This window comes from Pantherophis guttatus, chromosome 4, assembly GCF_059756535.1.
Source record: "Pantherophis guttatus breed Tessera chromosome 4, ASM5975653v1, whole genome shotgun sequence".
NCBI lineage: Eukaryota > Metazoa > Chordata > Lepidosauria > Squamata > Colubridae > Pantherophis > Pantherophis guttatus.
This window is the reverse complement of record NC_142066.1, coordinates 32,561,118-32,668,999: the sequence shown is the minus strand read 5'-3', so window position 1 is coordinate 32,668,999 and position 107,882 is coordinate 32,561,118. Positions and strand designations below refer to the sequence as shown.

The 107,882-nt window shown below is 41.4% G+C and overlaps 7 protein-coding genes and 2 pseudogenes across 19 annotated transcripts in view; 2 read left to right on the top strand and 7 right to left on the bottom strand.

Annotated features, from left to right (window-relative positions):
- The window catches only part of SGF29 (SAGA complex associated factor 29), a 16,340-nt gene extending 6,681 nt beyond the window's left edge, over positions 1-9,659 (bottom strand). Inside the window, exons 1-5 of the mRNA XM_034423409.2 lie at positions 9,463-9,659; positions 7,651-7,729; positions 7,265-7,340; positions 2,385-2,457; positions 2,241-2,305 (exon numbers count right to left, since the gene is read on the bottom strand). Of these exons, the coding sequence (XP_034279300.1) occupies positions 2,241-2,305; positions 2,385-2,457; positions 7,265-7,340; positions 7,651-7,725 (289 nt within the window). The 5' untranslated portion in view covers positions 7,726-7,729; positions 9,463-9,659. The remainder of the gene's footprint in view (positions 1-2,240; positions 2,306-2,384; positions 2,458-7,264; positions 7,341-7,650; positions 7,730-9,462) is intronic.
- Positions 9,660-23,304: 13,645 nt separating this feature from the next.
- Positions 23,305-26,651, top strand: LOC148113954 (nuclear protein 1-like). The gene is made up of 3 exons (XM_087891902.1): positions 23,305-23,545; positions 25,429-25,581; positions 25,992-26,651. The coding sequence occupies exons 1-2, from the start codon at positions 23,443-23,445 to the stop codon at positions 25,569-25,571; spliced, it is 246 nt and encodes an 81-aa protein (XP_087748028.1). The 5' UTR covers positions 23,305-23,442; the 3' UTR covers positions 25,572-25,581; positions 25,992-26,651.
- Positions 26,652-26,708: 57 nt separating this feature from the next.
- Positions 26,709-41,552, bottom strand: LOC117669162 (uncharacterized). Of its 2 annotated transcripts, none has more exons than XM_034423393.3 (12): positions 41,268-41,552; positions 41,071-41,182; positions 39,560-39,653; positions 37,130-37,184; positions 36,733-36,873; positions 36,179-36,339; positions 35,959-36,057; positions 35,598-35,743; positions 30,677-30,851; positions 28,910-29,019; positions 28,745-28,829; positions 26,709-28,571 (listed from the first exon to the last, which is right to left on the bottom strand). In XM_034423393.3, the coding sequence occupies exons 1-12, from the start codon at positions 41,458-41,460 to the stop codon at positions 28,515-28,517; spliced, it is 1,428 nt and encodes a 475-aa protein (XP_034279284.2). In that variant the 5' UTR covers positions 41,461-41,552; the 3' UTR covers positions 26,709-28,514. The 2 variants fall into 2 exon arrangements, with proteins under 2 accessions (XP_034279284.2, XP_034279283.2); XM_034423392.3 differs by having other exon boundaries at positions 28,910-29,022; positions 41,268-41,550.
- LOC117669164 (sulfotransferase 1C1-like) lies at positions 38,794-80,138 on the top strand. 10 transcript variants are annotated; one of them, XM_034423400.3, is made up of 10 exons: positions 38,873-38,966; positions 51,760-51,816; positions 73,379-73,471; positions 73,578-73,752; positions 74,503-74,631; positions 74,714-74,811; positions 75,452-75,578; positions 77,721-77,815; positions 78,292-78,472; positions 79,827-80,138. In XM_034423400.3, exons 4-10 carry the CDS (start codon positions 73,581-73,583, stop codon positions 79,937-79,939), a joined length of 915 nt encoding a protein of 304 aa, XP_034279291.2. In that variant the 5' UTR covers positions 38,873-38,966; positions 51,760-51,816; positions 73,379-73,471; positions 73,578-73,580; the 3' UTR covers positions 79,940-80,138. The 10 variants fall into 10 exon arrangements, with proteins under 10 accessions (XP_034279285.2, XP_034279289.2, XP_034279291.2 ...); XM_034423398.3 differs by lacking the exon at positions 51,760-51,816 and having other exon boundaries at positions 38,858-38,966; XM_087891899.1 differs by lacking the exon at positions 73,379-73,471 and having other exon boundaries at positions 38,921-38,966.
- LOC117669165 (sulfotransferase 1C2-like) lies at positions 43,825-52,871 on the bottom strand. Its single transcript, XM_034423403.3, has 8 exons — positions 52,515-52,871; positions 52,223-52,397; positions 51,967-52,095; positions 51,788-51,885; positions 50,299-50,425; positions 49,069-49,163; positions 44,767-44,947; positions 43,825-44,018 (listed from the first exon to the last, which is right to left on the bottom strand). The coding sequence occupies exons 2-8, from the start codon at positions 52,392-52,394 to the stop codon at positions 43,906-43,908; spliced, it is 915 nt and encodes a 304-aa protein (XP_034279294.1). The 5' UTR covers positions 52,395-52,397; positions 52,515-52,871; the 3' UTR covers positions 43,825-43,905.
- Positions 53,331-57,446, bottom strand: LOC148113953 (uncharacterized; annotated as a pseudogene).
- Positions 58,498-62,513, bottom strand: LOC117669167 (sulfotransferase 1C2-like; annotated as a pseudogene). Its single transcript, XR_015733702.1, has 7 exons — positions 62,303-62,513; positions 62,052-62,177; positions 61,872-61,968; positions 60,512-60,638; positions 60,116-60,210; positions 59,061-59,241; positions 58,498-58,679 (listed from the first exon to the last, which is right to left on the bottom strand). The product of XR_015733702.1 is annotated as a sulfotransferase 1C2-like (transcript).
- On the bottom strand, positions 64,402-68,451 carry LOC117669166 (sulfotransferase 1C1-like). Of its 2 annotated transcripts, none has more exons than XM_087891900.1 (5): positions 68,435-68,451; positions 67,668-68,351; positions 67,289-67,383; positions 66,262-66,442; positions 64,402-65,646 (listed from the first exon to the last, which is right to left on the bottom strand). In XM_087891900.1, exons 2-5 carry the CDS (start codon positions 67,732-67,734, stop codon positions 65,534-65,536), a joined length of 456 nt encoding a protein of 151 aa, XP_087748026.1. In that variant the 5' UTR covers positions 67,735-68,351; positions 68,435-68,451; the 3' UTR covers positions 64,402-65,533. The 2 variants fall into 2 exon arrangements, with proteins under 2 accessions (XP_087748026.1, XP_087748027.1); XM_087891901.1 differs by lacking the exon at positions 68,435-68,451 and having other exon boundaries at positions 67,668-67,808; positions 68,254-68,351.
- Positions 80,139-90,818: 10,680 nt separating the features above from the next.
- Positions 90,819-100,910, bottom strand: LOC117669168 (sulfotransferase 1C2-like). Its single transcript, XM_034423405.2, has 7 exons — positions 100,642-100,910; positions 100,377-100,505; positions 100,176-100,273; positions 97,452-97,578; positions 95,830-95,924; positions 94,703-94,883; positions 90,819-91,015 (listed from the first exon to the last, which is right to left on the bottom strand). Exons 1-7 carry the CDS (start codon positions 100,814-100,816, stop codon positions 90,903-90,905), a joined length of 918 nt encoding a protein of 305 aa, XP_034279296.2. The 5' UTR covers positions 100,817-100,910; the 3' UTR covers positions 90,819-90,902.
- Positions 100,911-107,882: the final 6,972 nt, after the last annotated feature.

The window sequence follows — 107,882 nt, the reverse complement described above, 5'->3', positions numbered from 1 at the left end:
TAGGCAAACTTGAGGTCTTGAATGTAAGGAGAGATATAATCTAAATAAAAAGAAGAGCTGATGTTGCAAAGACTTTTCATTGCCTTGTCATAGGGAATTGCATGAATCAATACATCAAATTTCTCACTTTGTTTACATATTGAACACTCCAGGCAAATATCAGCTTACGGCAGTGAATTTCTTGTAAATTTACTTCAGAAAAGTGTTTGGTCCTATCCCTACCCTTCCGAGGTAGGTAAAATGAAAGCCCTACTAAGCAGGTATATACAAAAGTATGAAGGCTATTGCTTAACACATTGTAAGCCGCCCTGAGTCTCCGGAGAAGGGCGGCATATAAATCAAACCAATAAATAAATAAATAAACAAATTGAGCATCATTCCCCAACTTATTCAGGATCTGTTTGGGTTTACGTGCTATGCTGCACATAGTTTGTTAAATATGGCCCAATAGTTTGGTTTGCCATGAATCAGCTTGTTCCTCAAATATACTTAAAGACTAGATTTAGATTCTAAATAGATTTAGAATGATTTTTTTTTTAACCCAGCAACAGAAGCCAATTAGCCTCATCAAAGTAACACTTCATCTTTTCCCAATTTTTCTACCTATTTCTTGGAAGCAGCAAAGAATTCTTATTCAATTTCTTTCTGGAACAAGCAGATTAGGATTACCAGAACTGGACTGCAAAAATATAGATAACCACTAAATGGCAGCAAGGCATTGAAGTATTACACTGTATATTTATTTGCTACCTTCTGATGACTAAATGTTTGCAATCCAGATCTGAAATAGAAATAGAATAGAAATAGAATAAGAGTTGGAAGGGACCTTGGAGGTCTTCTAGTCCAACCCCCTGCACAGGCAGGAAACCCTACACCACTTCAGACAAATGGTTATCCAACATCTTTTTAAAAATTTCCAGTGTTGGACCATTCACAATTTCTGCAGGCAATCTGAAACATTAGACTTGAGTACAGGTTGTCCTTGACTTATGACCATTTGTTGAGTGACTAAAATTTCGATGGTGCTTAATAAATGGTGGTTATGACTGGTTCTCAAAGTTCCATCCATCCCAGCACCCTTGCAATCATATGATTTTAATCTGGGCATTTAGCAACCAGCTCATTCTTGAAATTGGTTGTTGTGCTCTGCAAGCCCTGATTGCAATTTGTTGGCTTCCCCATCAATGGGGAAGCCAGCAAGGAAGGTTGCAAGTCCCTGGGATAATTCTCTCCCACCCACACCATTTCTCCTAGCCCATCTGCTCTTGTTCCACACTGGCCACTCCACATACTGGCATCCCTGCACATCCCCCTAAGCTTCACCTCCCTCACACACTCTCCCTCTTATCTACTTGCCTGTTTGCAAACCGCCTAGGCCTTGCAACTCCCAACTGGCTTCCCCAACGACTTCAATTGTGGGAAGCCAACTGGAAGTTGCGAGGATGTGATGGTAATGGTGATGAATAGCGTATGGCTAATACAATAGCCAGGAGACCACAATTGTATTACAGAATACTAGTTTGGCTTGCCAAGGTACCAGTCCGCTTATAGGAAATGCTTGGGCACTTCCCAAGGTCCACCAGAGGAGGGCAAGCTGGCTTCACACTAGAAAGACGAATGGCTTTTCCTGCAGCTTCACCCAAGGCCTTCTTCTCTTCCCAGAGCTGCTTCATATGCAGCCACTGCAACAGGGAAGGTTCACACCATAAGAACTGCCTGCCTGCACAGAGCACCAGTTTGTGTCTCCCCCCCCTCCGAAGTGGTACCTATCTAACTACTTGCATAGAACATGCTTTCAAACTATTAGATGGACAGAAGCTGAGGCGAGTGACAGGAACTCACCCTGCCACGCAATGCTAGGGTTCAAACCACCAGAACTGAGAACCGTCTCCAGCATCATTAAGCCACTGCGCCTCCTTGTTGCTAGGATGTCCTTGCATAACAACTGCTGCAATTCAGTTAATGGACATTGGAATTGTAAGGATTGTTGTCACTAAGCAATGCAGTCACGATTTATGACTGCATCGCTTAGCAACAGAAATTTTGATCCCAGTTGCTATCGTACTTGAAGACTATCTTTATTAATGGAAGACAAGTCCACACAAAAAATGCAAAAAAAACCTTTTTTTAGGCTGCTTGAATAATTAAAACTTTTTAAATCTTGGGATAGCACCCAATATTTTTGCAACAGCTCAAGCATCCCATTTGCTCTTCCTTATTCAGAGCTTTTCATCACTCACCAATTCGCCGTTCTTCCAGAAGAGATTTTATCTCAGCAATCTTGTCCAAGTCCTTGCGCAGGATGCTGGGTAAAGAGGGCAAAGAAGCAACATGAAAAGGAGTCTCTTTCTCTCCTCAGAAGCATTCAATTGAGATATACTCACTTGCATTCAGCTTCTGCATCAGCCTTAGCTGTTGTATAAAGGCCACGTAATTTCGTCCGATAATATGGAGAGACTAGACAGAAGAAACACAGGCAGGTAATATTGAGGTCCCATAAAAATCTAATTATCTATTGTTCTAAGCCAAGTCCCAAAGGTGCGTTTTCAGGAGGCAACTGGACTTTCTTGTTTTTCTTTGAAAACATTTCACTTCTCATCCAAGAAGCTTCTTCTACTCTAACTGGATGGTGGGAATGGAAGGATTTATTTTCAAGGACTCTCTAGAAGAATGCAAATGACCAGCTGTCAGCAAGGAATATAAATCCTTCCATTTCCTACCATCCATTCAGTGTTGAAGAAGCTTCTTGGATGAGAAGCAAAACGTCTTCAAAAAAAACAAACAAGGAAGTCCAATTGCCTCCTGAAAAAGCACCTTTGGGGCAACCATGACCTGGATGACTGAGAATCTCCACAGATGTTCTAAGCCAAAGTTTGTTTTGTCAAGTTTGTCTGAATATATTAAAACTGAATTAACACAACACTGTGAGCCATAATCTAAAGTTTAGAAGTGACAAGTCAGGCTCACCTAACACATTAAGCTAAAATCAAATATACCATATATTCTACATATATCAGGCAAAATTCTATTTTGACTAAGAGTATCTTGTACAGACTCTTTCATAGATTACTGCCTTGTCATGGCGAAGGGGTTTGTGTAGCTCAATGAAGCTATGAGCTATGCCGTGCAGGGCCACCAAGACAGACAGGTGATAGCAGAGAGCTCTGACAAAACATGACCCACTTGAGAAGGAAATGGCAACTCACTCCAGTTTCTTTGCTATGAAAACCCCATGGACAGTACTAAAAGGAAAAAAGGTATGACACTGGAAGATGAGCCCCTCAGGGCGGAAGGTGTCCAATATGCTATTGGGAAAGAGCAGAGGGCTAATACTAGTAGCGCCAGAAAGAGTGATGCGACTGGGCCAAAGCCAAAAGGACACTCAGCTGTGGATGCATCTGGTGGTGAAAGGAAAGTCCGATGCTGTAAAGATTTATTCCCCATAGGAATCTGAAATGTAAGATCCATGAATCAAGGCAAGCTGGACATGGTCAAACAAGAGATGAAAAGACTGAACATCGACATCTTAGGAATCAGCAAACTAAAATGGACAGGAATGGGTGAATTTAATTCAGATGACCATCAGGTATACTACTGCGGACAAGAATCCCTCAGAAGAAATGGAGTAGCCTTCATAGTCAATAAAAGAGTAGGAAAAGCAATACTGGGATATGATCCCCAAAATGACAGAATGATCTCAGTTCGAATCCAAGGCAAACCATTCAATATCACAGTAGTCCAAGTCTATGCTGCAACCACTGGTGCTGAAGAGGATGAAATTGACCGGTTCTATAAAGCCCTAGAGCACCTTATAGAATTAACGCCAAAAAATGATGTCCTTATCATCATGGGGAATTGGAATGCTAAAGTAGGAAGCCAAAAGATAACCGGAATAACAGGCAAGTTTGGCTTAGGAGTACAAAATGAAGCAGGGCAGAGGCTGGCAAAATTTTGTCAAGAGAATACGATGGTCATAGCAAACACTCTTTTCCAAGAACCCAAGAGACGACTCTACACATGGACATCACCAGACAGTCAACACAGAAATCAGATTGACTATGTGCTCTGCAGCCAAAGATGGAGAAGCTTTATACAGTCAGTAAAAACAAGACCGGGAGCTGACTGTGGCTCAGATCATGAGCTTCTCGTTGCAAAATATAGGCTTAAATTAAAGAAAGTAGGGAAAAGCACTAGGCCACTCAGGTATGAACTAAATCATATCCATGATTAATATACAGTAGAGGTGACAAATAGATTTAAGGAATTAGATCTGATAGACAGAGTACCTGAAGAACTAGGGATGGAGGTTCGCAACATTGTACAAGAGGTAGCAATTAAAACCATTCCAAAGAAAAAGAAATGCAAGAAAGAAAAATGGCTGTCTGAGGAAGCTTTGCAAATAGCTGAGGAAAGAAGGGAAGCAAAAGGCAAGGGAGAAAATTGAATGCAGAATTCCAGAGAATACTTAGAAGAGATAAGGATGCCTTCTTAAATGAACAGTGCAAAGAAATAGAAGAAAACAATAGAATAGGGAGGACCAGAGATCTCTTCAAGAAAATTGGAGATATGAAGGGAACATTTTATGCAAAGATGGGCATGACAAAGGACCAAAATGGCAGGGACCTAACAGAGGCAAAAGAGATCAAGAAGAGGTGGCAAAATTACACAGAACCATACAAGAACGAACTTAACATCCCTGATAACCATGATGAGGTGGCCACTGACCTCGAGCCAGACATTCTAGAATGTGAAGTTCAAATGGTCCTTAGGAAGTCTGAGCAACAACAAAGCTAGTGGAGGTGACAGTATTCCAGCTGAGCTATTCAAAATCTTAAAAGATGATGCAGTAAAAGTGCTAAACTCAATTTGTCAGCAAATTTGGAAAACTCAACAGTGGCCACAGGATTGGAAAAGGTCTGTTTACATTCCAATTCCAAAGAAAGGCAATGCCAAAGAATGTTCAAACTATCGCACCATTGCACTCATTTCACATGTTAGTAAGGTTATGCTTAAAATCCTACAAGCTAGGCTCCAGCAGTATGTGGATTGAAAACTACCAGAAGTACAGGCAGGATTTCGAAGAGGCAGAGAAACTAGAGATCAAATTGCCAACATAGGCTGGATCATGGAGAAAGCTAGGGAATTCCAGAAAAACATCTACTTTTGCTTCATTGACTATGCTAAAGCCTTTGACTGTGTGGATCACAACAAATTGTGGCAAGTTCTTAAAGAGATGGGAGTACCAGACCATCTTATTTGTCTCTTAAGAAACCTATATGCGGGTCAAGAAGCAACAGTGAGAACTGTGACACGGAACCACTGATTGGTTCCAAATTGGGAAAGGAGTCCAGCAAGGCTGTATACTGTTGCCCTGCCTATTTAACTTATATGCAGAGCACATCATGAGAAAGGCGGGGCTAGATGAATCAAAAGTTGGAATTAAGATTGCTGGGAGAAATATCAACAACCTCAGATATAATAAATAAAATAAAATAAATAACTTTATTGTCACTGTACATGTATACACAGTATACCCATACAACGAAATTCACTTAACAGCCATTTTATTTTATTTATTAGATATGCAAATGATGCCACTTTAATGGCAGAAAGTGAAGAAGAACTAAAGAGCCTCTTGATGCGGGTGAAGAAGGAGAATGCAAAAGTTGGCTTGAAAGTCAACATTAAGAAAACTAAGATCATGACATCTGGCCCTCTCAATTCCTGGCAAATAGATGGGGAAGAAATGGAGGTAGTGACAGATTTTATTTTCCTAGGCTCCAAGATCACTGCAGATGGGACTACAGCCAAAAAATTAAAAGGCACTTGCTCCTGGGGAGGAAAGCTATGGTAAATCGAGACAGCATACTAAAAAGCAGAGACATCACCCTGCCAACAAAAGTGTCTTTAGTCAAGGCTATGGTTTTCCCAGTTGCAATGTATGGCTGTGAAAGTTGGACCATAAGAAAAGCTGAGCGCCAAAGAATTGAGGCCTTTGAACTATGGTGCTGGAGAAGACTCCTGTGAGTCCCTTGGACTGCAAGGCGATCAAACCAGTCAATCCTAGAGGAGATCCACCCTGAGTGCTCTTTAGAAGGCCAGGTCCTGAAGATGAAACTCAAAAACTTTGGCCACCTAATGAGAAGGAAGGACTCCCTGGAGAAGTGCCTAATGCTGGGAAAAATTGAGGGCAAAAGAAGAACGGGACGACAAAGAACAAGGTGGCTGGATGGAGTCACTGAAACAGTAGGCGTGAGATTAAATGGACTTCAGAGGATGGTAGAGGACAGGAAGGCCTGGAGGAACGTTGTCCATGGGATCGCGATGGGTTGGACACGACTTCGCAACTAACAACATCATCATCTCATATAGAAGACATGGGAAAGATCTAAAGCCTAAAGAATATAATAGAAAATAAGATCATTTGTTCTGATATGTAACAACAGCCCAACAAGTTTAATTTTCTACAATGCTCAGCAAGTCATGGGAAGCCCATTCATTAGCTAGATGACGTACTCTATATTATACATAATTCTGTATATATTCAATTTGCTGTCTGTTTATCCTTTTTTAATAATTTAAAAAGCACCATTTTATTACTCAGTGCAGGGTCGAGAGGGCCCTAAGTGTGGTGTGGGTAGGGAAAAACAACAATACATTTTAAAACTAGGTTTAAAATGTATTTATTTGTTTCCATTTCTATATATATATATATATTTCAATGACATAATCATTCATTATTCATTACTGAAAGCATATTATTGTTTCAATCTGCAAAATGGACCGTATTATTTCATTCTCAAAATACACTTTGCAAATTGGTCTCTTGTGAGATAGAATTCAGGAAGAATGAGCAGCCCTAAGGACCATCTACTGCAAATTAATTTAATATGCACAAGCAATTGGCCAGAACATTTTCCAATTCAAGATTTTCTAGAAAACGCTCACCCATTTTCCTCTAAGAGGAAAACTTTAGCTCCAAACCTTTTCCAACTCCAGAGTATTCTTTCTGCAGTCACTAAATTGTTTAATTTCTCTGTTGCCTGTTGCCTTTTAGATGCAGCAAAGAATGACTCCCACTGCCTACAAGCTTCAGAACCTCCATGGCCATTGCTACTCTTAGCAGTTGTTAAAGAGTAATGGTAGTTGAATAAACTGGCTCAACTGACTCTCTCTAGCACCTGGGGAATACAACAGACTCAAAATGTTGCATCACAAAGGATTTCTAGGGAAAGTGTTATAAGGGTTGGCATTTTCCACTCACTCTTGTTCTCTGTCTGCATCCGTTCATGTGTTTTCTGGATATTCACAAGATTATGTTCACTTCTTGATCGTTCCTCCTAGCAACAAAAAGAGTTTCTGGTTAATTATTTGGACAAAGTGATTTTTATTTTAGCACACAGGGTGTATTCCTTGGCTTGAAGTTATCCCACCACACCAGTTTCATGCTTTCCCCTCCTCATTATTATATAGACACTTTGGTGCGTTACTAAAACAAGATGTGGGCCCAAATGAAAAGATACCCTCCCTTTCTAAAAATGCAAAAGGGAAGACTTCTCCTTTCCACATCATTGGCTATGATAAGCTAAGTAAGCTCGTGTTACATACAGCCTTAATATTGGGGCGTGTGTGTGTGTGAGATCACATTACCTGGGTCTGTTTGATAAGCTGGTGCAGTTCTCCTAGGAGCTCAGCAATTCTGGAATCAGCTGATACCAAAGCCATGTTGCTGAAGGAAATGTAAAATGGGAGAAAGGAACTTCTCTCAAATCAATTGTCATTATAACATTTTGGAAAGACTACATTGCTAAATCTTAAAACATTAATAAAGGAATACAGCACTTTCAGTCTCAAAGGTGCTTTTTCAAAAGGTCATTGGAAAAAAACAGTCCAATTACCTTTTGAAAAGGCAACTTTGAGACAAAATGACCTGGATGACTGAGAATCTCTCCACAGACAAGTACTTTTAGCATATCCTACATTTGGTGCAAATAAGTTTTCATAATGTAGAACAGAATAGAAGAATAGAATAGAATAGAATAGAATAGAATAGAATAGAATAGAATAGAATAGAATAGAATAGAATAGAATAGAATAGAATTCTTTATTGGCCAAGTGAGATTGGACACACAAGGAATTTGTCTTGGTGATAGTGTTTTCCTGTATCATGGGAAGAACTAACTTTAATCTGGAAATTAGCGAAGATTTTGCTTATAAAACAACTCTGTGTTTATTAAAGTCCATCTAGTAAGTATGGACTTTAAGAAACATGAAATACAAAGAAACAAATGAATAAAGTATGTCTAGAAACCTTGGGAAAGTTTTCATCTATTTTTATTAGATAAAGTAGCCTGGGGACCAGCTTCATCTTGTATTCCTGTGTTTATATTTGCAGAATAAACTGTATTAAATGTACTTATTTTCTGAATATTCAGCAGATATGAGGTGCATATTTTATTTTAAAAGCAGAATTCGCTAGTTTAAATTGACCGTTTTAATTTCTGTATGTTTTTAGTTGCATTCAACTTCACCCTGAGAGATGTTGTCTCCTTGGCATGAACAAAGTTGAACTTTAACATCCTTATTAAACAAGCATCCCATCATGGCTGACCTAAGAGCTCTGGAAGCAGATTTACACCCCAACAGACAGAAAAGGCATAAATACACATATGACTTCCAACTATCATTTGCAAATCCAGCATGCACGTTTACAGAGTAAGATGCATTCAGACAACTGCAATTTATACACTTGCTGTCAAAAACATTGTACACTTTCACTGAACAATATGACCTTACATTTCTTACATCCGAAGAAAACAGGAGAATCTGCCATCTCTTTCAAGATACAGTACGGATTCTCATGATGTGTTGGTTGAAAGAAGGGACATCACTATATACAGGTAGTCCTCAAGTTACGACCACCACAATCGAGTCCAAAATTTATGTTGCTAGGTGAAACATTTGTTAAGTGAGTTTGCCCCATTTTACGACCCTTTTTTTTTGGCCACAGTTATTAAGCGAATCATTGCTTATGTTAAGTTAGTAACATGGTTGTTAAGTGAATCTGGATTCCCCGTTGACTTTGACTTGTCAGAAGCTTGCAAAAGTGGATCCGATGACCTGGGACACTGCAACTGTCCTAAATATGAGTCAGTTGCCAAGCATGACTTTTGATCACGTGACCATGGGGGGGGTCCTGCATGGTGTGAAAAGTGGTCATAAGTCACTTTTTTCAGTTGGCTGTCACTTTGAGCGGTTACTAAATGAACTGTTGCAAGTCGAGGACTCCCTGTATTGCAATGATCGACCACATAACGCCGCAGCATAGAATAAATCCTCAACATGCAAAGGAAACCAGTAGGGGGCGACACGGTACAATTATAATCAGTGCAATTAATAAACTTCTTCACCCCTTTATTCCAGTAAATTCCCATTACCGCGACAAACACTTGACCCCCCTACCGTTTAAAAGTCCGTGCAGAATAACTCTCGACGCAGGCTCGCTAAACGATAAATAGATAGATAGATAGATAGATAGATAAATAAATAAATAAAGGCGGCATGCGCGCCTAAAAATGACGCAGAAACCGCGCACGGTGAACTTCCTACAGCTAGGCGACTAGCGCGTGCGCACTGAGCGGTGGGAAGTTAACGCACGCGCAATCCGCGGAATCAATTTCCCGTTTCACGGGCTCTATTTTTGCGCATGCGTCTATAGACTTCGCCGCCCCCCCCCCAAAAACAAACGAAACCACCACACACAAAAAAAAATGGTTCTAAAAAAAAACAAAACCGTTCTATCCATTTCTGTGTTGTTTTTCCCAATCTTTTTTTTTTTTTTAACAGAATGCGGAACATGGTCATGAGGAACAAGATATAGCCAAGTGGACCTCCACAGCGGGACAATGAATTAAAAATCCACCAAAAAGCGGGAATTTGATTGTGAAATAATTTATTATTTCCGAAAGTTAACTACCATTGCAAGAAGCCTCCTGGGAATTGTAGTTTTTGTTGATCGACGCATGCTCTTTGGTTTACCTTCAAGCGCGGATTGGTTGTGGAGAGCATGATGGCTTAACTTTTCTAACCTAAACCTTGAAGTTTTTGAAACGTGATCGCGGGAAAAAGTTGTTATTTCGTGTGCAAATCGGGAGGAGAAAGTAGAAAGGGGAAGAATATACCTTTTCATATGGGATTTACTTAGAGATGTCATACTCATTTAAATTTACTTCCAAGTAAGCGTTACAGAATTGCAAATATAAAAACTAGCACGGAATTGATACGAAAACAGAATTATAGTCAACAGGCATTCTCAAAATCAAAACATACTTTTTATGCCTCCTAAAAAAGCTGGAAATTAATTGCAAAAAATGAGGGATTCCTGCAGACAACATGCTTCTCTTTTGTAGCAAGCATATTGCATATGCAATCACAAAACAAAAACATACCAAGAGAGATTAAAACAACCGGTCAAACCACAATGTGGAATAGCTGGAACACGAACAAATCAACATTGTTAACATATGATGTTCAGGATTATATTCCATGCATTGGATAAAATGAACTGGTCCGCAAGAGTTTATGCCGAATAAAGCTGCAGACTACCTATTTATTTATTTGTGTATCCCACCTTCATTATTTTTACAAATAACTCAAGGTGGCAAACATACTTATTTTCTCCTATTTTCCACACAACAATCTTGTGAGTGGATTAGGCTGAGAGAGAGAGAGATTGGCTCAAATATCATGTTTACCATTTGTTGAAATTTAATTGAACATCTGAAAAAAAAATTGTCAAAAAAAAATAGGCAAGCAAATGCAAAAATGCGTCTCAAATTACAGTGACAATTTTATTAGTTGCACTTTTTGTGTGCTCTTATTACATGGCAGGCAATTTCTCTCATTGGCCACTATGATGCTTCCCTCCCCACATTCAGGACACTTTGCATCATGTTGACTTCAGCCATTACTTGGTTCAATATGTTCAGGAACAAACTGTACCAGCCCAGCATTATTGACCCTAGATAATGTATTGTGCTACAGCACTGGCAGAACTGAAACTGCTAGTCATCAGAATCACAGGACAACAGAGTTTACAAGAGAAGTACTGTAGTTTGCTACTGCTTTTATAGATAGTCCCATTTACAACCATTTTTAGTGACCATTTCAAGTATTTTATTTATTTATTTATTATTAAATTTATAGACCACCCTTCTCCCGAAGGACTCAGGGCGGTGTACAGCCAAAGTAAAAAACATAAATACAAACATTAAAAGCAATTTAAAAAGATATATATAAATTTGGCCCCAAAGTTAAAAAACAATAACAAGACATATTAAAAACATTTTAAAAGTATTAAGCCAGCCCGGCTTGCTGAAAAAGGAAGGTCTTCAGGGCACAGTGGAAGGCACCGAGGTCTTGAATTCTTCGTATCTCTGGGGGCAGTTGATTCCAGAGAGCAGGTGCCCCCACAGAGAAGGCCCTCCCCCTGGGGGCCACCAGTCTACATTGCTTGGCCAATGACACCCTAAGGAGGCCCTCTCTGTGGGAGCGCATCGGTCGGTGGGAGGTCGGTGGTGGCAGCAGACGGTCTCGAAGGTATCCAGGTCCTAAGCCATGGAGCGCTTTAAAGGTGATGACCAACACCTTGAAGCGCACCTGAAAGACCACTGGGAGCCAGTGCAGCTCACGCAGGAGGGGTGTTATGTGGGAGCGCCATGCAGCTCCCGTCACTACCCGTGTGGCCACATTCTGGACCAGCTGAAGTCTCTGGGTGCTCTTCAAGGGGAGCCCCATGTAGAGAGCTGTCAGATAATTATCTGAAACAGTGCCACTGAACCACACTGTCTATACTGGAAGGATGGTTTTGTGTTTATACTTTCCCTCCATTTTGTCTAAGGGACTGAAGGGGGAGTGGCTTAGCCACTCTATAAATATGACTCCCTTTACCCACACACATTTGGGAGACAAAGAGGAGACACACAGGAGAAAAGAGAGAAGAAAGGATTATGCTCTAGGCACATTTACCTCAGAAATAAATAAAGACCAAGATACAATGTTCTGTGATTTAAAATGTAAATAGTTTATTGATTTTAAATAAACAACGTTTTTCTTGATAAAAGAAATCTGGCTTAATTGTAGCTGCTGGGACATTCCAAGATCTTATTGACCTCTACAATCTAAACTAAAACTTTTCTAACAAGAGCGTTGCCATAGTCCAGGCGAGAGGTGACGAGGGCATGAGTGACTGTGCACAAGGAATCCCGATCTAGGAAGTGCCGCAACTGGCGGATCAGGCGAACCTGATAAAAGGTCCCCCTGGCCACAGCCATCAGATGTTCCTCCAAGGACAGCTGCGTATCCAGGAGGATGCCCAAGTTGCGCGCCCTCTCCATGGGGGCCAACGACTCGCCTCCAATAGTCAGTGATGGAGTCAACTGACTATATCGGGATGCCGGGAACCACAGCCACTCAGTCTTGGATGGGTTGAGCCTGAGCCTCTTCCTCCCCATCCAGATCCGCACGGCCTCCGGACACCGGGACATCACTTCAAGGGCATCATTGGGGTGGCCCGGGGTGGAGATGTACGGGTGGAGAAGTAACAATGGTTGTCACACTTAACAACTGTCAAGTATCCCCACAGTCACGTGATCAAAATTCAAGCACTTGGCAACTACCACTAACATGTATTTGCAGTGGTTGCAGCACCCCAGTATCATTGGCCCCCACGGAGAGGGCGCGCAACTTGGGCGTCCTCCTGGATTCACGGCTGTCTTTAGAAGAGCACTTGACGGCCGTGACCAGGAGGATTTTTCATCAGGTTCGTCTGATCCGCCAGTTGCGTCCCTTTCTGGATCGGGACTCCTTACGCACAGTCACTCATGCCCTCGTCACCTCCCGTCTGGACTATTGTAATACTCTCTACATGGGGTTCCCCTTGAGGAGCACCTGGAGGCTCCAACTGGCGCAAAGTGCGGCCGCGCGGGTGGTAATGGGAGCGACATGGCGTTCCCATGTAACACCCCTCCTGCGCGAGCTGCACTGGCTCTCGGTGGTCTTCCGGGTGCGCTTCAAGGTTTTGGTTACCACCTTTAAAGCGCTCCATGGCTCAGGACCTGGGTACTTGCAGGACCGCCTACTACTACCAATAGCCTCCCACCAGCCGGTATGCTCCCATAGAGAGGGGCTCCTCCGGGTGCTGTGGGCCAAACAATGCCGACTGGCGGCCCCCAGGGGGAGAGCTTTCTCTGTGGGGGCACCTACTATCTGGAACGAGCTCTCGGAGATACGGAGGATCCCGGATCTGCGCACCTTCCGCCACGCTTTAAAGACCTTTTCATTTCACCAGGCGGGTCTGGCCTAATTTTCTCCCTCTTTTATAAAAGATTTTTAATTTTCAATATTTTTTAGTATTTTATATATTCAAATTTTAAAATTGGTTTTAAATTGATTGGGGTTTTAATTTGTCTGGGTCAAAACTATTTAATTTGATTTTAATTCCACTTTTAAATTTTGTATGTATGTATTTTATTGTTTGGCTGTCCTGCCCTGAGTCCTTCGGGAGTAGGGCGGTATAGAAATCAAATCAAATAAATAAATAAATAAATAAATACATGTGATCGCCATTTACAACCTTCTCAGCCAGTTTCTGGCAAGCAAAGTCACAAGAAAAAGCTGGATTCTCTTAATTAACATGTAGTTTACTTAACAATGGCCAAAAAAGATCATAAAATCAGATGTGACTCATTTCTGTTGCCTTGCTTAGCAACAGAAATTCTATTCCCAATTGTAACTTGAGGATTGCTTGTATAATAGGTTGCAGCAAATCCCTCTTTCTTGTTGAATGTTGTCCAAATCAGATTCTCAAATGAGGGCCATATGGTTCCCTGGGGATCCTTAATATTTCAAGGGCCCCATAGCATATGCCAAGCAAAGTCAATCGGAAGCCAGATTCATTTAACAACTGTGTGACTAATTTAACAGCAGTGGTTCACTTAACTGTGGCAAAAAAAGTTGCAAAACTCACTCAACAAATTTCTCACTTAGCAACATAAATGTTGGGCTCAATTGTGGTTGTAAGTCAAGAACTACCCGTAAGGTGAATGAAAGAAAATAGTAAGAAAATTAGTATAAAACTATGACATGGAAACTCTTGACTCTGTAAACATAGCTATGCTACAACTTTCTTTGAAGACACCCCCACCCCAATAGGAGTTGTAAATCAGCCACATCTTGGATCTTGGTATCTCTATTAAGGGGAAGGAAAAGAAATACAAAACAATTGTTACATTCTGTAAACAATTGAACTTTAACAATTCTATCTGAAATGTATGTGTGTAAAAATCTCTTTTAGTTACCATTCATAACAGCAAAAAATGCATGATATCCAGAAGAAGAGAAATATAATTCTGTGGCAGCAAGCCAATCATATGTTATTACAAGAGCTTTTGTATGTTTTTGATCACACATGTATTTAAATATGAATCTATACCAGATTTGAAGACAAACTGTAGAAGCCAGTTAGGAGCCTGAGTGGCGTAGGAGGCTAAGGCCTCCTACTAAGGCAGCATTTAACATCCAGCTGCCTGCAATTACTGCGAGTTCAATTCTCACCAGGCTCAAGGTCGACTCAGCCTTCCATCCTTTCTAAGGTGAGTAAATTGAGGACCCAGTTTGTGGGGGCAATAAGCTGACTTTGTATAAATATACAAAAGTATGAAGGCTATTGCTTAACGCATTGTAAGCCGCCCTGAGTCTCCGGAGAAGGGCGGCATATAAATCAAATTAAAAAAAAAAAGTTGTACATTGTAGGTTATAGGTTGCAAATTAATTTATACTCATTTAATTGTACTGAGACTTGGAAACAGTAAAAGAGGGAAATCCTTGAGACTTTTTTTTAATCACTTCACCATTATTTCTGTTTATTATGTACTTTTTAAATATCGTGGAGGAGTGAAAGAAAAAATGGAGTGAGGTATTTGAAAAACAAATCTACATCTTTCACTTTCTCCCTATGTGTTTCCTTTTTCAACTTACTTTTTCAGCTATAAAGTTGGGGTTGTTTTTTTAAGTTTACTTTTTCTGGAGGATGCAAGCCAGAAAAAAATTGTATATTTAGCTACGACTACCTCACACCTTTGCTACATGCTTACAATATTCAATATATTTATTTATTTAAATTTGTTTGCCGCCCATCTTACAACAAGGTAACTCCGGGCGGTGGCTTACAATGTAGGTACTGTAGTTATACCTTTCTTCTGCCTATTGAGGCCATAACTGCATCCATCAAAAGCTAAAGTGAATTTAAATGTTACCTTAGCTTAATTTCTACTATATACCGGTATATCTTCCTGAGATTCTTTGCTTTGATGAATTATTTTTGACTACTTAAGCATCATAAACCCATGCTTCCAAAACTTCAGTGTGGAGATGCCTTAACTGTGGTAATTATCACGGATTTCATGTAATCTTTCTAGAAATAGAATGATACTTGTTTCCCTTAAATTTATTTCAGCAGACATTTTTATGAAGTAAAACAGGAATAGGCAGAACTACAGTATGTAAATTTATGTGTAATACAGTAGATTAGCTATTATTTCTGATTTCCAATTGTGTAACAACATTTGTATTTCAATTCATCTCAGATTCAGAAAATTAGCTCCTAAATTCAGAATATGCTCAGATCTTTAATTCAAGATTCACATTAGTACAAAGTGTGTATTGTTTGTTTGCTTATTACAGGGTAATATGTAAATCCAGTCCTTGTGGTTTATAAATGATTTGTAAAACAGAACCGTTGCCTCAACTAAAACCAAACAAATTGCGTTATAACTTAATATAATATGTGAACTCAGCCATTAGTGGCTTTGACAACAAAATTGGCTGAACATTGGATCAATGTGCATGCCTTTTGTACCCAATTCTGATTAATGGATCTTGAACTTGTAGTAAAATGAAGTGAAATGGAACAAATCTGAAATCTTTATTCATCTCGTGAATTTTATAACATAATAAATAAATAAATAAATTAGTCTTTATATTGATCTTAACCTGTGATAGCCTTGTTAAGATAATTACATAAGATGATTAGCACTAATTATGGCTTTATTAGAGGAAACTTCAGTTTGTACTTTGCTTCATTAAAATAAAATGTAGAGTTAATCAATGTTTTAAGTTTGCTATTCAAGACATAAATTATCCTGTTTCAGACACATTATGCAAAGACTCAGCTCTCTGGAGAATGTTCTATTGTTGGGAAAGTTGGAAGGAAAGAAAAATAAGATGACCAGTAACAAGACAGAATGGGTTACAATGGTGACGGAACACCCTTCAAAGACCTGAAAAACCTGGTTACACTTGATTGTTTATTTATTTGTTTGTTAGGTATAGGTATAGGTATAAGCATAAAGAAACAAAGGAAATGAGTACAAATAAATGGGGATAATAGGACAGGGACGGTAAGCACACTGGTGTGCTTATGCACGCCCCCTTTACGGACCTCTTAGAAATGGAGTGAGGTCCACGGTAGACAGTTTAAGGTTGAAGCTGTGAGGGTTTGAGGCTGTAACAACAGAGTCTGGTAGAGCATTCCAGGCGTTGACCACTCTTGCTGAAGTCGTATTTTCTGCAATCGAGTTTGGAGCGGTTTACCTTGAGTTTGTATTGATTGCTTGCCCATGTATTATTGTGGTTGAAGCTGAAGAAATCGTTGACAGGCAAGACATTGTAGCAGACAATTTTGTGTACTATGCTTAGATCGGGCTGCAGGCGGTGCAATTCTAGATTGTCCAAGCCCAGAATTTCAAGTCTGGTGGCATAAGGGATTCTATTGTGAGTAGAGGAGTGGAGTACTCTTCTCACCTCTGGATCTGCTCAATTGTGTTAATGTCCGATATACAGTGTGGATTCCAGGCAGATGAACTGTATTCAAGAATTGGTCTGGCAAAGGTTTTGTATGCCCTAGTTAGCAATACAATGTTACCAGAGAAGAAGCTTAATGCCTTTTTGGCAATGCTGTTACAGTGAGCTCTTGGTCTTAGATCGTTTGAGATGAGTACTCCTAGGTTCTTGACAAAGTGAAGGTCATCTACAAGATCGTTTCTGCCCAATTTGTATTTGGTGTTCTGATTTTTTTTTGCCAATGTGCAGGACAGAGCATTTATTAGTTGAGATTTGGAGTTGCCAAATGTGTGACCATTCTGACACATAGTCAATGTTGCTTTATAGGGCAGCAGCATTGTTAGTGATGTTAAATAATTTTACATCATCAGTGAAGAGGACACAGCTCCTTTTAATATGATCACATAGATCATTGATGTAAAGCAGAGTGTGGGTCCTAAAACACTGCCTTGGGGGACACCACTGTTAACATGTGCCAAATTTGATTGGCCTCTCCTTATTTTGACTATTTGTTGCCTGTTGGACAGAAACGCGGCTATCCACTTGGGCAGGGATCCGGAGATGCCGTAAGAACTTAGTTTTAACAGTAGCTTGTCGTGCACCACTGAGTCAAAGACTTTACAAAAGTTATGTAAATTGCATCTATTGCTTTACCCTGGTCAAGATGTGTGGTCTACAGCGTAGGAGTTGCAGATTACAGGACAATTTTTTTTCTAAAACCAAACTGCTTGTTAGAAAGCAGGTTGTTTGTCTTAAGTGGAGGGTGATGGATTGGTTTATAATTGATTCCATAACTTTACAGATGACGCAACAAAGTGAGATTGGTCTGTAATTTTCTACTAGACTAAGGTCTCACTTTTTAAAGATAGATATACCAGGTCTAATGATCATAGGGTGGGCAAAGAGCTGGTTCTGAAGGATACCTCATAGATTGTGCATAGAGGTTCAGCTAGGGCAGTGACAAGCTTTTTCAAAAAGTAGGCACATAATCCATCAGTGCTAATAGATAGAGATGGCTTTAGGTTATTGTACTGGAGAACATCTTATCTACGTTGTCATTAACAGTTGATGTCAACTTGATAGCACATAAATTAATCATTAATTGCAATCTTTTGTGACTGGGCATGCATGCTTGTGAAAGCATTTATTGCACATGCTCCATGCAAAACCAGATATGTGGAGTCTTTCCCAGACTCCTTTTTCAACCTATCTTAAGCAAAACAATTGCTGCAAGAAAGAAGAATGTGGAAATGAAACTTTAAAAATGCAATTTCACTTTCTTTAGAGAAGAGAAAATGTAGATTGCCAACTGTAAGTATGCTATTAATATACCAAGAAGACTTTCTTGTGAAATAAAAGCAGAACTCAAGAGCCAGAACAGGGGAAAGAAAGAAGGAACAATGAAAAAAGGTGATTAATGATTTATGATAAAAACTTCAGCTGCCCAATAAAAAATGAAACATTACTGCTTCCAATATTAATTCCTGCAGGCACTGATTATAAAATGGAACTTGGATTTATTTCTCTGTAGTGTTAACATTGTTAGGTCAGGTGATACAAAATGAAGTAATATTTTCTCTGGGCTAGCTTTGCCAAAGTCTCCAGAAAGGACACATCTGGTGAGAGCAATCAACCAATGGAATAGCTTGAACATAGAACATAGAATAATAGCATTGGAAAGGATCTTGAAGGTCTTCTAGTCCAACCCTCTGCTCAAGCAGGAGACCCTGTACCATTTCAAACAAATGGTTATCCAGTCTCTTTTTGAAAGCCTCTAATGATGGAGCACCCACAATTCCTGAAGGCAAACTGTTCCTTTGGTTGATTTCTCTCACCAGATAATGTCCTTCTGGAGACATTGGCAAAACTAACACAGAGAAAACATGGCTTGCCTTCAGAAGAGCTCCAAGGTCCCTTCCAACTCTGTTCTACAGTATGTTCTAGGACAGCTTTCATTTAACTTCTGTAGAATCAATTGCTTAAAAGCAAGCTTTCCCCTTTCCTTTCTATACCATCCATTCAGAAGCCCCTCATCATCATACAATGTACTATTAACATAAAAGAAGCAGCTCATAAAAATATTCCTCCCCCATTGTTTTTAAATTTTATATGCAATGTTTTATCTTGGCTGTACACGGCCCTGAGTCCCGCAGGAGAAGGGCAGTATAGAAATAAAATAATAATAATAATAATAATAATAATAATAATAATAATAATAAGTAATTGAGCAGCGAGCTGAAAATTGGAAACACAAAGCTCTGCATGGCCAATACTTGAAAAGTATTGAAGGCAAAGCTGACCAGAAACTAACTTGGAACTGGTTAAGATCAGGAGTACTGAAAAAAGAAACAGCTCAAGAACAAGCCCTAGCCACAAACTGTATGAAGGCAAAAATTCAACATGTTACCACCAACAGCAAATGCCGCCTCTGCAATGAAAAAGAAGAGACAGTCAACCACCTGATCAGTGGGTGCAGCAAAATTTCACAAACTGACTACCTACAACGCCATGACCGTGTTGCTAAAATCATTCACTGGAAATTGTGCCAGAAGTTTGGATTTGAGTACAGCAAAAACCACTGGGAACATCAGGTTGAGAAAGTTTTAGAGAATGAGAAACTCAAGATCTTGTGGGACTTTAGGATTCAGACTGACAGGCACTTGATCCACAACACACCTGACATAACAATAGTTGAAAAGAAAAAAGTATGGTTCATTGACATTGCAATACCTGGTGATGCACGAATTGAAGATAAGCAGCAAGAAAAAATCACAAAGTACCGGGACTTACAAATTGAAGTTGAGCGACTGTGGAAAAAGAAATCGTGTGTTGTCCCGATTGTAATTGGAGCCCTCGGAGCAATACCCAAAGGGCTACCCCGCTATTTAGAAATTCTAAACTTGCCGGACTTGAACATTTTGACTCTACAAAAAACCACCTTACTTGGAACAGCTTACATCCTCCGATGATACCTTAACAGTTCCTAGGTCCTTGATTAGGACTCGAGCTGCTGAGCTATTAACCAGCCTCAAAGGCTGTGAATCTCACTAAAGATTAACCAATAAATAATAATAATAATAATTTTATTTATTTTTAAGGCTACCCAACTGAACAATTGCAACTCTGCGTGCAATCAATAAGGGGGAAAGAAAGAACCCACAGATTCTGAAATATTAACTGAAATATCTTCCAGAAAGAAACTTCAATCAATTCGGCCCCACTTTCTGAGGAAGACTGGCAATAAAACCAAAATTAATGTCTTGGTTGCCCAATAATCATAAACCTGGTGTCAGATACCTGTTTTTAAAGGTTTGCAATGCCTTCTGGAACATCTTGAATGAAGGAGGAGTAGCATCTTCTATCATGTGAGGGACAACCATAGAGAAGGCTCCTTTTTGGACCTCTCATGGAGTTAGAACCTTAAACAGGGCTTCTCAAGAAGCCTCCGTAGGACAAATAGTGATTTTGTATAGTTATTCCTAATGTATATTAATTATTCGAGCTTTAATGGTAGAAAATCTTGCTTAAAGAAGATATTATGTTCCATGGACTTTGGACTTGCACCTACTGTTCCTGTAGAATATTTGAGGGAAACTGTTTTGAATGCACCATAATTGAAAGATTTGAGGTTTGAAGCTCATTAGCAAGAAGGACCTTCAGAGATCTGTTTTTGGAGGCTTGTTATTGCCTTAAAAAGTATCTGGAGATTCACCCATATTCTGCTTTGTCAGTAGAGATATTTATACCAAGAAAAGCTTCTATAAAAGGCTCTCTAATGCACTTTCATAGGTTCTGAGAAGAATAGAAAAATTATAAACTACTCTACTATAATGCCTTGCCAAATATCCTGTTGTTTGGTTGATTGGCTCTGTGTTTTAGATTACTGTTGCCAATCTAAAATTCTTATCTTGTGTACTGTCTCTTGACTATGAAACAGTAAATATCTGGTATTTACCATATACATTTATATGGTATCTCTTCCACAAACAGTGGAATTCAGGGTGCTGGCTGATGAATTATGGGAGTTGAAGTCCACACTTCTTAAAGTTGCTGAGTTTGGAAAACACTGCTTTAGATGAACTGTATCTACATGGAGATGCAACACTAAAGTGTTAGTCTGCACACATAAGTGTAGTGTAGATCTAAATGAGGGTGAGTAGTAGCTAGATCAGCATTTAGCAACATATCTCTGCATGATCAGCATCTATTTCAGACAACTAGTTGTCTACCAATAGTAATAACCTCTTAAAATTGCATTACTGAAAATTTTTGGATACGCCCACAGTCTTTTACGTATAAAGTCATATTCCATACAAAGTTGCATATGTGGTTATATAGTGGGCATCCATAGGATGTCAAAAATTCAAAACAATAGCTGCAACTGCAATTGAACCCAATCGCTTTTTACATAAATATGTGACACATTTATAAAGAAACTTCAACTCAATGTTTTGACTTGCCCAGATGCCCAACTGAGAAGTTTGCAGAAAGGCAGATCCTCTTCTTCTTTTGATAGAATTATATGAACTAGAGAGAAATAATATTTATGTTGTTTTATGCTTTCTTTCTTTTCCATATCTAAACCTCCTCCCTTCCCCTCTTCTCCTTTTGCCTTTCATATTTTCCTTTCTTTTCTTTCCTTGATATCTCATTTTTCACTGAAGGTGGCCATATGTTGGCTGGGTCGACTCCACTCCCATATGAAATTAGCCATATGGGACAGCTCTTCTGCAGTTACATATCTCTAATTTGACTCCCTCTCAACTGGAAAACAAGGGGTACGCCATCCATCACCTTTCCATCCCCCCCCCATTATGTGAGCAACAGCAGCTTCAAGGTGAGATTTTAGACAAGCTGGAGAATGTATCAGAAATTACCTTTCATTCTCTTGCATAGAGTCTGCCCAGAATGCTTCTGTTTATTTGTTCAGTTGGGTAATAAAGGAATCAATAAAATACCTGTGCCTCTGGACTCTAGGTTTCTATTGAATTCAGAAGCTAACACCTCACAAATTATCTTTTCATAGGACTACCCAATGATTTGGTGTGTCCAAATTAATACCAAGGCAAGAGAAAGCAGTAATGAACTTTTTAAAATTGCTGAACAGTTCCTGATGAAAGTGGGTGAGAAAAGACAGTGTTTGTAGAGAGAGAAAAACTCAGAGTAAGTCACCTTGGAGCTCAGCAATAACATTGACTCAGCCTGTCCTTGTGATTCCATCTGTTTGTCTTGGATATATTCCAGACCTGGGCAAATATCTTAATAGCCAATAGAAAATGTAAAAAGAAAAAGAAAGCAGTAGGCAAGGGGGCCCTGTCTAGGGGGACTGCGAAGTCCAAATGGGGCAGACAATCCTAGTGACAGAATAAATAAAAGGAAGTGACACAATAAAAGGAAGATAAATCAAGGATGCCAAGAAATTTGATTTTGCTTCTATGATGATGGGTGTGTGTGTATGTCTCTGTTGAAAGTTTTTACATTTCAGAAGGTTTTTTAAAAATCAACTTTTTTGACAGATTTTTTTCCAGCTGTTCCAGCTGACATGCTAGTTGCATCCATAGTCTGTAAACATCTAAAGTATTTTATGTTATTAACATCATTCTGCATAAAATGCAAAATGCACACATGGTTTATATTTACTAACATCATTTAGCAGCAATATAGAAATGAATAAGACTATGGTAGGCTCAAAAAAAACCCCACTCTGAGCCCAGAAGGATAATCCATTGTATGCTTTTCACTCTTTATAAGGCAACTTAAAAACTTTAATTAGCAAATAACGTTTAAGCAAAATACTTTTACAGTTCACAACCTATTTTTCATATGTACTTTTGAAAACAAAACAGGAAATAGAATAATTTTGCTCAAGATGACACAAATTTTAAAAACAAAGCAACCCTTCTGGAAGACCACCTCATATATCCCTAGCCCCTTCCCCTTAACAAGTGAGTAGCCCACACTAAGGAATGGTGAATACATATTGAAATACGTGAGGAGTGATTTCAATTTTCACCAAAGCACTAACACCCAAAGGATGTAGACAGATTACATATATGCCTACGCACCTTCGGCACCACATGGAGGATTGTTTTTATTTATTTGCAGGACAAATCCACATAGCTCACAGCAACACAGAAGCAGAAACTCTTTAAAATAGTGTCAGCTCTACTTGTATGGGTCTTACAGAGGAATCTTTTGCCTTTTTTGGTTGTTCTCAAACAAGGTTTTAATAAAACCTTATGTGTTAAGAATGCGTTTTTTTCTTCGTCCTTGGCTGAGGACAGTTATCTGAAGCTAAACTCAAATACAGTATTGGCTTGACATCTGTTTATCTGCCATTGCATCAGCTGGGCTGTTTTCTTGCCTGCAGCTTTAAGGGGTGGGGAAAGCTGATGCAATTGTGGGCGTTCTCGGAAAAAGATATATGTATACCTAGACATCCAGTTCCCCCCCAAACAAACAAGTTTGGAAGATCGGTTGTCGCTGCCTCATCGCCCCTGGCTGTTTTCTTCTCCGCCATCTGGAAGCAAGAGACGTCTCATCATGTCCACTTCCTTCGTCCAAGCCGAGAAGCTGCGCCCGACCGCTTTCGAGGTGGAATACTTTGATCAGTACGATTTCTACAGCTTGACCGACAGATACAGCGGTAAGTGCGCTGCCAGAGCTGCCAGATGTGGGATCCAGAGATGAGAGGGGAAAAAAATTAAAGTAAGTTAGAATTTAAAAAAATCGGAGCTTTGAAGGGACCGATCAACAAATCTCCCCAAAAAAAGGGCACAGAAAAAAAAAACCCCGAACAGCTTGGGCGTTAGCAAGTGGGAGGTGGCGTCGTTTAATGTTGGATAGGACACCCGTGGAGAGCGTGGGAAGGAGGAGGAGAAGAGGTAGGTGAGTCAGGTGTACATTACATCATCGCAGCTTGCGTCGCATGCCTGTGTTTACATTGTAATCGCTCCCACATTCGAGATTGCCTGTTTTGTAAACTGCATTAACGTGAAATTAATCAAATTCACAATCAGTGGAACAACTTGCTCCGGAAGTTGTGAATGCGCCAAAACTGGAAGTTTTTAAGAAGAGATAGAACAACTATTTGTCTGAAATACTATAGGGTTTCCTGCCTGAGCAGGGGGTAGGACTAGAGGACCTCCAAGATCCCTTCCAACTCTGTTATTCTGTACTGTTCAGGATGTGAGGGGTCTGAAGATATTATTTTCTTAGCCGTCTTTCTGGTTCTGTTCTGAAATTTTAATCTGGAATTTGTCTTTCCGATTAGATGTCAGATTTCACCTTCAAGCCTATTGTAATAAACACCATGCCCATAACACAGAAACGTGAATCTCTACAAAATTGCTTTAATACATACTAATCTAGGTGAAAAATACTCACAGCTCTATTATACACCAAGGAGTTAGTTGAAAGAACTTGCATAATAATAAATATTAAACTATTTCTGAAACCTTGTGGGCCAACCATACCTTGGCTTCACAATCTGACAATTGGATAGCTAAATAAATTATGACTTCACAAAATTTGTGAACTAAGATACTCTCCAGATTCTTGGATTTGGTTAGTATTGTACGTAAACCCAGGCATTGTGGGCTAATTAACCAAATGGTTTATTAGGTTTTTCTCTTACTCAGCTACAAGCTGTTAAAAGTCCCAGTTTGGTTTTATAGCCACAGACACGCAGGGACTTTGCTGGCATTGCTTACAGATTTGTGTGTGCCTGGCACATGATTCCCACAATGGCTGGCAAACATGCCCTTGCTAAAAATAAATACATAATTTATGTTTTAGCTCTAGTGACTGGAAAAAAAACCACCAGCTTCCAAGTTGCTGAATTCTTAACAAAAAATAATAGCCTGTTTTTTCATCCCATCAATTTTTTTAAAAAGTCATAGCTTCCTGAATTTGCTTTTGCATTTTAAAAGAAGCCAAAGAAAAATAAACTCTAGTGCACATCAAAAAGTTCCAGCCAGATTTTCTACATAGGCACGGACCTACTATATGGCCAAAAACAAGCCCTGACAATTTATTTTAGTGGAAACTTTCTGCTCAAAGCTATTATTATCCTTTCTAAAACATTATCCTCAAATTAGTATTGGCTTGTAAAGTTTGGCAACCACAAACCCTAAAAATAACCCTCTTAAAATTTTATTTTAGTAGATATGGAGCCAAGTTTTTCCAGAGAGCTAGAACACTTTTTCATGGGGTCTAAAGATTATGCACCAAAATTTCACAATAGTTCTTACTCTTTGCTAAGACAAGGGTGAAAAGGGAAAGGTTGCTGATTGCAAAAGGAATAAATTAAGGTGGTATGCAATGCATGTAAAAAGTAGCTGTTTTGATCATGTAGTGATGGTTGCCATCTTGACTTTTTTTGACATCCTGGGCTCTTCTTGCTACTCCTACTTTAATAGATAGTGAGAGGCTGAAGTTGATAATAAACTGTTGATTATCTACTGGATTTATACAAGAGCGAGTCTCAATGGCCGTAAGTAAGTAACTGTTGTTCTGGGGTATCCCTAGGTGGCTCTTCACGCAAAGGCCGATCCAAGAAAGAGGCTGAGGATCATACAAATCGCCCAAATCCTGGTGGCCATGAGCGCAAGATCGTTTTGAAGCTGCAACGCACAGAGCAGAAGCGAAAGGCAACCACCTCCAAAAAATGAAAAAATGAAGGTAAGCCAGTGCATGGCTTGACTGAAATAAATAAATTCCACTAATGTCAAGAGTTTTAACCACAAGTGATTGTCCCTTCACAAATTGGTAGAGTTTGGTGGGGCTGCTTTCCTTGCAGAGGGAGGACATACAGCCACATATCAAATGCAATATATATATATTTATTCTCTTAAACCAAGAGTATCCAATCTTGGCAACTTTTAAGATTTGTGAACTTCAACTCCCAGAATTCCCCAACCAGCCATGCTGGCTGAGGAATTCTGGGAGTTGAAGTCCACAAGTCTTAAAAATTGCAAGGTTGGACACCTTTCTTAAACCATTTTTATCATATGGGGGCGGCAAACATTTTTTTTTCCTCCCAAGGTAGAAGCTGTACCCATCACTCACCATTTTCTTTCCTCTCTTGCCAGCTCTGAATCTGGTTTGCTATTCAGGTTCTGGACACCATGGCAATGTCGACGAGGATACAGAGACTGACGGATGGACGCCATGTAATTTGGTGGCTTCTTGAATTATGGAAGATGGTAAACAGTCTTATGGCTCACATTAGGAGCGAGTGAAAGTGAAGGCTGCAATTCATCCCAAAACCATCAGGGGAAAAAAGAAAACTGCCTTAATCGTTATTCACTCTGGAAAAGGAAATGGAATGATTGTACTTAGGCTTGGAAAAGCAAATAGTTCTCCTAAGCTTACTCTTTTTTTCTTCAATCTTCCTTTCCACTTATATCACATCACAGGATATTGTGATGTCTTAAATAATTTTGAAACTTATCCTGAAGGAGGAATAGATTCATCTATAAATGCTGTTATTAATAGTAGCCCAGGTTTTTTGTTTGTTTTTCTCTTTAAAAAGGGGTGAAAATAGATGAGTAAACTTTATAGTATGGTGGAAAATGAGTTTGTAGCAATGCTAACCTTAAATAAATTAGGGAAATGGGGAGTGGGCAGAAGAATGGATCAAGAAAAACCTATATTAGAGGGAATAGCATTATGTTCAATCTTTAGTTCCTTAAGATGCACATTTGTGTTTTTTCATGCTAAATAAAATTGGCTAAACTGTTTTCTCACAATTATTTGAAATGAAGCATAGACTTTCACGGTGAACAGAAAGAAGAGAACTAGGCAGATTTTACAATAAGCTTTTATTAAATAGTCAAATCCCCCCCTCTACCCTTCCGAAGTATGTTGGCAGTATTTACTGGTGCACATGGCATAAAAAATTAATCCTTTGATTTCAGGTCAGTTCAATGCCCCAAGAAAAGATGCATTCTAATAAATGTTAAATAACTTCTGGCAAATATTTAATGTGGTTTGTCAACCTCCATCTCTGCCACTCTCCAGAAATTCATGCCAATAAGATAAAAGAGCTTGCAGAGAAGCAAAGACAATGCAAACCAATTCCCCCACCCCCCTCAATTTGATAGGGAACAGAGGATAAAGAGCTACCAAAATTATCTTAATGGATTATCAGTCAGGGTAATATGGGTCAACTGTTTTCCTATCCCCAAATAGAAAATTCTTGTTCAACTTGAAGCCAGAAGTTAATTTCTTTTGTTGTACTTACTATAAAGGACCCTGTTAAAAATTCTGCACAGTAATGTCACCTCTATAACATGATGAACCAGTGCTGTGGAGTCGGAGTCAGAGTCGGAGTCGGAGGAAATTTTGGGTACCTGGAGTCGGAGTCAGCAAACAATGCACCGACTCTGACTCCTACTAAATTTAGATTGGAATTTTAAAAAAAGCAAGTTTAAATGTCCCAATTCACAAAAAGTTATAATTAATGACTTCTCTACTGTAAGAATAAAGACCGGAGTCAGAGTCGGAGTCAGAAGTACAAAAAACTGAGGAGTCGGAGTCGGAACATTTATCTCCCGACTCCACAGCCCTGTGATGAACTACATTATTTTGCTTAAGGCTGATGGGAACTGAAGTCTAACTTCAGAAGGACTTAATACATAGCATTTCAGAAGAGTCAGCAAAGTGTTGTTTCTAGATACAGCCATGATAATGGCGGTATCCCAGAATTGATGAATGCAGGGCAGTGAAATCAAGTGAGCTGTACTGGCCAAAACAGTGGGTTCTTTTCAGCATAACTTATACTTCCTGGCATTGGAGGAAAAGCTGGCTTGGGGTTCCCAGTGTGTTCCATGGGATGCTGAATAAATTATAAAGCCTAGAAGGTCACAGGTTTGGGGAAATCTCACAGTGTTAAGTATATACTGGCATTGGTTGGGCTATGACCAAACAATGAAGAGACTGTTACCAGGAACTCCCAAGAGATGGTCACATAAAGGCACTTGCTTGAAATGGAAGGGAATACAGTCATCTGCATGCCCGTAGCATGCTGGTACATTTAGAAATATGAGGTATTCTACAAATGACAGATAAAATTATGCTATATTTAGCATAAGTTTATGTGAACTGTCACTTTAGATCACTGAGTGACTAAGGCAGCAATCCAGAAATGGTGCCCATTACATCTTGATGCAAATATATCTACCCATTATGATTGGAGCCAACAAAGCAGATCACTGGTTTATAAAGTTGCCTATTTTAACATCGGGCAAGGCTCTACCATCCCTAAAACCAGGAGCCAAGTTCAGCTGGATGCAGAGTTAATATTTGCCGCTACAGTCCCCTCCTAAGTCTAAAAACATCATTCTATCCACAGGCAGCAAACAGATTAGCAAAATAAAAATAAAAATAAAAATAAAAATCAATCCTTTCAGATGTAGGACATTAGAAGTATGGTTAGTCACGGTTCAAAAGGCCCCAGGATGCCATCCCTATCCAACTGGTGTGAAAGAAATGGCAACTGGATTGGATCAACTAGACTTCGACAGCTTGCCGTTGTAAATGCTCTTCTCTGGGTATTGATGGAGGGCAGTGGGGAGAAGAGGGGCATGGAATCTCTTCAGAATAGGCTGATTTCAGCTCAAGTCCTGTTCACCAATGCTCTGTCGAAGGTATTCCTCATACAGCTTTCTCTGCAGAGAAACAGTGTAATTTTTAAAATTTGCTGCGCTAGTCAACCCCTTTCTCTGGCCACCACAGAATCCAAACAGGATTCGTATCCCTGCCCACTTAGTTCCTACAAAATAAGTACCAGGCCTCATGGCACAACTTCAAACCACCCCATCCAAGTTCCCAAAGAATTAACCTTCTTAGCCAAGACCACATCCAACACGTAATCCCGTCGATCTTCCAGCTGCCGCTTCTGCTTTTTGGAGAGAGTGGGCTTCATTCTAAGTGGGGCAAAAGATACAAAGGAACATTATAAGAAATATAATGAACAACCCTTCCTGGTAAACAGGAATGCTCTTACCTGAGAGTGTAGTTGGCCAAGAGTAGGAAGAGAATCGAGAGGAAGAGAAGGCCAAAAAATACTGTTAAGGTTTGATCTTCAGGGACAAGCCTCCATATTGATGCAACCGGCTGCTGAAAATTAGGATTAAGAATAAATGGTATACTTGATGTTAGCTGAGGAAAATATAAGTTTATCCACTTTTTAAGAAAATAATAATATAAAAATACATTTCTGACAACAATATCTGAATTCTATGGCAATAATGTACAGGTAATCCTCAATTTACTACAGTTCACTTAGTGACCGTTTGAAGTTATAACAGCACTGAACAAAATTACTTATGACCATTTTTCACACTTTCAACTGTTGCAGTATCCCCATAGTCAAGTGATTTACATGCTTGACAACTGATTCATATTTATGATGGTTGCAGTGTCCTGGGGTCATGTGATTCTCTTTTGCAACATTCTGACCAGCAAAGTTAAGGGGGAATCCAGATTCAATTAATTGTTACTAATTTAACAACTAAAGTGATTCACTTAACAAGTGTAGCAAGTGTAGCAAGAAAGGTCGTAAAATGGGAAACTCACAATACACTTCTCATTTAGCAACACAAATTCTGGGCTCAGTTGTGGTCATATGTCATGAACTACCTGTATATATGCACACATCTTAACTATAATTAAAGTAGTCAGCAACTATCAATAACAAAAAGGCATTCTCTAAATGATTGTTTCTAGACTTCCCCAACCACAGCCAAAACTTCATAAATTTAAAGAAGGAAGACAAGAGAAATAAAGGTTATTCAACTGTGGTTTTGCTAGTTACACAATGAATCATGAAGTTATACTTTGCACTGTTATCCTATTACTCTAGGCCAGGGATGTCAAACTCAATTTCATTGAGGGCCACATCAGGGCTGTGGTTGACCTCGGGGAGGGAGGGGCATGGCTGACTGCATGGGTGTGGCCAACTGGCTGGGTGTGGCCAGCTTGATACCACTCTCCAAACTGCTGGCATGTTTCCTCTTTGCATTGGGTAGACCGGGCCAAAGCTACGTTGGCCTGATCTTTCCTCTTCGTACTGGGTAGACCAGGATGATCTGCGGGCCAGATCCAACCAAATCCCGCCCGCGGACTTTGCCTTTGATACCCCTGCTTTAGGCTATCATCTGTTCTACTTACAGCAAGCTTTAGACATTTCTATTTCTATTGGTGTAAGAATTAGAAACTTGATTACTACATATTTCTCCTGCAAGAAAGGAAGGAAGGAAGGAAGGAAGGGAGGGAGGGAGGGGGGGAGAGAGAGAGAGAGAGAGAGAGAGAGAGAGAGAGAGAGAGAGAGAAAGAAAGAAAAGAAAGAAAAGAAAGAAAGAAAAGAAAGAAAAGAAAGAAAGAAAGAAAGAAAGAAAGAAAGAAAGAAAGAAAGAAAGATAGATAGATAGATCCAGGATTCTGAATTTTGCAATTGTGGGACATTTTTAATTATTAGTGTATAACACAGGTTCCTTAGATTTGTGCTGTTTTTCTCTCTTCTGCAGATTTTAGAAGCTGTATGCTTTAAAACTCTATCCATCAGCTTGTGTTGCTTTATGGATGTGAGGCTAGAAAAACCTGTTTCCCACACCCTCAAGACATGAAAGCTGAGACTCTTAAGGTTATGGACTCCAATGTCCTGCACCATTTTTTTCTATGCAAAAAAGAACAAGGCTTAACTGAGAGGTAAAGTGTAAAGTGAGAAAAGGGTGCTTTCGGGACCCTAAGGTACAGACACCAAAATACTCACTATGTATAGTTCCAGGGCCTGGCTTTGCTTCTCCCCCAAGACCAAGGTCCACAGTTGGCGAGCAAATGTTGTGCCAAATATCAATGTCAGAAGAAGAAAAATAGGCAATAGGCAACCTGGTATGCCCAGAAGCATCCCACGGAAGAAAGCATGGAAGTTGCTGTTTCTGGCCTCTCTGAGTAACAGAAAAAGTGAAAGTCAGCATGTAGGATTCGGGAAGAAATTTAGCTGAATAACATTAAATCCCACATTCCCCTAGAAATAGCTTACTATCTTCAAAACTCTCCCAGATATTAGTTTCCTAGGACTTTTTTTCTCTAACTATAATCTTCTCACTCCTTTTAAAATGAAGGTCAGCAGCCAGAACCTTCCAGTCCTTATTACATTTGAAATAGTTGAATATGTAACCAGCCTTCCTTTAAAAGAGTCTAGATTATTAGTCTACATTACAACTCAAGGCACTTATAATGCTTCATTTCTGTGGGATTTATTTCCAAGTAAATGTGAGCAAGACTGTGCTGTAAATTACACAACAACCCTTTGAGATACCGTATTTTCCGGCGTATAAGACGACTGGGCGTATAAGACGACCCCCTACTTTTCCTGTTAAAATATAGGGTTTGGGCTATACTCGCCGTATAAGACTACCCCTCTTCCAACGCACACCAAATAAAAATTAAAAAAACATCAACTGGCTCACCCACAATGTAAAAGCAGCTGTGCTAGACCCAAAATGGCCCCTGAAACAAGCAGGAACCTCACACAGCCCCAAAAAGCCCCAAAAAACAACTTTCACGCTTTACACACACACAACACAACACAACACAACACAACTGGCTCATCCACAATGTAAAAGTAGCTGTGCTAGACCCAAAATGGCCCCTGCAACAAGCAGGAACTTCACACAGCCACAAAAAGCCCAAAAACCCAACTTTCACACTTTACACACACAAAATTCCACATACAGCTTTGTGAGATTTTGTGTGTTTGTGTAGTTAGAGTGAAACACTACAGAAACACACTAAATCTCAGAAAGCTGCACAAATATTGTTTTATTTTATTTTATTTTTATTTTTATATGAAAGCTAAATTTAAAACTTCCTAAACTTTAAATGGCTAGGTCTAAAAAAGAACTTAAAAAAAACCCAATTAACTATTTTTTTTTAAAGATCCCAAAGGGGAAAAAAACTTACGTACCCAATAGAACAGGGGTCTCCAACCTTGGCAACTTTAAGACTTGTAGACTTCAACTCCCACAATTCCTCAGCCAGCTTTGTTTTGCTGGCTGAGGAATTCTGGGAGTTGAAGTCCACAACTCCCTGCCTGCTTGATTGCAGGCAGGGAGTTGCTTGCTGATGGAATGGATTCAGGCAAGCGAAGCAAGGCAAGCAGCTAAGGCAGTGGTTCTCAACCTTCCTAATGCCGCGACCCTTTAATACAGTTCCTCATGTTGTGGTGACCCCCAACGATAAAGTTATTCCTAAAACCATCAAAAATATGTGTTTTCCGATGGTTTTAGGCCAGGGGTCCCCAACCTTTTGGACCTCAGGGACCACCAACTTCATAATTTTAAATTTCGCAGACCACTAATACGAATCCAGTGCCCCGCTTGCTGAAGCACCTGGACTCCCAGTACGGGATGGGGTCCTTCAGGCACTCTCCATCCTCTCTGTCTCTCTCTCTCTCTGTCTCCCACTCTTTCTCTCTCATTCTTTCTCTCTCTCTCATTTTCGCTTTCTCTCTCTCTCCCTCTCTTTCTTTCTCTCCCACTCTTTCTCATTCTCTCTTTCTCTCTCCCCCCTCTCTCATTCTTTCTCTCTCCCCCTCTCTTTCTCATTCTTTCTTTCCCCCACTCTTTCCCTTTCTCTCCCCTCTTTCTCATTCTTTCTCTCTCTCTCCCCCTCTTTCTCTCTCTCCCCACTCTCTCCCTCTCATTCTGATTCTCTCATTCTGATTCTCTTTCATTTTCTCTCCCTCTCTCTCATTCTCTCTCTGATTCTTTGGTTCTCTTTGATTCTGTCTCTTTCTCTGTCTCTCATTCTCTCTCTCTGATTCTCTCTGTCTCTTTCTCTCATTCTCTTTCATTCTGTCTTTCTCTCTCTTTCATTCTTTGTCTCTTTCTCTCTCTGTCTCATTCTGATTCTCTCTTTCTCTCTCATTCTCTCTCTCTCTCATCTCATGGGCCAGCCAGTGTCTTGGGGCTGAGAGGAAGTCAAGCATCTCCCTGAGAGACTGAGGGCCGGAAGAAGTGTGGGAGCGAAGCACTACTTGAACTTGTGCGGCATGAGCATTCGCCTTGGTATATTTGCACCAGCCGATGGCCAAGGAAGCCCTCATCTGTCTGCTGAAAGTGCAGCATCAGGATTCTGCCTTGCTATATTTGCGGCGCAAGGCAGCCTTTGTTTCCTGCTGCTTGGGACTCAGAGCGGTAAATGGCGTCTGATCCGGAGAGCTGCTGGATTTTGCTCTCTAATCCGGATGCCAGATCGGCCCCCTGCAAACTCTCGTCTCTCGAGGAGCGCTCCCTGAAGCGGGGCTGGAAACTTTGGTTGGACTGCTTGAGAGAGGAGAGCTTGCAGGGGGGCGATCTGGTGTCTGCAACGGAGAGCGGCATCCGGCTTTTTCTCTCCGCTGTAAGAGCGCTGTAAGAGCGGCAGCCCTCATCTCCTAATGCTTGGGACTGCAAAATCCAGCTGCTCCCCGGACCAGTCACCATTTACCGCTCCGAGTCCCAAACATTAGGAGATGAGGGCTGCCGTTCTTACAGCGCTCTTATAGCGGAGAGAAAAAGCCGGGTGCCGCTCTCCATTGCAGACACCAGATCGCCCCCCTGCAAGCTCTCCTCTCTCAAGCAGTCCAACCAAAGTTTCCAGCTCCGCTTCAGGGAGCGCTCCTTGAGAGACGAGAGTTTGCAGGGGGCCAATTTGGCATCCGGATTAGAGAGCAAAATCCAGCAGCTCTCCGGATCAGACACCATTTACCACTCTGAGTCCCAGGCAGCAGGAAACAAAGGCTGCCTTGCGCCACTCCTGACACAAATATACCAAGGCGGAATGCTGCTGCCGTACAAATGAAAGTTGTGCTTCACTCCCACAGCTTCCAGCCATCGCAAACGCCGCTTCTTCCCGCTTCTGCCGCCCCCTCCCCCACCGCCACAACAGCACCATTCATTCCGGATGGCAAGGGCTGCACTCGTTTTTCTGTAGTGCACCACCATCAAAACCCCTGTGAAAGGGTTGTTTAACCCCCCACCTCTGAGCTAAGGTAAGAAAGCCAGGAAAATGCGCTGCGCACTCCCACCCTTTGCCTGCGAGCCCGGACGCTGATCCGGACGGCTGCAGAACGAACTGGGCACCGGCTGTCATGTCTTTTCTGCTGTGCGGGGTTCGGCACCTATGCTCCCGGGGTTTAAGCCTCCGGGCCAGCCCGTGCTGCTCCAGGATGTTCACTTCGGGCTCCTTGGAATCGCTGCCGGGCGGTTCTTCCCGTTGGGGCGATGGTGGGTGGCAGCGATCGGCGTCGCTTGGACTGCGGGAGCCACGGCGGACTCCTTCCCCACGAGGTATTGCTCTGCATTTCACCACCTCTTCCAGGCTCGCAGCCACCCACCATCGCCCCAACGGGAAGAACCACCCGGCAGCGATTCCAAGGAGCCCGAAGCTAACATCCTGGAGCAGCACGGGCTGGCCCGGAGGCTTAAACCCCGGGAGCATAGGTGCCGAACCCCGCACAGCAGAAAAGACATGACAGCCGGTGCCCAGTTCGTTCTGCAGCCGTCCGGATCGGCGCCAAGCCAGGAAAATGCGCTGCGCACTCCCACCCTTTGCCTGCGAGCCCGGACGCTGATCCGGATGGCTGCAGAAGGAACTGGGCACCGGCTGTTATGTCTTTTCTGCTGTGCGGGGTTCGGCACCTGGGCTCCCGGGGTTTAAGCCTCTGGGCCAGCCCGTGCTGCTCCAGGATGTTCGCTTCGGGCTCCTTGGAATCACTGCCGGGCGGTTCTTCCCGTTCGGGCGATGGTGGGTGGCAGCAATCGGCGTCGATCGCTGCGCACTCCCACCCTTCGCCTGCGAGCCCAGGTGCCGATCTGCTTGGACTGCGGGAGCCACGGCGGTGCTGGCCGGGCTGGGTCTGGTGCGGTGGGCGGAGATGAAGGAGCAGCCTCGGCGGCAGCAGCAGCAGCAATTACAACGGGAAAAGCCGTGGGGAAAGGAGGATGAGGAAGATCTGGCAAGGCGGTGCGAGCACTTCATGGCTCCTCCGGTGAGCGGATTGTGAGAGCTGCGCGACTGGGGCGGAGACATGCGAAGTCGCATGGAGCTTCTCATAATGGAGACTCAGAGCCAGGTGTGCAAGGCACTGGCCCAGGTCGACCGCGCCGCCGCTTTCACCGTGGACTGCTGGGAAAGGAAGGAAGGTGACCCGAATTCCGGGGTAGAGTGGGGACGCGTTCCTTTCTCGTGGGCCACGCACTGCCTGGCACCTCTTGTAGGTTGGAACTAATTCGGAGTACAGCTTCCCCTCAATGTTGCCGGCGCTCCCAAAGTGTCATCGGTCAGCGCCAGCAACTCAGATTCAGGTACCCGGCGTATAAGACGACCCCCGACTTTTGAGATGATTTTCCTGGGTTAAAAAGTCGTCTTATACGCCGGAAAATACGGTAGGTCAAGCTAATAGCTTAACAGCATGCTTTCAGTACATTTTCTACTCACTTTCTACTCAATTTTCCTTCCACAGCAATCCTTTATTTCTCTCTCAACGGCTGTCAACTCAGAATTTTCCACCCAGTTCTCAATTTATATTAATTAATTAATTAATTAATTAATTAATTAATTAATCTGATATACTATCCCTCTTTTGTTGTAAATAGTAGGACCTCTCAGATGTCAAGTCTCCCATTCCCACAATGCTATGTTCTTACTTGTCATCCTCTAGCAAACGCTGTGTGGCCTCTTCAATGAGCCGGCAATCCCTTTCCAAAGTATTCAGTGTATGCTGCACAGTCTGGCTGATGGTCTTCTCAATTGTGTGACAGACCTCCTCAATCTGATTAACACACCGACTCAACTATAGGTGAGTGCAAAACCCATATCACAATTTTGCAGAGAATCTATCAGTATCCTATTTTCAGTCCCAATTTGTTCCACATCCTCATAAGCCGCTGACCAACAAGCTTTTCTCTTCCATCCATCCCAAGGCTCACCCATCCTTCCAGAAGTCTGGATTAATTATGGCTTCTGCTTCCATCTTATATCTAAAATAACTGCAAGCTTGTCACTCACCTTATTGGGGCTGGGAATGTAAATCGTAGGCATGTCAAACCCACATTTATTGAGGCCAGGGCGTTTACAAAGTTCTTGAACAATTTGCATCAACACTCTCTGTCAGACAAAAAGAAAAAGATCACACACACACACATGATTTTACAATCTGCCATTCTTAATTCATTCTGTTCCATGAGAGGGCCATTCCCCATCCCGTTATCCATGGGAGACTTTCTACCTGTCGGTCACCCTCAGTGCCTGCCTCATCAGCTTTGCTCAGATAAAAGTGTAACTTGTCGCCATGCTCTTCATTGATCTTCTCCACTATATTTAAGGTGCGTTTGCAAAGAGCCTGCCCCATGGGATCAAAGAAGACCAGGATGAGATCGCAGAGTTGACCTGAACAAGATTACAAGGGATTATATAGAGTGCTATATAACATGGGAGAAAATTCATATGGAAATAATAAATCAGTAAACAATTTCTTTCAAGCTAAGAGCTACTACAGTAGAAAATGCCCTATGCTAAAATCTGTTCTCCCATCACTATACCTGTATTTTCTTCCAGATCCTAAAATAACTCTTTCAAGGATTTTTCCTAAGACTGAAACCATTCCTGGTTTATCTATATTAATCCATCTTCTGATTCAACCTTTCTCGGGCACACACATCTATTTCGTTTTGAGGGCTAGGATGACTTGGGAAACGTGTTTTCAAGACTTCCTGAGGCCAGGCTCCTATTTAATAGAATCCTTCTTCAGGAACCAAGACTATTTCCTGAAGCTATACTCACCAAACCAGATCAGTGCTCTCTCCACATCAAAAGGGTATTTCATATCACCATCCACCAAGCCAGGAGTATCAAGAAAAGTGATCAGAGGAAATTGTTTCTGCTTGGCGGTACAAATCTCAGTACTCATGTATTCTGGCACTCCTAAATGAATGATAAAGAGCAGAATGTTAAAATTTACTAGCAGCTTCTTGCCATTAACAGACAACAAACACCATATTTTCCTTCTAATAATCCTAAAACCAGACACCATTATCTACATGCATTGTTACAGGCAAGCTGTCAATGATCAATTACCCCAACTTTTAAATGTCAGCTTCCTGATCAAAGGCAATAGTCATTCAGGCCACACAGCACTGTTCTGAATTAAAAGTTGATTTATCTTCAGTCTGCAACTAACCTTTGAAGTTCTGCAAAATCTGAAAATGAGGGTAGAGGTGGAGTGTAGCATTGCCCTGCAGAAAAGGAGTGGAGAAACAGAAGACTTTAGCATACGTGATATTACTATGGCTGTAGCAGATAGCTTTTAAAGTCATTAGACAAATTCTATTTAGCAAGTGTGCACAACTATTTCAAGGCTGAAGGTTGCCTTTGATCTTTTATGTGGGATGTCAGTGTGTATGCTCAAAAGCTAGATGGGCCCAGGACAAAAATAAGTGCAACTTATTACAATTGAATTAATTAAATATTAATTTTATTGTGTCTCATGCATTTTTCTCTTTGGACACGTAAAATATGCCTGTCTGAAGTAATGTTTGAAAGTCCAAACATCTGAATAACATGTGACCCTATACTAGGAGCTAAGTCACATACTTGGTTCTACACCACCAGCAAACTCACTGCATTGTCTAGGTGGTGAGAAATGTGTGGCCCTCCAAATGTTGTGAAACACAACTTTCTGCATTCCTTATCACTGCTTATTGTGATTAAGACTGCTAGAATTGTAGCTCCCCAACCAAATCTGCACTACCCATGCGCAGGAAGAAAACATCAGCAGATTGGATAAACCTAAGCTTTTTTAAGGCAGGGGTGAAATGCTCCCGGTCCGGACCAGTTCGGCCAATCTGGTAGCGATGATGGCTGGTGGTTCGGAGAACTGGTAGCGATGGCAGCTTGAGGCCCCGCCCACCCGCCCGGTCGTCATTACTTCCTGCTTTTACTTCCAGAGAACCGGTAGTAAAGAAAATGCTTAAAAAGTTTAAAAAAAAAAGTTCCGAGGATCAGCTGAACGATGCGTGATTGTTGGAACTTTTTTTTTTCTTTTACTTTTTAAGCATTTTTTTACTACCGGTTCCAGAGAAACAAAGCGCTCAGCTGGTCCCCCTTTTCACTCACCCCAAGCTTCCTGCTGCGGATTTTCATGCCTTGCTTCAGGCGCCCAGGATTGTCCCCCTCAACTTCTTCTTCCTCCTCCTCTCCATCTTCCAAGTGGAAAAACGTCAGGAGCAAGCAAGCACTTCTGTTTGCACTTGCTCCTGGTGTTTTTCCATTTGTAAGGAAGCTTTTGTACTTGTGAAGGGAAGTCTGGCTTCTTGTGCTGCTTACTAAAAACCTCACCAGTACCACTGTGCACATGGCTTGTGTGTGTGTGCGCGTTTGCTCGTGATCTTTCGCAGCAGTCTGTGCCCGACATCCTGTCCCCAGCCAGTTGAACCAGAGTTGGGGAATCCATCCCTTTAATCCATCCCCGCCTTCATTCCCCTTCTCTTTGGAGGCCAACCAGAAGGAACCCCGAGTCGTTCTAAAGTCTTTTAAAAGCCTTTGTATGTGTGTGTGTGCTGCACTGAATGTCGGTGCGGAGGAAGGGCGGGGAAGGAAATGACCCCTCCAATCCATCCTGCCTTCACTCCTCTTTTCTTTGGAGGCCAACCAGGAGCCCCAAGTCATTCTAAAAGTCTTTTAAAGCCTCTCTCTCTCTCTCTCTCTCTCTCTCTCTCTGTGTGTGTGTGTGTCTTTGCTCCTAGTCTTTCGCAGCAGCCCATGCCCAACATTCACACACACACACACAAGCCGTGGGCACAGCAGTACTGGTGAGGTTTTTAGCACAGGAAGCAAGACTTGCCTTCACAGGTATGAAAGCTTCCTTACAAATGAAAAAAAACGCCAGGAGCAAGTGCAAAAGAAGCATTTGCTTGCTCCTGGCATTTTTCCACTTGGAGAGGAGGAGGAAGGAAGACGAGGGAGACAATCCCGGGCTCGTGAAGCAAGTCATGAAAATCCGCAGCAGAAAGCTCTGGGTGAGTGAAAAGGGGGAGCAGCAGAGCGTTTTGTTTCTTTCTCTCCCTCCCCCCATCCTCCATCATCTCCCAGACTGGGTGGCCAAGGTGGAAAGGCTTGCAATCTTCGGGGCTAGGAGGCGTTGGATCTGGCTTGGCGAGGAGGATCAGTTTGGTCAGGTTCTGATCATCAGAACCTTTTTTTTACTTTTTAAAGCATTTTTTTACTAGTTAAAAATCTTTAAAAAGTAAAAAATAAGTTGGTCACGCCCACCCAGTTACATGACCACCAAGCCATGCCCACCAAGCCACACCCACAGAACCAGTGGCAAAAAAAATTAGATTACACTACTTTTTTAAGGGAGAGAGAAATGTAGAGGGTGGGGAGAGGAACTTTTAAATATCTTTATGTAAGCCTATTCAATGATTGCATGTAGATTTGCTGCTGATAGGAAAATGAAACAAAGCAAAACAAAACTGGAGGACAGGAAGAATTGATTGCCTGGAAGGAAGGGCAGTGGCTGCTATATTGAAGAAGGGCAAGTGTTACTGGTTAAATAGCAATAGCCATAATAGCAATACATGCAAAAAATGAGTGTCTTTGTACATCTCACCGTGAGAGATTCTCGCTTATTTCCACTGGTGATGAAGGTGAAGCCCTGAGTCTCAATAGCAACCCCAGTACGTTGGATGTGTTCCTCTACATACCTGCACAAATACATTAAGAAAACCAAGATAGAATCTTTTTCTTCTTTATGTGCAAATATGGCCAAATCTGAACTGATGGTGGGAAGTACAGTATTACAACACATTCAGAGTCAATTTCCTGAAATGTCCTGGGTTGCTAAATTGCTACAAGTGTCTCAACACCCATTTGTTCTTCCATTACATCATCATCATTTGCCTCAATGACACAATAATTTAGGCGTCCATGGATTACAATCCCTCTCCCTGTATTAAAACTAGATGTAAAAATATTAACTCTTCCAGATAATATTCAGTATAATTGACAAACTGTATTCATTTTGTTCATGCATCTTTTCTTGGTAGCCTTGAATTACTTCTTTTGACATAAACTTGGGCAGAAGTATATGAGTGGAGAGTTTTTTTTTTTCTCAAAGGAGCTATTGAGAGATTCAGCTTTTCAGACTGCCATTTTAAATGGAAGTCTTTCCCCAATATAATACACCTCTTATTAATCACCGATGGAAACAAATAAACAACAATTTCACCATTTTTTATAGTTAAAATAAATTAGAAGCAACAATTTCTGCAAGATCTAAACTCTCCCACAACTTACAGGTTGCCTGCAACTTGTCTGCAATTAAATGGATAGCTCTGCAGACAAAGGCACTGTAATTTAACACCAGCTGTCTGCAATTAAAGTAAGTTTGAATCTTGCTAGGCTCAAGGTTGACTCAGCCTTCCATCCTTTCTAAGGTAGGTAAATTGAGGACCCAGTTTGTGGGGGCAATAAGCTGACTTTGTATAAAATATACAAAAGTATGAAGGCTATTGTTTAACGCACTGTAAGCCGCCCTGAGTCTCCGGAGAGTGATTTTTTTTTTTTAATTTGATTTATATGCCGCCCTTCTCTGGAGACTCAGGGCGGCTTACAATGCGTTAAGCAATAGCCTTCATACTTTTGTATATTTATACAAAGTCAGCTTATTGCCCCCACAACTGGGTCCTCAATTTACCCACCTTAGAAAGGATGGAAGGCTGAGTCGACCTTGAGCCTGGTGAGAATTGAACTCATAATAATTGCAGCCAGCTGGATATTAAATGCTGCCTTAGGAGGCATTAGCCTCCTACGCCACTCAGGCTCCTGATTCACTTAACGTGGCAAGAAAGGTCGTAAAGTGGAGCAAAACTCATTTAACTAATGTCCCACTTAACAACATAAATTTTGGGTTCAATTGTGGTCGTAAATCAAAGATTATCCGTACTATGGATAACTTTCCAGGTTTTTTGCAGAATGCCATGTACCATATCACCCCCTCAATTAGGATTTTCCCAGAATGCCCTGCCCTCATACCAACAACCTTTGGTTCCGTATCCTAATGATGCCATTCTCAGTGTTGACTTCCCTTGATCAATTTTCTGATATTGCCCTTCAGCTCACCAGTTGATAAAGCTGCTCTTCCCAGCACTGTGGTTGCCCATCACCATGACAGTGATTCTACGGCGAGGGGGAAGCAGGGTCAGGCCCAGGCGCTTTCCTATGGACACCAAACCTGGGAATATAAAGGAAATGGCTGACACTTGGCATGTTGTTCTATCCCCGAACAACATGCCAATCCTATCCCCCTCAGCTCTCACCATGACCCGGGTGAACATAAAGTGAGTGGGCCTCCCGAAGGACTCGTTCTGTCACCAACTCCGTCCCACCCTCAACGGAGGGGTTGGCGGCTTCTCGGGACTTCCCACTTCGGCTCCCTGGCATTGTTTCTGGCGGCAACGGAATCAGCAAAGGCGACTGGGAAGATGTAGAAATACAACTCCCGAAAGGCATTTCGCGGACGCAAAAGCGTGTTTTTCGGTCGACGCCTGTCGCCACTACACCACAGAACTACAACTCCCATGATGCCTTGTAGCCACAGAAAGCGCCATTTAGCCTTCCCGTCTGGACCTAATGGGGTTATATGGAAAATGGGTCTCTGCAGAAATTTGCGGTTCCTGATCCTACCGGGCTTATTGGGGGACGCTTAGCGCGAATAAATGATGCAAATGTGGAAACATAAAGTCGTAGGAGCCAGTGCATTTAAATTGGTCCTCTCCCTCCTTTCTTGGTGGTGGTGGGGTTGTCTTTAGAAGTCATTTGAATAGTTTTTAATGCAGGCAGTTGCAGTTGCCCGAATGTTATTTTTTGTAGTGCAAACCGTTGCAGTTTTCATGTTTTATCTAAAGGACTCTCTAAAGAGAGCCAGGTTGGTATGGTGGTTAAGGCATCAAACAGAAACCAGGAGACTGGGAGTTCTAGTCCTGCCTTAGACACGAACCCAGCTATATGATCTTGGGTCAGTCACTCTAGGATGAAGGCAATGGCAAAACACTTCCAAAATCTCGTCAAGAAACTGCAAGGACTAGTCCAAGCAGTCAGGAGCCAAAAGAGAGAGAAAATCCTGGTTCTCTTCATAACCTTCTTTGATTTGATGTCTTCTAGATTATGATGGGATATATAAGATTTGGATTGTGGGTAAGGTAAGAACTATATTAGAGAACTGGTATAAATTCTATAAATTGGACTGAGAAATTGTAACCTTGATCTTTTGACCACAGCACTAGCTTAAACAAACACTTTGTCCTCACAGGCCAAATCCTACGAATCCAGGCCAGTGTTAGAAAATGTTTTATAAAATTTGCCAAATTTCCATGAGAATAATGGATCTCAAATTTTAAATCATTGTGTAAGTTAGCCCATCTGAGATATTTTGATTCAAAAATTGTCCTTTGATGCACTGTTTCATCTAGTTAAAGATTATAGGAACAAAGGTTTTAGTAGCATATAGATGTCGTTTTTCACTTTAAGCCACCAGGAAATGTTCTTTCCAGACTCCTATAATGCTTTGCAAGCCTTACAAACCTGGTTTCCCGCTTTCTATTTCTTGATAATCTAATCCACCAGATTTCAAATGTTTCTCTCGAGAAAGTTTTTCCAACTCATTTTATCTAGTAAGGAGCCCCTGACAAACACATATAATCCCAGACTGTTTTCCAGAATAAAAGTTTCTGGGGCTATAATTATTAATGGGTTTCTAGTAAATCTTGCATATTTTTAATAGGAAAAAGGTTGAGGGAAAATGCAAGGAAGATATAAAGGAAAGGTAATAATGTCTGGAACCCCTGTAAAAATTCTGTACTTGATCCAGAGTTGACTGGAATGTAAATCTTGTCTGGAAGCACTTCCATTTGCTTTGCAAAGGACTTCGGGCAACGTTCAAATACAAATACTGAAACTGTGGGAGAGTCTCACTTGTCTTGTAAATCTCTAGTTGGATAACAGATTGGGCATTCCTGGAATTGCAAAACTAGATATGGGGAAGATGGTATCTATTTTTTCTATTCTTAAACTGAAAAACTCCTGTAAGCTTCAAAACAACCTGACATTCTGTGAAAAAGAGTTTAAAAAAATCAATATTCAAATCTAACTAGGGCCAATATAATCAGGTGATTTAGAACCTGCTTGAGAGGTCAACTAAAGGATAGTTAATGATTTTCCCATTCCAGTTCCATAAATGAACAACAGGGCCAATATATTAAGAAGTCAAGATGGTGTGAAGGAAAATCAAAACGAATTACTTTTCCATTTTTGAACGTGGTCTCTACATCATTTTCTATGCTTAGTTTTAGAGTTGCCAATATATTATTCGGAATTTCGGGTATAAATAGTACCCCCTCTATTTTTCCTATACCTTTTATATGCGTGTCACCTACTCTTACTAGAACTTCATTTTGGTTTGCTACTTTTATGTAATATTCTCTTTCTGTGAAGTTGTTGAGGATTTTTCTATTGTGAGTTGTGTGGCTTGTGGCTCCAGAGTCGATGAGCCATGTGTTGAGTGAATTTTTACTACCATTCTCTGAATTACTCAAAATTTCCACTACCGGTTCTCCAGAACTGGTCAGAACCTGCTGAAACCCACCTCTGATTTAGAGAGTATCAGATGGGGAAAGGGACAGTGTAAATGGTCCATCTGATTGATCCTAAGTTTGCAAGCTTGTAAGTTAAACCTCACTGTTCAGTTTTATGTGGTTGGTACTTTTTTCTACAAACTAATCAGGGATAATAGAAGTAGCAGAAAAACTGAAATAAATTCATTTTCTTCCCACTTGCTTCTTAATGCCAAGAGTATTAAAAGAAAAGGCATACACATAGTTTGGTTTGCTCTTGCTTTCAGCCATCTATTTTATTAAATACAGGGAAAAGCAAGCATGTCAAGTGGTGAGAGACACAGGTTTACAATTGGGTGTGGAATGTCAGGCCACTGTCTGCTAGTAAGTGGACACAGAGATCATCTAGTTGTTCACTTTGAGCCACAGTGAACTGTTCTTTCCAGTCACCAACAGTGCCTGCAGGCAAGGAAATAATGCAGAATATGAAATACAGCAATAATGGTTAACTGATTAGATTGATTAGCAACTTTAATTGCTAATAGCAACTTTAATTTAGCAACTTTAATTGCTAAAGCAGTGGTCCTGTGAAATAGGATGCATAAACACACACGTACATATACACACACACATGGTGAGAGAGACAGTCACACTGTTTTATCTTCTAGTCATTAATCCAAGCATTTTCTAGAGTCTTGTAATACCTGTTAATACGAATTCACTGCTCGGAGTTAACTGTCCTGACATTTGGAATTATATGTAAGAAAGTAAGCATATCTGAGCATGTAGAGATACTTATGCTCACTCTGAAGCAACATCCAACAATAATGATGCATTTAGTATTGAAGATGGCACTTCTGCAGGGGAGTGCCATGGTGGCGCAGCGGTTAGAATGCAGTAATTCAGGCTATTTCTGCTGACTGCTGGTTGCCAGCAGTTTGGCAGTTCAAGTCCCACTGTCTCAAGGTTGACTCAGCCTTCCATCCTTCTGAGGTTGGTAAAATGAGATCCCAGATTGTTGGGGGCAATACACTGACTCTGTAAATCACTTAGTGAGGGCTATAAAGCACTGTGAAGCGGTATATAAATCTAAATGCTATTGCTATTCTATTAATGGCCCTTTTCTAAACATAAACATAGAGTCATTTGTTTTCATTACTGCATTCAACAGAATATGGGGCCAGAATAAAATTCACCTCAATATTACCTTTTCTCATGAATTGAGAGATGTCTTGGTCTAAAAGGAAATTAGGTATGGTGCTGTAATTTGCCATTGGGTTTGCCTTCATGCTCTCAAACTTTGTATGTTGCACAATCTCACCCACAACTGCTCCTGAGAGCTCTGATCCCAGGAATTGGGCAACCTTCTGGATTTCTCCGGCTGGATCCTATGACGTTAGATAGAAAAGTAAGATTGTGAGTAAAATTCTTCAGTTTGTGCAGGATTCAAAGGCTAACTTTAAAATATCATTGCACTTTTTGGGGGGCTCATCTTTAATCACTGCTTGGAATACTGGTTCTAGGCAATCGACAAATCCTAATAAAATCCTAATAGAATAAAAGGATTAAAATCCATCTAAAAATTATAAAACAGTTCTTTTAGGACTGGGAAAAATAAACATCTTAAGTCCTTTCCTAAATTGTAAGTCTCATTTCCAATAGCAAGTTTTGTAGTTTAGGTCTTACCATAAGAAAGATAGAATTAGCTGTTGAGGTCCCCCATATCCTTCATGGCACTTGCAAAAAGTGTCCCACTGAAAATTTAAGAGGGCTAGGAAGACTGTCCAGGCTAGATATTGTAGGAGGGTAGCCACAGTGGTGGGTTGCTCCCGGTTCTGTCCGGTTCTTTAGAACCAGTAGTAAAAGCGGCAGGAGGCTCCACTCACCTGCCCGGACGTCATAATTGATGATCTGTGCATGCAAAGTGAAGCAAGGGCATGCACACGTTCCCATTGTGAACCGGTAGTAAAGATAAGTAGAACCCACCCCTGGGTAGCCATGTTAGTCTATTGTGGTTAAATATCACCGAGAAAATGTAATACTGTCGACGGGCAGGTTTGTGCGCACACATGATGCTTCTGTGCATGCGCAGAAGCATCTGAACAGGTGGGTGGAGCCTTCCACTGCCGCCGCTACCGTAGCAACCCACCACTGATTGTCTAGTATGGGCTGCAGATTATTTAAAATTGTGTGAGTGTGAATTGTGTCAGCTATTTTGTTCTATTTCTGTACTGTAATACATCCTCCCAGGGAATTGATGCGGTTGCTTTGATTTGCTATAATCTCACATCCACACTAACAGAATCTACATATCCAGTTCCTTCCCCTCCTGCCTCACCCCAATCTAAATCTCACCTCAGTCTATCTGGGGAATTCTGGGAGTTGAAGTCCACAATCCTTCCAGTTGTCAAGGTTGAAGAACATTGGGCTAGCCACTCAATGCATCTGATGAAGTAAGCTATAGCTCACAAAAGCTTGCACTTTTATATAAAATATGTTACTTGGAAAATTTGCTATTTTCTGATTTCTCTGATGCTCTAAGTAATCTGGACCTAAATTATGCAAAGTTTCCTACATGATAGAGATTATTTGAATTTATCCTGGAAAGCAACTGCAACTCTTTCAATACCAGAAGCAGTGTGTGTCCTTTTGCTGCCACATTCTGGACCAGTGACAATTTCCAGATGTTTTTAGGGACACACCCCACCCCACCCTAACAAAGATAAAACAGTATTTCAGTCATCTAGATATCTGATAAGCAGTGTAGGTTTTACCAATTGCCCAATCTCAAACCTCTAAGAATAGATGCCACTGGTTTATACAGTAATACCAATTCAAAGAACCTCCTCACCATCAATATAACATGACAATCAGCAATCAGTATGAAATCCAGGAACTACCCTAATTTATCAGAAGGCAAGGAGGGAAGGAGAGAGAGACTGAGAGAGACAGAAAAAGATAGAAACACATGGAGACCAAACATGAGGAAAGAGTATACTTCAGGGCAGAAGTCTCCAAACTTGGCAACTTTAATACTAGTGGACTTCAAATCCCATAATTCCCCTGCTGGCGGAAGAATTCAGAAGTTGAAGTCCACAAGTCTTAAAGTTTGGAGACCCCTGGTCTAGGGCCTAGGGATCCAGTAGGCCTCGGTTAGAATTACATTACTATAAAGAACAAGAAGAAATAGGCTAAAATCAGTCTTGAGGATACTATTTGTTTATGCATCGTACCTATCGTCCAGATTTTGTAATATTAGCTGAAGCCAATCAAATCACTACTGGCACAGAATACCCACATTCTGAGCAGTGGTATTGAGATTGTTTTATTCTTATAAAACAAGGGAAAGGGCCGACAAAGTTAAACTAAAATTTATGAAGAAAAGAGCTCTGAGTTTAAATAACATCCTTACATGAACAATCGCCCTCAGTATCCCCTGTGATTCAGCAAGAAAGAGTAATAAAGCAATTAGAGACACCAATACAGGGATAATGAGAATCAGTGCCTGTGGAATGGTTTATAGCTCCAAAATATATGCAAGTAAGACTACAATTTTATGATTCCTGGGATTGCATTCAAGAGGCTATAAAATTAGCCCCTTAGCACATATGGGAATCTCTCATAAAACTTTAATGTCTTTCCACTTAGCCTCCTTAGAAAGTTCTTAAATACTTAATGTTCTGATTAGAATTCTGATTAGAAGTGTGGTTAGGCCCGGCTAGCCATGCCTGACCACAACTTGTAAGTTTCCTAACAGGAAGCAGCAGGTGAACCTAGGCAAAATCACATCAGATACCTGTACAATTAGCACAGGAGCCACTCAGGGCTGTGTTTTCTGTCCGTTTCTCTTCTCTCTATATACCAATGCCTGTATCTCAAAAGATCCCTCTGTTAAAGTACTGAAATTTGCAGATGATACAACAGTGATTGGTCTCATTTGAGACAACGAATCCAGTAGTAGGTTCCTCTTACCTTTGCTACCGGTTCGCAACTGGGAGCATGTGCGGCGCTTCTGTGCATGCACAGAACCTTCTGCACATGCGCAGAGCGTCCATGATGACATCCAGGTGGGTGGGCGGGCGGAGCCTCCCGTCACCGCCACTACCAGTTTGCCCGAACTGGGGCAAACTGGTAGAAGCCCACCATTGGATGAATCTGAATATAGACAGGAGGTTGAACAACTAGCCTTGTGGTGCAACTGGAATAATCTTGAACTAAACACGCTCAAAACTGTAGAAATGATGATAGATTTTAGGAGAAACCCTCCTATACTACCACCTCTTACAATACTAGACAACACAGTATCAACAATAGAGACCTTCAAGTTTCTAGGTTCTATCATATCTCAAGACTTAAAATGGACAAGTGCTTTTCATCAAAAAAGCACAACAAAGAATGTTCTTTCTGTGCCAACTCAAAGCTCAAACTGCCCAAGGAGCTGCTGATACAGTTCTACAGAGGAATGATTGAGTCTTTCATCTGAACCTCTATAACTATCTGGTTTGGCTCTGAAACCAAACGAGACAGAAACAGACTTCAACGGATAATTAGAACTGTGGAAAAAACAATTGCTATCCACCTGTCTTCCATTGAGGATCTGTATACTGCATGAGTCAAAAAGGGCTGTGAAAATATCTACAGACCCTTCACATCCTGGACATAAATTGTTTCAACTTCTACCCTCAAAACGACGTTATAGAGCATTGCTCACCAGGACAACTAGACATAAGGTCAGTTTTCCCCCCGCATGCCATTATTCTGCTAAACAACTAATCCCCACAACATTGTCAAACTATTTACTAAGACTGTATTACTATTACTCTTCTCATGCTTCTTATTACCTATTTCTTTTCTACTTATGACTATAACCTTGTTGCTTGTATTTTTACAATTTATATTGTTTTATTTAGTTTCCTAGTATGATTTTGATTGCTCATTTAGTATCCTATGACTATCACTAAATGTTGTACCTTATGATTCATGATGAATGTATTTATGACGACTATGATCATAATTATCACTTATATCTTTTATGTACAGTAAGAGTTTATGCACTGAAGACAAATTCTTGTGTGTCCAATCACACTTGGCCAATAAATAATTCTGTTCTGTTCTGTTCTGTTCTGTTCTATTCTACCCTACCCTACCCTACCCTACCCTACCCTACCCTACCCTACCCTACCCTACCCTACTCTACTCTACTCTACTCTACTCTACTCTACTCTACTCTATTCAGCTCCAATAATGAGATATAAAAAGGACGGATTAGGTGCATAGCTGGGATAATTCAAATATTGCTGGGAAGTTGTTGATCTGCCATCAATAATCCACTGAACTGCTACCATGAGCCAGCCAGGGCTTGCTTTATATGTGTCAAAAGATCTGATTTTAGAACTTTCTAAAGGGATTGATGATTTTCTTGTCAGAATTGGTTATAAAGAACAAGGATAAATACCGAGATGTACATATGAGATGGAGTAGGCATAGAGTCCAAAAACAAGTCACCTACCTTCTTTAAGTCTTCATAGAAGATATATAGAATTGGGTGACAATTTTTAGCTTTCCACCAACCTTGAACATGGTCAAACCAGGAGCCCCAGGCAGCTGCAAAAATAAAATAAAATAAAAAGAAATGAGAGGAATTAAATTAATCATACATTTCCTTCCATCTCTTAGTAGAGGTTGATTAATCTGGAGCCCGCTGTGATCCAGCCCCAAACCAATCTCCACCTTCCCTTTTTTTCCTTTTCTTTGTGCCACTATTCTTTTGCTTCTGTTGCTTGTCTCCTATCTCCTTATCCAGCAGTAACATTAGCTGTTTCTCTTTAACTTTTAAAAGAATTGGATATGTGGCCAAGCCCAGCGAAGCTGTAGTCACTTTTGAACTTCTTTGTTTGTCTAGGACAGTGATGGCTAACCTTTTTGCCGTCGCGTGCCAAAAGCGGGGGGAGCATGGGGGGGGCGTCACACATGCGTGTGCCCACAAGCATATGCATGCGCGACAGCCCCCCTGCACTCTCCCTGCTTTTGGCACATGATGGCACAGTGGGTCCAGAAAGCCTGTTTTTCCCCCTTCTCAGGCTCCAGAGGCTTTCTTGAAGCCTGGGGAGGGTGAAAACGGCTTCCCCATCTGGAGGCCCTCTGGAGGCTGGAAATGGCCCGGAAGGCCCGAAAATCAGCTGGCCAGTGCACACATGTGCGCTGGAACTGAGCTAGGGCAACGCTTGGATGCCCACAGATATGGCTCTGCATGCCACCTTGGCACGCGTGCCATAGGTTCACCATCACGGTTCTAGGATCTCTAGGAGAGAAAGGAAAATGTGGAAGGGAAAAGGACTGGACCCCTGATTGTTTTGTAACACACACACACACACACACACACACACACGCATGCATTCTGAACTGGAGGCCCTCCAAACTGGAGGGGAATCATGGATTCCAAAACATTTGTAGGGAATTTACCTGGGGAAGCTGATGATTGGCAGAGAGATAGAAAGTCAATCAAATAGACAGCTGCTTATTTTCAGAATGGGAAGAAAAACATTGAAGGATTTGCAAACTGATACAGAGCACAATTAATTGCATTTTACTGGCATTCTAGCAGGTCCTTCTTCCATAAAAGTGGTTGGAAGTCAAAAATTGGACCCAAGATTCAGGCTCATTCCTCACTATAATCAGATATACTGAATCTGCTGTGGTGCATCTGCTCTACCATTTTCCACCTCTAATATCTACTCACTCTTTCCAGCAACAAATTTCTCCAGAAACTCATCCCAATTTCCAGGCTCTGGCATCAGTTTGCTAATCTGATGAAAGTGGAAATAGGAAACTGCATTGTCCTTGATGTTTCTGGCCACATAAATGATCTGGGGAAATAAAGCATTGAGGATGAAATCCAGGAGTTCTAGCTCCTAAGCTTTTCAATTTCTATGGAAGAGGCAACATCTTCTATTCAACTACAAATCTCAGATGGTATAAACTTCTGGTTTGCATTTCATGACTTTGGTGGTCAAAATACCTTGAGGGGCTTTGTCTAAAAAGCTTTGCTGAAAAAATATGATCACAACATTCCTGCTATGTGCTACAGGGGAAGGAAACAGAATTGGGCCAAACAAGCTTCCTTCCCCCACTCCATCTGCATGGACCAAATGATCTTGCAGATGGGGACAAAACTTTGCCATAACATCATCCGGTTTCAGAAAGGAAGCAACAACTATGAAGCATCTCTTCCCAAGGAAGGCTGCATTAGCAAGCACTCCAGCTGGGCATATTAGCAGTGCTTTGCTTCATTTTGATCGACCTTGTGTCAACCCCACTCCTTCTTTGGGAAAGTTGCCCCCTCCCGAAAATGTAACTGTCATTATAGTTGGGAGGAAGAGGGTGAAGCAAGCACTTGAGGCATGGCAGGAAGGAGGAAAGAGCAGTTTCTTGGTCAGCTCGATTAAATCTCTGGGTTAGAGATTATCATCCCTGATTGCCTAAACTAATAATTAAAGATATAAAATGTCAGTTTACTCCTGTCAGACCTACACTGAGATCTACTGATTGCGGCAAATTTACAAGCTGGCTCATGGGCAAACATTCTCCTTAATTGAACCCATTATGGGCTTTACAAACTTAGCTTGCAGGACTGCACTTTGAACAAAGCACAATTAGATATGGCAGGGATTTTTTTCAACCAGAGTAGAAAATCGTCTGCCTCTGATGCAGCGCATATTACCAGCACTCCTAGATAGCAACTCTTGACAGTGATACAAAATGCCCCAAATTCTAACTGCTCTAGAACTTCCATGAATGAGAATTTTTTTTTCTCCTTATGCCAGAAGAGGGGAAATAAGGCTCCCTTATGAATTGTGGACTTCAACTCCCAGAATTCTTGAGCCAGCATGGCTGGCTCAGGAATTCTAGGAGTTCACAAGTCATAAAAGGACCATCGTTCCCCACCCTTGCCTAATACCATCTCTGTTTCCAAAGCAAAGGGTATTCATGCACATAGCTTCACTTGAAAAGTTGACCCTTAACCCTAGCCTCAAGAATCTCCACTCTCCCAGCTTACAGTTCCTAAACAACATGAGGATCAAGTAAGCCAAAGCAAACCGGGTTTATTCTCTGTTGGGTTGGCTTCCAATCCTAGAGGTTTAGAGTGTGGCAAAGCCCAGTGTATCTTCCAAGGCTTATCCAAGTCCTTTCCTCCCCTCAGGTCAGAATACATCACTCAGGATCCTGACCTTGCAGTTCTGCTCCCAGAAGGAAGGAGGTAGGAGATGAATTGGCAGATGAGTTTTGAGTGTGCGTGGGGAGGGCATAGCCTCTACTTCTTCAAAACCTGAAAAGTTAGAATGGTATCTTCAGCTTTCTGCACTTCCCATTTGTTCACAATCTCTCCAGAGCCAATTGTTTTCCTCACCTGCACGGATGGGTTTGGGGGGGCACATCTCTATGAATGGCATTCGTTCATAGATGGGAGCCCGAGCACATTTCTGAGGATCTCCTCCCTGGTGAATCATGTCTACTATTTCTTGCATCCATGTTGTCCCTGGCAAGGAAAGGGGAAAGGGATACAAGTTATGGAGGCAACCAAGTGGCTCTCATTCTCTCTGGCTGCCCTCCCATTTCTATACCCTTCTGTACCTATATCCTATGTCTTCTTTAATCATACTTACCTGCTTTGGGATATGTGCAAATGAGAAGGTCATCGGGCCGAGCCTTCAAGCCCCATATAGCTTCCCATTGCTCCACTGTGGTCTCAGGTAGAGGAACTCCTTCAAACTCCACCAATTTTAGGCGTTTGATAGATGCAGGATCCATAGCTTCTATTCTCTTCTGAACGTCCATCTTCTGATGGGACAAGGGAAAATATTAATTTTAGCCCCACCACCAGCTTCAGACTTCAACCCTAACCCTTGATCTGTTCTTTTAGGTGCCATCAGTTGGTGCTACAGTCATAGAACCTACCAACTCTGAACTTATCTCCCAGGCAGTTTGATGTCCTTCTTTGACTTGAACATTCTGCCTCTCGTCCTGAAGTGATCTGTGGGTGTGCCGGCAGGAATGCAGGGCGTGTGCTTCTTCTCACACAATGTTTAAGCCAGAGTTTTCCAATGAGGTTGCTGACTCTAAAGGAGTTAAACCTGTCATGGGTCTGAGTGAGCCTCTTCTGGGCTTCTTCTGTGTTGCAATTTGAAATATATATCTTAAATATTCTCGTTTTTTTTTTCCATTTGGATGACATGCCTACCTTGGATTAAGAGGACAGTCGTAAGCATTTTATTCTGAAATACATGGCATGGTTTCCAGAACTGCAGATGTAATGTTTTCTGAAGCAAGATCTGATTTGGGGCTGAAGTCCAGGGCTCTGCTTGCCCCTCCCTCCTCCGCCCCAAATGCCATAGAGCTGCAATCTAAGAGTTGTCAATTGAGCCGCACAGTTTTGGATGAACACCAGATAGCAGGAAAGCAATATGGAAAATTGTCTTTCCTGCCATAAAGTGGCTATCCAGATTTTTGCAGGGCAGATCTGGTAGCCTATGCCATTTTGCCCCTTTCCTGTCATATTATTTATTTATTTATTTATTTATTTTATTTTATTTGTCAACAAGTACAAGGAAACAAGTAACAGTATAGTCATAGACATGGACACATGAAAAAAAAATGGCACAAATAAAAGGATATAAATTGGCAAAACATAGCCATAAATACAGAATGATTACATATAAATGGGGACAGTAGGACAGGGATGGTAGGCATGCTGGTGCATTTATGCACACCCCCTCAGGGACCTCTTAAGAAACATGAAAGGTCCACGGTAGACAGTTTAAGGTAAAAGGTATAGGGATTAGAGAGACTAACAACAGGATCAGGTAGAGTGTTCCAGACATTTACTACTCTATTGCAGAAGTCATATTTCCTACAATCAAGATTAGAGCGAATTACATTGAGTTTGAATCTATTGGTAGCCCTTGTGTTATTACGGTTGAAATTAAAGTACTCATTTACAGGTAGGACTTTTTGGTAAATAATGTTAGGAACTAAGCATAGGTCAGAACGTAGATGACATAGTTTGAGGCTATCCAGATCTAAAATTTCATGCCTGGTGGGATAGGGAATTTTATTTTGAGCAGAAGATTTGAGTACTCTTCTAGTAAAATATCTCTGGACCCTTTCTAATGTATTGATGTCTGAAATACAGTGAGGATTCCAGGCAGGTGAACAGTATTCAAGTATAGGTCTAGCAAAGGTTTTATATGCCTTAGTTTGAAGTATAGCATTACCAGAGAGAAAACTTCATAAAATAAGATTGACAACTCTTAATGCCTTTTTTGCAATGATGTTACAGTGAGCTCTGGGACTTAGATCTTTTGAGGTGAGTACTCCTAGGTCCTTGACAGAGTGAGGGTCATCTATGAGATCATTTCCAGCCAGCAAATATTTGATGTTCTTATTTCTATAGCCAATAGAGTGCAGGACTGAGTATTTGTTAGCAGAGATTTGAAGTTGCCAATTGTTTGATCATTCAGATACATAGGTTAGGTCATTTTGAAGGGTAGTAGAGTTGTCTGTGGGGTTGAATAGTTTAACATCATCAGCAAAGAGGACACAGCTGCTTATAATTTGATCACAAAGGTCATTGGTATAAAGCAGAAAGAGTGTTGGATCTAGAACGCTGCCTTGGGGAACACCGCTGTTTACAGGTGCAGGATTTGATAGGGTGCTGCCTATTTTGACCACTTGTTGCCTGTTTGACAGGAACGCAGCTATCCAATTATGGATATATATCCTTGCTGCATCACCTTTTAGGTTTATAAAACAAGGGAAGGGGAAAGGGAAAAGGGGGAAGGGAAGGGAAGGGAAGGGAAGGGAAGGGAAGGGAAGGGAAGGAAAGGAAAGGAAAGGAAAGGAAAGGAAAGGAAAGGAAAGGAAAGGAAAGGAAAGGAAAGAAGGAAATGAAATCCCTGTCAGTTCTTACCTCAAATACCTTTGATTTTTTTCCCCCTTCCTAGTGTTCCTCCCGCAAGTGCAGGGTTCACTTTTTTCTTTCCCAATCAACTGATCGTCAATCTATCGCAACAGGAATTGACTGAGTGGCTTGTTGTCCAAGTCTGACATTGTGCACTGAGAGAGAGACTGATTGACCCAAAATTACCCAACCGCTTTTCATGCCTGAAGTGGGACTAGAACATAGAATCTTCTGGTTTCTAATCTGGAGCCTTGACCTTTGGTCATGTAATTTATAGCCGTCAGTCATAAAGTTCTAAGTCCTATGACGATTTGGTTTCTGTTAACTTGAACCAGAATACAAGTTTGCTCCAAACATTTAGCAGACTATTAAAAACAAATCCTAGAATGGGACTTTATTATAAATGAAGAAGCAAAAACATCCCTAACTCTGTCAGGGCAGGCCACTGGTATTTAAAAATAAGAGCAAACCCCACTCCCTCCTAGCACTGATGATGTTATCTAGTTTTATTTATTTATTGAATTAATATTGCCGCCTATTCGACCATGGTGACTCAAGATGGCTTACAGAATAAAAGACCACATTTAAAACAATAAAAACTAACAAAAAGAATCAAATAAATTAATATAGTACAATATAACAAAATCACCCTCCACCTCCCACCCACCTACCCTCCTCGGTGACACAAGCCATTTAATGGGCTCCATCCCGCTCTGGGTTCCCCAGGCCCTCTGGCAGAACTTCAGGGCCTTCCAGAAGAGTATTAGAGTGGGGGGCATTCTAATCTCTGGGGGAATGATGATCCAGAGAGAGGAAGCCACCTCGGGGATGGGATCCACAACATTTCCTGCTTCCCCACTCTGATGTGTTGGGTAGATGTGACTGGCAAGACACAGTCCCTCAGATAACCTGGTCCCAAGCCATGAAGGGCTTTAAAGGTGACAACCAGCACCTTGAATTGCACCCGGAAGCAAATCGGCACCTAATGCAGCCTTCAGAGGAGAGGTAATACATGTGCACACTGGGATCTGCACAAAACCATGTGGGCCGCTGCATTTTGCACCAGCTGGAGCTTTTGGATGCTTTTCAAGGGCAGCCCCATGAAGAGCACATTGCAATAGTCAGATGGGAAGTGACTAGGGCATGAGTGACTGTGAGTAGGGAAAGTTGGTCCAGGAAAGGACATAACTGGTGCACAACCCCCAGTTGCGCAAAGGCCCTCCTGGCCACAACCGCCACCTGCTCTTCAAGCAAGAGTTGTGGTCCAAGAAAACCTCTAGATTATGCACAGGGTCTGTTTGGGGCAGTGCCACCCCATCCAAGACCAAAGGTGGTAGTTCTTCCTGAGCCAACGAACCCCAAACCCAGAGCCACTCGGTCTTGTAAGGGTTTAGTTTCAACCCGTTGCTCCCCATCCAGCCCCTAACAGCCTCCAGGCACTGCGAAAGGGAGGACACGGCATCATTTAACTCACCACAGGCCGAGACATACAGTTGAGTATCATCAGGATATTGGGGATATCTCAGTCCATTGTGACAGATGATCTCACCCAGCGGCTTCATATAAACGTTGAACAGGAACGGAGAGAGTACCGAGCCCTGCGGAACCCTGTAAAGCAGTGGGCGAGGGCTGGATCTCTCACCTCCTATCAACAATGACTGAGAGCGGCCACAGAGGAAGGAAGTGAACCAGGATAGCACAAGGCCTCCCACTCCCATCCCCCAAAGCTGCCCCAGGAAAATACCATGGTTGATGGTATCGAAAGCCACCGAGAGCTTAGAGCACGTAGAGCAAGAATGGATGCACTACCCCCATCCCGCTCCCACCAGAGATCATCCAAAAGTGCGACCAATGCCATTTCTGTCCCAAATCGAAGCCTGAATCCTGACTGGTAGGAGTCAAGATAATCCATTTCATCCAGAAACCTCTGGAGCTGCCGCGCGACCACCGTCTCAACAACCTTCTCCAAAAAGGGAAGATTGGAGACAGGTCAAAAATTATCCAACTGGGTGGAGTCCAGCAATGGCTTTTTTTTTTTTTATTGAAAAAGTTTTCAATTACAAATTTTTCCCCCTTTCCCCCCCCTCCTCCCTAACCCCCCCTCACCACCCCATCCCCCCTGTGACTTCTTCAAAATAAAAACCTAATACATAACAGATTATATAATATTTTACCATCCCCTTACTCTCCCCTCCAAATACTGACCCTTACTTCTAGTGATATTATTAATATTATTACTTCCCCCTCTTACCAAACACTTCAAAATAACATTCTATTATAACACTATATGATAACTTCTGATTTAACACAGTAATATTATTATAACTCCCAATTTATCAATAGTCTGCCCTTTTTTTTCCCCCTCCTTAAAATGCTGGGGCACTTCCGCCTCCTGTAGGGAAGCATTAATCACTGCGACAGTCCACCCACCTGTCACCTCCTGGGAAGCTTTCACAAGCCAGGACCAGTGGTGAAATGCATTTTTTTTTGCTACCGGTTCTGTGGGCGTGGCTTGGTGGGTGTGGCTTGGTGGGGGTCATGTGACTGGGTGAGTGTGGCCAACTTTTGTTTTTGTTTTTTCTTTTTAAAGCATTTTGTACTACCTATTCGCCCGAACTGGTAGTAAAAAAATGCTTTAAAAAAGTTAAAAAAAAAAAGATTCCGACCATCGCACGGTACAGCTGTGATCGTCGGAACCGTTTTTTAAATTTTTAAAGCATTTTTTTACTACCAGTTTGTCCGAACCAGAGCGAACCGCTAGCATTTCACCCCTGGTCAGAAGGGACATGGGTCTAAAACATAGCTGTGATTGCACGCATAATCCCTAGTACCCTGTCCACTTCCTTGGGAGCAAAAGGGTCAAACTTTTCCCAGATAACAGGGCGAGAACCTGCCTCGGGCTTCCACCAGACCAGCAACCACACTGGCATCTAACTGGAAACAAAGTCGAGCGATTTTGTCTTCCAAAAAATCCGCAAATTCCTCAGCGCGCCTTTTCCAGGTGGACCTCAATCACCTCCTTCCCCAGGAGGAGGAGGCTCACCTTAAAGAGGGTCGCTGGGCGATTATCTGCAGACGCAATTAATGTGGAGAAGTATTTAACAACAAAAAGTTTGGTAATGAAATGTCTGCAAGAAAACCATCAAGCTCAAGAAAGCACCAAGGACCCCATAGTTCCACCCTGAGCTTCAAATATTTTCTTCTATAGTAACTCACAGACAGCTTACCAGCAGACTAGTGGACAGGTTAAAGTATGATCATGGGGGAGCCCAGACTTCTATCAGGTGGGAGGCGGTGCGCATGACTTACCAAGGAAACCTGTAACTCGCCAAGGCAAGCCTTCCCTGAAGGCCTCCCCATTGACCTTGCTTACGGAAAGCCAGCAGAGAAGGTGTCAAATGGCAATTGGGTGACTGCAGGACTCCAACCAAGTCAGTTGCCAAATGCCCAGATTGTGATTATGAGACCAAGTGGGTGCTCGCACAGCTGAACTTTGAGGAAGGTGAGAAGTACCACATTTTTCAGCAGCTGTTGTGACTTCAAAAGGTCACTGAATAAATGGTTGTTAAATGAATGTTTGTTTAGTTAGGAGGGCCAACAGTTGGAGATTAATTTAATAAGATTTGTGGATAATGGCGATTTGCCACAAGTTTTTCTCCCAACAGAAACCTGATCAAGACATGGAGAGAATGATATGCTATGTTTGGTTATAATTTAGATCCTTATTTTCTTACTCTTTTTTTTTTCTTGCATAATGCACAAGCTGAATTCATGTAAGGGTAAAATGTAAATTATGTGTGTCTCTCTGAGATCTTTGGGGAAAGGGCAAGGTTATTCAAATAAAATGTACTCATTCTTTATCTCATCATCAGAGCGAGTGATTATGAGGTTAACTCTTTCTGTTCATCTCAGGGCAATTCCTTTCCAAGGGAAAGGCTTATAAAATGACAAGCCCACTCTTCACAAAAGGACCTTCTACCATTGCTTGCAAATTTCTTTAATTCAAGTAGAAATCAGCTGATGAAAAAGTCTTTCTTGAAGGCATTCTGTTTATAACTCTGTGCGGAACTTCAAGCCAGTGTTGCCTAGTTGTTGAGTGCAGATTTCATCAAGCTGTTGGCTTTGAGCCACTGTGAAGTGTTCCTTCCAATCCCCTACGGTGCCTAGTGACGAATAAAACAATTTAGAGAAAAAAGAAAAAAAACCTCAACAATCTGAATTTCCAGCATTTTTTCTTCAAACCCAGTGTTTCTTACTCTTGGCTATGTTAAAATGTGCAGACCTCTAGGAGTTGAAGTCCACACATCTTAGCCTGGTCAAGGCTGAGAAATACCCTTCTGACCCAACAGGTTTCTGCACTCTTTCTCAACCAATTTGACTGCTAAGAAGTCCTTCTAATTTGGTCACCTCTTTCTAGTTATTTTGGGAACTATTCTGGGCAGCAATATACTATCGTATTTTCTTTTTACTCTTCCAACTGCTCAACACAAAACAAAACAGCCCCCTTCCCATCAGATGCAGCTAGAAATTAGTTACTCTCCCACCTTTTCTCATAAAGGGTGACACATTTTGGTCCATTACAAATGAAGGCATGTTACTGTAATTAGCCATTGGGTTGTCTTTCATTCCCTCAAATGTGGTGTGCTGCACAATCTTATCCAGGATTGATTCTGAAAGCTCTATATTCAGGAACTGAGCTACTTTCTGGATTTCCTGAGCTGGGTTCTGTGGAGGGAAAGAAAGATTAGAGCAAGAAGTGTAGTGAATTGGGTTGTGAGAATCCAATTTCATCTTATAGAAAGTCTTGTTGAGGAGAACATGTTTCTGTGTGCTCTTCACACCCTGTGTTTTGTTGAGATAATTAGGAGCTTTTAGTTAATTCATTCCACTCATTTAGCTTTTCCCAAAATAACTCATGTTCACATTGTCCAATAAGGCATTCAGATTTTCTATGACTTGTGATAGACCAGGGTCTCCAACCCACGGTCCGTAAACTGACACCAGTCCATGGCCTGCAAGGAAGCAAGCGAAGCCCCCATCCGAGCACAGGTGTAACCACAAAACCACACTCCCATCTGGTCCACAGAAAAACTGTTCTCCACAGAAGTGGTCCGTAGCACCCTTAAGTTTGGGGACCACTGTGATGGACCATAATAGAGCAATGGAAAAAATGAGGAAAAACAATGAACCTTTTATCTTTGAAATCCAAATCTGTTTAGCAATCTATAGCCATCTTTTCAACTGTGATTGCATGGAATCCCAGATTCTGCAAGCGATTGCAATTGAAAAAATAATAAACACACTTTTTTTGACACAGTGCTACTCAGATGCCAATCTCCTTCTTTGTGGTTGGTATGTATGTGTATTTTGTGATTAACAGGCCTGTATTTAAACCTGATCACAATGTGTAGGATTTGATTTTCAAAATGTTGTATAAAATTGAGTTACATTTTTCTCTTAAAAATCACTATTAAAAATATAGTAAAAAAAAAGTGACCCTTATTTGATGAACATTAATAGTTAGAAGTCCTAAGGTTCTCTTTAGTGGAAAATACCACCTGAGTATGTCTGTATGTGTAAATGTATGAGAGATGCTTACCTCTTTTATGTCTTCATAAAAGAGGTACAAAATTGAATGACGGTCTTTAGCCTCCCACCAACCACGAACATGATCAAACCATGAGCCTTAACCAACTGCAAAAAAGAAAAAAGAAAAAATTCAGATTAGAAATTAGAAAATGATATACAGTATCCAAATCTGCTTCAGCCATTTCCCCAAACTGTAAATCTAGAAAATAATTAGCATGGGATTTTCCTGTATTTTTATCTTCTTTTTACAAGAACCTGTTCACTCCTCACCATGTGTGTTATTAACCAAAAAGTTCCATTTGTCTCCTGTGTTATGAAACTCAATGAAAGGGTTATCAGGATCACCTACTCCCCTAAAACATGCAGGTAAGAAGCTTTGTTCTTTACATAAATAATGTCTACTTACCTTTCCCAGCAATGAAATTCTCCAGAAAGTCTTCCCATTTTCCCGGATTTTCAAACAGTTTAAGCATGTGTTGAAAATTGAAGTAGGAGACAGCACAGTCCTTGGGATTTCTGGCCACATAAATGATCTGTGAAAATAAAACTTATGGGGAGCATACGTTGATGGACACTCAATTTATGGGGACTATTTGATGGGTCCAGGCCATTGGTAAACTCCCTTCCAGATAGTATTCAAGTCCAATGCTACTTAGAAGTTAAAGAGCTTTAATTTAATCATTCATTTGTTCCCAGGCAAACGATTTAAGATTAGAGCAACCTTGGTGAGGAGGGCAGAATGGGTTCCCAGATTTATGTTGCTTGTTATGGACAAAATACCAGTATTATAACAATGATGGGTCTTTGGTGCTCTCTGTTTTCTTGCAAACATTTAATTACCCAAACTAGGTAACAACATTAAGAAGTATTGTAACAATCAAGGGAAAAAAGGAAAATGTCCTCCTTCATATCAAATGTAGGTTATGCTTGCTTGTTCTTCACTGCTATATGGTGACAGACTGCCATGAACTGTGGGGAGGGGGAATGAAGGGAGGAATGCTTGGGAAACGAAAGTAAACACTGGGCCTCCTTGAGCCACTGCTTCAAGGTCACCCAGCTGGAAGAAGGAGTGGGACATATACCAAACTGCACTTGGACTGACTGTTATGGAAGCATCTTGCTTGAACCTATTAGTTACACCAGGATAGACAGTGAGAGAGTTAAGGGAGGAAAAAGTAGAATTTAGGGATTTTGGCACACAATTCTGAGTTCTGGCTTTGCAATACTGCAATACACTTGATCTCTAATAAACTATATCTTTCTCAACAAATGGAGCCAAGGATTGTTTCTATTTAGAGGTTTAAGTTGTGGCAGGGTGACAATGTTGTAGAACAGAACCCTGGCAGTGTAAATTGATTCCAAGATCAAACATGCATCAGATTAAATTCTGAGTCTGCTTAGGCTCAGTGACATTATCTTCTCTAAGTGAAATGTTTATGAGATAGGGAAAACATTTAGAAATTTTGGGCTGTTCAAACATAGTTAATTCCTGTTTCCTTGAACTATTCTTCAAATGCAATCACCACCTATGACCATATTGTGCTGAATAGGGATGGTGAGCACTGTAGTCCCACAAGTACCAGATTGGAAAATATAGATCTTGTTCACCTCTGAACAAATGCTAAATTGAGGGGATTCTGAAAAAGTAGAGTGCCTGGGCTGTAAGATAGGAAAGCATTACATAATGAAACCCTACACCTTGGTGAACATTGATACATTGAGTAAAGAGTTCCAAATCTATGAATCCCATCTCCAATAGTTCTAACCTTGCAATTTTGTTCCAGAAAGAAGTTGGCAGGAGTTGAACTGGAAAATGAGATTTGAGGGTTCGCGGGGAAGGCATTGCTAATGCCAATTCAAAGCCTGCAAGGTCAGAGAAGACATTCACACATTGCAGAGTAAAGTGTTTAATTCTACTTGTTTCCCTCTGTGCCTGTGAGACTCACCTGAAGGGATGGGCTTTGGAAGGAAAAGTTCTATGTAGGGGCTCCTCTCGTAAATGGGTGTGCGGGCACATTTCTGTGCATCTCTATGCTGGACCACGTCCACAATTTCTTGTATCCATGTGGTCCCTACCAGGAAGGAAGGAGAAAAGCTATAGGGAATAGAGAATTCATCCAGCTGTCATGGCTATCCACATTTCCTGGTTCTCCTTCTCCCATAGCTCTGCCAGTCATTCTCATGGACTCCTCTTTACCTGCTTTGGGATAAGTGCAGAGAAGAAGGTAATCAGGCCGAGCTTGAAAGCCACGTATTAGATTCCAATTCTCTACCATTTCAATGGGCATTGGGATTCCTTCAATTTCCACCATTTTGGAGTGGTTGATATATTTGTTTTCCAAACTTTCCATCTCTGATTTGGGGTTCACCCACAACACAGCAAAAGAGATATTATTGTATGGTACTTCTTAGTCACTTGTGCTTTCTTTAGCTGAGTTGTCAGAATGTACACTCTCCGATCCACTTGCTTTTTCACTTCTGTTATGGACTTTTAGCTTTCTGTCTACTCCTCCCTCTTAACAAACTGTCTGGGTGGGGCATATCTGTTGAGGCAGATTTGGAAATACTTCTAAGTTTCAGGTAGATATTTCTCACATATGAAAACCGAGCAACCAGCTTCTGTCTCTTTTCCAACTGGATGAATGAATTGTATACATAAAATAATTCTGTGCAAAAATTGCTGACCAAGACTTTTGATTTCCACACCATATCTCTTAACTATGCAAAGCATAGAGACATGAGCTGTATTTAATCTGAACATAAGCAGTGCTCTGCTAGATCAGACCCCTGGCCTATCTCACCCAGCAGTCCATTCTCACGGCGACCAACCAGTTGGGCAAGGAAGCCATTGGTTTCCCAGACAAGACTAATATCTATTGATCTCCCATTTGAATGAAGTATACGGTATCTAAAATAAAATTTAATGTCAGTTCTGATCTCATGTCATCAGTTTTTGGTGTATGACCACTAACATGTATTTTTGTGGCCTAGAAACAACCTAATATCAACATTAATTAATCTCTTGCATATTTACCCCAGCTTATTTCTTTGAAGTTCTCCTTTAGTTTTATTCCTAAAATGGCAACAATCCTGTGGATGTGGAGGGGTTTAGAGAGTATCCAATGAACTAAATGGCTGATGCGAGAACAGGGTGGGTTTTCCTAGCTCCAACCCAACATATTGACAACTATTGTGTAGATTTTATTTTTAAAAAACAGATTATTTTCCTAAGGAAACCCACCAGGGTTCCTCGAATAGAATAGAATAGAATAGAATAGAATAGAATAGAATAGAATAGAATAGAATAGAATAGAATAGAATAGAATAGAATTCTTTATTGGCCAAGTGTGATTGAATACAGAAGGAATTTGTCTTGGTGCATATGCTCTCCGAGTACATAAAAGATACGTTCATCAAGAATCATAAGGTACAACACTTAATGATAGTCATAGAGAAACAGTCAATATAAATCTTAAGGATACCAGCAACAAGGTTACAGTCATACAGTCATAAGTGGAAGGAGATGGGTGGTGGGAACGATGAGAAGATTAATAGTAGTGCAGACTTAGTAAATAGTTTGACAGTGTTGAGGGAATTATTTGTTTAGCAGAGTGATGGCATTCGGGAAAAAACTCTTCTTGTGTCTAGTTGTTCTGGTGTGCAGTGCTCTATAGCATCGTTTTTAAGGGTAGGAGTTGAAACAGTTAATGTCCAGGATGCGAGGGGTCTGTAAATATTTTCACCACCCTCGTTTTGACTCGTGCAGTATACAGGTCCTCAATGGAAGGCAGGTCTTTCAATATTGAAAGAAGGTCTTATTAATGCCATAATGGTGGCACTGTGTGAAAATAGGTTCTCAGGAGATCAGAAGTAAGCAGCCTATAACTATATTACTCTATTACGAAAACAATGAACATGTAGAACCTGGCCCTTCGCCCCACCCCTTTTTTTTTCCCCCAAAAAAGAGACTGGCTTCAAGTCTATGGCATCTTTTTTTTGACGCTCACAGTAGAAACTTTCCTATTTTTAAACCTCAATTTCACTATAAATAGGGCTCATGTTTGTTATACTGAATCACTGGTTTCTAGCCTGGAGCCTTAACCACTTTCCTTAAGCTGTTAATATGGATGTTGCCCATTGGTGATATAATTTAACGCTGTCCGTTCTGAACCCCATGATGATTTGATTTCCTTCTCTGAATTTGTACCAAATACAAGTTTACTCCAAGCATATAGCAGACTATTGGGGACTCTATACATTATGTTTTCCAGGACTAAAAACAAAGATCATCCCACAAAAGATAGATACTTATTTTATTCTGTTGTTCATAAATCTTAATTTTAAGCTGGTCTAGATACATTCTGCTGGGCAATGTGGGCTACATTTTAAGGATTAAGTTTGAGAAGAAGCATAGGAAGAAAAGGTTGATTAATCAGTGGGGATCACAATCGTAAATAATACTCCCTTGTCTTCTTATTTTATTCTGCAATTCATAAACCTTGATGTTGATGGACTAGATCTATTGTCTGTAGGTGATGCGAGCAACGTTTTAAGGATTAAGTCAGAAACAAAGGGAAGGAAGGAATGGTTGATTTAGTTACTTAATTAATTTTCATCACAACTGTAAATAACACTCCCTTGCCTTCTTCCTGAATAACTCTTCTTCAGCCAGGGATCACTGCTGTCAGATACTGGAGGGTGCAGGCAACTTGGCTTTGCTTGCAGAAGGCCTGCAGGGAATCTCACAAATGGCAATCATGTGACTGTGGCACATTGCAATTGTCGTAGGTGCAAGCCACTTGCCAATCAGTCAGATTGTGATCACATAACCACAGGGTTGGTGGGACAGCTGGAACTTGGAGGATTGTCATAAGTACCACTCTTTCAGTGCTGTAACTTCGAAAAGATGCAGAACAAGTGGTTGTTAAAGGAAGATTACCTGTCTACTTAGCAGGGCCAAGAGTGAGAAGTTTCGTTTGGCAAGATTTATGGATATTGGCCATTTGCTGCAAATTTCTCCAAAAACAGATGTGATCAGGGTAAGGGGAGAAGGCTATGCTACGTTTGGCTATAATTTAGGTTTTTGATCATCTTTGTTCTCTTTTTCTCCTTTTTCTTGCACAATCCACAAGCTGAATTCCTGTAAGGATAAAATGTATCCTTACCACAAATTATATCTGCCTCTCTGAGATTTTTGGGAAAAGACATGATGCAAAGGTTATTCAAATAAAATGTACTCATTCTTTATCTCCTCATCACAGAGAGTAATTAAGAGACTGACTCTTTCCATTCATTCTCAGGGGAATTATGAGGCTTATAATCACAAAAGGACTTTCTACCATTGCTTGTAAATTCGTGATTATTTCTTTTAACTCAAGTAGAAATCAGTCTGAGAAAAAGTCTTGCTTGAAGGCATTGGGAAGTCTATTTATAGCTCTGTGCGGAACTCCAAGCCACTGTTACTTAGTTTTTGGGTGCAGATTTCATCCAGTTGTTGGCTTTGAGACATTGTGAAGTATTCCTTCCAGTCACCTACGGTGCCTAGAGATGAGGAAAATATTTAGAGAAAGACAAAAATATATTCTCAACAACCTGAATTTCCAGATTTCTTTCTTCAAGCTCAGTGCTTCTCAGCCTTGGCCTTGTTAAGATGTCCGGATTCTGGGGACTGAAGTCCACACATCCTCACATGGACTTGGCTGAGAAACGCTGTTCTGACCCAATTTCTGAACTCTTTCTCACAGCCGTTTGACTGCTAAGAAGTCTTTCCACTTTGGATAAGTTGGAAACTTATCAGTGAGCGATCCAACCTAGACATACGGAGAAATTTCCTGACAGTGAGAACAATTAGTTAGTGAAACGGCTTGTCTTCGGGAGTTGTGGGTGCTTCATCACTGGAGGTTTTTAAGAAGAGACTGGGCAGCCACTTGTCTGTCATGGTACAGGATCTCCTGTTTGAGCAGGAGTTTGGACTAGAAGAATTCTGAGGTCCCTTCCAACTTTGTTATTCTATTATTGTCACCTTTGTTCCAGTTACTTTGGAAATTATTTTGGACAACAATATAATAGTTCCTTTTTATTTTTCTCACTGCTCAACACAGTCCCAAATGCTCCCCTTCCCATCAGATGTAGCTAGAACTTCGTTATTCTCCCCACCTTTTCTCATAAAGGGTGACACTGTCTGGTCAAGGACAGAGGAAGGTATGTTGCTGTAATTAGCCATTGGGTTTTCTTTCATGCTGTCAAATGCCGTGTGCTGCACAATCTGATCCAGGACTGATGCTGTAAGATCTATACTTAGGAACTGAGCTACTTTCTGGATTTCCTGAGTTGGATTCTGGGAAGGAAAAGAAAGATTAGAACGAGACATGAAGTGAATTAGATTGTGAGAATATAGAAAGTCTCATTCGGAAAAGATGTTTGTATGTGGTCTTCATCCCCCCATGTTTTGTTGTCATAATTAGGAGCTTCTAGCTAATTTACTCATTTAGCTTTTCTCAAAGTAACTTGTGTTCACACTGATCAATCAGTAAGGTTTTCAGATTTTCTATTCATTGTGATAGACTACAACAGAGCAGTAGATATAGCAGAGTGAGGAAAACAATTAACGAAAAGTAGTTGCACCTTTTCCCTTCAAAATCCAAATCTGTTTAGCACTCTGTATCTATCTTTTCAACTACAAATGCATGGAATCCCAGGGCTCCACAAATAATTGCAATTGGAAAAACAAATTTTTGAACTTTGCAAGTCAAACAATGATATCATACACAGTGGGGGGAATTTTTACACATTGCATCATAGTTGCCAGTCTGATAGTTTATGGTTTGTGTGTGTATGTGTAATAAAGTTGTGACTATTAGGTCTGTATTTTTAACCAGATCATATATCTGTAGGTGATTGTTTTTTTCAAAATCTTACATAAAATTGTGCTATATTTTTATCCCTATTGCTTAGGCTTGTGGTTTTTAATAAGTTTACTATTCAATATTTTCAGGTTATGTTTCTGGTTTAAATAGCATTAATTAACTTTCTATCCCAATTGTGATTGTTAATTCAGGGATCACCTATAGAAAAAATGTGAACCTTATTGGTGAACATTAGTAGTAAGAGGTTCTAAGGTTCTCTTTAATGGAAATTATTACCTGAGTATGTTTGTACATATAAATGTATGAGAGATGCTTACCTCTTTTAGGTCTTCATAAAAGAGGTACAAAATTGAATGACGGTCTTTAGCCTCCCACCAACCACGAACATGATCAAACCATGAGCCATAACAAACTACAATGAGAAACTCAAATTAGAAATAGAAAATGTTATATAGTATCCAAACTGTAAATCTAAATTACAAATATAGAAAATCTAGGGGAAAAAATTAGCACCAGATTTTCCTATATTTTTATCTTCTTTTTACGAGATCCTGTTCACTCTTCTGTGTTATTAACCAGAAAGTCCCACTCATCTCTTGTATCATGAAACTCAATGGAAGAGTTATCAGGATTATCTGCTCCCATAAAACATTCAGTTAAGAAGTTTTGTTCTTTACATAAATAGCCTCCACTTACCTTTCCCAGCAATGAAATTCTCCAGAAAATCTTCCCACGTTCCTGGATCTGGAAGTAATTTATTCATGCGGTGGAAATGGAAGAAGGAGACAGCACAGTCCTTGGCATTTCTGGCCACATAAATGATCTGTGAAAATAAAACTTATGGAGAACATAAATTGAAGGAAGTTCAACTTATGGGAACTATATGATGTGCCTGAGCCTTTGGTGAACCTCCTTCCACATAGCAATCAAATCTAATTCTGCTTAGTTTTTCAAGATCAGTCAAAGTTGATTAGGTGCTGTAACCTCACCTAAATCTGATCCAGTGGAAAGCAAAATTTAATGTAAAAGTTGCAGACTTTTCCTTCTTGACTGCTGAAACTTTTCTTTCTTGATTGCTGCTGTGATTTTTTTTTGTATTTTTGCATTTAATTAACTTTTGTATTTAATTCACTTATATCAAATAATTTCATATCTGTTTAGAACTAAGGCACACTATGCATGGCTATAGGTTGGGAAAGCATTACAGAACAAAACTCTACAGTAAACATTGAAATACTGAGTAAAGAATTCCAGATCTTTGAATACCCCCCGTAGTTCTAACCTTGCAATTTTGTTCCCAGAAGGAAGTTGGCAAGAGATGAACTGGGAGATGAGATTTGAGGGTTCGTGGGGAAGGCATTGCCAGTGCCAATTCAAAGCCTGCAAGGTCAGAGAAGACATTCACACATTGCAGAGTAAAGTGTTTAATTCTACTTGTTTCCCTCTGTGCCTGTGAGACTCACCTGAAGGGATGGGCTTTGGAAGGAAAAGTTCTATGTAGGGGCTCCTCTCGTAAATGGGTGCACGGGCACATTTCTGTGCATCTCCTCTATGCTGGACCATGTCCACAATTTCTTGTATCCACGTGGTCCCTACCAGGAAGGAAAGAGAAAAGCTATAGGGAATAGAGAATTCATCCAGCTGTCATGGCTATCCACATTTCCTGGTTCTCCTTCTCCCATAGCTCTGCCAGTCATTCTCATGGACTCCTCTTTACCTGCTTTGGGATAAGTGCAGAGAAGAAGGTCATCAGGCCGAGCTTGAAAGCCACGTATTAGATTCCAATTCTCTACCATTTCACTGGGCATTGGGATTCCTTCAATTTCCCCCAGTTTGGAGTGGTTGATAGATTTGTTTTCCAAACTTTCCATCTCTGATTTGGGGCTCACCCACAACACAGCAAAAGAGATATTATTGTATGGTACTTCTTAGTCACTTGTGCTTTCTTTAGCTGAGTTGTCAGAATGTACACTCTCCGATCCACTTGCTTTTTCACTTCTGTTATGGACTTTTAGCTTTCTGTCTACTCCTCCCTCTTAACAAACTGTCTGGGTGGGGCATATCTGTTGAGGCAGATTTGGAAATACTTCTAAGTTTCAGGTAGATATTTCTCACATATGAAAACCGAGCAACCAGCTTCTGTCTCCTTTCCAACTGGATGAGTGAATTGTATACATAAAATAATTCTGTGCAAAAATTGCTGATCAAGGCTTTTGATTTCCACACCATATCTCTTAACTATGCAAAGCATAGAGACATGAGCTGTATTTAATCTGAACATAAGCAGTGACTTTCCTCTTTCCTCCTACTCCTCCCTTTTAACAGCTGCCAAAACTGGAATTCAACTTGAATAGGTATAGGTGGAGCATATATAGGGTATAGGTAAGAGCCTTGGTGGCACAACAGATTAAAGTGCTGTTAAGTAACACCAGCTGCCTGCAGTTACTGCAAGTTCGAATCTCACCAGGCTCAAGGTTGACTCAGCCTTCCATCCTTTTGAGATAGGTAAAATGAGGACCCGGATTGTGGGGGCAATAAGCTGACTTTGTATAAAAAAGAACATCGCTTATGGGGGGCCTGAAAGTCCTACTAAGCAGGTATATACAAAAATATGAAGGCTGTTGCTTAACGCATTGTAAGCCACCCTGAGTCTCCGGAGAAGGGCGGCATATAAATCGAACCAATAAATAAATAAATATGTTGTGGCAGAATTGAAAATATCTGTATGTTTCAGGTAGATGTTTCTCCTATGTGTAAACTGGGCATCCAGCTTCCATCTGTTTTTCAGCTCCATTAATGAATTGTACATATAAAATAATTTTGTTCAAAAGTTGCTGATCAATACTTCCTCACCAAATGTCTTAACTATGCAAAGCAAAAGTATGGCATCCAGAAGACCTGAGTGGAAAGTTAAGATACGAACTGTATTTAATATAAGAATGTAACCAGTGCTCTGTTGGATCAGACCCCTGACCTCTCTAACCCAGCAGTCTGTTTTCACAGTGGCCAACTAATTGCACAAGGGATCCCACTAGTCTCCCAGTAGATGACCTTCAGACAAGACTAATAACTATTGATCACCCATCTGTATGAATTAAATTTAATGTTGGTTCTTTTTTTGTCAACAATTTTATTTTATTCAAAAGGTCAAAATACACAATCCAAAAGAAAAAGATTAAAGACAAAGCAAAAAAAGTGAATTAAAAAAAGGACAAAAATACAAATTATCCCTCCCAGTAAAATGCTGTCAAATCTATTGCAACAATAAAACCATATTTTTCGGAGTATAAGACGCTCCGGACTATAAGACACACCTACCTTTTTTGGTGAGGAAAACAAGAAAAAGAAATCTGCCTCTGCCTCCCAACAATTTTGCCTCATTGCAGAAAACAGCAAAGAGCTTGCTTTACTTTCCGTTTCGTTTTCAGCATAGCTTGATTAGCACAAGAAAAAAAGAATCTGCTCCCAGTAATTCCTTCCTTGCAGCAAGCAGCAGAGGCCCGTGCAAAACAGCTGAGAGTCAGGAGGCTGATCCAACCGACAATCAACTTGTACTAATCAGGCTGTGCTGAAGCTGAAAGGAGCTGTTTCTTCTTGCTGCTTGCTGCAAGGAGGTAAACTGCTGGGAGGCAGAGACCAAAGGGTGGGGGCCAATGGGTGGGTGTATAAGACACACCTAAATTTTCACCCCCTTTTAGGGGGGAAAAGGTGCGTCTTATGCTCTGAAAAATACAGTAACTCCCCCCTTGTAAACAGTTTCAAAATAAGCTTGTACATCTATTTGCAATCCAGTTGACCTGTCACACATTGCATATATGAAAAGAAAATAGTTAACAGGTTACGCAACAGAAATTTTGAGTAGTTCGGAGAACTAGCAAATGCCACCTCTGGCAGGCCCCACAGTGGGGTGGGAATGGAGATTTTGCAATATCCTTCCCCCAGGAGTGGGGAGAGAATGTGGATTTTGCAGTATCCTTCCCTGGAGTGGGGTGGGAATGGAGATTTTGCAGTATCCTTCCCCTGCCCCGCCCACCAAGCCATACCATGCCCACCAAGCCACGCCCACAGAACCGATAATAAAAAAATTTGGATTTCACCACCGCCTTGGGCCAGTCACTTTCTCTCAGCCCTGGGAAGCAGGCAATGGCAAACTGCTTCTGAAAATCTGCAGGAACTTGTTCAGGTAGCCACTGGGAATTAACACTGACTCAAACGCCCATACACACACATAGGGTTAACTTATTAAAGCTCTGCAAATTTTATCTTTAAATTAGCAAGGCAAGCACACTTGAAAAATAAAGAAAGAAGAATATTTCCTCATTCTGAACACTAATCCAATACACAAAACAATAGAAAAACGCAAAAGCTTATTTATTTATCCTTCTATTTAGTAGCTCAGACAAAGAGAGATATAAATTACCCTGGTGTTCTGGAAAATTATGCAATTGCACCTGTTATGGATTTTGGAATGAATTGCTCCATGGAGGTAATTTGTCAGCTGAGTGAACTTGAACATAAGTCTGTAATTCTGCATGTTGGATCTTATCTTTAGTTTGTTATATCCTGTAAATCCATGGCAGAATGGAGTAAGAAAACAGATATGTACATTCCATAATTAAATCAGTGGCCATCAGATTCCATACAACTTCTTCCATTTCTATCTCACCATTACCTTGTTAAATTAATCTCGTTCCTCTTCCATAGTATTGCTATTTGTACTTGAGGTAAATGCAAGTAAGAAAGTCAGTAGGTTAAAAGTGAAATTCTTAATGAATGCCAGGTTCTTTTCAGTACCATTGGAAGAAGAGACTTCCTTATTGGGGTATATAATGGTCTGTTTCAAATTCTCTCTGGCCAAACAATGTCGACTGGCGGCCCCCAGGGGGAGAGCCTTCTCTGTGGGGGCACCTGCCATCTGGAACGAGCTCCCCCCGGAGATACGGAGGATCCAAGACTTACGCATCTTCCGCCGCACCCTAAAAACGTTTTTATTCCAACAGGCTGGTCTGGCCTAACTCTCCTTTTAAATTAGCTTTTAAATTGACTTTTAAATTGGGTATTAAAATCTCTTTTAGATAAATTGGATGTTTTTAATCTCTGAGCCTAAATTATTTAATCTGTTATTAATAGTTTTTAACTTTTGTATGTCTTTGTATTTTATTTTTGGATGTTCACCGCCCTGAGTCCTTCGGGAGTAGGGCAGTATACAAATATGAAAAATAGATAAATAAATAAATAAATAAATTTAAGATGCATTACATGGCAGGGCAGGAATAATCTGTATAAAGGAAGGTAAAATTCCTCATTTCCAATCCGATAGTCACCATGGAACGAAGTTGAAATAAAAAGGCATGCTCCCTGAGATGTTAAATCAAAGGATAGGTTGCTAAATTATAGTTTCTCTACTTGTACAAAGTAAAATTAATTCAGCTAGCTAGAATCTGTTTCTGGAAACCCTTAATGAATGATACAGCATACTTGAGTCCCCAACTCAGTTGCTGTATAAGTTGAGAAGTGATTCAGATCTCAGTTTCACTTTTCCTAGATAAACTTGGGCAGAATTGGTATTGCATTTTCATTTTTAGATTGGCAGAGCTTTTTTTGCACATATATCATACAACCTTGGTCTACCCTAGACATTATACTGTAGTTAAATGAGGAGCAAAGAATTGTATTTGCCTCAGTCACGTTAACTACCATAGCTAATGGTACAGAACAGTGGTGAAATCCAAATTTTTTTACTACCGGTTCTGTGGGTGTGGCTGGGTGGGTGTGATGTGGCTTGCTGGGTGTGGCAGGGGAAGGATATTGCAAAATCTCCATTCCCACCCCACTCCAGGGGAAGGATATTACAAAATCTCCACTCCCACCCCACTCTGGGGCCACCCAGAGGTGGTAGTCAAAATTTCTGCTACTGGTTCTCTGAACTGCTCAAAATTTCTGCTACCGGTTCTCTAGAACCTGCTGGTCGGTTTCACCCCTGGTACAGAACATTGCTATATATATATAAAACACTGTTTGCACCCAGGATAGATGTGGAAGTTTTCCTAAATAATGCAAAAGATTTCAAACCCTAGGAAAAAGTATATTTAATATATTTATTTACTATCACATATATAGAAGCATCAGGGATTTCTATTTTGAATAAGTATTTTATTAAACAACAACAACATTTTAGCAACCAGTAATAGCAACAGGGGATGTGCCTCCTCCTTCTGACGTTCAGCACATCTGTAATCACTTCTGACTGATACAGTAACTGACAATGAATGCAGCTGGGGGCTTAAAGAGTGAGTGGCTAAGTTGTTCATTTAACATAGGTGAAGGTCCAGGCTAAAAGTGTAAATTTAGGATTAAGTAATATTAGTAAGCAAACATTTTTCTCCATTTCATTCTTAACTACTCAGTCAATTGGAGTGTGCAGACCTGGAAGAAAGCTAAACACTGAGGCATACAAAAAGAATTATTGGTTGACCTGAAGAACATTGGAGGATCAGTTGGTAAGATCAACAATTGAATGAAGCAGAGGAAAGACACTGATAGGATGACTGGGATAAAATCAAGAAAGCACAATTTTCTGATATTATCTTTTCTCTCCACAACCAGAATATGGAGCTACCTTCTAGCCTTGAAGATTTGGACTCCAAATTTGTCACGCGTTGTTCACTGATAGAGATCGAAGGAGTTTCTTTGCCCACCACAACTGCAGAACACTGGGATCAAATAAAAAGCTTCCAGGCACGGCCAGATGATCTTCTCATCTGCTCTTACCCCAAAGCAGGTAAATGTCAAAGAGATAAATAGTGGGACCCTGATATCAAAGTGGGGAGAGGGCTCCCCCCCCCAAAAAAAGGCACTGGAAGTAAAGGTCTACATGTTGTGCTGCTTAAGTGTTTTATTTAAATAAAATTTAAGGAATTCATTAGTAAAAGGGCCTACAAAAATTGTAATTGGACCTTTTTTATTCTTGGGCTTACAAAACAACTGATACTAGCGCAAAAGAAAAGTCTTGAGGAAGGAAAAGTTTGGTGACAATTGATTCAGTAGACCAGACTGATGGAAATATACTGTATGTACTCTGATCCAGTGTATTTTGCTTTCCCCATCATCTATTATCTCTCTGGGATAATGTGATCACTTTCTCTCTCTCTTTCTTCTTTCTTTCTTTCTTTCTTTCTTTCTTTCTTTCTTTCTTTCTTTCTTTCTTTCTTTCTTTCTTTCTTTCTTTCTCTTTAATCTACTTTTTCTCCTCTTAAGGTAAAGTTGGTTTCTCAGAAACTCTTTCTGAGCAACTCTAAACATTGAGATGGCGAAGAGACGATGGGTTCAGAGCAGTCAAGATGGCAGCCATGACCACACGATTAAAGCCCCACCCCTTTTAAAAAATGACAGAGAGGGTTTCAATTCATGGTCTTGACAGCCATTTTGATTTTGTTGACTCTGTTGTGATGCCCATGGGAAAATAGACCCTCAAGGTTTTACATTTCCTAAGAACTCTCCATGTTGTACTCTCTACTCTTCTCCTTTCCAGGGAGCACCTGGTTGCAGGAGACTGTAGACATGATCCAAAATGCAGACAATCTGCAGAAATGTGCTCGAGCCCCCATCTACAAGCGGATGCCCTTTCTGGATATGTTTCCTCCAATCACCTTTCCTTCAGGTGAGCATCTGCAATGAGAACGATGAGAATCTTTGTCAAAACTTGCCTGAATGTTTTTCAGACTTGAACAATGTCGTTTCAGACTTGGACAATGCAAAAGCAAGACCTTCTCCACGCTCACTCAAAAGTCACCTCCCTGTTCATCTCCTGGCTCCATCCTTTTGGGAACAAAAGTGCAAGGTCAGGACAATTGGGGTGGGGGTGATGGGGTGGTGGAATGGTAGGAAAGCAGCTTAATCTAAATTGGCACTACCTTCTGTTTCCTGGCTTGATGACAACTTAATAGGATGTTGGGCTCAGCTTTGGTATCTGTGACTTGATCAAGAATTTATAAAATCTTGACCAAATCAATGCTCCTCCTTCAACTTTCAGAGTTTGTATGCGGTTAATAGTGGTGAAATCCACATTTTTTTACTACCGGTTCTGTGGGTGTGGCTTGGTGGGTGGGGCAGGGGAAGGATACTGCAAAATCTCCATTCCTACCCCATTCCAGAGGAAGGATACTGCAAAATCTCCATTTCCACCTCACTCTGGGGCCAGCCAGAGGTGTTATTTGCCGGTTCTCAGAACTACTCAAAATTTCCTCTACGTGTTCTCCAAACTGCTCAAAATCCGCTACTGGTTCTCCAGAACCTGTCAGAACCTGCTGGACTTCAGCCCTGGGTTAGTTCTTTAACAATATTTGTGTCTTGGCCTTTTCTTTCTTTTTCTTCTTTCTGGACCAAACACTAGAGATAGAGCACGGGCATTGCTTCACGTAGGAGCGATAGGGAGGGAAAAATTGCTTTTGCATTCTCCCTTGTTTTCCTCTTTTCTTCAGGTAATCTATATTGCCAGGAATGTCAAGGACACCGTGGTTTCGTATTTCCATTTTCATCACATGAACAAAACCTTGCCACATCCAGGAAACTGGGGAGAGTTTCTGGATAAGTTCCTTGCTGGGAAAGGTGAGTAGGACTGGTCTAAAGAGCTACAGCTAGCAGTTTGTTTAGTGACGTTTCAAAGTCACAATGGCACTGAAAAAAGTTACTTATCACCGTTGTTCACACATTGCAACATCCCCTTGGTCATGTCATCAAAATTCAGAGGCTTGGCAACTGACTCATATTTATGACAGTTGCAGAATCCCAGGGTCAAGTGATCACTTTTTGCAACCTTCTGACAAGCAAAGTCAATGAGGAAGCCAGAATCACTTAACAACCATGCTACTAACTTAATAACTGCAGTGATTCACTTAACAACTGTGGCAAGAAAGATCGTAAAAGGGGGCAAAACTCACTTGACAAATGTCTTTCTTAGCAACAGAAATGTTGGGCTGGATTATGGTCATAACTTGAGGATTACCTGTATTTCCTCCAAACCATGCCACATTCCACAACTGAAAACCCTGTTATACCCATGCAAAAAACTGTTATTGGGATAATGAAATATCGAGGGAAAAAAGGGGCCATGACTAAAAAAGCTTAGAAGCTGAGAGACTCTTCAGATGTGCACATTTGCTGCTATCTTATAATTGGATATACTAGCTTGTAGTAATTTCCTTCATTTGCAACAGGGGTGAAATATAAAATTTGTTACTACCAGATCTGTGGGCGTGACTTGGGGGGGGGTTAATGTGATGGTGGGTGTGGCCAATTTTTTTTTTTTAACTTTTCAAAGCATTTTTTCTAATGCTTTGAAAAGCCTCTGCCAATCAGACAACTCAGCTGGGATCGTCAGAGAGGCATTTTAAAAAATACCTCTCTGCCGATCAGGCAACTCAGCTGGGAGTTGCCAGAGACTTGTCAAAGCATTTTTTTTACCATTTCTTCGGCCAAGAGGTTGCAGAAAAAAATGCTTTGAAAAACCTCTGATGATCCCAGCTGAGCCACGCGAGCATCAGAGGCTTTTTTTTTTTATTTTTAAAAGCATTTTTTCTTCGAAAGATGTTGTAGAAAAAATGCTTTTAAAAGTTAAAAAAAAAAGCCTCTGATGATTGTGCGGCTCAGCTGGGCATGCGGGGGTGTGTGCAGGGATTTTTGCTACCGGTTCTCCGAACCACCCACCGCCATCGCTACCAGATCGGGCGATCCAGTCCGAACCGGGAGCAATTCACCCCTGATTTCCATGATAATACAATTCCATGGCTACGTGGCAAATTAGCACTCTAAGGTTTGCAATGCTTCATCACAGACAAAAGGGATCCCTGTGCCATTTGCAATCAGCATGCTGACCCTCACATTGTGTGAAATTGGAAGTGTTTGTTTATAAGGCACTTATAAAGTTCACGTAGAGTTCAATTCAATCCAATCAGCATAGCGCTGGAAGGGACCTTGGAGATCTTCTAGCCCCTGATGGAGAGCCTATGGCATGTGTGTCTGAGGTGGCATACAGAGTCATCTTTCCAGGCATGCAAGCTGTCACTCAACTCACGTGCAGCTGCGCATGTGCGCACGCCCCAGGTGGTGTTCGCACGTCCGGTGCACATGTGTGCAATTCAGGAGACCCAGCCGGAGCTCTCCTGTGCATGCAAAGATGGCGTTCGTGTGCGTCCATTGTGTGTGTGATAACCGTGCACATGTGCAAATGGTGCTATTGCATGCACAGCGCACGGGGAACCGTGTGAAATATGCGTGCATGGGCAGATGGTGCAATTGCACATGCAGCGCACGGGAGAGCCATGTGAAAGCCACACGCATGGTGTGCAGATGGTGTGGTTGCGCGCGCAGTGCATGGGTGGGTGCACACAAAAACTGTGAGCATGCACAGATGGTGCAGTTGTGTGTGCAATGCATGGGGAGTAGCCACACATTAGCACAGATCGCACACGCAAAGCGCACAAAATGCGTAAAGTGCATAAAGTGCATTACCTGTTTGCCACTCGGTGAATAAAAGGTTTGCCACTATTATTCTAGCCTAGCCCTCTGCTCAAGCAGGAGACCTTATACCACTTCAGACAAGTGACTGTCCAGTCTCTTCTTAAAAACCTGCAGTGATGAAGCTACAACTTCTGAAGTGAACTGTTGCAAGTCGACCTGTGTTTTCTTTCTTTCTCCTTGGGAAGAGAGGTTGAAGTAAACTTTCCTGTGTTCTCTGATGTCTGTTTCTAGTTATCTGTGGCTCATGGTTTGATCATGTCTGTGGCTGGTGGGAGGCCAAGAAACGCCACCTGATCCTTTATCTCTTTTACGAAGACATGAAAGAGGTGAGAAGCTTCCCTTCCCGTAACAAAGAAACTTGCTGCAAAAATGTTTCAGAGAGGGAATTCAATGATACAGGCCAATCTTTCTCAATTGGGTTCCGTGGAGTTTTAAGGTTTTGCAAGAGTTGATGATCAAAAAATAAATAAAACTTTGTTTCTTGAACTTTGTACAATGCCACCGCTCATAGGAATGTGAATGTTTATGCACCATAACTTAGCTGCCAGCTTGCCACTTCATTATTGTTGTAATTGGATGATAAATATAAATTGTATAGTGAAATTTTCTCTTTGCTTTTGTCATTTTTATGCTGCGTTTCCCGGAGGCTTGAAAATTATTTCAAGAATTCTTCCTAGCTAAATGTTTGAGAAGGTCCGACAAAGACTTTGGATTGAGATGTTCAAACAAATATGGCCAATCTCCTGTCAGTAACCCTTAGCACTTTTTTCCTTCCCGTTAACCATTTCAGCCCTTTCCCTAGGATCCAATTCGGGAAATGAGGAAAATAGCTCAGTTCCTGGAATTAGAGGTTCAAGAACTGGTTCTGAATCAGATTTTGGAGCACACCCAGTTTGAGAGCATGAAAAGAAACACAATGGCTAATTATCATAATGTGTCTCCCTATCTCATGGACCACACCGTGTCACCCTTCCTCAGAAAAGGTGAGGATGGAAACCAGAGCGGGCAGATGGGGAGAGTGAATAAGCAATCAGATTTGACGCTTTCTAAATGTGGCAGGGAGGGTCCCACTTGGCAACACTGGTGAGATCTGATGTATTACAGTGTGGGAAAGACATTTGAAGGTGGGGGGGAAGAGATGCTGCTTAGGGAACAGTCAGATAAGAGACAGCAGGTAGAGCAAGAAGCTCAGCATGGATTCACCCTAATTTTATCAAGCTGTAAAAGAGATGGCAGGAAATTATACTTTCAGACTTGCAAGATTCTGTCAGTGTAGATTTAAATTAAGTAGAATGACCCTATCTGGTCTTGTTTCCTGTCTGTATACCTGGCAAGGCTGACACCTGGGGAGGCTTTAGCTCCAAACCCATGATGGGTGTCAAATTTTGGAAAGGTGATCCTTGCAATGTTGAAATGCAACTGAGAGGTGTGGGAAAGCAAACTGGAGGAGAGGTGAGCTACTACAAAAGACAAGTTATCTAAATCAGCAGTCACCAACTGGTGGTCTGTGAGAAAATTTTGGTGGTCCCCAGAAAAAATTATTTGCATTTTTTATATTGCACTAAATCAGGGGTCCTCAAATTACGGCCCCTGGTCCAGATACATGCAATGAACATTTATGTTGCTGTAGAGAGTCTCCCCCTTCAGGGTATTTTTGTGCAGGTTGGAGGGGGGCAGAAATTCTGACTTGGGGTCTGCTTCAGCCTCCTGGTACAAGGCTTTGGATGAAGGTTGGAGGGAAGTACCACTGGTGGCGAAGAGCCAGAGACCTTGTTCCAGTGGGACAGCATCATGGCCTGGAACTGGCTGACCATCTCAGCCCACTGAGCTGCCAGGCGTCGGTATCTGGCCTTGCATTCCTGCAGATCTTTCCTCTGTTTGGAAAGCCTATGCTCGTAGTCCTTAGTGAGGTGCTTCTGCTAAGCCTTCTTCTCAGTCAGATCCAATTTGGACTGAGCCAGCTGTTTTGCCAACTCTTTCTCATGGTGGCTGCTTAGCTCCAGCAACTGCTTCCCGTTGGGGCCCTAAAGAGCCCGGGCGGGCAGGCGAGGAGTAGCGAGTAGAGGCTGGCAAGGTGCCCCTCAATGTGAGTGACATTAAGTTGGCCATGGCCCCCAGTCACATGACCATCTTGCCACGCCCACCCAGCCAGTCATTAGGCAGATCATATTAGTGGTCCATGGGATTTAAAATTATGAATTTAGTGGTCCCTGAGGTCCGAAAGGTTGGTGACCCCTGATCTAAATCCTGCTGGATTAGAATAGCAGAAAAGTAGCCGGGGAAACCTGGCAACTGAGTTTTGTTTCTCTCCTCTCTGCCCCCCCCCCCATTCTGCAGGTATTGTTGGTGACTGGAAGGAACATTTCACAGTGTCTCAAAGTGAGCAGTTGGATGGCATTTGTAGTCAGTTGCTGGAAGGCAGCGGCCTGACCTTCCGCACAGAGCTGTAAAAGCAGTTCTTCTCCTCCATACAGCCTTCTCAATCAAGCCTGGTTAAATTATTAATCTTTCTTGCATTTAATAAAATAAGCCATGGATCCATAACCAAATGAGAATTCAAGCTTTACTGTGCATCTCTTTAAAAAGCTAATTCTTGTTCAAAAGCATTTGTCGTTGCCAATTAAATTTCCTTTTGCTGAAATTCTCTAATTGAGTTGCTTGGTCTCTGATTTCCTATATTGTAGGATGGAAAAAGGAGGATTGCCTGGTTTTATATTTAAAGACTTCTCTCTTAAGTTTTACTTAAACTTTCTTTTCAATGGCTTAAAATATTGCTCCTAGGAAAAGCATTTCAAAAGGAAAGTGGGACGAGAAAAAAGGAAGGCAATAGATAGAAATAATTGCAAATGTGGTCACTTTCCTGATATTCCAATCCCACGAGGGCCAAATATGGCTCTATTTCATATATTTTATGTTTACTTTTTTTTTAAAATCAAGTTTTATTGGTTTCCCCCCCCCCACATTCACCCACATCTTTTTTGAACAGAGTATTGGCCATATCATAGCTCCCACAGAGAGTGGCTCCTCAGAGTGCTGTCGGCCAAACAATGCCGACTGGTGACACCCAGGGGGAGAGCCTTCTCTGTGGGGGCACCAGCCCTCTGGAATGAGCTGCCCCTAGAGCTCCGTCTTAGCCCCAACCTGTATACTTTTCGCCACGCTCTTAAGACCCTCTTGTTCCAGCAAGCCAGACTGGCCTAATACGGATTTTATTATGGGTGTATGTGTGTTTTAATTTGCGGGCCAATTTTATATATTGATCTTAATTTGGTTTTAAATTTTATAAATCTATGTGTTTTAATATGGCTGTATACCGCTCTGAGTCCTTCGGGAGAAGGGCGGTATAGAAATCTAATAAACTTCAAACTTCAAACTTATACAATTTATCAAATTCAAATACATTTTACTCAATTACAATTTCTGCCACAATTTTCTTTTCCCCCTTTTTTTAATCATATCTCAATATTTCTTTGCTTACTTATATAAACAACATCTTCATTCGCCCTCAAATTCTAATTTTCCTGCTTATTCATATTTATTCTCTTTTATTTTTTAACCATTCATTCTTATCTTAGTATATTTATATATGTTCGGGTTTGCCTTTCTTCCATTTCATCTTTTTTTGTTGTACAGCAATCTTTCTTCTCAATCCTGCCATCTCCCTCTCTTCTTTCCTTCTTACTTTCTTTTTCCCTCCTCTCCTGCTCCTCTCTACTTCCTCTTCCTTTCTCCTTCTCCTCCTTTCTTCCTCCCTGTCTAGCCCTCTCTCCTATTCTGATTTCCCCTCTCTTCCTTCTTCCCGTCTCTTCCATCCCTTTACTTTACTTTATAAAGATTTACTTTATTTACCATTTTTATGCTGTTTGGCTCAACTTCCTCCATGGAAGCTGGAGTTGAAATTGGGAAAGATTTCTCTCTCCTCCCCACACCTCTTATCCAGCATGCAGTAAGGAAGCAAGTCAAATATGGGTTTGTGTCGTTTTTTGCAAGCACTTGAGGGAATTTAACTGGGTTTAAAAAGATAAAAATGTGCATGGATAGAGTGCTCCCCCTGGTGGCTATGGCCATGTAGCTTTCTTGGTGTATTTATTAATTGTCGTGGATCCAAAGTCCTAAGTAGAAGGTGAGCCATCATAAAGAGGAGAGACTGTCTATCACACATCCTCAAGTATGATGGGTGAAAAGCGGAATCCGTGTTTAAGTGTGTTTCTTCTGTCCCTGTGGAAACTGGAACAGCTGCTTCTCTTCCCTCTTTTCTTTTTGCCTTTCCCCAGCCATTCCCATGTCCTTGCTTTCAACATTTGCTTCATCTTATGGGCTGTCTGCTAAAACGAAGCAAGGCTATGGCATGCACTTGAAAGAAAACCGGGATGCCGGTAATTGTGGAGTAAGTCTGGCAAGAACAAAGAATGTTTATTCACAGAGAACATGCAGGCATAATACTTGTATCAGTTCTAGGTGGTTAGATGACTGATAACAGTAACAAAGAGTCAGACATCCTGCACACCTCAGCTAGAAATTAGGAATAGGGACTATCAGATATATATTGATGGTCGTGCTCATTTGGTTCTATGAGGAAGTTATTTGGTCAATACAGCTTCAGGTTCAAAAGTTGTTTTTATTATTTACAAATATATACATGCATACGATAATGAACAGGGTGTCCTGTTACATTTTGACCCTAACTGTATGACTCAGATGTTGAGAGGAGAGAGAAGTTCACGTGTTGTCTCGCTGAGAGATAGATGAGAGAGAGAGAACAAAAAGGGGAAGATATCCAAGTGGTTTCTAGGTAAGAGTCCAATAAGAAAGTTCATTGGCTGATATAGTCACATGTGATGTCTGTAAAGACTTAACCCCTTCTAGTCTCTGGTGCATCATATGCAGGCAATATCTGACAGGGACAGCCTGAAGCAAATACGATGTGTATTATATAACTTCTGGAGCATTCATCATCCAAGGTTTAGGAATAGGGACAGCTAGAGACCAATAGGGCAATTGTTAAATCATTACTAAAATGTTTATTAGATTATTTGTTTTATATATCCCACCTTCCGCTTTAATGAAAATGTATAAAGGTTTCTCAATTCTATTGTTCAGAGTTCATTGGCATTTTCTAGCCTGGACACTTCAATAAAAGGAAACAAAATCTGCATCTCATGTCTGGTGATCCTCATCGGCTTCAACACCAGGCTCCGACCTGAATTGGAGAAAACAATCTACTATTGTGTAGATAATCCTTGACTAAAATGGACTCTGCCTGGTAAAAGAGCAGCAATCGCGGATAAGCTGAAAATGGCAGCCATTTCTGGGATGTTGCCATGTGCTCCAGGGATGAACCACTCTGTTTCTGCTTCTCTATTGTGGGTTGTACAGTGCTATGAAAAGCTCCAGAGGTTTCCTCAGCACTTCAAATATTGTTTTAGGAGAGCAAAACGGGGGCTGGGGGACAGACTTCCAGACCTGGCCACCATTTTGGCATCATCGCAAGGAATTGTAGGCATTCTGAAAATGGGCGCTTTCAGGAGGCAACCACGCAGTCCAGGATCGAGTGACCTGCCCTTCTTCCCTCAAAATGAGGACTGGAGATTTTCAAAAGATAAATGTGCAGTGAGAGATGGGTGAGTATTGGGGAGCAGGCCCAAGACCTGCAGGGACCTGATTAAGCAAGATGGAGAGACGGGGAGGGCGCACTGGAGTATCCCTGTGATCAATGACTACCATGGCACTGCAGTGGCCATAACTTCAAAACAAGGTCACAAGTGCTTTTTTTGGGGGGGGGTGTTCCTGTTTAATTTTGGTGGCTAAGTGACTGGTCATTAAGCAAGGACCACCTGCGTTGTCATCAAATCAACTGCTTTCCCCTCTTTCTCGCTTGCTTCAAACCACAGTTCAGAGATTTTTTTGCAGGGAGAGTTTAAAAAGTCAAGATGATGACCACAAACCATTTCTTTTTTTATGTTCATTGAGATAGAATGGATCTAATTACAGATAGTCCTCCACTTATAACCATAACTGAGCCCAAACTTTCTGTTGCTAAGTGAGACATTTGTTAAGTCAGTGTTGCCCCATTTTACGACCTTTCTTGCCAGAGTTGTTATGCTAATCATTGCAGTTGTAAAGTTAGCAACAGAATTGTTAAGTGAATCTGGCTTCCCTCTTGACATTGGTTATCAGAAAGTCACAAAAAGGTGAACACATGATTCTGGGACTCTGCAACTGTCATAAGTACATTGTCAAGTATCTGAAATCTGATCACATGTCCATGGGGATGCTGCTTTGGTTGTAAGTATAAAAAACAGTCATTTTTTTATTTTTTATTATTATTATTTTAATTTTTTTAATTACTAACATTACAAACAACATATACAATATTTCACCCTGTGCTATACATAAGAAAGGAAGATTTGGTTCTTCGGATATATCCTCATGATCGCCAATATCCACGTTCTCGGGGTACAGGTACTGAAGCATCCAATTTTCACAGCGCATAGTCCACGAATGGTTTCCAAATTTTCCAGAAAATATCTTCTTTATAGTCACCATTTCTAATTTTAATATCACATGTCATTTTATCGTTTAAAGCTAATTTCCACATTTCACAATACCATTCTTCTATTCTAAAATTCACATCTAATTTCCAATATCTGGCTATTATAATTCTACCCATTATAGTCATAATTCTAATCAATTCTTTCTCATATTTTGTTGGTTCTATTTCCTTAATTATCAACAGTAATATAGTTTCTGGTCTCAATATTATTGCTTTCCCCATCATTTCAAATATCATTTCCTCCAATTGTTGCCAAAACTTTTTAACTTTATCACATTTGTACCACATATGTTCATAAGTCCCTAATTCCATATCACATCTCCAACATTGTTTACTAATTTTGTTATCCATCAATGACAATCTTAATGGAGTCAAATACCATTTCCAAACAACCTTATAATTATGCTCTTTAATCCTTACAGATAAAGTCTTCATAATTCTACTCTTCCAATTCACATTCCAATCTAAATCTGATATTTTAATATTAAGTTCTTTTTCCCAATTCATCTTCATCACCCTTTGTAGTTTTCCATCAAAATTTATAATCTTATATATCTTACTGTCATGAGTGTTTCCAGGATTGCTGTGGCTACTTGCCTACTCACAAACAGTATGGTTTCAATCAAGCCATCTCCTGTTTGTAATTACCTGCAAGCCTTCCCCGCCCTAGTTAATTGCAGGTTAACTCCCTATATAAGCAAGGACCTTTTCGCTTGCTACTCGGGCCTAGACTCCTGGTTTAGGCCTAAATGCACAGCTCCTGCAAGAAGCTCAGTGCAACGCCGCAGATGGGAGAAGAATGCAGATAAGGACCCCAGATGCCGTTGCAGAGAAACTCCCATGGATGCTAGCCCTTTGCTGTTTTGTAGCACGCAAGCTATCATCGGGACTGCTGTTGCTGGACCTTTTTCCTCCCACAAGCTTCAAGCAATGTTTGCTGTTTGAACTGTTTTTACTTCAGGTGACTTTTAGCTGTGATGTTTGTGCTGCCCCCATTTTGATTACCTTGATGATGTATTGACGCCGAAGCTGCTTACCTTCATGCTAGCTTTATTCTCTTGTGAACTGTTTCGGTATTGTGGAGAGGAATCTAGGGAGATAGCCTTGCTTCACATACCCAGATAAGACTTTGTTTTTAATGTGCTTTCTTAAAGACATAGTGCTTTTGAAATGTTTTAAAGTAAATTATATTTTTACACAAGATGCCTCTGTCAGAATTATTTCAGTCTCAGTGTGTTTGCTCATGCGCTGGTTCACGGTCCGGGGTACCCCTCAACCCCATTTCATAACACTTACTAACGAGTCCCTTTAGCCCAACTTCATCTTTCATAATTTGGAATACTAAATGTTCAAATTCAGTTTTACTTCTACTTATCGAACAATTGTCCCTTACCTTCTTAGTCTATTTTTCTATCTGTATTTTTTCAAACCAGCCTAAACCCAATTTTTCAATGATTTCTTTTTTCCTCCTTTCATTTTCTGAAGTTTTTAACCAATCTATTATAGTTTGTATATTTTCATCTTCCATTATCCTATCACGACTTATATTAGTTTTAATCGGCCAATTTTCAATTGTCTTCCCTAAGAAAATTATATCTGGAATTAAAATTTTAACAAATTTATTCCAAATTTTACTCAGTCCCTTTAACCAATAGCTATTAATTACACATTTTGATTTTGCTTTATCTAAAAACCATGTTGAGCCAAATCTCTTGATGTCTTTTAATTCTAAATCTCTCCAATGACTATCTTCACCTTTAAATATTTTTACCACAGTCCGAATAGCATAAACCCAATAATAACTGAGTAGTTTGGGGATTCCTAATCCACCTTCCTTTTGATTTTGATACCACATTTTCTTCACTAATCTAGGTCTTTTCCCACCATTGCAAAATTTATCCAATTTCTTCTGATATCCTTCAATATCTTTCTCTGTCAAGTTTAACGGTAACATCTCAAATAAAAAATTAAACTTTGGCAACAATATCATCTTACACATTGCAATTCTACCAAACCAAGACAACTTTATCATTTTATATTTATCTATCTTTTTCTCAATTTCATTCATCACCACATCATAATTTAGTTTTTTCATTTCTTTAACTTTGAGTGAAAGTGTTATGCCCAAATATTTCAATGTTTTTTTAATCCTTATCCCAAATTGTTCTTGCATATTCTCCCACTCCTTACCATTATTATTCATTAATAGTTCATCATTTCTTTTTTTATGTTCATTGAGATAGAATGGATCTAATTACAGATAGTCCTCCACTTATAACCATAACAGCCCAAACTTTCTGTTGCTAAGTGACACATTTGTTAAGTCAGTGTTGCCCCATTTTACGACCTTTCTTGCCAGAGTTGTTATGCTAATCATTGCAGTTGTAAAGTTAGCAACAGGATTGTTAAGTGAATCTGGCTTCCCTCTTGACATTGGTTATCAGAAAGTCACAAAAAGGTGAACACATGATTCTGGGACTCTGCAACTGTCATAAGTACATTGTCAAGTATCTGAAATCTGATCACATGTCCATGGGGATGCTGCGTTGGTTGTAAGTATAAAAAACAGTCATAAATTACTTTTTTCATTGCTGTTGTATCCTTGGTCACTAAACGAACTGATGTAAATCAAGGACTACCTACACATACGAAAGGAGACAAGGTTTCAACTCCATGCTTGTGGAGGTGGAACATCTTTGACTTGATTTTTTTCAAAGTCTCACCCACCCGCATCACAAAGATAGACTGACAGCCTCTTTTTTCATAATATTCCTAAGGCTAAGATGTGACCCAGGTAGCAAAGGAACTATTGAAAGTTTTAAATGCATTTTATTATAGTGATTGTTTCATGCTGGTACACCATCAGCATTGATAACCCCTCATTTAAGCAAATTTTGTGGTTGCTCCAATATAATTTACTTACAAGTCCATGGCTGTTTTTCTAAATCAATGTTTTGCCAATTTGCAACTTTCACATTTGCGGACTTCAATTCGCAGAATTAGCTGGGGAATTCTGGGAGTTAAAGTCCACACATCTTAAAGTTGCCAAGTGGGAAAAGCACTGTTCTAAATATAGCTAAATTCAACTACATTGTATGCAAAATGGACAGATGACCGATTGATAAGTCCAGTCTATGTAATGATTTGTTTTTTCTACTCTGTAAACTGTTATTTTTGTACTATTAACTTTTATTTTCTACTAGTATTTGACCACAATACTTGAATCCCCATAATTTACCTTCATCTCCTTCACAGTCTATGAATGCTCTGATTTTAAAGTAATATTTGTGTCTTAAACCAGATTGAAAATTTTAGATATGGAGAATATCTTAATTTCCCCTTTGAGAAAAAAACCTGTATAATTTAATTTTAAATTTCTTTTAATATTTTAAAGTATTTTACTTGATTTTCATAAAATGATTGGTATTCATTATCTATCTGCAGGGTGTGGTGGCTTACATGATTAGGATGCTGGGCTGGAGGTTAGGAAGCTTACGTCCAAGACCCAAGTGACAGGGTAAGCTTCCGTCATTTGCTTCAGCTCCTTGATGGGAATATGAAAGGCACCCCAATGGACATCCCCCCCAACCTACCCGGAAAATGGTGATGTCACTAACTAATTCTTTCAAACTGGAAGCACCTTAAATAGTGCCTCTGACACAAATGGGGGCTTCCTTGCCGGCTAATGCTTTGAGTCCCAGTTCAAAGTATTAGTGGTCACCAGTAAATTCAGAAGTCTTTTCCAATATTGGTCAACTTAAGTTTTTTGAGACGCATCTGATGCTTACATCACAGGTTTTTGAAGCTTCAGCAAAATCCTTCAGCTAACACAATGAAATTTTTTTTTCTCACCTCACATTTTGGGAGGTGCCTGTTCCTGAAACTTGTCTACACCAGGTTTTAAAGTTAAGCCAAAACTGTAAGGAGTTCTGTGGTTCACAAAATCTCTCACCACACCCCAGGGATTACATTTACACCTATGTTTTAGGTTGTAATCCCCCTCCCAAACTGCTAATGATGGAATTTGGAGTTCCTGACTCCCTATGCTAAGCAGAATCATGCTTTTACCTTTTGCCTTTCTTGTAAGAAACTTTCCAGAGTCTGGTCCAGTGGTGAAATCCAATTTTTTTTACTACCAGTTCTGTGGGCATGGCTTTGTGGGCATGGTGTGGCTTTGTGGGCGTGGCAGTGGAAGGATACTGCAAAATCCCCATTCCCACTCCACTCTGGGGCCAGCCAGAGGTGGTATTTGCTGGTTCTCCGAACTACTCAAAATTTCTGCTACCGGTTCTCCAGAACCTGTCAGAACCTGTTGGATTTCACCCCTGGTCTGCTCCCATATTCCTAGCTCAGATATGAGATATTCCCCTTCTTTCTTTCTCATCCAGATCAAAACTCGCTGCAGCCAACTGGCCACAGCTTATTTATTGTGGGACAATTGGCCATGGCCAACTTTCCTCAGGACAACTTGCCACGGGATAGGAGCTACACTGATATAGAAGAAATGGTGGAATAGAATAAGGAATGCAAAAAGAGGGGCAAAATAAAATGTGAATGACAAAAATTAACTTTTTAAAAATTATTTTAACTAATTAAATTGAATTGTTTTTTTTTATTAAAGAGTTTTACAAAAAAAATTTTTTTTACAAATATTTCCCCCTCCCCCTCCCTTCCTTACCCTCTGTTGCAATATTTTTAGGATCAGACTCAATAATAATAATGAGAGTTAGAGGTTTAAATATATTTCTCTTTAATTATAATAGGCATTCTATATTCACTGAATATTCACAGATAGAAGCAAAGAAAATGGTGAAGGTGGCTCCTTATATATACAAAGGGTGGAGCCAAGAGTGGGAGTGGTGAATTATGAATACATTAAGAACCAAAGAATAAGTTAACCCCTGATATCCCATATATACATTATTTACACATTAGGGAATAAGGCATTTACATCTGACACCCTCCCTCTCCCACCCCCACCCCCCGAACTTCCCAGAACAAAATACAGGGTATAACAATTAACAATCATATACTAAACTAAGCTAACTATCTATGGACTCCTATTCCCCCCCTTCACACTTTAACTCCCCTTTTACTTAACTAAATATGAATACTCTTAATTTTTCCATTCATTCATAAGCTATTTGATACTTTTTAGTCTGATATTTGTTTTGAATATAGTCAATCCATCTTCTCCATTCCGATATATATCTTTTTTGTGAATAATCTTTCAAATATGCTGAAATTTTGGCCATTTCTGCTAAATTCTCTACTTTTAATGTCCATTCTTCAATATTAGGCAGATCTTCCTTCTTCCAATATTGCGCCACCAAAAGTCTAGCTGCAGTTATTAAGTTTAAAATCAATTTAGTCTCTATAACCATATAATCTGTAATTATACCCAACAAAAACAACTGTGGAGTAAACCTTATCTTCTTTTTAAGAATATTTTGGATAATCCACCATATTTTAATCCAAAATGCTTTAACTTTTTTACAAGTCCACCATATATGATAATAGGTGGCATCATCACAATTGCCTCTCCAACACTTAGATTGCAAATTCGGATACATTCAAGCCAACTTTTTAGGATCTAAATGCCATCTGTAAAAGATTTTATAAAAATTTTCTCTTAAATTTTGCGCTTGCATAAATTTCACATTTCTACCCCATATTTTTTCCCACGTTTCCATCATTATTGGTTCCTAATTAAATTGAATTATTGAATTATCCCGCAACAAGTTATTGTTTTGGCTGTAGCGAGCAGGCAGCAGTGAGTTAGCCATGGCAAGTTGTCCATGGCGAATTGTCCCATTCCCCATATATTCTCTGCCTCCCAAATCCCAGCTGATCGGGAGAAAATGGAGATTTTGCAATAACCTTCCCCTGGAGTGGGGAGGGAATGGAGATTTTACAATATCCTTCCCCTGCCACGCCCACCAAGCCACACCCTCCAAGCAATGCAACGCCCACCAAGCCAAACCCACAGAACCAGTAGTAAAAAATTTTGAAACCCACCACTGAACAAGAAGTGCTGGCACAGATGTTTTTCTTGGAAGCAGGATGCACCCAGAGGAAGTTGGACATGCACCATTTTCATATAAGAACATTCACCCCACCCATGGTTTTGACCCTGCTGCTCTGAAGAAGATGTGTGGAGAGGATGAGAGAGGGAAGAATAGGAGTCACTTTGGATAGTGAGCTGCCATATCAATTTAATAAATATACAAAATATTGTAAGGCTATGTCCAATGCTGCATCAGTTTATTTCTGGGGCATTAAAGTCAGGGGTGGGTTCTATTTACCTTTACTACCGGTTCGCAACAGGATTGTGTGTGCGCGCTCGCTTCGTTCACACATGCGCCTTGCTTCTGCGCATGCACAGATTGCCGATGATGACATCTGGGGTGGTGGGTGTGGCCTCCCGCCGATTTTACTACCGGTTCTTGCGAACCGGTCCAAACTGGGGGCAACCCACCACTGATTAAAGTAGCATGTCTCAAGCAGATTTTTGGAAGACTGCTAAATATATGTTGAAAATGCCATCTGTAGCTTCAGTCTTGGATCATATAAGGTTTTTATTTTGTAGGTGGGTAACCCTAATTCATGAGGGCAGGAAAAGAGAGGAGAAAGGAAGAGGGGAGAACATCTCCTTTGCTGTTGGCCATGAGGGCCGGAGAATTGAAAACAAATTGACTCCGATTTCTTCCTTCTGAGAGTGGAAGTGGGACACCTGAGTATCCAGGAGAAAAGAAATCCCAAAGTACAATGAAAAATAAGGTATTTCAATAGCTTTTTTTTATTGAACACACCAAACGACACATGCAGGTGCTAATTACATTATTCTCAAGAGTGAAGACTTACAGCTCAGTGCGGAAGATCAGGCCACTGCCTGCTAATAACTGGGAAGAGATTTCATCTATCTTTTCGTTTTGAGCCACAGTAAAGTGTTCCTTCCAGTTTCCTACAACACCTATAGGTGGGAAACAATCCAAGAAAACAAAATCAGTAATTTCTGTTTCCTGAGCTCTTTTACAACTATTTTAATAGTTCAGCAATGGAGTGTGCATTCTTCTTTGTTTCAGAGGATCCTTCCAGATGACAGCTTGGAACCTCTAGATCAGTGATGGCTAACCTTTTGGCCATTGCGTGCCAAAACTGAGGGAAGCACGGGGGGTTGCCCTCGCGCGTGCCTACACCCATAATTCTATGCGCCCCCCCGCACATGCGCATGCGATTCCCCCCCCACTATTGGCAGGTGATGGCACAGTGGGCCCAGTAGGCCCGTTTTTCACCCTCCCCAGGCTCCAGAGACTTTCTAGGAGCCTGGGGAGGGCGAAAACGGCCTTCCCAACCCCCCAGAGGCCTTCTGGATGCTGGAAATGGCCCATTTCCCAACTTCCAGTGGGCCCAGAAGGCCTGAAAATCAGCTGGAGGAGCTGAGCTCGCGTGCCCACCAATATGGCTCCATGTGCCACCTGTGGCACGTGTGACATAGGTTCGCCATCTTGGCTCTAGATCATGTAGTACCGCTGAAACAACCTGTTCCCAAAGGGATTGAAGGGAGGCTATGTGGAAAGGAGGATTACAAGTAGAACACTGGATCCACATGCCAGTGCAGATTGTTAGCGAAGTACAGGTAGTCTTCAATTTATGTCAGCAATGGAGCCTGCTCTTTAAGGTCACAAGTCTTGATGGTGGTAAAGTAGGCTGATCATGTGACTGACTCAATTTTATGATCTTTTTTGCAATAATCATTAAGTAGCCATAATTGTTGTAAAGCAAATGCAATGGTTATTAAGTAAACACATCAGTCATTAAGTGAACCAGTTGTTTGCTATGGGTATGGTTTTGCCAAAAAACAGAAATAAATACCAGTTTTTGGCAAAATGCTGTAAAGTGGCCATGTGACCATGGAATGCTTAAATGGCCATAAATATGGCTTGCTAGCCCGAAGTTCAGTCATGTGATTGTGGGGGGAGGATGACTCCTGACCATCATGTCAGAAGAATAATTTGGGGTTCCAACTCGAGCCGGGCTGTGCAAGAATAAATAAAAGTAAGATCCAGAGAGCTATGAGGAAAGAAGAAATATTTATTTGTAAAAGCAAAACAGTTTGCATTTAGGGACAGGCTGCAGAGAAATGGAGTACAGCAGCAGATTATTATAGAGGAAATTTGTCCAGGGTAAAGTCTCTACGTGCTGATTCTAGGATGACACTTGAGGAGTCTCCCTGTGTGTGTGTGTGTGTGTGTGTGTGTGTGTGTGTGTGTGTTCTTGCAAATATGCAGTTCCTCTGCGAGACCTAATTTAATTAATTTTGTGTTTGCAGACTTTATCCTTTTGTGGATTTCATCTGGGAAATTTATTTTGGGGTTTGAGGAAGTTTGCTAATTTGATTAACTTGGAGACACTGATTCTCAGACTATTGTGGATCCTGTTAATACTTTAAGGGAAGATGGAAACAGTATAAAGAATATAATATATTTGTATATAAAACTTCTTACAATGAGAACGTCGAATCTGGGTCATAAGTAGCCCAGGTAAGTCCATCATAACTTTGAACAGTCACTAAACAATTGGTCCTATGGTTGGAACTATGTACAGTACTTATCTGTATTGAGATGTTTCAGAGCAGAGCCATTCTGAATTCTGTCTCTAAAATGTCTTCCCCTCTAAAACTGCAACTGAGTGCTTTTCTTCACCATGGACCCCTTTAAATACCTTTTGTGGCCACGATTTGGGGCCATGTAGCCTTAAGATACAAATCATAACATTTCTTCAAGCCTTCACAGACCCCCTGTGATTGCGGTTCCCCAGACCTGTGACTGCGGTCCCCCAGGGATCCGCCGACCACAAGTTGAGAATCCCTGTGCTAGTGAATTAAGCATAAGAGGTTCAACATTTTCTCTACTGGAAGAGATCTCTGGAAGGAATAGGTGATACATGCTCAATAGCAGTAACTGTGAGAGGGATCTAGAAGTCCTAGTGGACAATCACTTAAATATGAGCTAGCAGTGTGCGGGCAGCAGCCAAAATAGCCAATGCAGTCTTAGGCTGCATTGACAGAGGGATACAATCAAGATCACATGAAGTGTGCATACCACTTTATTATTCCTTGATAGGACCACAGTTGGAATATTGCATCCAGTTTTGGTCAGCATAATATAAAAAAGAAGTAGAGACTCTAGAAAAAGTGCAGAGAAGAGCAACAAAGATATTTAGGGGACTGAAGGCTAAAACATATGAAGAACAGTTGCTGGAATTGGTATGTCTCTAGTCTAATGAAAAGAAGGACTAGGGGTGACATCATAACAGTATTTCAATATCTAGGAGGTTGCCCCAAAGAAGAGGGAATCAAGCTATTTTCCAAAGCACCTGAAGGACAAGAAGCAATGGGCGGAAACTAATAAAGGAGAGATAGAAATAAGGAGAAATTTCGTAACAGTGAAAAAAATTACTTAGTAGAAAAGCTTGCTTTCACAAATATCTATGGAGATTCTTAATCATCCAGATTATGACTGTGCCAAAGGTGCTTTTCAAAAGGCAAAAGTGATGGAGCACCCACAACTCCTGTCTTGGTTTTCTTTCAAAACATTTTGCTTCTCATTCAAGAAGCTTTAGAACTGAAGAAACATCTTGGATGGGAAGCGAAATGCTTTAGAAAAAAAATATCAAGAAAATCCAGTTGCCTTTTGAAAAACATCTTTGGAACTTGCCTTCAGAACTTGTGGGTGCGCCATCATTGTAGGTTTTTAAGAAGAGACCGGATAGCCATTTGTCTGAAATGATATAGGGGCTCCTGCACGAGCAGGGGTTTAGACAGCTCCCCAATCTTTCCAGCTTTGCAGACCAGAGGGTTGGGGAGAACAGCGCACGTGTGCACAGCTCTATTTATAAATGGAGCGCATGTACACATTCACATTCACTCATTGCTCGTGCAACTGGGGATACACACATATGGACCTGCCTGCTAGTTCCATGGCCTGGTTGTGAACAGCTCATGGCCCAGTAGTGGGCCAGGATCTGGAGGATGGGGATCCCTGGATTAGAAGACCTCCGAGATTGCTTCCAATTCTGTTATACTGTTAACTAACATCCTAGCTACCGTCTAGAACAAAAGATTAAACTTTTTACCTTCTTTCCAGAAAAAGAAACCACAAATTGTGACTGCCATCTAAGGCACCAAATAGAAAAAACTCTTGCACGATTTGAAACTTGAAACTTTTTTATATGATCCACATCTATTCTTCCCAACCATTTCCTCCTATCCATTGTTGCATCATCTGTGATTGAAACAACACTAATGGTAAAATATATAAGGTAAAATCCTGATAATCATGTACGACCAATTGTTTCATCTCTGCAAATTCATGTATGCTGCTAAATTAAACAATTAAAAATGAAAATATACCCTAAATGCTATATCTAGAGCATTTTTGAACACACCAAACTAATTACTACCACTTTCTGTGGGGATTGTTCTGTTCTGAAATGATTAGATTTGCAAATTGCCCAATCTACACACTATTCACTAATCACAACTATTCTGAAATCAATGCCTGTGCTTTGTGCTTGGTTTTTTGCCAGTATTCCTGAGACCTTCACCAGCCCCTCCTATTGAATGCAGTTAAAATTCAGCTTCAGTTCTGACCCTCACCTTTTCTCATGAATGGGGACAAAGCTTGGTTCATCACGAAGTCAGGCAGAGTGAGGTAATTGGCCATGGGGTTCTCTTTCATAGTTTCAAACTTTGTATGTTCAGTGATCTCCTCCAGAATTGGATCTGGGAGTTCAACGTTGAGGAAGTGAGCGACCTTCAGGATTTCTCTGGTTGGATCCTAGTACAAATATGGAGAGAATTTTGGCTATGTTTTGATGCTTTCTTGGCTGAAATAGTTAGAAAATGGAGTCAGGAGGCAATCGACAATAAGCTCTGAGATCCAACAAAACGGGCATTTTTGTAGCTCATCTTCGGCGCCTGCCCAGAGTACCTTGTTTAAATTTTCTCTTGTAATCATTTGTATTTTATCTATATGTGCCCATGTTATACCATATATAGCACTGGTTTCCAGTTTCTTTCCGGGTGTAGTTCAAAATGCTGATTATCATCTCTAAAACCCTGCATGCTACAGAACCAGTTTATCTATGGGAGCACCTTTCTAACCATCATGCCCAATAGGATGGGTCTATCCAGAGGTGGGATTCAAGTAATTTAACAACCGGTTCTCTGCCCTAATGATTTCTTCCAACAACCAGTTTGCCAAACTGCTCAGAAAGTTAACAACCGATTCTCCCGAAGTGGTGCGAACTGGCTGAATCCCACCACTGGGTCTATCCAGATCCCTTCCCTTAAATGTTATTTAGGGGGACCAGGAAGCACGCCCTAGGAAGCAGCCCCACCCACCCACCCAAGATCTGACAGCCCTCACCCTCAACCTTTCTGGAAGACTTAAAATGCTGGTCTTCCTTCCCTCCCCAGGTACGAGTCTGCTTATGGTTTCTTATATATTGCAGACTGTTGGTTTAGGAGACTGGAATTTATGTTTTTTATTGTTTTGAAGTTTTGAAAATGTTCTTGTTACTGTTGTTGAGAGCTACCAAGAGCTATGGCTCTAAGATGGGCTGCCATATAACTCTCCAAAATAAATAAAATAGCTTTCAGTGCAGAATGAGCTTTCCTTAGGCCCTACAGTACACCTTGTATTGTTATCCATTATCTCATGTTTGAAATTTGTTTGGTGCAAATATATTCTATGTGTATGTGCACAGGCTTAAGCGGCTTACTTCTTTTATGTCTTCATAAAAGAGATACAGGATTGGGTGACGATCCTTAGCCTCCCACCAGCCTTGGACATGCTCAAACCAAGAGCCCCAGGCAACTGCGATAGAAAAAAAATGACAAGAGAATCTTGATTTACCTCCCTTTCCTTTCTGCTTCATAACTCTAGGCCTGTGATAGGGAACCTATAACATGCGTGCCAGAGGTGGCACGCAGAGCCCTCTCTGCTGGCACGCGCACCGTCACCTCAGGTCAGATCTCTGTGGCGTTTCTTTCATGAGCGTCTGTTTCCCTGCAAACGACAAAACAGAAGCTCACAAAAGAAAAAGATCTTACCTCTTGCCGCGCTGCCAGTGTTGGGATGCCCCGCCTCCCGCTGGCCAGCTGGTCTTTGGGTCTCTGCTGCGCATGCACGCATGTCAGCACATGTGTGCCCGCATATCTGCATGTGGACTTCCACGCACATGTCCACACATGCACACATGTCTGCGCATTCATGCATGCACAGCTTTCAGTTTGGGCATGCATGCACCAGAGGTGGGTTTCAGCAGGTTCTGACCAGTTCTGGAGAACCGGTAGTGGAAATTTTGAGTAGTTCGGAGAACTGGTAGTAAAAATTCTGACTGGCCCCGCCCCCATCTATTCTCTGCCTCTCAAATCCCAGCTGATCGGGAGGAAATGGGGATTTTGCAGTAACCTTCCCCTGGAATGGGGTGGGAATGGAGATTTTACAGTATCCTTCCCCTGCCACGCCCACCAAGCCATGCGACACCCACCAAGCCACACCCACAGAACCAGTAGTAAATTTTTTTGAAACCCACCACTGGCATGCGCATGCAGTTTGGGCCCTCAGTGTCTAAAAGGTTCACCATCACTGCTCTAGGCTCTACCAGCTTTCCCCTCAAAATGGCTTTTATGGGTGTTGAACTATCCTGGTTGGAAATGATAGGAACTATAGTTCTTGGAGAAACGACGGCACACAGCTTCTCAGATTTAAGGGGGGGAAATCATTAACAATTTTTTCCCCCCAGCATCACAAAATTATCATTGGTACAGGGAGATCCATACTTCTTTTTCAAGAGTAGTTTGGTAGCTATACCAGGGGTAAAATTCAGCAGGTTCTGACAGATTCTGGAGAATCGGTAGCAGAAATTTTGAGTAGTTTGAAGAACCGGCAAATACCACCTCTGGCTGGCCCCAGAGTGGGGTGGGAATGGAGATTTTGCAATATCCTTCCCCCAGGAGTGGGGAGGGAATGGGGATTTTGCAGTATCCTTCTCCTGGAGTGGGGTGGGAATGGAGATTTTGCAGTATTCTTCCCCTGCCATGCCCACCAAGCCACGCCCACCAAGCCACACCACACCACACCACGGCCACCAAACCACACCCACAGAACCGGTAGTAAAACAATTTGAATTTCACCACTGAGCTATACTTCATGTTTTCTGTAAGCCCGATGGTGACTGTCATCCAGAGTCTTCTAGTGGTCAGATGGGTGGCAAGTAAATTTAATAAACAAAGAAATTGATGGTGATGGCATGATGATGGCATATTACTGCTAAGAATTCAGCAAGCAATCAGTTCTGACATGCTTTTCATTCCTATTATTTCTGCAGCTTCCATTTACTCTTTCCTGTAAGGAAGCTCTTTAAAAACTGATCCCAGTTCCCTGGATCCGGCAACCCCTGATTCATGCGGTGAAAATGGAAATAAGAAACAATGGTGTCTTTAACATTTCTAGCTACATAAATGACCTACAGAAAGGACAGAAAATCATAAAGACATAGTGTTATCTAGTTAGGGTAACGAAACATCTGCAAGAAAAGAAGCAAGTTCAGAGAGCAGCAAGGACCTCTAGCAGGGGTGAAATGTTTTTCTACAACTTCTTCGACCGAAGAAAAAATGCTTTTAAAAGAAAGAAAAAAAGCCTCTGATGATCGCGCTGCTCAGCTGGGATCATCAAAGGCTTTTAAAAGCATTTTTTCTACAACATCTTCAGCCAAAGAGGTTGTAAAAAAATGCTTTTAAAAGCCTCTGATGATCCCAGCTGAGTTGCCTGATCGGCAGAGGCTTTTTTTCTTTTAAAAACATTTTTTCTACAACTCTTCAGCCGAAGAGGTTCTAAAAAATGCTTTTAAAAGCCTCTGACGATCCCAGCTGAGTTAAAAGAAAAAAAAGCCTCTGCCGATCAGGCAACTCAGCTGGGATCATCAGAGCTTTTTAAAAACATTTTTTACAACCTCTTCGCTGAAGAGGTTGTAGAAAAAATGGTTTTAAAAGTTAAAAAAAAAAAGTTGGCCACGCCCACCCAGTCATATTACCCCACCATCACCAAGCCATGCCCACAGAACCAGTAGTAACAAATTTTAGATTTCAGACTGACCTCTAGGATAAGCTTTTCATATTCATGCATACATATATCTGTGTGGTTTCTAAGAGTTGACATAGACTTGATGGCAAATAGTCAAATCATAGACACACATCTTCACACAAACACACATCTAGCTCTGTCTTATTCCTATCTCTGCCTTTTTTCCAGCACATAAAATGATCCTAATCTGTCCAAGCTCCAAACTCTCATCTACTGAGTTCAACCTATTAAGCCTTTCATTTTTATGTTCCTACATATCTTCTTCTTATGATCAAATATGCTCTTGGTTTAATTTAGGAAGCTGAAAAAAGGTACCGAGGCTGAATTCAGATGAGAATTAAGATTTGCTTCCCCATGTAATGGGAAGAAGGAATGATCTTGAAGATAGGAGGAAGATCCTCTACCAAGATATTGGTCAGATAAAAGAAATATGAGTTTGGACCAGAACTGTAACCTAAGAAAACATTTCAGACAAGACTGTCCCTAATTCTCATGAAGATAAAGGAAGTGCATTCAGACTTGCAAGATATTTATTTATTCAATTTATTTATTCAATATTGATACCATAACCCTATAATAAAAGTAGGCTTGGCCTGCATGACTTTTGTTTCCTTATTAGGTCTACCTTGAAAAACTGAGATTCCAGAAACAATCAAAAGTTTCAAAATCCAAAAAGGTACAAGACAAGGATGCCCATTATCGCTGTTGTTGTTTGTATTATCGTTAGAGGTACTGACTAGAATAATCGGGAAAGACAAACAAATTAAAGGTTTAGAAATCAAGAAAGAAAAATTTAAAGTACAGGCTTTTGCAGATGACCTGGTCTTTATTATAGAAGAGCCATTTCAGTCTGGTGTGAGGCTAATGGAAGTACTGGGAGAATATGGTGAAGTAGCAGGTCTGAGGATAAATAAGGAGAAAACTAAAATGTTAGTCAAGAATATGACTAAATCATTTTTAAAAATTCTAGACTGTGCAGAAATGAATAGATTAACTTTGATGATTAAAGAAAGAGGATTCAGAATATTTTAAGATATGGGATCAATATAGCTCTGGATAGCTCTGCAGACAAGACACTGTAATTTAACACCAGCTGTCTGCAATTAAAGTAAGTTCGAATCTTGCCAGGCTCAAGGTTGACTCAGCCTTCCATTCTTTCTAAGGTAGGTAAATTGAGGACCCAGTTTGTGGGGGCCATAAGCTGACTTTGTATAAAATATACAAAAGTATGAAGGCTATTGCTTAATGCACTGTAAGCTGCCCTGAGTCTCCGGAGAACGGCAGCATATAAATCAATTTTTTTAAAAAAATTATTATAAGATATAGATAAGTAAATCAATAGCTATGTAAAAAATGGTATGATTAGAATATTGTACTTTTGGAGATATGTTGTAATAGATTGGATGATAATGAAGACAGAAGAATCTGCAAAAAAATGACGTTATGGAGGAAACCAAGATGTCGCATGGAAAAAATGACTGATGTATTAAATATTTGTTTGTATATAAAATAAAAAACTTTAAAAAAAAAAGAATATGATTAAATCGCAAGAAAATGAATTGACTGGGCGAATTAACATTCAGACAACAAAGAAAGTGAGATATCCAGGAATTTAAATAATGGCAAAATGTGTTACACTCAAAGGGGATAATCATGATAAATTAATTGATCAAATCAAGGTGGACCTGGATAGGTGGAAAAAATTGCAACTCTCCCTTATGGGAAGAATTGCAACAGTAAAGATGCACGTACTACCAAAAATACTTTTTTTATTTCAATATATACCGATAAGATTAGAAAAGTTTTTTTGAAATTTAAATAAAGTGATATCTAATTTATTTGGCAAGGGAAGAAACCAAGAATTAAATTAAAATTATTACAGACGCAAAGGAAAGAGGGATTTGGCCTTCCAGATTGGGAAAAATATTTTCTTTTTTTTAAAAAAAGAAAAACTGAGATTCTATCAACAGTTGTTCTAACCTTGCAATTCTGTTCCCAGAAGGAAGGTGGTAGAAGCTGGACTGGGAGGTGAGATTTCAGGGTGCGCGGGGAAGGCATTTCTTCTGCCATTTCCAAACCTGCAACACGGGAGGTGGGGGTGGAGACAGATGGACATAATTCAGGCTCATGGAAAGGAAAACCTTTCCCATCACCTCCATGAAGCAGTACCTTGCTACTCACCTGAAGATATGGGTTTCATAGGAAACAAATCTATGAAGGGAATCCGTTTATATATGGGAGCCCTTGCACATTTCTGTTTGTCTCCTCCATGCTGCACCATGTCCACTATTTCTTGCATCCAGGTAGTCCCTGATATGAGGAATGAAGAGAACAGATAGATTGATCTAGAGATTGGGCTCCTGTTCTTGTTTAATTTAAGCTTTGTATCTCTCCCCCCAGCCCCCCAATTTTCCATCATGCTCTTCCATGTCTCCTCCCCACTTACCTGCTTTGGGATAAGTGCAAATGAGAAGGTCATCAGGCTGGGCTTTAAAATTCCTTAAGAGCTCCAGGTTTGCAGCAGTATTATCAAGTAAAAAGGTTCCTTCAACTTCCACCAGCTTTGAGCGTTTGACTAATTTAGGATCAAGCTGTTCCAATGCTTTTCTTAAATACTCCATGATTGAGTGGAGAAGGGACCTTGTAAGAGGAAGACCTGCAGAGATGTGATGACAAATCTTTGGGATTTAGTATTCCAGTTTTGCAAAGATTCTGCTCCAGAGTTCCTTATGAATGAGAGTCAAGTTTTCTTCCTGCATTATATAAATTCATGTCTGTCTCCACCCACTTCTCTTTTGTTTCCTAAAATTTCTGCAAGAACTGGAAATTTGATGAAGTGCAAACTTTTTAGGTAGCAGAGACTTGGGAAATGTTTTCCTCAATTAGTTTGCATCTTGTGAGATGGATTGGGTTTAGAGAGCCCTATCCTAACCCAAAGCCACTTATCAGCTTTTACACCTGAAAAAGAATTACAACTCATGATCTTCCTGTTTCTAGCCCAATATTTTAACCATTACACCGAATTATCTGTGCTTTTGATCCTAAAACTTTGTTTCTTATTTTCTTACTGCCTTTGTTAAGGGAGAATTCTCTGATCACTTAGGTCTATACTTCTTAAAACAGCTTCTATCTTATTTAATACACAATTCTTTATACTGTACCTATGTCAGTGGCCCGACTAGTGGACCAAAGAAAAGTAGACACTCTCAGGAACTGCTAAATCTCAAAAGTAAAATGTTATTGGCTACACCAAGAATCAGAACCAACTCTGTTTTTTCCTCTACAATGCTTGTATAGTTAAACAACAGCTTCTCCTTCGCCCCACTCCGGTTTGGTCACATTGTCCAATTATGAATAGTCTGTTTTTTCAAGCACGGTTCTCTGTTGTACACCTGCAGCAGTGTCCTTAATGGGATCTTGGCTCTCACGGACTGTCTCTGGAGTATCTGCATTCTTTCACCCTTCCCTCCCCCCAATTCTTTGGCAAGTTGAATAGCAATAAGACCTAAACATTTCAAAAGCGGTTCAACCTTGACAAACTGACAAGGGGAGACCTGGAAAGATATCAAACATAGGTTAATATCATTTTTCATTTTCCTTGAGCCTTCACTCCCCCTCCTGGTTTTCATGGGTGTTTAGCATGGAATCTTCTCACTAACCTATCAGTGTTAACATCCTCTTCTTTCAACCACTCTGCTTCTGACATCGGGTACCCCTTCCATTGTACCAGATATTGCAATTTCCCTTCATAGTACCTTGAATCTAGAATTCTATTAATTTCATAGTGCTTCTCTCCTCTCACCCAAATAGAGGGTGGTAGTTCCTTTCCAACTGGTCTCAAGTTAGAGCCTTTAACAAGCTTCAACAAACTGTGGTGGAACCCCTTCCCTAATATTTTCTGCAGTTTTAATTCCCCTGTGACCAGGTTGATGATGCACAAACGGGGAAAGGACCTATGAATTTAGGACTCAGTTTTTGTCACGAGTGTTTCCAGGATTGCTGTGGCTACTTGCCTACTCACAAACAAGTATGGCTTCAATCAAGCCATCTCCTGTTTGTAATTACCTGCAAGCCTTCCCCGCCCTAGTTAATTGCAGGTTAACTCCCCATATAAGCAAGGACCTTTTCGCTTGCTACTTGGGCCTAGACTCCTGGTTTAGGCCTAAATGCACAGCTCCTGCAGGAAGCTCAGTGCAATGCCGCAGATGGGAGAAGAATGCAGATAAGGACTCCAGACGCTGTTGCAGAGAAACTCCCACGGATGCTTGCCTTTTGCTGTTTTGTAGCACGCAAGCTATCATCGGGACTGCTGTTGCTGGATCTTTTTCCTCCCACAAGCTTCAAGCAATGTTTGCTGTTTGAACTGTTTTTACTTCAGGTGACTTTTAGCTGTGATGTTTGTGCTGCCTCCATTTTGATTGCCTTGATGATGTATCGACGCCGAAGCTGCTTACCTTCATGCTAGCTTTATTCTCTTGTGAACTGTTTCGGTATTGTGGAGAGGGATCTAGGGAGATAGCCTTGCTTCACATACCCAGATAAGACTTTGTTTTTAATGTGCTTTCTTAAAGACATAGTGCTTTTTAAATGTTTTAAAGTAAATTATATTTTTACACAAGACGCCTCTGTCAGAATTATTTCAGTCTCAGTGTGTTTGCTCATGAGCTGGTTCACGGTCCAGAGTACCCCTCAACCCCATTTCATAACAGTTTTTTATAGGGTTGCCTTAATTTCAAGTACTGCATGGATAAATATATTTCATCCCCGATCTTAAACTCTCTCTGGGGAGGCCTCTTCCAATCTGCTTGTTTCCTTTGTGACTCTCCCGCCTTCACTAAAGCTTTCTGCACATTTCCCCAAGTGTTTCTTCAGGTGTCCATTCACTCCATTAGGGTTACTGAGGAGGGAGGTTCCCTTGGAAGCGCTGGCATGGGCACAAACTCTATTCCTGTAGCCACATTGAATGGAGTGAACCCAGTGCTGCTGTGAACTGAGTTATTATAGACTACCTCTACAAATGGCAAGAGTTTTGCCCAGTTTGTTTGCTGATAGTTCACAAAAAAACATAAATATTGCCTGACTATTGCGTTGGCCTACTCTACTGCCCCATTAGTGCTTGGATGGAACCTGGAACTAAGTCCCTGGAAGGAACCTATTAGTTTTAAAAATTCCTGCCAGAATTTTGCAGTGAACTGCAACCCCCCCCATTGCAGATGTGTATTTTGGAACTCCATGCAGCTGGTAGATATGTTGTGCGAACAGTTTAGCTAGGTTCTGAGCTGATGGAAGCTTGGGGAACACAATGAAGTGGGCTTGCTTTGAAAATAAATTGACCATGGTCCAAATCACTCTGCTTCTCACACTCTCCAGCAGTTCCACAATGAAGTCCATAGTGATCTCTTCCCATGGTTGGCTAGGGTCAGCCATTGGCTGCAGCAACCAGGGCTCTTTCCTGGCATTCACTTCACAGATGCACACATCGGGCAGCTCATCATGTAGCTCTCTATGTCCTTCTTCATTTTAGAAGGACAGAATGGTCCTCCTGGCCAGGTGGAGGGTTTTTACAAAGCCAAAGTGGCCAGCTGATTTCACATCATGGCTTTGGTGTAAAATTTGGTGTCTCAGACTGGCTGGTACATACAGTTTGTCTCTCTTCCAGGTCAGGTTCTCCTCATTGTCATCTCATTCTGATGGGCTTGGAACCATTCATCCTCCTGTAGGGCTTTTCTCAGACAATGAGTTTAACCCCTTGCCAGAGACATGAGGAGTATCCAGTGGAAATCACCTTTCAGAGGTTTTGACTGCTAGCTGTTTAGAGCGAATGATACAGTTAACAATTTTCTCTCAGGTGCTTTAGTATTGGAGCATCCTGGAGACTGTGTTTAGGACTGGCTCTGCTGCAAACAGGCACTTGAGTTTCTCAAAAGCCTCTTGCGTTCCATAGCCAGTTCAGCAGCTGACTGGGCTCTGGTTTTACTCCCCCTTTGCCCGTCTTTAGTAGTTCAGTGATTGGCAGAGTGATTTGGGTGAAAGTTGGAATAAACTGTCTATAGAAGTTGGCAAAGCCCAACTTTTGAGTTTATTTTTTATTTATTTTATTTTATTTCGAATTTATATACCGCACCTTCTCCCGAGGGACTCAGGGCAGTGTCCAGCCAGATAAAAACATACAATACAAATATTAAAAAACAATTAAAAGGATATATAGTAATTTGGCCCCAATTTAAGAAAACAAACCAATTAAAAATTAAAAATATGTTAAAAAATATGTTAAGCCAGCCCGGCTTGCTGAAAAAAGAAAGTTTTAAGGGCATGGCGGAAGGCACCGAGATCTTGGATTCTCCTTATCTCTGGGGGCAGCTGATTCCAGAGGGTAGATGCCTCCACAGAGAAGCCCCCCCTGGGGGTCGCCAGCCTACATTGTTTGGCTGATGGCACCCCGAGGAGGCCCTCTCTGTAGGAGTGCACAGGTCAGTGGGAGGTCATCGGTAGCAGCAGGCGGTCTCGAAGATAACTAGGTCCTATGCCATGGAGCGCTTTAAAGGTGGTAACCAACACCTTGAAGTGCACCCGGAAGACCACTGGGAGCCAGTGGATTCACGCAGGAGCGGTGTTATGTGGGAGCACCAGGCGGCTCCCGTAATTACCCGTGCGGCCGCATTCTGGACCAGTTGGAGCCTCCGGGTGCTCCTCAAGGGGAGCCCCATGTAGAGAGCATTGCAGTAGTCGAGATGACGAGGGCATGAGTGACTGTGCACAGGGAATCCCGATCAAGAAAGGGCCGCAACTGGCGAATCAGGTGAACCTGACAGAAGGTCCCCCTGGCTACAGCCGTCAGATGTTCCTCCAAGGACAGCTGCGTATCCAGGAGGACTCCCAGATTGCACACCCTCTCCACGGGGGCTAAAGACTCGCCCTCAATAGTTAGTGATGGAGTCAACTGACTATATCGAGATGCCGGGAGCCACAGCCACTCAGTCTTGGAAGGGTTGAGCTTGAGCCTGTTCCTCCCCATCCAGATCCACACAGCCTCCAGGCACTGGGACATCACTTCAAGGGCATCGTTGGGGTGGCCTGGGGTTGATTTCTGGTTCAAGAGGCCTCCACTCCAATATGGCTTTCACCTTCCCGGGATCCATTTCCACCCCCTCACTTGACACCTGATAGCCCAAATAATCCAGGCTAGTTTTATGAAAGTTACTTTTCAAAGTTTGGTGTAGAGTTTAGCATCTAAGAGTTTCCTCAGCACCTCACACTCTAACTTCCAATGTTCTTCCATTGTCTAAGAGTAAATGAGGATGTCATTCATGTACACTAGGACCTCTTTATATAGATGCTCATGGAGCACCTTTTTTTATTAATTTTATGACTACAGCTACTGCTTCCTGCAGTCCAAACAGCATCACCCAGAACTGGTAGCATCCCAGGAGGCAATTGAAATCTGTCTTTCACTTTAATCCTTATCTGGTAATATGTTTCCCTCAAGTCCAGCTTGGTGAATACCTTCCCTTTGGATAGGTATCCCAGCATGTCCTTCATGAGGGGAAGGGGTACATGTTCTTGATGCATATCTCATTAATTCTACGGAAATCCACACACAGCCTGATGGACCCATTCTTCTTGAAAAGTACAGGGGCTGCCACCCAGGATTTTGCTGGCTGAATGGATCTCTAGCCAGTTCTTGTGTATGAAACTCCTCAGCTCCTCCATCTCCCTGTGGGGAGGGTGTGTCTCTGTTTCAGCCCAGTGGGTCTGAATCTGACCCAAAGCTCTTCCATGAAAGCATCAACATTCCCAACTCTGGAGCTCCTTCCTCATGGATGAATACCATCCAGTCCATAGCCTCCCCATCCAGTCTTGCAGTGATGGCATTCACACATACAATGACATCTGAATAGTCAGCCCCATACAAATCTAGACTTGATTTAGGAAGTAGGCCAGTGATGGCGAACCTTTTTGGGGTTGCATGCCAAAAGTCCGAGCGCGCGAACCCTCATGTGCTCTCGCGTGCCAGCACCCATAATGCAATGGGCACCTCCATTTGCGCATGTGCACATGACTCCTAATGCGCATGCACCTCACACTGCACATACGCACATGCAACTCCCACTGTGCATGTGTGCGCCCGCCATGCATGCACCCCCACTTTTTCAAAGAGGGCCGGCGCACCACTTACTGGAGGACAACCAGTTACCCTGGCAAGACAGCTTTTCCCAAGCCCTCAGCAGTGCTCTCGGCCCTGCCTGCCAACTCGCCAGTGCCCCATTCACCCATCCCAGCAGAGGCCTTTTGCCCATGCTGCTCCTCCAGTCAGAAGGAGGTGCAGGGAAACACGCGAGGAGGCCGCAGTTGCCACTGGCAGCGTAGATGATTCCCACTTGCGGCGATTGCAGGAGCCGAGCCCGATGGCGGGAGGGGGCGGCCGGGGAGAAGGAAGCTGAATGGGGGGGGGGACGGGATGGCCAGCACAGCCACAACTCCAGCTGCTTCAGTCACGGGTTGCAGGTGCCCTTTGGAACAGGACTCTCCAACCTTGGCAACCTTAAGATTTGTGGACTTTGAGAACTCCCAGAGTTCTCAAAGTTGCCAAGGTTGGAGAGCCCAGCTCTACCTTGGAAAGGCCCATCGTAAGGCAGGCAGGAGGGTTCTACTCTCACAAGCCTCCATTCCTGCAAGGAGCATTTACAGCCTGGGGGTGGAGCTGCAGTCCTGCTTGCGCCATTCATTGCAAGCCTCAGCTGCCCGCCAACCAGAGAAGGCAGGTGGGCCCGGCTGGCAGCAACCCCGGCCTCCTCACGTGTTTCCCTGCACCCCCTTCTGACTGGGGGAGCAGCATGGGCAAAAGGCTGCTGGTCCACCGGTGGTCCGGACTACCTGGGACTGCGCAAGTATCTCGCGCGGGCAGGGAGGGGGGGAATCCCTGGCTTACTTTGTTCTGCTCCCTTAGGAAGTGACCGCCAGGATTCCCTTTTTTGGCACGCGCGCCAATTGCGGGTCTTTGTGTGCGCAAGCATGCCAGAAATCAGACCAGCTGGCTGGTGCGCATGCGCACTCTGGAAACAGGAAGATCATTTTCCTGGAGTGCGCATGTGCAATGGGCGGCTGCTCTTCCAATTTCTGGCACGCCCATGCACATGAAAACCAGATGGCCGCCGTAGCGGAACCCGGAAGAACAATGGGCAATGGCTCCACGTGCCCGGAGAAATGGCTCTGCGTGCCACTTCCGGCACGCGTGCCATAGGTTCGCCAACACGGAAATAGGCTAACATCTCTGGTTTTCTGTTAAATGTTGCTTTCAAAGGAGGAGGTTCTTGGTTGTTCTGGACCAACACATAACCTGGTGGCACCCCCACTGCTTGTGAAATCACTTGTGCTTGCAATCCCGCGGCACCCTGAAGCACTTGGATTTGTCCCAGAGTTTCCTGAGGAGGGATGGTCATCCCTTGAGGACTCCCAGTTCCTTGGGATGCTGGTCTAGTCATCATGGGTTGGAATCAGGGACAGCAAGGAACATCATGGGTTGGGATCAGGGAGGCTTGGGTTTGACCAGACCATGCTCCTGGGGCTAGTGTTACTTGGTATGCCGACACCACTTCTCACACTTCCATGTCAACAAATCTCTCTCTCAGTTGCTCCATTGAAGGACTATGGCATGCTGTCAGATATTTCCAATTTTTCAGTTTCTTC

What these genes read in the sequence shown, in the direction of transcription:
- LOC117669162 (XM_034423392.3), bottom strand. Translation starts at nt 41,460, where the DNA reads ATGCCTTTCGGGAGTTGTATTTCTACATCTTCCCAGTCGCCTTTGCTG. An exon ending in GAGAGCACTGATCTGGTTTG is followed by an intron (nt 36,340 to 36,732) that starts GTGAGTATAGCT and finishes AATCTTGTTCAG; the next exon opens with GTCAACTCTGCGATCTCATC. An exon ending in ATGTGGTCTTGGCTAAGAAG is followed by an intron (nt 28,572 to 28,744) that starts GTTAATTCTTTG and finishes GTTTCTCTGCAG; the next exon opens with AGAAAGCTGTATGAGGAATA.
- LOC148113954 (XM_087891902.1), top strand. Translation starts at nt 23,443, where the DNA reads ATGTCCACTTCCTTCGTCCAAGCCGAGAAGCTGCGCCCGACCGCTTTC. An exon ending in CTTGACCGACAGATACAGCG is followed by an intron (nt 23,546 to 25,428) that starts GTAAGTGCGCTG and finishes GGGTATCCCTAG; the next exon opens with GTGGCTCTTCACGCAAAGGC.
- LOC117669168 (XM_034423405.2), bottom strand. Translation starts at nt 100,816, where the DNA reads ATGGAGTATTTAAGAAAAGCATTGGAACAGCTTGATCCTAAATTAGTC. An exon ending in TTGCACTTATCCCAAAGCAG is followed by an intron (nt 100,506 to 100,641) that starts GTAAGTGGGGAG and finishes TCCTCATATCAG; the next exon opens with GGACTACCTGGATGCAAGAA. An exon ending in GTCCCCATTCATGAGAAAAG is followed by an intron (nt 91,016 to 94,702) that starts GTGAGGGTCAGA and finishes TCCCACCTATAG; the next exon opens with GTGTTGTAGGAAACTGGAAG.
- LOC117669166 (XM_087891900.1), bottom strand. Translation starts at nt 67,734, where the DNA reads ATGAATAAATTACTTCCAGATCCAGGAACGTGGGAAGATTTTCTGGAG. An exon ending in GAATTTCATTGCTGGGAAAG is followed by an intron (nt 67,384 to 67,667) that starts GTAAGTGGAGGC and finishes TTCTCATTGTAG; the next exon opens with TTTGTTATGGCTCATGGTTT. An exon ending in GTCACCCTTTATGAGAAAAG is followed by an intron (nt 65,647 to 66,261) that starts GTGGGGAGAATA and finishes CCTCATCTCTAG; the next exon opens with GCACCGTAGGTGACTGGAAG.
- LOC117669164 (XM_034423394.2), top strand. Translation starts at nt 38,802, where the DNA reads ATGAAAGCTTCCTTACAAATGAAAAAAAACGCCAGGAGCAAGTGCAAA. An exon ending in TTTGGGAACAAAAGTGCAAG is followed by an intron (nt 74,812 to 75,451) that starts GTCAGGACAATT and finishes TCTTTTCTTCAG; the next exon opens with GTAATCTATATTGCCAGGAA. An exon ending in GTCACCCTTCCTCAGAAAAG is followed by an intron (nt 78,473 to 79,826) that starts GTGAGGATGGAA and finishes CCCATTCTGCAG; the next exon opens with GTATTGTTGGTGACTGGAAG.
- LOC117669165 (XM_034423403.3), bottom strand. Translation starts at nt 52,394, where the DNA reads ATGGACGTTCAGAAGAGAATAGAAGCTATGGATCCTGCATCTATCAAA. An exon ending in TCTGGGAGCAGAACTGCAAG is followed by an intron (nt 50,426 to 51,787) that starts GTCAGGATCCTG and finishes TTATTTCCCCAG; the next exon opens with ATCATTTATGTGGCCAGAAA. An exon ending in GAAATTTGTTGCTGGAAAGA is followed by an intron (nt 49,164 to 50,298) that starts GTGAGTAGATAT and finishes TTATTTTTGCAG; the next exon opens with CTGCCTGGGGCTCCTGGTTT.